The 144,179-nt window shown below is 39.9% G+C and overlaps 3 protein-coding genes across 6 annotated transcripts in view; 1 reads left to right on the top strand and 2 right to left on the bottom strand.

Annotated features, from left to right (window-relative positions):
- Positions 1 to 3,894, top strand: part of pigr (polymeric immunoglobulin receptor) — an 8,310-nt gene extending 4,416 nt beyond the window's left edge. Inside the window, exons 4-8 of one of the 2 annotated variants that reach the window (XM_034138155.1) lie at positions 1 to 32; positions 2,855 to 2,942; positions 3,067 to 3,158; positions 3,305 to 3,354; positions 3,466 to 3,894. The exon at positions 1 to 32 is cut by the window's left edge and continues 195 nt beyond it. In XM_034138155.1, coding sequence (XP_033994046.1) covers positions 1 to 32; positions 2,855 to 2,942; positions 3,067 to 3,158; positions 3,305 to 3,354; positions 3,466 to 3,549 — 346 coding nt within the window. In that variant the 3' untranslated portion in view covers positions 3,550 to 3,894. The remainder of the gene's footprint in view (positions 33 to 2,854; positions 2,943 to 3,066; positions 3,159 to 3,304; positions 3,355 to 3,465) is intronic. The other variant, XM_034138156.1, reaches the window with a different exon arrangement.
- A 21,848-nt stretch (positions 3,895 to 25,742) lies between these two features.
- Positions 25,743 to 42,151, bottom strand: lrrc24 (leucine rich repeat containing 24). The gene is made up of 5 exons (XM_034138035.1): positions 41,984 to 42,151; positions 31,386 to 31,581; positions 30,180 to 30,458; positions 28,646 to 28,814; positions 25,743 to 27,789 (listed from the first exon to the last, which is right to left on the bottom strand). Exons 2-5 carry the CDS (start codon positions 31,545 to 31,547, stop codon positions 26,543 to 26,545), a joined length of 1,857 nt encoding a protein of 618 aa, XP_033993926.1. The 5' UTR covers positions 31,548 to 31,581; positions 41,984 to 42,151; the 3' UTR covers positions 25,743 to 26,542.
- Positions 42,152 to 57,075: 14,924 nt separating this feature from the next.
- slc6a9 (solute carrier family 6 member 9) lies at positions 57,076 to 121,545 on the bottom strand. 3 transcript variants are annotated; one of them, XM_034137238.1, is made up of 14 exons: positions 121,435 to 121,545; positions 115,565 to 115,827; positions 77,263 to 77,419; positions 73,958 to 74,089; positions 72,381 to 72,660; positions 71,241 to 71,373; positions 70,690 to 70,824; positions 70,480 to 70,583; positions 66,173 to 66,410; positions 64,760 to 64,894; positions 64,578 to 64,677; positions 64,079 to 64,179; positions 63,002 to 63,172; positions 57,076 to 61,932 (listed from the first exon to the last, which is right to left on the bottom strand). In XM_034137238.1, the coding sequence occupies exons 2-14, from the start codon at positions 115,592 to 115,594 to the stop codon at positions 61,675 to 61,677; spliced, it is 1,974 nt and encodes a 657-aa protein (XP_033993129.1). In that variant the 5' UTR covers positions 115,595 to 115,827; positions 121,435 to 121,545; the 3' UTR covers positions 57,076 to 61,674. The 3 variants fall into 3 exon arrangements, with proteins under 3 accessions (XP_033993129.1, XP_033993128.1, XP_033993127.1); XM_034137237.1 differs by lacking the exon at positions 121,435 to 121,545 and adding an exon at positions 117,132 to 117,268; XM_034137236.1 differs by lacking the exons at positions 115,565 to 115,827; positions 121,435 to 121,545 and adding an exon at positions 102,582 to 102,807.
- Positions 121,546 to 144,179: the final 22,634 nt, after the last annotated feature.

The following is a 144,179-nucleotide window of genomic DNA, read 5'->3' as shown; positions in this document are numbered from 1 at the left end:
GCATGTGCAGGTCGTACCACGACCCATGACTAGTAGGTTGACAAATACAAATGAATATATCAAGTTAAACTTGATATGAACACAGGATAGAATTTCAAATTCTTCTTCTCTCCTACCTGGGCAGGCTCCATCTTACCTTAAAGAACTCATTATACCCTACTGTCCTACTAGGGCATTGCGTTCCAAGAATGCACGGTTGTTGGTTGTTCCTAGAGTCTCTAAAAGTACAATGGGAGCCAGAGCCTTTTCTTATCAAGCTCCACTTTTGTGGAATCAGCTTCCAGTTTGTGTTCGGGCGGCAGACAGCCTATCCGTTTTTAAGAGTACCCTTAAGACCTTCCTTTTTGATAAACCTTATAGTTGATAAAATAATCTAATAAGAGTGCATTGACGTAGACACGTTGTGCCTCTTCACCTATACATCTTAGTTCTTACTCTTTTCCTTCACTGATGGTATAGATGTAATTTGGTTGTGTGTGTAGACGGTGGAAGCAGGGAGAGGCATGTACGTGCCTTGATCCCTGCCGAGTCGACGCACAACTGTTAGTGTGCGTGCGTGTCAGTGCCAGAAACACTTTTTAGGAGCAATACGCTCATGGTATAGATGTGGCGCATACATCTTAGTTCCTACTCTTTTCCCTCACCCTATCCTAAGGGAGTGCATGTACGTACGCAGACACTTTATGCCTCTCCACCTCTGTTTCTTACTTCTTACTGGCTACCTCTTTCCTTCAACCTATCCTAAGGGAGTCCAAATTTCTTTTTGGTGTCTATCTATGCCGGGATCCTGAGTCGTGGCTGATCCTGTTGCTGCGGTCCTGTGTCCTGGATCCTGAGTCATGTGTCCTGGATCCTGCATCCTGAGTCCTGGATCCGGAGTCCTGGATCCTTAGTCCTGAGTCCTGGATCCTGTGTCCTGGATCCTCTATCCTGAGTCCTGGATCTGAGTCCTGGATTTCGAGTCCTGGCTGAACCTGTCACTGTGGTCCTGCCTGACTCTCATCATATACTTCCCTGATGGCTCCCACAGGATTGTTGACATCCTCGTGGATTCATCTTCTTATTATAGACACATGCATTTCCAAACATTTGGTCTACCTATGCTGTAAAATGTATTATCTCTTCGATTCACACATGGCATCTATTGCACGTCTGTCCGTCCTGGGAGAGGGATCCCTCCTCTGTTGCTCTCCCTGAGGTTTCTCCCATTTTCCCCTTTAAAACTGTGGGGTTTTCTTTGGAAGTTTTTCCTTGTACGATGTGAGGGTCTAAGGACAGAGGGTGTCGTATTGTCATACTGATATTCTGTACAAACTGTGAAGTCCACTGAGACGAATGTAACATTTGTGATATTGGGCTATATAAATAAACATTGATTGATTGATTGATTGATTGATGAAGGAATGTCTGTAATTCATTATACACTTCCAATGTATTATTATCTGCGTAAAGAATGGTGTAATTATAAGTACTTGCTTTATATCAATAATCATTAGATATTTTTTTCAAAAGGACATTAAAGATCAAGTATCATAATGCTTTATAACTGCAGTTGATTCACTGACCCTTATAATTTGCCAGAATCATAGTGTATTCTTTTCTAATATGTGTAATCATTTTATTGATGACATGGTTTGATTTAGTCAGTAGTAGTAGTTACTAAATCAACTTTTTTTGTTGTTGTTCTGGCATAGATTACACTTTACTCATAACACATTATTTCAGGAATTATAATGCATTGCAAAAGAGATGTATGACAAAAATTTGAATTATACACTATAATCCTTGGGGAAAAAGGCAGAGAGAAACCAGCATTAATGTATTCAGTATTTAATATTAAGTGTCAAAATCTTGCAATCAATGGGAATCTGTTGGCGAGTCATTTTGAGAAACCAAAACAATGTGCTGAAAGACACTACATTTATCAAGAGAACCCAAATAGTTGGTTAATAATTCTCTGTGAGTGTTCCACTGTGAGAAACCACGTTCACATGTGTACTTGTACCTCATGTCAAATGTATAATACACTGTTTTGCCCATAAAGTTGGACACATTTTGTTTTCAGGCACATTCCCCTTTTTATTCCTATTTACACACACAATTTATGGGCCACAGTGTATGTAACATTTAAGCTTTAATATGTCTAAAAACATCTCAACCTACAGTATGACATATATATTGTTAGGTTGTGTACTAACAATATCCCCAATGTTTCCAATCGCTTTCAAACTTAGAGAAGTCCGTCATTTTATTCAAGGTTATGGTCCGTCTCATTTTCTCGCCTTTAATATCGACGTATCCCATTGTACATGGTAAGCGTTGTGGTTGTCTGCCAGAAGTGATCATACCTTTCTCTGTGGGTTACTCAGCTGCTAAGCCATGAACCCCGCCAAGCCAACCTAAATCTGACAAGATCAGATTTCAGCCTGCGATTTCATTCTGGGAGACTTCTATTAAATGTTGAGCCTAGTCTGTGGATATCACAGAAATCAGTGTACTGTGGCGAGTTGTTGTTTAGATCTGACTTGCCAATTGAAACACCAAATTGTTATAAAATAGTATTTAAACTAGGCATAATAGGTTTGAAAATAATCACAATAATGTAACTATGCAACCTTTTTCCCCACGTCATATTGCGGCTGCTGATATAAAAAGCAGCCTACAGCAGCTTTGAAGATCAATATGTGTTTGTGACAGATTGCAGGGGCTCATGGGTATCCAGCTGCACAAGGTATCGATTATCACGAGTCACTTATCAAGAATATTGATCTTAAGAACTCTGTGGATGCTGCTACAAACACTCTTTTTCTTATGATAGTACATACTGTTTCAGCTGTACCATCTCTTTCTTTAGCAGCAGTGTCTGTGACATCCCAACCTCAGACTGTTGCAAATCCTCTTCCCCCCAAACCCATCACTAAGGAGTCGTGGAGCGGTCACAAGTAAGAGTGAAGCACTACTGTTAATGAGAAATCTGTCATCATGTTGGACCTCATGTTAATATGTTGCAATTCAGGCCTGGGCTGCTATTGAAGCTGCTCTGATAACTGTGTGTTTGTGTCTTAGTTTTAGTCACATCTTGGGGTCCTTGCTGGTGTGTGGTTCTGTAATCCTTGTGGGTTTGGCCATAGTGGCGAGGAAGTGGTGGAAACGACACAGTAAGGCAACTTCTTATTTATTTGAACATTACTGTACATTTTAGCCGTATCTCCTCTATAGTTCTATGAAACATGTATTAACTATATCAGAGTAAGATATCTGCATTATCATGTGTGGCTTAAAGACCCTGAATATCCATTTCTAGAGCAGGATCCTATGCTGAGACAACTTAATGGGATGAACGCAAGGCGAAATGTAAGCCCCCGTTATAATATCTGTCACTATTTTATTGCACAAAATATAAGCACCATTATCAAGGATATGCTTTAGCGATTATTGTTTAATTTATCTTTCTGTCTCCCACAGGAGTACAGCGATGTGGGTTGTGACCTGCAGAATGCTACTGTCGTTTTCGTTAACAAGGATTCTCAGGATGTACATATGTACTGAGCTTTGTCAGTGCAATGTTTTATTACTGCTCTTTGGGCTGAATGTATTTTCTTGTTACTTCACTGCACACAGCAGATACTTTATTTTTTATGTCTTTTAAACATGCCAGCACATTTAAAGGCGCTTATTAATATTTTTGGTCAGATGTACTGTACCTACAGTACCACTAACAAACCTGGGCTCATGTTATATGTTTTATAATATTTCTTTTATGGAATGTGGGGAACTTTCGCAAATTGGTGGAGTTATATTCTAAAGTTTAACACATTTCAGTTGATTAGGACGTTTTTGTTATTATTTTCATAAATACAATTAAATCAATAAATACATATTTGATTGATTATTTTTCTGGATTGGTGGAATGCATTATTTTACATATAATTTTCTTTTTTTTAAGTTTTGTGGAAAGACATAGAGACAGTGTTAAACCTGCAATAATTGATATTCGGAAACACACATTACTTGTCAGCTAATCACAAATGTAATGTTATGCAATGTAATGTAACTTTTTAGTTTTAGATTGTCTGTGTCCAGGCAAATTAAGGAGCAAGTTCTGGTTCTAAAAAGTAAGCTTTTGTCCAAGTGCCTAAAACCTGCATTCCTTTTAATGGCCAGCAGGGGGGAATCTGTTCCTTGCTTACTAAGCTAGCTAGCTGGTAGCCTGACTGCTTTCTCGCCCCTGCTACAAAAAACAGTTGGCAATGGCCCGTCTTCTTCCTATGTACAGACGAATGGTCGATCGACTGCGTTTCCATAACTCTTTGCTAGTATTATGACCAGTCAAAGTCCTTTTACAACCCAAGTTAGCATGCACCATTTACACCACTTACCTCCGATTGCTGGACGTCAACTCTAACTCCTGAGCCAAAGCTTCTTCTGTCAGATTTGTGTTCTAATAACTTACATTCCAGTAGGCCTAGGGACGTCCACAGCAGGCACGTGCACAGACATTTTGGGGGGCCTCAAGTGAGAAAAAGGGCACTTCCCATAATCATTTATAAAAAAAAATGTAAAACAAAAAGTTAAATATAGTTGCACATCTCTGACTTACTGACTAATTGACCAATTTATTTTAATACCCTCACACTCACGCAATTGTTTAATACTCAACAGAATTCTACAAAATGAACACAGAGACAATGGTCTTCTTTAGTATTCACTACGCACAAGAGCAGACTACAAACTAGTACAATTAATAGTTATTAAATGAGCAGCCAACATCAAAATTATGAAGTTACTGTTTATAAAAACATAGTTTTTTCATGTACTTGTAAATGTTGTTATTTTGGTCTATTTTGCTTCCATGTTTTCTTTCACTCTAATGGAAAGAAAACTTCCAAAAAACACAAATAAATGGAATTCGTTTTACTACCATGTCTGAATTCATCTATAGATTTAAAGCTAATCTGATCATCGACCCGACGCAGTCCCCCGTTGTTGTTGTTGTGAGCGCCGTTGGGGAGCAAATCAGCGATGTAAACGGTGACGTCATGACGCAGCAGCGGCAGCACCATCCCGGCTCTGTGTGGTGTGAACAAAGCGGGAGCAGAAAAGGGAAACCGGAGCTGAACCAGAAAAGCTCTAGCTCGGAGCTTGAAAGGGAAAAGCGCTGGTGTGAAAGCCGCATCTGAGTGTTTAGATAGTTAACTTAAGTCTAAATTATCTCAGTGGGTCTCAAACGGTTTGGTCACTAATTATGTAAAAGATTATTTCTGAGGCACACCTTCATTTGATCATTATAGTTATAAAAAAACAAAAAAAAAACAGGTATGAAATACTATATGACAGTAAAACAAGAATACAGTTTAAAAGGGGAGTGATTTGTAAAATATCCATAAAGAAAAAGTAAATCTGTTTACAGTTCTGTTTCATATGGGTGTTGAGAGATGTATCCATAGGTCTCTTCATTTTGCTCTCAAAGTGCACCAGATTGATGCTTTTAACTTCAACATTTAAAAAAAAATCTTCCCTGGGGAGCATGCCCCCGGGACCCCCCCTAGAGGATATTAGGTCCACCCACTTTACCTCTGCTTACACCTATATGCCGTGAGCTGATTATCGAGCCTTCATTGTAACGCGGGTGTACTGTGTATGTGCGTGGGGAGTGTTGCCGTAGAAAATTCCACTGTAGCGCCCGGTACCTTAATGTGAAACCCTACATGTTTGAGCACCCTCTATGAAACGTCAAGCTACCCCACAGCACCCCCAAAAGAAAATCTCTGGTGCCGCCGCTGTGGGCTAAGCCCCGAATGTTTCCAGGTCCAGGAAACGCCCCTGGTAGAGACTAGAGAGCATCGGAACTTCACAGTCTAATCTCCCAACCTGATCTTTTTATTTTGTATTCAATCAATATATTTTTGGAAAGGGAAACTGTGTGCAAACAGCAGTAGATATATATTCATTTATTTAAAAAAGAAAAAAGGGCACTTTCTCTGGAGGAAGAAAAAGGGCAGGGGCTCAAGCCCACTTTGATGTCTATGTGTGCACGTGCCTGAGGCCTACAGACAACTTAGGCCCATGTTAGTTTTATTATTAATCAAATCAGATTGACCAGAGTTTTCCACATAACTATGTATTGTATTTGAGTCAGGGCACAGTAAAAACAATACTCTTCAGGTCTAATGATTACACTGGTCATGCACACTAACTGCCCCTGGTTTTAAAACAAATTGAGTCCTGCTATGGGAATTGGATTTCAATTCAGGCATTTATACCTTGTTTATACCCGTTCCTTTTGACAGAAAACTTGTGTTAGCAAATTCAAACTAAAAGAAAATGTTTTGAAAGTTGCTTGTTATATACTGAGCAATGAATACAGAAACCATATGAAGTAGTTCACAAATTAACTCTGAAAGAGAACAGCCCTACATTTCATGCTTGAACTGTTTGTTCTCATACTGAACCTCAAACGACGTGTTTGAATTCTAAATTGAACAATTTAATGAGACGACCAAAACTGCTGTGGAACACACCAGAGCTTGGAAGTCTTGGTAATAACTTTGTCTTGCCTTCATTTGACGAAAGGACCATTCTGTTTCTAGTGATATAGCCAAATGAAATTATATTCAGGGTTCCTTTGTGTTGTCATGTTAGGATGTTTGAACCCATGTCCGACCTATTTCTTGCTTTTCAAGACATTTCGTCATTTAGGTCAGCACTGCCGCAAGAAATGTAGAGATAACCAGCTTTTATTTGATGTCGAACATGGATCTACAGGAACTTAATTGTTTGAACCCTTTTCAAAGTCATGTGTACATTTATCAATAAGTACATTCCGCACAAACCTCTATTATCTATTTCAGAGAGCAAAACACAATCTGCTGCATCATGTCAAAGTCATGCTATGTAAATAAGGGTTAGGGTAGTTTTCTTTCAGTTCATCCCATTACAAGGAAACTATTTTGTATGTCATAACATTTAAGGCTGTAATTGCTATTTATATTGTGAACTAAACATGGTGCAGTCTGCAAGCTTTCCCTCCTCTATCTTAATGTAATACTTAATTTAATACTCACTTACTCATTTACCAAGGAGTTTGTCATAGTTTGAAGATTTGCAGTACTACATGTAGTACTTAATAAGAACAGTTAATAAAAGTTACATAAAAAGATACACTTCTTTAGGGAGTCTCCTTAAACTAAAAACTGTTTGTGTTTGGTGCCCCATGATTTGGTGATGCTTTATGAATTACACAACATTCTATTCTATTATGTTCTATATTTATTATTTTCTCCTCCATTTTATTGTGTTAATTTATTTTATTCTACTCTATTGTTCTAAATATTCGTATGTTCTGTTCAATTAGGTTCTAATCTGTAATGTTCCATTATTTTACATGCCATTGTATTCTGCTATAGTACTGTATATGTTCTGTCCTTTTATTTTCACTGTGTTCTATTCTCTATTAAATACTATTCAGCTCCGTTCTATTCCATTCAAACTGTTCTATTGTATCTTCTGTAGTTGAGTTTCACGGCTGTGGCCATGTTACAGGGACTCATTAATCTAAATGCGTTTCAAGTGGAATCAGTTCTGCCACTAGATGGAGGTCAACCCTGTATGAAATATGTTCCTCCTGTTATATATTGCTGTGTGTGTGTGTGTGTTTGTGTGTGTTGTGTGTGTCCATGAAAAAAAAGGTTCCTTTTTCTAAACCAAAGACCCCAGACATTCTGTAAAAAAAGTGATGAAAAGCCAGAGGCCATTTGTTGCCACCACAGAGCACCACAAAAAGAAATACAGGTTTGTAACATCTTGACATTCATGCATTTTCCATTCAAAATGAAAACATTAAAATTCGTGCTCATACATTAGGAATTACATTTCTGTATACGTTCCCTTGAGTCGTGCCATTTCTGGGCATCAACAATCAATACATTTGTTCAATCGTTGTGCATGGCTGCAGCAGATAATAAGGCATCAGTGGGAAACGCAGAGCGCCAGCATAAAGCATAGGCGACTTTTCTACCCATTCTGACAAGCGGTATGAAGGGCAGGCAATTCACAAGCATGCCATGTCCTAATTAAATCCTGCGCTATTCTTGTTCATCCAGACCAAAGGGGACAGAAGGATTAATTAGGATAAAATTAGTTAATTCATATTCATTACTATAAGCTACCTGGAAGCTTGAGATGCTTTGAATAAAGTGCTGTTTTTGGGACAATGGTGGTTGTCCATACGCAAATGTAAAAATCTCATTCACACACATTCATTATAAGCATGTTGTAAAGCATGATTTCATCATATTTTTATTGCATATTGGTTCAGTTACTTGATCAAAGGACCACCATAAACTGCATGAAGAAAGAGGCAACATCCCTCTAGTGTTTCTGTTTTAATGGAAGATTAAAGAAAAATGAAATGAAATGATGGACCCTGTTAAAGAAATGTGATCCATAGTGGCTTACCAGAGTGCCTCTTACCGGCTGAGCGAGCATGACACGTCTTGGAATGAAGTGCGAAGGCTGGCCTCCTGCGTAGTACTAGACCTTATATTACACCTATAGGTAATACTTCCTGCACCCCTGAACACCTATTATTTCATTTTCTCTTTCAACAGGGAAATAGTTGCCACATTATAATTGAAAACAACAGCTTCTGAAATTAATGAATGAATTAGGTTAAGATTAATATTTCCATAGATACATATTTGTTGTTGTTTCAGAGGCAAAGCTATGGGTTAAAGATGTTGCAGTTTAATGTGGGGGTTTGTAAGGAAGACAAATGTTTGTTTTTCCTTTTACTAAGCACACATTGCTGAAACAGTTTAGTCGTTTGGCTTGGCAAACCTAGAGAGATCAGAAATTAAGGAGGACCAATTGATCCCTGAGGAACACCATAATTTGCCTTGCACATGCTGACCGAATACCAATACAGAAGCAACTGCCCGCTCCCTAAGTCTGTGGCCCTAGCCACACGGTGACGAAACGGGTCGTATCCGCTACAGTTCTCTATCTTATAGACGGGAAACGCGGATAACGATAACGATAACGATAACGATAACGATAACGATAACGATAACGATAACGATAACGATAACGGGTCCCAAGGTGGGTAGATCTGCGGACGCAACGCTCTGGGGGGGCAAACGGCTCCGTGATTACGCCCTATACGATCATTTCCTGATAACGAAAATACTGATGGGCTGTCAGGAGAGGGGGAGGAAAATAGAGGCTCCGTGTATTATTATTATATCATTATATAGAGTCGTTATTCTTTTGTTTTAAAGCTCAATAAATAACAAAGAAGACCTTTGACTGGCACTTTTCTAATTTTGTCCGGAAGATTTAAACGGCGAAAAAAAATTCTAACGGAAACTCTGCCGCACGGTTCCCTCGTCCCTTGGAAGAGGCGGAGAGGTGGGTGTTTTTCATCTACTGGTGGATTACCGGGGGGATTTACAGCAGGAGCACACGCTTGCCTCGGGAAGGGAGGAAAAGAGAAACAGCCAGGGCCCTGCCTCTCCCCACCTCTGCTGCTAATAAACAGAAGGGCAACCATGGCAACCATGCTCGGGAAGTCTTCTTCGCTGCTTTTGGTGTATTTTGTGGCGGAAGTACAGCGCCACTTACAAGCCCGGCATATGTACTACAGCGTCTCCAGCGGGTCGAGCGGTCTCGTGTGGAAGGACACGTTTCTAGTGCCTGTTGCGTGTGGATGGAAGACTTTTTTGATATCGAATTCGGTTCGTTTTCGTTTCCGTGTGGCTCCAGCCATGTGTAATGACTGATAAACCGTCAGAATAGAGCCGCTCAATGCCCGGAGCGTTCATGGCAAGCAAGTCAACGAGCCAATGACGTTTTTCTATTGTGTGACTCAGTCGGGAGAAGACGAGGCAACTTCTTACAGGAAGGACCGATTTAGAAATCCTTCCATAATTCTAGAATAAGCAAAATACTTGGTTGTTTATGACCCAATTTTGAACCGGCTACATGATTACATTGTAATCTGCATCATATCGCCTGAACCAAAATGAGTATTTCCAGTGAATGACACAGACAATCTCCTTTTGAGTACCACATGTATGAGTTAATTACAGTCTGTGTTGCAGTCAGTGGTTGAATTGATAAGGAAAGATGAATTGGTCGTAAATGTTTCCAGACAAATTGGATTAGATTTGGTTGAAATCACATTCTGAGTAAAAAACAACACAGTCTTGCATAAATGAAGTCCATTTGTCAAAGATCCAGGGAATTTTCGCAAATGGTACATTTTCATTTACAAAACAGATATCAATATGATAGTTTCAAATATTTGACAAGGTATTGCTGTTGTTAAAATGTCTTCAAAAATATTGACACAACAGCTTATTAGGAAATATAGGCTTTAATACTGTCCAATCTTGACAATTTCTCATGCAGTATGGTCTAATGCTAAAACTGACGAGATATCACAAAAGGGACAAACACAGCACTGTGTAGGCTACAGCGCTCCGTTGTGAATACAGGACAAATGTAGTTGCACAGCATGACTGTCTAGATTGGTTATTTGTTAAAAACTGATTTTTCCAATTTGTACTTGTTTATTCTTGCATAGTCAATGTGTATGAGTCTGTTTACAGACCCGTGGAAGAAAACATGCTGCAATGATGTAACTAATGGGGACCCAAAAAAAACTAAACCTGATTCTGATTTAGTTCATTTGAGGAAACAACTTTATGGTGTGTTACAGTCCAGTTCTGACAGAGGAAGTTTTAACCACACCAGCTTGTGCGACAAGATGCATTTCTTGATGTCTATTAACCTTGAAAGTTATCCAAGAGCATTTATTTTCTGTAAAGCAGCAAACAAATTACAAAGCCAGAAATTAAATTACTTCTATGTTTATTCATATCCATGAGACCACACTTATCTGGACAAAGCAAGAGACCTTAAAGGTTAATGTCTTACATCACTTAGGCAATTTAACCACTGACTTATTGACAGAACAGTTGATCATAAATATTTTTCGAGGACACAAGACAGTGTTTTCCATCACCTTAACATTCCTAAGTGTCAAAGACATCTGATTACTAACAAAGAGTCAAATGGTCTAGCAAAGTATTCACCAAAATAAAAGGGATTGCATTAAAGTGTGTTAAATTAATGCATTTTGTCAGTTTTTCTGACATTTAATTGAGGTGAAGCTGTATTTATTTAATGGTAGCTGAATATAAGCGTTTTATTGAAACAGTCTAGGAACTTGCCAGAGAAAAAGAGACTGTGTTTTGACAATTTGCTGATGGGGCTAAGCCAGGGTTCAGCCTTTCAACAGTGGATTGAAGAGGATTGTGATTTGAAATGTCATTGCCAGGGCGAAGCAGCATTTCTGCAAAGGGGTTCCAAGTGGGTCAAGAAGCATTGTGTTCTCATCATCTGCAGAAATTGCATAGCAATAACAAAGGGCACTGAGCATAAGCAGAAGGCTATCTTGGATTTGACATCCACTATGTATACTAACATCCTTAAGGTAATCAGAAAATAGCTCCTCAAATGTCTGGGCCTATTTCTCATTTTATGCAGACAATTCACAAAATGGAACTCTTCCACTTTTCAAATGAGCTGCCACCACTTGCAATGTTCTCTGATGAACAGTACACAACATTCTCCCATATTCAGAGACAGAATAAAACCACAATTCAGGGATAGTTAACATATATTTGCTTGACTGAGTACTGCCCTTGAATAACATTAATCCATTACCTGTGAAATGTTTATTAAACTTTAAAACATTGCGAGATTACTGTAACTTCCCTTAGCGTTTGACTTTGAAAGGTTTGATGCAAGTCCTTACAGTGCACTCACTGATAGTGTTGGAACGTCAGAATCCTATCAAATATGTATGAATCCCTGATAATGGCTATTTGCATATGAAAAAAACTCTCTGCTCCAGAAAAAAATATGTACTTGCTGAATACTTTGCACTACTGAAGGATGCTGCATCTACAAAGTTCTGTCAAATGTTATGTCATTATATTGTTCATAATTTAACAAGTGAAACTTTAGTTACTTTGACAATAAAGTGGAATTGCTATTCAATAAAAGCAAAATAGGCTTTTAAGGGTTATTACCCCTGGCTTCTGCAAATGCTTAACTTCTACAAGTCTTGCTAAAAAAGATATGCTGAAGAAAATAGAAACGCTATGGGATCAATATCTATTGCCCCCTCAGCACCCCCCCCCCTTCCCGCGTCCATTCGCGATGTCTCGCTGTCTCGCAGACCCCACGCAGCAAGCAGGAAATTAACCCAGCTCACACTGTCCGCTCCTCGCAGCAGCGAGCCGCGCAACGTCCCGCCAACACGGCACCCAGACCCCACACAGCATTCTCATCTGTTTGTCCTTACTGGTGTCATTTTCTGGTTGCTAACGCCATTGTAACAAATAATCACTGATGTTCCGCTGTAACGGTGGTGGACTCATCAGAACAGAGTGGGCGAGCTGACCAATCAGAGCACAGTGGGCTCACAGGGAGTGGGGGGGGGCAGGAGCTCCAACAAGCCGTTTTACACATACTATACAGAGATGCTGTATGAGAAACCAATGTGAGTTTGGAAAATTGCACAATATAAATCTATTCTAGTAGACCTCAACAATGGAATTATGATCAGTAGAAATGGCCATGACATGGGCCCTTTAAGAACAATATTGGCTTAAAAAACAGCTGCCTTCTGCTGAACTAAAACAGTCAAATGAAAGGCCTTAAAACCAAAACAATGAGCTCAAATTCACATCAAAGCTCCGAAGACATGAGGGCATCTCCAGTGTCGGTAGATCATTCTGTGTGGATTTTTCACCATCAGCAACCCCTTTACTATGCATAGTCTTTTCATCCATTGTAAGTATACACCTATTGAAAAAGTGCAGCTTAATTATGGTGCCAACCTTTAAAGCAGTCTGACAGTCCCACAATGTGATAATGCCTTCAAAACTCTGTCCAAAATGGTTGCAAGGGGTCTAACAATAATAAGAAGTCAGTTTTCTTTTATTTAGGTGGACAACTACAGACAAGGGTTAAAAATAAAGGATTAAAATATCAAGGAAATATGACATCCGGCATTTATATTCAAGGGATTTGTTGTTTTTGTTCCATTGAAATCTGTTTTTGGTAAACATGATAATACCTCCATTAAAGGATTACATGATCCTGTGCAGGCCTCATGAAACCTTTTTGAATAATTACAGTAAATAAAACCCACTAATGTGAAAGATATCAAAAAGGTTGTTATTCCACAAATGTAAGATTTGTAATAGAAGAATACTTTGTACCTGACTAAATGTACACACCTTGCAATGACAAAATAATTAATATTCTTGTTAACCTCTCTTTATATTTGGATTATGTACAGGTTTATGGTGAATATGCCAATGGTCAGCTCTAGACTGAGTGGGGCAGAGAAAGGCAGCAGAACTGATCAGTGTTCAATCGCTGGATACTTAGCAGCTAGTGCTTTCAATACCGCACTGCCGTTCACATTTCACTTTGTGACAAGCACTGCTGAGGGATGATGGGAAGGAAGCAGCCACCGTGACGGTGAGGGATGAAGGACACTCCCTGCTGCTAGATCAGTTACAACAGTGTCACAAAGGCAACTACAGGTTTGTCCTACGCTTTATTTATTGAGTTATGACCCCTTTCTAAAAAGACGATAACACAAAACCTTAAGAACTTAAAGGTGGGGTAAGTTTGAGAAACCGGCTCGAGATACACTTTTTGTTATATTCCATGGAATAATGGAATAACATCCCGATAGCAATAAATATCTTAAGTGCTTTGACAAAAAATCCATAAAAAAATGTCATCTGTGGAAGCCGTAATACTGTAAAAAGCACGACCAATCATTTTAGCCGGCCCGGCTAAAATAACTGGATGGCCTACCTGCCTGTCAGCTTTCCATCTGTGCACAAACTTATCTCGTGCCCTCATTGGTCATGTGCGCGTTCGTGTGTGTTGGAGGAGGGGCTCTGTAAGGAAGTGGCAGATTTTTTCCGGCTGTGTATTTTCAAATTCTAGCGATCTCGAGCCGGTTTCTCCAAAATTACCTACCCCACCTTTAAAGGAGTCAAAGTTAAAGTACAAGTAAAAACTAAAGTAATTTTTGCTGCAAAAGTCAAAAAGGTTTTTAAATCGGGGGGAGAATGGGACAAATGTATTGTGCCAAATAAGTATTAATCAATGGGTAACAAAAACTATAAGTTATGCTTGATTTACCTAAAAAAAACCTGTCTTTCTTATGTAAAGAAGTACTGTTCACAGTCGTGCAACCACACAGCTTTTAATATCATTCTTAACACGTTCACAAAACAACACCACCACAGCAGGCAGAGCACAAAAGGGAGTGAACTCTGAAGGCATCTTTCCTTTTAATGATGGGCCGAATGATGATAGGCCAGTTCAAAGTCTGGGAACCAATGAGCAGTGTGACTGGACTGCACAGGTGGAAACAATATAGTAATTTAAGGATTAAAGGTTCTAATACTGTCATTATACAATACAAGATTGCACAATGAAATGTTGTAGCCAATACTGAGCTATAGACAATATATATATATACATATATATATATATATATGTATTATACATGCATATTATATGTTAATATATATATATAGATATATATAAATAAGTATAAGGATGACTGCAATCACTCACTGATTGAGTCCCTGCTTATTCGCTCTCAACTGACTGAGCAACATATCCTTATACATATGTATGATGTCTTATAAGAGGTCATTTCTCATTTTTTGCGGGGGTCTCCAAAAAAAGTCAAGAAACACTTATTTCTTCTTATTCTTGCTCACTACATGTATACAGTAAAATAAACTCTTCCCAGAAAACTTGGTAATGGTTATAAAACAAAACACATAATAATAACCAATAAAAGAAGTGGCTAAATTACGGTCCACATAATTACAAAAGTGGCATTACTTAAAAATCTATTCTATCTATCTATAAGTGTTTCACACGAGATACAACCACGTCTCCTTAGTAAAAATCCGGTTATTTTGACTAACACATCCAGCCTTTGTCTTGTTTTACCTAACATCAAGCGTCAGCTCCTTAGTTTTGCTGTTGGGTTGGTTCTCTGAGAGCCAACCTGCAAGATGTTAATTTCCTGGCAGTATGATTCTCAGTTTCATCGTTATTTGTCCGATTAAAAGTAGTGTCATCTGCAAACTTCACAAAAGAGTTTTCTCCATGTCTGGGATAACAGTCGTGGGTGTACAGCAGGAACAGGAGGAGGCTGAGCGCACAGCCCTTGGTGGCTCCATTGTTCAGCAGTAGGTTGAGGGGGTTTGGTCTCCAATCCGAACGGCCTGGGCTCTTTTTGAGAGTGGCTCCAGTGGAATAGTTTGGTACTAGAGCCTGGAGTGCTGCAAGTGCCAATCAGTTTCATGGGGTGATAAAATTGACTGCCGAGCCAAAATCAACAAACAGCATTTTGATGTAGGTGTTGTTGTTTCCAAGGTGTGTGAAGGTTGAGCGGAGGGCAGCGACGCCTCTTTTGGAATCAACAGCAGAATAAAAAAATCACCAAGGCAACAAAACTGCCAGAGGCACACACAAAAAAGCAAAGAAGAGACTATAGAGTTTTATAAACTGCATGTAGTGCACACTCAACGATGCATTGCAACGCTGTGGTCGTCTGTGTGTAAGGGTTCATTTGAGAGTGTATTTGTTGTATTCTTAACGGCATTTTACGAGTCTTGAGCCACTCAAAGTCCTCAACAATGTGCTCCAGGTTAAACCTTTCAGGTTCTTCAGTTTTGTATTATAACCATTCAAAATGCTCAAAAACTGTAGCACACCCCACTGAACGTAGGATTCACCGCTGGAGGATTCACCATTAGCATTTTAGAAATTAGCATGTAAGCTAAACCCAAAAAATGTATTAAATGCACAGTAATTGTGATAACAAAATTATAAAACAAAAACAAAAAAACAACAACTTTGTCACACTAACAAGAGCAAATATCATTTTGTAATTTCAGCCCTGTATACTAGTCATTTTGTCTTTATGTTGTTTGTGTTGTAGGTTAAATAGACTTAATTGTTGGATACAATTATTAATTTCCATAATTAAGTCTGATCATTGCCATTTTAATCATCAATCTCATCTGGGTAGTTAAAAGTTTACCCACAGTCAAAAGTAATTATTTTTCTGATCTTTTACTCTTGAATTATGCCAAGGTTGTGAAAATCTGATAACTGGGAAATACCGGAGGAAATCAGACTATTAAAGACTCATGATCAGAAAAAAAAGAAAAATATATCATAACAAGGGTAATATACAAGTAACCATGAAACATCTCTGTTGCTGTAACAAACCAAATAGTTTGCTCTATTATAATTGAATGCATAATGCATTGAAATATTTTATATAATATAATTCAGATTTGTTTGCTCCTACTTCCAAACTCTCTTCCACAGGTGACCAATTAATGTGTGTTGGTGGTCTGCAGGACTCGGCCCATTTGAAGGAAGAAAGCACAACTGGAAAAATTGCTTGGCTGATATCAAACAAGACATTCAAGTGCGGCATGATTCATTTATGTTTATGCCTTTCTCTCCACAGGACTCTTCTAGCCCTGTAGACTTTCTGTAAGGAAGAAAGGAGAGATGTTTCTTGGATTTTAATATAGTTAGACAGGCAGAAATTATCATTTTGATCTTGCCTTTTAGCTTTCAATCATAAGAAACCCTTCGATAGAAATCACATGCGGTTTATTCATGCTTGAAATAAAATTACTATTCAAGCAAGCTATAATGTCTATTGGGAATTGTAATCAAACAGTACCTACTATTAACGCAGGACAGGCATCACCAAAAGGGAAAGTTGATTGCTGTTTCTACTCTGGATCCAATTCTGATTCTTTCACTGCACAACTGAATACTTTCAAAGCTTGGTCTGATATATTTATATTAATAAAACTCTTAAATATGAATATATTTGACTGACCTCACAATGCCTAAAACCCTTTACTTTGTATTCATCAAAGCTGCATTAATCGAAAAACAAAAATGCAAGGACAGCATCTTAGTTACATCGAACATTCCACAGATATTTGTGCAAATCCTTCTTCTGGAAAAAGCCATTGTAGAGACTAGGTAGAACTGTATCAATAATTCAGTCCCACACATCTTATATTTGACCTCGTATGAAAATGAATTTCCTTATGTTGAACCAAGTTGGAGAGAGATGATGAGAACAGAGACATGAAAGGAGTTTGTTTGGTAAAAAGGAAAACACAACAGCAGTATTATAACCATGAGTTATCTCTCTTCCTTTCTGCATTCTCATTTTTTATTAGACGTGACGGAATAACAGGCAAGCTTATCTAACAACAGGGGAATCTGATTGGTGCAGAATCTCAGCAATAATGGTTGAAAAAGACTTAACAAAAAACTAGGCTTAAATACAAACAGAACTAATTGCAAAGACACAACACAGCTGGAGAGGGCGGGCAAAAACACAAGGTCAGCAGATAATTAGACACAGGTGGACAGAATCAAGCTGAGGCAAACAATCACAAAAAGGCGGGAAAATGCAACAACAGGAAGAAAGCGAAGACAGACCTGACACAAGGAATGTGTTTTGACAAAATAAAAAAACAGCAAATACCAAAGAACATGTTACATTTAACATGTATGGTAAATGCATATTATAATTGTGTTATTGACATATGTGTTGCTTCTTCTTTTTTTTTATGAAGGAGTATATTGTTAAGGCTGTACAAAGGCGTGGAATTAAATGCACAATGCAGACACGAACAAAGTATCAAAATAAAGTTTTTTTTTTTAATGTAAACCGGTAGCAACACACTGAATACATAAAACAACAAAACAAACACTCAATAAACTGTCTAACCTATACTATCAAAAAACTACAAAAACGAATACAAAAATACTTACTTAATCTAACTATCTATGGACGATAACTCTATGGACAATGACAAATGATTTTAACGCTGGAATGCTTGGAACGCACAAGACAATCTGGCAACGAGACAGGGGAAGACGAGAACTATATATACTAGACAGACATCACCAGAGGCCTGTACTACGAAGCTGGATTTTCGCTTAGCCGGCTAACTTCAGGGCAGTGTTAATTTCGTCAACGAAAACTATGACGAAAAATGTTCGTCAACGACCTTTTTTACATGACTAAGACGAGACGATGACGAGCTAAAAATAGATTCTTGATAACGAAAATTTGACGAAATGTATATTTAGTTTTCGTTGACGAGACGAGACGGGACTAAGGTGTTAATGGTGGACTATCGGACATTCAAAATGCAGGGTATTTCCCCCCAAGTGTCCGTCTTGTCTGTCAAAATGCATCTTTTCTAACTTGCAATATCATTATTTCCGCTCTCTTCACTCCAGAAGAGCGATCTCCCTCTCTCTCTCTGTGTGCGGGGGCGGGGCCTAACAGACACGCTGCAGCGGCACACAGAGATCTGCCGGGGACTGAGCGTTCAGAGAGTATAGAGACACTCTACAAGACTCGATGTGGACAAAGCTCGTTTGCCATGTTTTCGCGTTAGCGCGTTGACACGAGTAGAGTAGTCTGTCCAAACAGCCGGCCAAAAGGCGTCATATTCAGTCGGAGAAATGCACAATTTTCGACTTCCTTAACTCGTAGCTCTGTTGCCCCAATTACGAGTAACGTTATCACATCAGGTGTGCAGAGGTGGGAGAAGTACTCAGATCTTGTAGCTAAGTAAAAAAATACCATAGTGTAGGAAGAGTTCCTCAAGTCAAAGTATGATCATCAAAATATATTTAAAGTAGCAACAGTAAAAGTAGTCATTGTGCAGATTGGTCCATTTCAGAATAATATATATGATATGTTTTATAATGATTGATCATTAAAGTGTTCTCAAAGCTAGTAAAGGTGCAGCTAGTTTGAAGGACTTTGTATACTGCAGGGTAGCTTGTGAATTTACTAAAGTCTGAGTTAACACTTGATTATATTTCACATCATTCATCCACATCTGTAAAGTAACTAAAGGTATTAAATACATATAGTGGAGTAGAAGTACACAGTAGCAAAACATTTAAATACTCCAGTAAAGTACAAGTACCTCAACATTTTACTCAAGTACAGTACAATATTTTAACATAATTATATATATATTTCATTTATTTCACATTTAAATAAAGCAATTAATTCGGTTAACAATTTGTTAGTTTTTTCCTTTAAAAAATAACAAAAAGTAAATACAAGAATACCGTTAAAGTACCGGATCGATAAGCAGTATTGATAAGACTAGTAGTACCGTAGAAAACCTTAACGATACCCATCCCTAGATATTACACAAGTAAAGTGTTAAGAGAGTGAAATGTTGCTTTACGAATTTCAACACTTGATGCTGTCACCTTGATTACAATGTCAGATACCTGTATTTGCCTAACTGAATTGGTTTAAAGAGAAAACATTTTGACTAAAAGTTGACTAAAATGTAATTTTTCATCGACTAAAAGTAGACTAAAACGTTTTGAGTTTTCGTCGACTAAAACTAGACTAAAACGTTTTGAGTTTTCGTCGACTAAAACTAGACTAAAACTATGAAGGATAGAAATGACTAAAATGTGACTAAAACTAATAACCATTTTCGTCTAAAGACTAAGACTAAGACTAAATCAAAAACAGCTGCCAAAATTAACACTGCTTCAGGGAAATCTCGGGCTTTCCGGTCCTACGACGCTGGTTCTCTTTTTAGCAGGCTAGATTTCCATGGTAACTTATGCTGAGCGGCAAACCTGCTCCGGAGCAGGTTAGGTGGCAGGCTAAGAGATCAACTCAGTGAAAGCACTGCCTGCTGACCAATCAGAGCTCCGTGTGCAGAGTTTAAAGCGATCAATTCATATTACAGGATAGAGGAAATACAGAAAAACTGCCGTTGCAGGAAAGACGGCCGGCCAAAATCAACTGACTGTGTGAACGTGAAAATTAATAGAATATCCCCTCCCATCTTCAGAGCAATCTGACTATTATAATATTAGCGTTAAGAAAGCTTACTTAAATATCTGCCACGACATAAGTAACCGGATCAGAGTAACATTAAGTACAGTCCGCGGCACTGTGAGTGCAGACGTCAATGTGTCCCATTATCATTCATATCATATCACATCATAATGTATCATATATTTCCTTATTTGAGTCAGCTTCTTGAGCCGTATCTGGCCGTGCAACACTCACAGTGTCACATACTGTATGCAGAAGTATTATTTTAAGCAACACATTAAGTTGATGAAACACTCGAGTCAAATTCTCCTAATTAAAGTCAGATCCACTCGTGTCTTGGACGGGGCAGTGATTTCATGAACCTGTTAATGTACGCATTCAAACACTTTTTCTTTTACCAGCTGTATTCACCTTGCAGGTGCAGCTATGTGGCTTTTATCCTGGATAAAGTGTTTAAGTCATGGATGTTTAAAGTTTAACTTCTTCATATTTGACTAATATTAAAGTTCACTTTTCATTCAGGAAGTATGACGCTGCGCTGTCAGTACGCTTGTCCGTGTTTGAGATTGGTCGAATGCTCCAAATACCACCCCTTTCATGTGAACGCGCACCTAACTAGATAGGACACGGCTGGCTTGAGCGATCCACTTGATAACCAGCGTCGTAGTACAGTTTAGCCAGAGCGCGTATGTTTTGGATTGGGCCAACCGGCTAACTCAAACATATCCAGGTTAGGTTGAACCAGCTTCGTAGTACAGGCCTCAGGTGAAGACAATTTAGACAATCACAACAGCGGGAAAACAGACAAGCCAGGAAATGTACTTTAGACACATGAGGGTAGACAAGACTATCAAAATAAAACAGGAACCTATCTAAACACATAACATGAAACCTAAACTAGGGAACAATCCTAGCAGAGCCGTCTACGCACAACATGAACTGTTGACAGGTATCATAGACTCTCCTTAAATGGTTGTATGACCCACAATTCAAATCTGTAAGCAACACTCATCACATTTTGAATAAAGCTCGACAACAAGCTTTTCAGAAACATACATTTTAAATCATTGGCCATAGACCCCTTACTGCATCAGAAATGGTTGAATAATCCACCTACATATCCCACATACTATAACTTATGCGGCATTAGAGTGCTACTGCTTTTTGTGAAGTGTAAGGCTTCTTAGTGGGGTGCTTTTAGCAGCAGCATTGCATTACAACCTTGATTTCGACACTACTGCTATCATTAGTATTATTTCTGCATAATTTTCAGGCTATTAAATCAATTATGGAGGGCTCTAATCAACACGCCTGTAGGTACACTGGTGGGGATCTTTGAAAAATAATGTGGAGTGATTAGTGGAGGTGCACGCTGTATAAAAATGACAACCAGCAGTTTAGTACTCTCAGCATGTATGCAGTGGTAGGGGTTGTACAAAATATCATACACACCTCCAAATACCAATCACATTGGACATTTTTAGTTTTCTCCATTGTGCCCATGGCAACCATTGTAAGCAAGGATGTGTTGGGCATGTATTGACAAAACCGGAGAATTGAATCACAGAAGGAAATCAATGTGCCTCATAGCACAACCGCAACAAGCACATTTCTCATTTTATTGCGTACTATAGGCTGAATAATACCGTACATCTGCAGCTGTGTTATTGTGTTGCTAAGATGGGCTTCTGTATACATAAGCTCAGCTGTCTGCTTTTAGGCTACTATTACACTATTGTGTTTTCTGACATTCAATGCGAAGGTTTAATATAAAACGTAGTTGAAAAGCATCTCTTTGTGAAGCTTAAAGGGCCCATGTCATGGCCATTTCCACTGATCATAATTCCATTGTTGAGGTCTACTAGAATAGATTTATATTGTGCAATTTTCCAAACTCACATTGGTTTCTCATACAGCATCTCTGTAAACTACGTGTATTCACTGAATTTCACTCTCTGCCTTTAACGGCTCGTTGGAGCTCCAATAGCTCCAGCCCCCACCCTCCCTGTGAGCACAGTGTGCTCTGATTGGTCGGGACGTTGTGAATCGCGCTGAGCTCCGTGGAGGTGTTGTTTCCTTGTTAGCGATACACAGCCAAACACAGCCAAACTCATCCTGAGCACACACAAACTCACAGCCGAAGTAAAAACAATAAGTGTGGCTTGATATTGAGTAAGAAAAAGGTTGATAAACGCTGTGAGAATGGGTCTGCAGAGAGAATTTCGCCGCGATCCCAACTGTCTGTTATCAGCTGAGCTGCCTGCTCCCTGCACACCGATGTGTGTGTGAGGAAGTCCGTGGATTGGTCAATTTGGACCAATCAGCGGGGGCTTAACGTAACGGCTCCGCGGATGTAACGCAACGGCTCCACGGATTGGTCCATTTCGTTCCGGGTACGGCTTGACATCATGCCGTACCCGGAACGAAATGGAAGAATCAAATGGACAATGACGTATCTCCAACGAGGCGTTTTGGGGAGGTATTTTCTGTGTTAGAGTTTTACTCGCTACAGGGTGTACTTTGAGGGTTTGTGACTCTGCACACCGTTTACATGCATAAAAACCTTCATAACACACAAGGGGACGGGTAATAACCGGAAAAGCATGACATGGGCCCTTTAATTCTGATAGGGTAACCCTAACCCTAACCCTAAGCTCACAATGAGTTGTTTGTACATTACTGTTTGTGAACAAATGAAACAAAGAGATAAGCTAGGCTTAGCAGCTGACTTATCTACCTTTCTAAAATAAAGCGAACAAGCATATTTCTTAAGATACGTTTGCATGACTTTTATGATTCCACATATATAACCAGTCCTCACCAACAAAACATCAGGTGTAGGTAATCTATGCAAGGAGCAGAGATGGGGTCGTTACTAAAAAAAAGTAATATATTACATATTACATATTACTTTAAAAAAAAGTAATATATTACACTACTTCGTTACTCTCTACATAAAGTAACTCGTTACTTTACTCGTTACTTTACTCGTTACTTTACTCGCAGGGCCGGCCCGCCCCTCCCTACAGGCAGATCACGCAGACTGCTAAAGTTTCAAATGTTCTCTTTAGTTCAGTTTCCATTGTCACATAAGACTGATCCAGATAGCTCTGACTATGGCTGTCCTCTGTCTCCTGCTATCTGTATTTTGCACAACCCCTCTTGTCTGTCAGTGTGATTATGACTGATTTTATAAAAGTAACGAAGTAACGCGTGTCTGGGCAATGTTAGTAACTGTAGTGTGATACTTTGTAACGCGTTACACCCAACTCTGGCAAGGAGGTTTTAAAAGCTCACATTTCGGTATATTTTTAGTTTCTAGTGGCTTTAGTATTTTTGACAGTAGCAAAGGAAGTTTGGTGACAGAGTATAAAGAGCAACATTGTAGGAAAAGTCAGAGTTGATAGATTAAAACAAACACCAGGCTCTCACCTGGGATACTGCTGTTCCTGTACTGGGTACAATCAAAAGTCATTGTTGAGTAAAGTATGTAACGTAATGTACTTTACTTTAGTACGTAACCTTAGTTATTTAATAAATGTAGCTATTTAAACCCAAACCATCCATTACAACCAACCCTAACCCTAACCCTAACCCTAACCCTAACCCTAACCTTAACCCATAACCCTAACCCTAAAACCTAACCAAGCACGATAAGTACTTTGTTTGTGCTTTTATTACCATTCAAATCTATAAACACATGTTTGACACTGGGATAATAAAATAAAAAGTTTCATGTTATGCTTCTGTGTATCTTAGAAACAAAGTTTAAGAAAATGTTTAACTATTCATTTAACCTGTTAAGCCCGAGAGACCCCGGTACCGACGCCCTCCCGCAACATCTTGCAGGAAACAGTGTCTGAGGGCATGTTCATTTAATAAACTATGTATGTTTTATATCCATGTAACGGGAAGAAACTCATCTAACTGATCGTTTTAATTTTTCTTTCAAAATAAAACCCACAATGCTAACGCTGAGCCTCTGAATTAGCAACGAGCGAAAAATGCTAACAGATTACTGCACCGAAATTCACTCACAAAACCTTATTATTTATCTTTTCTGCACATCCATGACATCGTTTCACATCGTGAGGTAACACAGAATCGAAGGGTACCCTCATTATCACTCAATTATACGAAATCGCGACGTTATAAACAAAAACAGACATCAAAACATGTGGCGCTAGGTATCTAAAAATGCTAACATGGTTACCTTGTCTCTGTAGTCTGCTCAAAAGTGGTCTTCAATGGCATTAAAACGATAAAAACGCTGCTGAAGTTAATCCAAATAGGTTAATCCAATGTGTCTGTGTCCCTTTGAAATGATTTCTGATAATCCATGAGCAATAAAACTGCTTTTCCGTTTCTAGATGTCAGAGCTAGAGTGTAGGTTGCTCTGATGCAAAACTACATGCGCGAAGCCATATACAGTCTATGGCGAAGCCCCCACCTTTTTGTTGTGCCATGTTAGTGAGAGGGGAGATTCCCCTTCGATTCTATTGGCTCTAACGGTCATAAAGAGAAGTCAATCACCAAAATCGACCAATGGGTTCCAGAGAAACGGTAAAACCCCCATCCCAAATCACCTCAGAGGTGGAGTTGTTTTTGCTAAATCTCTCTAAAAAGGTCAAATGTCACTTGTTTTGCATCAATCTTGATACAGGGTACTTATTATATGTTGTACTTTGGATTCCTAAAGCTTTTAGTCTACCTTACCATCATCCAAGGGTAGTTTTCACTATAAGTAAAAAAGAATTTTTGGACAGACACTATAATTTACAGTTTTTTACTATGTAAAATCTGAATTTTCTTTAAAATAAAAAACATCTATATTGTTCTGACTTTTCTACATCCAACTCACAGGTTTATCATTACTTTGAGAAAAAAGATTATTAATTTAACCCTTTTAGAAGGGAAGATATGGTCCTTTGTTCTGGGAATGTCATTTTCGAGCCTGAGACCTGAAAAACAGGCTCAGGGCTTAACAGGTTAACTTAGATGTCTATTAGCTTATCTGGACTGTACAACCAATTGTTATACCATATCTCTGTGTTGTTGTATGTCAAATAGGTCTGTTAAATTGACAGCAATTGAACATGGAAATGTATCACTATAAAAAAACTGGTTAAAGATAAAGTGTTGCGTTCAATGTTTTTCCCCGCTTAACATACTGGTATTTTGGGGATGCTAGTGAACAGTGCCAATGACAGTTTTATTAGTAACTCAAATGTGTTGAGGTTTAACATGCCCTTCAGTTGTGTTTCTTGTTGAGTTCTCGTGGAACAGTGGTATTAATACAGTTACTAAGAAACCTCCATACAAAGAAATGTTATTCAATTAATTTATTGATTTGTTTTTTTAATTAAAATCAATATGGCTTTAGGACTATAGTAGGTTTGAATAACAGATTTTGTGTTTTTAAACACATTTCCTGTTGCGTTCTACTATTTTTGTCGACAAGTAGCTCTGAAAGCATACCTGAGTTGTGAAACACAGACCTCTCAAAGGCTGACCTACAGTATACACACCGAGTGAGAGCCAGAGTCTCTAGAAAAAAAATCTATCACACTCACCAGCTACATGTCATGGGTTGAGAGGGAGAATAAGAAGGCAGAGAAAAGCAATAAGCTTTACAGCACAGTGTGACGATAGAATTGGCAGAACAGCTGAGTTAGAACTGACCTTGTAAGAAAGGAAGCAGTGAATCTTTCAAAATACATTTTTATTATGTAGAAACCCAAGACATAGTGTACAATATTCTCGTTGGAACGGTTGTTACAGAGCAATGTTAATGGAATTAATTTCACCAAAGATTTCATTTCAGACAATAGAAATGTTAATTCCTTGTTCTAGTACTGAACAAATAAGTAGAGAAAACATGTCAACATGAACAAATACAATGCTATGTTAGAAATGAATGCTGCCTTCAAAATTAACCTCTTGAAACAAATCCACCAACACACGCCCACTCGAACATATGGGTATTGAAAATGTAGTTTCAGTAGGAGTATCAGTTTAGGTCTAATTCTAGTGGGATTTGCAATATGGTCCACAAAACATCGGCACTTCACAGTGAAAATTAGCGTCATTATATTTACACAGAATACTGACAAAACGCACAAAACAGAACCTAAAGAGAAGTACAAAATAAGACTCACTGTTTTAATCCGTATTGTTACATGTAGTTTCCACTTCACAGTCTCAGCCTCTTTTGTGAGGATATAGATGAACCGTTATCCAAACAATTTCTAATAAAGTTAGCCACTTATAATGATCTTTAAAGGGTTGATTTGGACACAGATTGATATGGTTCAGTTGTTAAATTCCCTAATTATCACTGTTCATCCCTCCGACCCATCTTAGTGTAATACAATCAATCAGATGAGATTCTCTGAGACGCTGATTGTGATCCAGGTTCCCCTCAACAACCACTAACTGATACCACATAATAATCCAATGCTTCAAATCATTGCACCAAGGTCCTTTATGTCTTTATTCAAGTCCATCAACATATTGGTTCATATTTGAACATTATTAAACCCTTTAGCAATGGATTTCATAAGCAACCTGTGATCCGAAGAGTAGACTTTGACTGAGGAAGAGCTCCTCAGGGTCTGCTGTAAGGGGTCCCTCATTTCCGTCCGCGGGGTTTTTGCGAAGCCCCATCCCCCCTGATCTGGTCAGTGTCTGCACCATTTCGTGGTCCAGGAGAGCCTCTTTCATACCCTTCTGCTGGACAAACCCGCTCATCATGGGACACCTGGATGAAGTGGAGCCAATGACAGGCTTGGTTCTGTTGAGAACATACATCTCGTGGCCGTGGTCGTCGCGGTACTCTTCGAGCTGCGCAAACGTGGTGGGTCCGTCAGAGTAGTCGTTCACATAGAGGATGCTCTCTTCCTTGCTGGTACAGTAGGACCCTCCTTCTTCTTTGCGGAACTGCTGGTGACGAGTGTAGATCATTATCAACAGGAGAACGGCAGTTAGTGCCAGCAAGGAGATACCAATAGCAATGGCGGTCTGCGTAGCAGGGCCAAGAGCATAGAAGTCCATGCTGTCCTGTTCATAGAGCAGCTCCTGGCTAACGTCCAGAACCTCTGGCTGATAGAAGGAGCTAGATGAAGAGGAAACAACGGATTGCATGTTCAAACGTGGCCAGAACTGGGATGAATATGAAGAAGAAGACATGTTGACAGCCAGATGAAAGGTGACTTTGGCTACACCACCGGGGTTCCAGGCTTCACACTCGTAACGCCCAGCATGTGCTACAGTCACGTTGCTGAGGAACAGCATGCCGCTGCCCATGTCCGGATCAAAGCTGTCCCTCTCGCCGCCCTCCTCGGTCCCACGCACAAGCCCCTGGATTCCTCCAACACCTCCAATCTTGATCCCTCCACTGCTGGGCAGGGCTGTAACCACTCCTCCAGCTCCAGGCCTGAAGACCTCCCCATTGGGTCCCAGCTCCTGAACCAGGCCTCGAGGTGATAACTGGGCCTTGCCATGGGAGGCTTTCTTCCAGGTCACTTGGGGCTGAGGGTATCCTGAGGCCTGGCAGGAGACTCGGAGGCTCTCCCCTAATCGCACAGTCAGGTGGCTTGGCTCCAGCTGCACCACAGGTGGGATGCAGACCAGACTGTTGGGAGCCACCTCCACCAGGCTGAGGTGGGAGAGGCGAGGAGGTTCAGAGCACATCAGCCGCCGCTGTTCGGCAGAGCTCAGCAGACGCTGTCCGTCTTCGCTGATCCAGGTTCTCAGCCAGCCTAGAGCGCAATCACAGCGCCATGGGTTTTCTGGAGATGAGGAATGGAAAAGACAAAGTTAACCAAGTGAATGGTTTTGTCAACTGCTGTTTCCAGTGACATTAATCAACTTTGAATCCCTAGTTTGAACCTGTATGGCAGAGAATCCCTCGGTTATAGAACAAACTCCATGAAAACAGCTGATGAATATCATTCGGTAGGATACAAAGCTCAGAAAAAGATGTTAAATGGACCCAGATGTTGGTGTTCATTTTTTTTCCAATTTCAACTTTTCAAGCAAGGTCACAAATTGGCTCAATTAACATTCGCCTCATGTTAACTTCCATTCTGTGCTAGTTAAGGGGTAACAAAAACATTGCCTTGCTTGTGTGCATGTGTGACAGTGCCCTTACTTGGGTTAAAGTTCCCGTAGTGCACAAGATATAACATTTTGAAGGTCTTAAACAACTGAGCAAACTCATGTGATAAGGTTGAAAGTCCCAGAACAGCTGTTAAATTGACCCTAAGGCGCTTTTGTCTGACACATATTTATTTTTCTCATTAGTATTTAAAATTATTTTGAGCTCTTTTGGCGTCCATTGCAGGACTAATTGCCCTCAACAGGAGGTCCCTTTTGCAGACAGTGTGCCTTTAATTTTTTCTTTAAAAGTATGTCTTTGAGGGATTACTCTTTCATTAAAGGATTATGGCTTGATGAAACCCTTTGATAGATAAAACATTTTTAAAGGCACTTCATTTTCATTGACATGAGCAAGCAGCCAGTTCTTCAAAGTTGTGGTATGGAAGCATTTTTCAAGGCACTTTGAATTCCAATACATCTTGGAGGATTATGCCATATTACAGTCAGACATGATGTGTTTAGGTATTCTGTTCACGCTCTGCCTACCTGTGACACGGAGCACCTGCAGGCTAACAAGCGGTTTGAGTGACGAAGCCCCCAGGGTGCGGAGGTGATTTCTGCTGAGGTCCAACAGAGCCAGAGATGACAAGCCAGACAGAGCCTGCTCAGCCAGCAGCTCTATGCTGTTCTCCTGCAGGTGAAGCTCCTGCAGACGCTGCAGATGGCGAAAAGACATAAAGCAGAGAAAGGCAAACGTTAAAGAGGAAAAGTGATGTAAAAATATAAAGACAGGATGACTCAATTCCACCTGACTCAGTCTGCACTGTATTACAGTATGCTAGGGATTAATCCGACATGTTGTCATGTCATGGATTTACAGTTGCAGACGTCATCCTATTTAAGCCTTTAAAATGTATCCTGTATTGGAATAGCTTGAGCTTTGCTAGCAAAAGTGAAGCTTTTTCCCTTTACCAAAAACAATTGAAGACTGCTAAGAAATCAAAAGGTTTGTTGCTGTATTACTATATATTAACTACGTTTTGATCATTTCTGAATTATTGGCAAGAAGTCAGACACATTTCTGACATTATATAGCATCCAAAAACCTACTGCCACTAGAGCTGCTGTGATTACCCTCTGTATAATGTGAAAGTATGATGGTATTCTTAGTGCCGCCATCACATTGCGACCACCCCTACAGGGGTAATTTTCTCTGCAATGTCTCACTCCTGTGCAATTTCAAACAACTGACGCATGCTTCAGCAAAGTGCATTTCCACATTTTTCCCACACCTGTCATCTTAGTTTTTTTATTTTTAACTGCCTTTTCTCCTTGTGTCTTGTCTTGTTTTACTTCATGTCTTTGTATTTTCCCGCCTGTGTGATTGTCTGATTTTGTTGACCTTCTGCCCTTGTGTTTTCTCTCTGCCTTCTCCAGCTGTGTCTTGTCTTTATGATTAGTTTTGTATGTTCCCTGTCAGTTCGTTGTCATTGTTTCCCTAGTCTGGTTCAGTCTGTCAGAGTTCCTGGTTACCTGTCTGTATCATTCTGGATTTTCCTCGTCTATCCTCTTGTTTTTGTTACTCGTTTTGCTTTGCAACTTTTCCTTTTGTTTTTACCTTGCATGTTCCTTCAGTTTTAGTTAGTGTTTATTTGTACCAGCTTTAATTTAATAAAGCTCACTTTCTGTTTATACTTTTTTACCTGCCTCCCCTCTGTCATTTTGCAATTGGGTCAAGATTTTCCTTTCCCGACAACAGCACCCAAAGAAAACGAGTGCAGAACGTTTTCATGGGTTTGCCGTTACACTGAGGTAGTGATCGTTCTTACAGTGGTCTTCAGGCAGTATAATACTTGTAGCTTGTGCCAATTTCACAGCTTTCTTTGTATTTTCATTGCAATACAATATTCATAGAAAACACCTGTGCTGGAATTAAGGAAGGAAGTTGGTGTCAAAATTAGTAATGTGATTAACGCGTCATGTTTCCAGATTAGTCCACAGCATTAATGACAGCCTTACTTTAAACATTTGTATCCATCCATCCATCCATTAATCCATTCCATTATCTCATCTCATTAACCTGCAGTCCCCTGAAGGTGTAGTCCTGCACTTTACTGATCTGATTCCCGGCGAGGTACAAGATCCGGAGGTGCTCCAGACCCCGAAACATGTCCGGAGTGACCAGGTGGATGAGGTTGCCGTTGAGGGCCAGCTCCAGCAGCTGCCCCTGGCTGAGGAACGCCCCCGGCTCCAGGGCTGAGATGCTATTATTCTGAAGGTAGAGGTAATGAAGGCTGCCAAGGCGAGTCAGGTCCTGAAGACGGATCTGCACTATAGCGTTGTCCTGGAGGAAAATGGTCTGCAGCGGAGACAGGGTAAATCAAATCAGTGGAGTGATCACAAATGAATTACATTAGAGACACAGTGGAGGGGATGTGATGTTTGAATTCCTTTTCTACAAGAGTGTGAGCGTGGCCTGTTGCTGTGCTGTGCTCACCGAGTAGAAAAATGTATTAACCATGAGGAGAGATTGCATTAACAACGGGGCCACTGTAAGAGCTGTCTGCGCTCACTGGGCTGTGCAGAGCTTTGGATATATGTTAATGTAGGCATTACAAACAATGTGGAATGAGCAAGTTCCAGATAGTAATGGCTCTGAAAATGTGGGTTCTGCAGCATGTTCCCTTTCCTTTGTGGCTCACTTATTTTGCCAAATGCTGCAGAAATCACAGACCTTGTCAGCAAACAAAAAATAAATGTTCGAGTGATTGGAACTACACACTTTGTGCTTGACCCACAATGCATGGCTTGTGCAACCACTGGAGATGTTTTTCGAAGGAAGCAAACACGGCCCCTGAGTTGAAGAATGATCGACGAGATAGACCTGCTGATTGAGGTTAATGGGACAATTTATGCGCTATGGTCTTCATTAATATTCATGGGCTGCAGTAATGTTGTGGGGCCTGAACCCCGGGAGGAAAAGACGTGTAATGTTTAACATCTTCTCAACAGATGATCAGAGAGTGTGCAAGAGTCATTTTCTGAGCAAGAATGAATAATTACACAGGCAACAGCGCAGCCCCTCCCTCAGGCTCGCATCAAAGAGGGTCACGGCAAATTGATTAACCACAATCATTTCAGGGTAATAAGAATGGATCAGAGAGGGAGTTAGCAGATACAAAAGCACTGATGCGGAAGGGTGAATGGGGGAGGGGGGGGGGGGGTCAGCTGCCATGCTACAGTATGTGAGCTAGCACCCTCACTTATGGTCGATCGGCCAACTGACCTCGGTTACAGAGGGGACGCCATGTGGGATTTCTTTGATTCCTAGAGATCCGCACTCCACTGTTAGGCTGTAGCAGCGACAGCTGGACGGGCATCCAACGCACGGTCGAGGGACGAGGGTCCCGATGATGAGGGCGAGGCAGGAGAGCCACGAGATGACCATGGCGGTTTTTACGGTAGACCTTCAGAGACAAAACCTTGAGAGGGAAGAGAATAGACACATCAATCACTCAGTTACAACCCTTTTCCTTCAGGGTAATGCATTCCATCCACCATGCAAAGATTGACAGTGGCTGCAGATCTGTTACATATGCAGATTGTTGTGAAATGGCAAGGGAGGCTTGATAAAAAGCACTTTGAGTTTTGTTTACTCGAATGAAAAGTGCACTTATAAATAAAATGGATTATTATTATTATAAAAAAAGCATTGGGAACATATGTCCTTTTCCCCGCCTGGTTTCCATTCAACTGTCTAGTCAGTGGAATTGCAGCAGCTTCTATTATGGGCTTCAATTAATTAAAGATGGGATAAAAAGATGTGCAGGTTGCCTCAAGGACCTCTCTCGCCTTTGTAATGCATGCGCAAACACACTCACACTCCTTCTATTTCTGTCTCTCTCTTTGTCTTACAAAGACACACACACACATACACACTCATGGAAATGTGCAGCAAAGAGATGGAGGCTTCCGTTTTGACCCTGGTAATCTTTGAAACCATGTTTACTTTCTCAAAGCAAACCTTAATCGGCAAGCAGCTCTAATGATCTGATCAAAAAACATCAGTCTCGGCCGCTAGCTTCACCTTACAGCAATATCTTCCTTTGATATAAACCCATTACTGAGCAACTCATCCGTGCCCTTTTTTTTTTTCCCTATACAGCCCAGGAGGGATTTATTGTCTCGCTCTGCTGTTCATGTTGGACATCCAATATCATGCAGCCCGGCGGTGTTCACAATAGTTAATCGGCAACAGATAACCTGAACATACTGCAGCGTTGGAGATAAAATATGTGTTGAAATGTCACACTGAGCCTGTCAATCAGTTGTAGATTTATTAAACCTAGAGAATCTTCATCCAGATGAGAAGCCGCCATGTCATTGATCCAAGCAGAAGTCTGACAATATTATAAAACATTCATGTGCATGTTCCCATTGAGCCTGTCTGACTTGTGAAATCTCTAGTTTGCTTAAGATTGTGGAATCACTCAGACGGATAATTGATGGCATTTGCATCTCGTGCGGAATCATTTGGATATCATCTAGTTTATTAATTATTTGAATGCACACAGATCTCATTACCGATGAGGGATTAGAGGGTCTTGCCGCTGCTAAATATTCAGTTTGCAGGGTGTTTGAACTATTCTGTCAGATTGATATCAAGCGTGTCTCATTTGTCGCGCTATAATCCAGACCAGTAATTTACTGCCTAAATGCAAAGGCAATGGGATCACTATTTCAGCGCCTGAGAAGTCATTTACTTTGCAGCCGCACTGCATTATTAAGGAAATGAGCAATGAACTGGATTTTTTATATTGCATGTTTGAAAGCATTTACGAGGATAGCCGGGTAGATTAATACAATGTGACCTACATAAGCCTTTCAATCGTCTTCTCTCAGCGAAACAGAGAGAGACACTTATTAACAAAAGCATGCCATTTCCTCTCCAGAGCGCTCCCCAAATAAGCGTAGGAGAGAAATTATGTACTTCTATTGTTGGGGAGAGAAAGCGGAAAAATTGAATTTTGAGTAAGGCCTTGGTCTGTCATTGAGCTTTTGTTACATCTCGCTGTGAGATGACTTTTAAATAGCTTTGACTTGCCTGAGAAGTCTCAGTAGGGAACCAGAGAAGAAGACGCCCGCCTGCCCCTCGGCTAAGAATACACACAGAACAGGGTGCACAGTCTGATATTTGTTGTTAGAATATGAGCCAGACATCAATGCAAATGACACGCTGCCAGGTAGAGAAAATAGCTTATGCATTTCTATTGCTTATTTCACTTTTACATTGAGTTGAAATAAAGCCTCAAAGGCAATCAGGCCATGGTTTGAGTGTTCACCTATAGAGTCATCAGTGTCTGCAAACAGAGAAGACACAAATAAAACACTGGCGGGATGTTTTTTCTAAAAATAATGCTGCTGACTGCAACTTGTTTTACGGCTTTTGCTCTTCCATTTCAGATTCAGTTTGCACTCACTCTGCTCATCTTGTGTCATGCTGATGTGGGATTTCAGTGGTAAGAGGTCAATTTGTTCATTTCAGTCGCAGTAATCCTCAGCGGAACATGCGTAATCTGCACAATCAGATGCTCGTTAGCTAAACCGCTCTCGCCGTTTTCATGGATGGGGGGGGAGACTTTGTTTGGCGGGAAATATCCAGGTCAGCAATATATCACTATTGACTGTGTAAATATGTGTAAATAGGATGATGATGTTTGTGTACAAAAACAGGGAAGACCTACCAGGGCATCCAGGCTTAAATGTAATGGGATAACCACGATAAAAAAAAGTTAACAGCATTTCCTTACAGTTACATTTTGAAAAAAACCATAATCAGATGACTGTCTGATTCCCCTTACCCTAGTCTACATTGTGTTGTTGTCTTGCATAACACACAATAATATCCATCTTTTTCTCTTTCAATTATTTTGCATTGCATTTGATGTTGAGGCGATCCGAAAATAACAGAATGTAATCAAGTTACTATAATCACTATAATATTGGGATAGCCTACTTAGATTAGGGTAATCAAGTAAAACATTTTTAACAATTCAGTATCAGTATCAGTATCAGTATGCGGCTCCGCAAACATTATTTCATACTGGCTTCAAGTTGTTTGTTTGGGCCTTTTCTGAAATTACAATTGTCTCTTTCTTCGTGACAAAGCCCTTTGTGTTTTCTCAAGCTACAAACAGATCATCCTCTGCTGAACAATCGCAGCTTTGGTGGCCAAATATTAACAGCACAGAAAATTCTGAAAATGTGTTTTTATTTGCTCTTTTTCTTCAAAGGAGGGTGGGTGTTGATGTGTCGGAGGTGCAGCAGACAGTCGGAGCGCTGGAGGCAGAAGCAAAGTTCACATCCCCGCGCTGTCACCGGTGCAGGTCGGCCTCATCCGTTGTTATGGTAACTCTTGTGATGAGGAAAAGGTTTGCTCTCTGGGCCCGAAGGCCAGGCACCATGCCTTTGAGCTTGTGTTAGGCAAACAGCTCAACAGAAATAGAAGCTGTCATTTCCAGGGGAAAATTGCTCACAGGAAATCAAGCTATGTGATGACCCTGAGCTAAACCTTACATTCTCTTTTAGACAAGTCTTTTTCTCCTGCCTCAACTTTCCCCCCTTTCTTTTGTACTCTCTCCTCCCTTCATGGTTTTTCACCCAAAGCCTCCATCATATTCCCCCCCCCCCCCATCTCTGACCTCTTCCTTTTTTCTCCTCCCTCGTCCTTCTGCGGTGACTGACAGGTGCTAAATCATTTGTCTCAGAGCATCCTTTTGTCCACAAATAGACCGAGGCCGGGGCGCTTTGAGAACACTGTGGCACTAAACCAAGAGCAGCATACTGACTTTGAGCGATAGTCCCGACCACACACACACACACACACACACACACACACACACACACACACACACACACACACACACACACACACACACACACACACACACACACACACACACACACACACACACACACACACACACACACACGCACACACACACACACTCATAAACATGCGGAACACGAACGCAAAGTAGCACTTGTACACTAGCCACCGACAGTCAGGGACACACACTCTGACTGGCGGACACACACATGCTTAACACTCGCACATCCCGCACACAACCAGCCATCATTCAAAGAGTCGGGCCAAGTCGGATACAAACTGGCAGCCATGTCAGCGCTCGCGCACACACACACACACACACACACACACACACACACACACACACACACACACACACACACACACACACACACACACACACACACACACACACACACACACACACATTTAGTGTCAGCGGTAAAGAAAGCTCGGTTAATAAGCCTGCATTGATTTCTTTATATGGCCACTACAACTCTGTCCAGCTTGGCCATTGATTTTCACCATGAAAGCAGATATTTGGGTGTTGGATTCGGGATTGCATTTGTTGATGTCTTAAATGGAAAGAAAAGTAATGAAAGCAGGTTTCGCTTAAATAGCCGTGTGTGTGTGTGGCTCACTGTCAGGCAGAATCCCTCTCTAAGCAAGAGCAACACTCCCGACACTTCTCCCTGTGGAGCATTTGGTCTGAAACGTACTTTTTCAAACTCCATAAATCTTTGCTTTTTAAAAGTTCACATTATAAACTGCTGTGACAGGGCTGTTTAGGATGTAGAGACTGGTGTTGCTAATGTAAGCTGGCCGGCATTAAAGCTCAAAGGTTATTGAAATAGACGGTAAAGCAACCGAGAAACTGATTTCTTTGTCTGGGGCAATCTTATTACTCCATGCCACTGGGACTCCAACCCGATATATATGTTGAATAACAAGTGTCTGCTGTGGCTCAACAGGTTTGTGTTGGAATTCCTGCAGTCCAATTTGATTTGTGACTGATAATTGAGAAGTAAAAGCGCAATGGCGACTTTATGACTGCGCAATCGATATCCGTTTTCCAAGATTTACTCACTCACTGTCCAGGAAGGGGGGATTGTAACTTCCCATCATCCTCGCTCAAAGCTTAAAGAGAGATTGTAAACCTCTTTTATCTTTTGACAATTTCCTTTTTGTTATTTCATGCTTTCTTTCCTCTAAAATCCAGTCGCTTATCTGCAAGGCAGCACACATTGATTGATAAAACCATTAGTTGCACCTTAAAAACCCTAATAAAAGGGCTCTTCATGAGAAAGTGTTATCCAAAATGGCCAGATTGAATCATCTTGAGTGCACTGTTAAAAATCTTTAATAACAAAGCATTATTTTGATGGTATTTTGTCAAGAGTTGGATAAGAAGGTAAAACCACTGTCATGTCTGTCACTTTAGTGCAGATACAAACCGAAGCCGGTTCAGTTAGCTTAGCATTACTCATCATATATTGTTTGTATAATCAGTAAACAATAAAAAACATGTGAAAAAGTCAGAGGGATATTATCCGACGGTGACTTCCTGGAGTCTTGTTGTGTCGTGAGGTGGACGGTTGAACAAAGCATCCTACGTTTTCTTTCTCGGATTTCACCTAGAAGTAACTTGTGTGTTACAAACATCACAAACTGATGCCTTAGGTATTAAAAAAAACAGTTCTGCATAAATACATTTTATATTCCAGCAGGGACACCGACCAGAGATATTTAGTAGTGTTTAATGGACATTTTTGTTAAAAATGTACCCAAAAGCAGGGAAAGCTCAGAATACTAGAAGAAAATGGGAAGAATTTAGAAAAGTATTGATCCAACGTTAGTACAAGGATAAAAAAACAGTGTAATATTTCAAATATCTTAGTAAGTTACCATTACTTAAAGGTGGGGTAGGTAAGTTTGAGAAACCGGCTCGAGATACACTTTTTGTTATATTCCATGGAATGCTCTTAACATCCCGATAGCAATGAATATCTTAAGTGCTTTGACAAAAAATCCATAAAAAAATGTCATCTGTGGAAGCCGTAATACTGTAAAAAGCACGACCAATCATTTTAGCCGGCCCGGCTAAAATAACTGGATGGCCTACCTGCCTGTCAGCCTTCCATCTGTGCACAAACTTATCTCGTGCCCTCATTGGTCATGTGCGCGTTCGTGTGTGTTGGAGGAGGGGCTCTGTCAGGAAGTGGGAGATTCTTTCCGGCTGTGTATTTTCAAATTCTAGCGCACTCGAGCTGGTTTCTCCAAAATTACCTACCCTACCTTTAACTAACTGTTTTTATTTTTGTTTCCGGTCTTTATGCTAAACTAAGATAACCTAAACTAAGCTACTCCTGTACAGTTACGAAAGCTGTATTGCTAGCAGGAAAGCACAAAGAGTGTATTCCCCGAAGTGATGATTGTGACTCTTTTTAGAAAACCAAATAAAGGAAACATGGTCTGTCTGTGTGTATGTGTTTTTTCTGTCAGTCATTGAATGCAGGCATTTTGCAATTGAATGTTTCATAAAGAAGTCTTGCTCTCTCTGTTTCCTGTTCTTCACATTTCTAAAGATTCCCCGAGTCAACATCACCTCTCTGACACTGACTCCTGTGTTTTTCATCCTTTCTTGAGTCGGCTCTTTTTCTAAAGTCGATTTTTCTGTAGTCTCTCTTTGTCTCTCTGGAGCATGCACACCGTCCGTTCTAATTGTCAAGGTTGGTTGATGCAATCGATCAGAGCAATTTCACTCACAGCAGCCTCATCTGACAGGCTGCACAATTTATGAGTCAGTGGATTATACCAGAGCAGAATAAATGGTTTGATTTTTTATATTTATTTCATATGCTCCATTTTCATCAATCTGATTGAACCCCAATTCTGTTCACCTATGTCTCTGACTGGGGGAGTGTGTGAGGGAAGCCAAATAAACACACACACACACACACACACACACACACACACACACACACACACACACACACACACACACACACACACACACACACACACACACACACATTTGACTGTTGCTGAGTAGTTATGTCTCACATTGTAGTGGATGGATGAGATCAGCCAGGATGGATGATGGATGGAGGGGAATCACACCCTCTTTCTATTGAAAAGAAAAACAATGACTTCCATTTGAATACTATCCCCAATTCTAATAAAAGTGTCCACATGAATGCGTTTGATTTGATTTAGTTTACTTTAACGCTGTTGCAGTATTGTGTTTCCCCGATGTTCCAGATGGGTGCATCTGAATTATACATAAAACTCCTTTTATGGCAGCTCTGTTGAAAGTGCAGGTATTACTCAAGCAGCAATGAAATTGTGTTGCGCGCTGTGTTTGTCCAAAAAAACGAAATACATTCTATGCAATGCTACGATAAAGATTGCTTATCACCACGCCATATTGCTTTTCAGGAATATTGGGTGTGCATTGAATCCTTGCAAATGGTGTTTCTTTGTTGCAATGGAAGTGACAGCATCTGCAAGTGATGCATGTCACACGGATGTCAAATAACACTCGCTTGTACTGTGGTTGGCATATAGACAGGAAAATAATGAAATTGTAAAAGTAATCTGTTTTTCTCCCTATATTTCAGCTGATCTTCCCCACCTGCCCATACCGTTCTAAACCAAGTGCAGAATTGCTTGTGCGGTACAATTACAGCTTAAAGAGATTTCAGTCTTCATTGTCTGGCAGACAGTAACCAATGAAAAATTAAAGATCTCTGCAGGCATAAGTAGTCAACTTGTCCGTACGGATCTGTCCACACAAGAAAGATCCCCCACACCCCCGGAGTTAAACAAACGAGGTTTTATGTCGGGGCGTGCTGTTTGGCTCCACACAGCTTCATGTAGAGAATAGCAATTAACCAGAGAAGTGATTTTAAAAGTTGACTTTAAGGAAGATCTGGATCACTCAGAAGTCAGAATTAGGGAACATGACGGTCTTCCTGTGTAGCATGCAACAGTGAGCCACTAGTGTCCTAATCAGACTTCATTTTTCCTGGCATCTCCCATAGTGTCACAGTGATACTTCTGCCAGATTCTTAGCGGGTGTGTGCTGTGCTCAGCACTGATCTTATAATGCTTCATTCTTTCCCTCCATCACAACAGTATCACTTTAATATTCCTGTGTGATTTGAATACGCAATGGCTCTGCAGTGAAATTACTTATAGTTTATCTTCAAATTGTATTCTCAGATTAAGACAGCTGTTTTAGTGCTTTAGTACTGCGGCATGATGGGAAAATCTATAGACAATCTTAAGTAACGGCTCACTGCTGCCTTAATTTGAAATCTCTTTTTCTTCATCTACGTTTATAAAAGGAGCAGCAAGACCAATTAGTTAGTGAGTGTATATCATGGGATAGTGACTCAGTAGCCAGTTTGATTGGGAATGCAAATAACAGTTATTTTCTTTATCAATTAATCTTGTATTTAACTGATTAGTTTAATTTGAAATATGAATACTTTAAGAAGATGATAAAATGTTGATCAGTGTTTCCAAAAGCCTGTCCTCAATTGTGTTTTTTTGTTTTCTGAAAGATATTTAGTTTACTGTTTAAAAGTAGTAAAAAAAAACACAAGATATTCACATTTTAGTAGATGAAATCTGAGAATTTCGCCTCTTTTTTGTAAAGAATGACTTAAACCGTTTAATCGATTAACATACTGCAGATTTATCTAAAAGTTGACATCTAATCAATGAATCTTTGCAGTGCTATATTTGATACATCCTGCCAAAACAAAAGCAGTCCCAAACAACAGCGCTGCTATGAGACCAACATTAAAAATGGGTAAATATTTAGCTTGTGGTCTTTTAAAGAGATTTCGATTCAACTTGATGCTACAGTTTGTGACGTTGTTGAATTGTGTACTATTGCACATCTACAAAAAAACAATCCATTGTATTAGGTACACCTGTACAGTCTAATGAAATCCAACACAACTACTCTGCCCTACAACATACGGCGGTAGGCCTACTTAATTTCTATTATGCTCAGTTTTTCTTGACACTGCCATAAAGATGTTATTACAGTCATATGTTTGAGCATTGAGGTTGGTGTCATTATGGGTTGTGCTGGACTGCGTTCTATATCTTTGAGTTTATCAAGATGTTTTGATATATGATCTCATCACAATATGATTTAAATGAAAGATGCTAATTTTCATATTGAGTCATATATTGGACAGCATGATATTCTACCATTAGCAGAATTGTAACATTAAAGGACACCTATCATGCTATATTTAAATGATATATTGTAGGGCCATACCTATATAAGGTATATTTATACGTTTCTGTTTTCAAAATAACAAACAGATCATGCATTTTAGCCATGCCTCATTTCGCTCCATTTGCTCTTTCCAGCACTGTTTTTGCAGGGGGCTGATTCTGTGAGCTGCAGCTGACCACGCCCCCCTGCAGGAGAGGATTGCGTGCTCTGATCAAGTCAGAAGAGGGGGAGAAAAATAGATCTCCGTCCTCCGTGTTTTATTATATTATTATATATAACCTAACTGAAACTCTGCTGCACGGTCCCCTCGTTCCTTGGAAGAGGCGGAGAGGTGGGTGTTTGTCATCTGCTGGTGGACTAACCGAAGAGAATTACAGTGCGTGCCTCGACGGGGAGGGATTGCATTGAATTAAAGCAGCGGGAGCAAACGCTTGCCTCGGGGAGGGAGAAAAAAAGCCACAGCGGAGAATAAACAGAAGGGTAACCATGGTAACCATGCGCGGGAAGTCTTCTTCGCTGCTTTTGTGGCAGACTACAGCGCCACTTACAGGCCTGGCATATGTACTACAGCGTCTCCAGCGCTTTCGAGGGGCAATGGCCGGCCGTGGCCCAACCCCACATTCCCCTGATAGGTGGAGAGTTGGCCCAATAGCCGTAGCGCCACTGTCCTGACGTCAGGACAGTGTTCAAATCTGGATCAGTTTTTATCAGATCCGTTGCAGCCCCTTTTTTAGAGATTTGGATATGGAGGAAAATAGAGAGGGTTGTGTTTTCTGACACTTGGTGAGTTCCCTGGAACACTGGGGACACATATTCATGTATAAAAGACGTACAAAAGTGCATTTTGCATGATAGGTCCCCTTTACAGTAAGTCTTAATTTGGGTTTTCAGCTGTTGTTGTTGTTGCTTTTGTTATGCATTGAGATGTGTTTCTATTATTGTGTCCACCCCATCAATGACAACAAAGGTAGCCTCATTTTTGTTTAATTAATATTGGCCTATTGGCTTCAACAACACCTGGACTAATCGATTAGTCGATCAACTTTCAAAAAATCACGAACTTAATATTTTGATTAATGGGCATTTTTTCATTCAAAAATAGCAAAAATAGATGCAGAAATAGCAGTTTGCAGCCTCTCAAATATTGAGATTTTCAGCTTTTTTCTGTTTTCATATCATACTAAAGTGAAATCTTTGTGTTTTGGACTAACAGAACCAGACATTTAAAGACGTCACATTGGACTGTGAGAATTGTATGGACAAATCGATTGATCCAGAACATGAATGGCTAGATGTATTAATAATGATAGCAATCTTTATTTACAGGCCGAATTCCAGATATGACTGCAGTCTAAATTCTACTAAAAAGAATATTAAACTATAAAAAACATATTTACCCAAATCAATTGGGATGTTCTCAGGAGCAACGATGACTCAATTTGGGGTTTGGATGCCTAAAGGGTAACCTTAGTGTAAACAATATGTTGTTTAATTTAACTTTAACTTATTTTAACATGATATAATCCTACGCACAAAACACACCAGACCTTTTGTTCCACTCTCACGCGCTAATCTCCCAAAGTACACCGCAGACAGTTCCATACTTCAATACACAGCAACAAAAACAATCTTCCTTCATGTGGATTAAACCGTATTAAATGTGATTCTCTAACAAACAACATTTGAAAACCTCTATCCCAAGCGCGCACTGTCCCCTTCCCCCCCCCCCCCACAAAAACACAAAACTGCGTCCTACCGTTTTCCCTGCGTGCGTGGACTTGATCCCGGCAGCAGTGGTCTTCTCACTTGGAATACCAATTTTAAAAGAAAAAAAGGAAAAGGATAAATCCCAGTTCAAATCAGTGCAGATAGATGGAGCATTGTTTGCCTCCTATCGCTCGCTTTTCTTTCCACTCGTTTCTGACTGAGCAGAGGTTTAGTATCCACACTGGCTGAGCTCGTCCATTCTAATTGGACGCTGGGATCCCGAGGAAGCTGCTCACCAATGTGGACCATGTGGACGACAGCGCTGATGGTGGTCGATATATACTCTTATCCTCCTCCTCTGGTAGTGTTATGTGTCTTGATTAATTTCCCCCTTTCTTCCCTTGTTTTCCCGACAATGATATCCTCCAATAGTGACCCACTCCTCTGATTATCCCTGCTTGACTTCACTCCCTCCCCCTTTTAGAGTGAGAGAGAGAGAGAGAGAGAGAGAGGGGGAGAGAGAGAGAGAGACACAGAGAAAGAGAGAGAGAGAGACAGAGTGAGAGAGAGTATTTTTTATCCTCGTTCACTTTCAAAACAAACATTTGGTGTCGTATGGGTTGTTGCATTTAACCTTAAGACTTATCTCTAGCAACACTTAAATGTGAAACACCACGTTTGCAGAGAGTGATTTCAGCACCATGGACAGTGGCCTTGTATTTTATTGTGAAAGGTTACGGTCGTAAAATGTGATCCTCCTCACTCTGCCACTGACAGAGTGATGGGTTATACTTCCTGCAGTGGCAATGGCAGACAGACGTGTGGAGAAGCGAGGGGATGGAGTGAGTGGAAAAAGTGTCATTTCTGTCTAGCCAAGGGCAAGGGAATTCAAGCTGAACCGTGGCCCCCCTCCATATCCTGCAAAACCTTATTGCAGTCATAGCAAGCGGCTACACTTCATCAGTGGCTGTGAGGGAAAGAGTGAAGATTAGATTACTTTCTATATCCAGCACTTTAAGGGCCCCTGTCTGTGATTGCTCGCCTTTTGTCTCCGAATGCTTTGTTGGAAGGACTTTAATGTTAGGGTTCAATAATAGAACATTGGTTCCCAACACACAGTCCTGACAGATGAACTAAGGATTATTTTCATCAGAGGTCAGACAAGCAAGGGAGACCACACAGATACATTACATGTAATGTAATGTATAATGAGATAATACTGGATTAAATTACAACAAATGTAGTCAACCAATATTACACACAAATATTTTCAAAACACGTAAATCCTGATCGTTATAGTGTAAGGAGTGCATGGGTTTAGGCAAATGTAATGTTGGCAAAAAAAACAAAAACACCACTGAACAGAAGCCAGCTCGCTGGGAGGAGAGAGACATAACTGACATGAGTCTCTTTCACACATAGACTGCAACATTTTCTAAATATAACCCGGAAGTGCTGTATGTGAGAAAGCAAATTTAAATATCATACGGACTGGACGGACTCAATGTCCGTGTAATGTCCGATTGAGCATGGGTGTGAAATTAGGAAGCCTGTACATCATTGCAGTTTAATATACATCAGGCACATGGAGTATTTCCAGTAAGTGGTAAAGCTTGTGACATGGAAAACATCCTGTTGTGTGCTAGGGAAACACTCTCTGAATCTCATTCTCCAGACATTATCCGGGTCAGGAGAAAAAACGTTTATCTGAATGCATCATTTGCAGTAAAGTAAAATGTATTTGACAGAGGCATGGCACAAATAATAATGTATCCATTAGGCCAACTTCTGCCTAGCTGTTTACTTCAGTAACTTAATGACATCACTGTGTAACACTCGCGCTTCTATTGGCTACCGGTCAATACATTGTGATACATCTCTAAGCGGTTGACCAATCACAACAGAGCCAGCCAGCTAACCAATCAGAGCAGACTGGGCTCTGGTTTCAGACAGAGGGTGAAAGAGGCAGCACAGGCAGTCTGAGAAAAATAAAGACCTTTTTGAACATTAAAGCATGTGAACATGTCACAATAGAGGCAAAAAATACAAATATCCACCAAAGATGTTGCATCATAGTCCTCTGTAAATGCTTTTTAGCTATCGACTTATGCAAAACCTTTATCTAACCTCTCTTCTCTATTGCTAACTGATTTAGTTCAGGTGTTAGAAATGATTTCACATGTGGATATCATTTTTTTTTATCAAAAACGAATTTCTTCTCTTTTGGTGAAATAAGTTGAGCAACTCTTCTGCAATCTCCCCACATGGTCCCTGGTGACTGCTGAAGCAAACCCTTGGGTACGAGGAGACAAATCCTGTTTGGATATCAAAGAAGTCTGGGAATCAAAGAAGTCAGTGAATACCCTGTGCACGAGCTGCACCTCTGATGAGGACTCGATCTCACACTAATCACTTCACAGTGGATGAAACTGTGCTGACCCACATTAAGCAGCACTTCATTAACAGTTGCGCTCGCGTGCATGCGCAATGACCCATAGCTGCGTGTGAAAAGGTTCCCATGCCTGAGCAGGTACATTAGTTTGTGTCTAATTGCGTGTCTTTGTAATGCTGAGTACGCCGCAGTGTGTGTGTGTGTGTGTGTGTGTGTGCGTGCGTGCGTGCGTGCGTGCGTGTGTGTGTGTGTGTTTGAGCTAGGATTTTAATGATCTCCTCCTACCCCCGCTGGGCCAGCACAAGCTTATTTCGACCCACATCAGGATAATTAACATCATACTCAAGTGTCTGTAAGAGCACAGGGCTCCTTTTCACCATCTTTCCTCTCTTCCTGCTGTTATTAACTCGCCCTTTTTTTAGCTCACATGAAAAGCAAGCAATATTGAAATTCAACCTACGGGCTATTTGTATGCATGCAAAGTCCCACTCTCAGTTTATTTGCACATAAATTGGTCCATAAACTTTGCTTACAAGTTGTGTTTTGCAGCCATGAAAAATAAAAGCACCCCAGCCTCAAGCTTAACAGTTTTGCTTCATGGTTGCCAGTTTGAATCCCCACATATGCAGTCAGTCCCCTACTCCCTCTTCCCACACTGTTAAACTAAGTGCACTTTGACAAGTCACAGTTCCATTAGCTGCTCTGTGGCCAACATAAGAAGACTGAGGTTCTCTGGGCTGTATGCAGGTGTGTGTGTGTGTGTGTGTGTGTGTGTGTGTGTGTGTGTGTGTGTGTGTGTGTGTGTGTGTGTGTGTGTGTGTGTGTGTGTGTGTGTGTGTGTTGTGGAGTCACAGCAGCACGGTCTAATAACATAAGACTCGCTTAGCCTCCATTCGGCTGTATTTGACAATCCCCTCAGTGATTAGTGGAACAAATGTCTGCTCGTCGCATTACAGCTGTTGTTTTTGCGGCCATTTGTAAAGCTTTCATGTCCTGCTTGCTTTTTTATTAGGAGATCATCACATCACACCGTGTTTGTTTGCCTTAAATCACTGTTATCCCCGAAACATCTGTCTAAAGAAAAATGTAATTTCCTCAACTGTTTTTTTCCTACATTTATATGGAAATTGTGTTCATTTATATCACTCCATTAAGCATGTAAGCGGAAATTATACTGCCCTGTTTTTTTATACTTTGTTTTAGATGAAATCGCTCCGATCCCCATCTGTGAATCAAGTCGTGAAAGTGTATCTCTGCCTGTCATTTTGAAAATAGCTCAAACCAATTTTAGTCACAAAGAGATGGATGATTCAGTCCAAATTATATTTTTCACACTGACAAAGCGCCTGCGTTCCACTGTTACTCATTCACAGTTTGCGCTTCTTAGTTCAAGTTTCTTTCACATGCTGCCATCCACGAAAAATTAATTCTTGGTTTTTCTAATTAAAGCACCAGGACAATAAAGGAACAAAGACACATCCTTTCAATGTAAAAGGTTGAAAAATCCTCCACAGCAGCCAACATCCCTCTTTGATATAGAGGTGTGTGAATTTACAAAGCAAGTGGAGAAAGAGAACATTCCTAATTACAGCCGAACCCTATGGGAGTAGCTGCAAGATCTTTTTTTGCTCAAACGCACACTCACACACACACACAGACACACACACACACACACACACACACACACACACACACACACACACACACACACACACACCACACACACACACACACACACACACACACACACACACACACACACACACACGCACGCACACACACACGCACACACACACGCACACACACACGCACACACACACACACATATGCAGAGGATCGGTCTGTTGTCCATCATGGCCCTCACACCTTGACAGCTTGACAGAGATTTTGACATGTGAGGTTGCAACATAAAGGGATTACACTGATCTGTGATGAAAAGGCATGTTCCGGGCAGAATTCTCCAAGTGTGTATGTAACACTCAATAAACAAGGTGTGTTATACAAGCTCATGGGCAGATCAATTGGTCTCAATAAAACAACATCAAATCTGATTTTGAGACAACATAAGACATACTTGTATATATTACATGTATATTACATGTTTCCCTCTGGTGTTTTTCTGGTATGTTATTATTACATCATACACAAAGGCCTGACATACACAAATGCACCAACAGGAACTCTACACATTAGTGGAGAGGTGTCAGAGTAATGAGGGGCCTTGCTCAAGGACACCTCTGCAGTTTCTGGTTGGCAAACAGGCACCTCTTTATCTACTAGTTCGCACTCTGTTTTTGAGGTCCCACCAGGACTTGAACCGGTGACCCTTCGGTTCTCCAGCCAGGTCCCTACAGACAGAGCTACTGCCGCCGGAAGGTAGTTCTCCGATGGGGAATTGAACCAAGGCCGCAGCAGCAGGAGCGGAAAATCCAACCACTACAACAGAAGATCATTTGAGTTTTGCATACCAGTGTACGTATTTCTGAAGATAAATGGTATTTGATTGCTGGTGCTCACAGTATTGCAAAATTACAGTTTCCGCATGTCCAAGAAACAATGTATTCGCTACTCCGTTAAACAGCATGCAAACTGTCTGTGTTGTTGTGTGAGACCCAGAAAGGCAATAGATGAGTTAGAATGAAAGATTGTTTGTTGGGAGGTAAAAGGTAATGGATATGAGCCAAGAGTTAGCTGAGCAGAGGGGTGGCCTCAGGGTTTGGGGAACTGGGATGATGGCTGGTTGTGAAGCAGAGGGGAAGGAAGAGCAGAGTGTCCAGAGGGAAAGGAGGGTTATTCTGAGTCGAGCCGGTCCAAAAGGGAATCTAAAGTGAAGCTGAGCTAAGTCGGAATCAAGGCCAGGGACACAAGGCCAAAATGATAAGGACTGGAGACCAGAGCAGAGTAAACTGCAGAAACGGGAGAAACAGGATTTGCCTGGGGTAAACAGGAAATAAGCTAAAGGTTCAACATGAAAATGCAGAATTACTGAGCTGCAATCTCGCAAGATGGATGTGTCAGAGCTGTGTCTTTGACGTAGTCTTGATATCTGGATGGAATGCGTCTGTGGCTTCTGATACTGGTTCTTGAAATACAACACAAACAGCTACACAGTTATATTAAAGATCCTTTCAGATAACCTGTGGTACTTTGGGGTGGACAGATGGATTTCAGGTGGTTACATATGAAAGGAATTTGCCACATTACATCAGAAAAGAAGAAGAAGGCAGTACGGAGCATCGAAGGAAGGTTACAGGATGTCTATAAGGTGACTGACAGGGGTAAACGTGCTACAACGGCCCAAAACACTTACATTAGAGTTAAGAGTTGGCCAACAATCACTGTCACTGGAAACTTCAAATGTTAGTTTTATTTGCTTGCTTCAACGTTGTGATCCGGTTTCCTTCGATATTTTTGCAGCTAACCTAGTCATTTCAAATACTGACAAGACACTTGAAGTGCAAGTCAAAACAACATTTCACAAAACATTACAGCATTTCACAAAACATTACAGCTTTTCACAAAACACTACAGCATTTCACTCACAAAACACTACAGCATTTCACTCACAAAACACTACAGCATTTCACTCACAAAACACTACAGCATTTCACTCACAAAATACTACAGCATTTCAAAAAGTATGGAAAGGGTATTCCTTTAGGGAGAACACTTCTTGTTTGTGATTGGACAGAGCCAGCCGGAGAAGCACTGCTGTGCCTTGCTCTACCAGTCTACACTCCATATCTTTTGGTCCGATCGGTATGTGAACCGGCGACCCTTGGGTTCCAAGGCCAAGTCCCTGACTGAGCCGCTGCCGCCTTTGTACGCATTGTGTTGTCAAGTTGGTGAAGATGTTTCTTTGTTTGCATGTGTTTTGGCATATCTGTGTTTTTGTATTTTTACAAAATTTAATTATCAAAAATAACTAACACCTGCACAGGTTAAAACACAACAAAACATCATACATAACATCTGTCTCTGGCACACCTGTCTTCACTCGATAATCACACGCACTAACACAGAGAGAGACAGGAAGCAGAGGGCTTGACAGAGAGCTGTGATCTATGGATTTATCCGCCAGCACTAGGGATGTTGTCTTCTTTAAAGCTGCATTAATCAATATAGCTCACAGAATCAGAATGGGGAAATAGTCAGAGGGGAAATATACTATTACATTCAAATTAGTCTCATTATTTGTTGACTATAAATATATTTTTTCAGGTATTTTATTGTTTTTTGGTTGATTATCCAGTTATTGTTTTTTATCTGGTAATTTATTATTTGGTTGTTGTTGTTTTTTCTCAAATTGTAGCTTACTAACACTTACGTTCAAGGGAGGTTTGTTGTATACCCTGAGTTCTTGTGTCAAATTTCTTATTTCTTTATTATCTGGATTCAATGTGTACAAATAAAGGAAAAAAAAGAAAATGGGTGACTTGACTATCTGTACTGTGAATGGGGTTGCTCTTAGCAACAGTTGCCTATAATATACTGAATTGTATCTGTGTCAATATGATGAGGTGAGGTCAAATAACCTTTTTATTGCTTAAGAAGGTTTCTAACTAAGTGAAATTACCCTGGAGTATTAAATGGCAAACATAATCATAGCGGATATAATTCAATTCAGAATGCTAAAGAAAGGAGTTTTAATACTTATTTCCGTATTTTCATTTGGTATAGAAAAACCAAGGAAAGGAGGCTATGTCGTCCCACAAATCCTTGCAACATTCGGCTGGCTGTATAACATCCACCATCATTGTAACGTGTACACTTTGGACTCACTGAAAACATCCTTCTTATGAGGTGTTACTTTGTTCTGGACAGTAATAATGACCTAAATTGGGCAGCCTTGTGTTAGTTACTGTACTCTTTTACTTGAGTGCTATGAATTTAGGTTGGTAAAAGAAACGAAAAAGGGGCAGATAGATTCTCTCGGCACCATGGTTGCTTTTCTGACTCCTTTGAATTCTCTTCCTCATCTTTCCTTGACCTCATGACGTTTCCCATCAAGGTCAAGGAGAAGTGTAGGAAAGACATAGGACGTTGTTTTTCTTCTTAGTATTCGACTGCAGCCTTAATCCAATATTGACTCTCTGTTAGCTCTGCTCCACCAATTCCTGAGGGAGTGATCCGACTCTTTAGCTGCTAAATGCTCCTCTTAGTTCACCATTTAGTCTCTGATGTGTCTGTCCACTGTTTGGGTTCGAGCAGGTAGTGCACACTTCTGCATTATAATTAGCCTAATCGGTAAGTGTGTTCAGTGTGTGTTCAGTTTGTGTTCTGTTTGCGGAGAAAGTATGTATTTTCGGGAACAATGGGCCTTCAAACAATGTCGATTTTTTTTCCGGGATAACGTGCTTCCAGACAAATATGCTTTTGGTCCAATAATATATCTTCTGATGGGATGGGTTTTCTGAATATTGCATTTTTTGTCCACTCCCTGCATGGTTAAGCTATGGTCACGATTAAGCTGCTACAAGACTTTTCATGGTATAGTGAGGACTAGGCAACTAAAAGCCAGAGAGTATGGATTAAAACACACTTGTTCAGGGTATAGATCATGTTTACAGGCAATTGACAATTGGAGGTCTGTAATGGGACACACACTCCAATTCTGTGAAATGAATGAACGTTGCAGCTACATGATGCTACTAGCACATTCACATCATCTTTCTTCTTACAGGACACACTACTTTCATTTGATGTAAAAGTAGGCATTGGACACAAACCATGTTTAATATGGACATAAATCCAAGGACACCTGGCTATTTTATTATCAGTGATGCTGCCCCCTGTTGGCCGATTGAAAAAATGCAGGCTTAAGGCATTTGGGCATTGGAATGACCTTTTAAGCTCCAGAGGTCGTCCCTTAAATTATAGACAGCTGTAAAGGTCCCTTGTTGTGAAACGTAAAATAAACATGTTTTTTAAATATATTTAAAGCATGTGTGGGTCTCATATAAATAATGTGAAAGTGTGTGTCGCTAAACAATTTACAAATGTCATGGGGACTTTCATAAGGTTGTGATGTTACTATACTTTTTAAAGGTAGAAAGAAATATGCCATGTGATCATAATTATAGCCTAAGCATTTAGCAACTGAACAGTGGGACACTTCCCCATAGTTAGAAACCCAAAGTTAAATGTAGAGTGAATATTGCGTTTAGGTGGTCGGACATCAAACTCCACATTAACTATACCCACTAACGATATACACTTCATAAGTTCATCATATGTCTGGCGTTGCTTATAAACACAGTTCCGATCATTTCAATTGTGTTGCAGAAAAAAATATTTGTTAGTGATTCTGTGTTTGTGCTTTTATTTCTCCACCCGTACACATTGTGCAGTCAAAGGCACGTCCAAACAGAACACAAGGTGCCAAAAAGCAGAGCAGAGGTGTCTTCCTCTTACTGGATATCCCCAGTTGCCTTCTCTTCTGTGATTTCACAGGAACTCCCATTACTATTGCAGACGGGTACCTTGCTTCGGAAACACAATCAATACTCTTCCATTAAGGTGATGAACGGTCCGTTTCCCCAACATTCTGCAGTCAAGACAAATTCTCAGGAACCACTGATCCAAATCAGTCAATGTGGCCATGACAGCACTAAAGCCAGGCGATGTGAAGGGTAAAGAGAGTTGCTGAGTGAGGAAGTGCAGCCAACTCCTCCATCCCTACTGCGGCAGTCATCTCCTGTAAAGCATGCTATCATTCAGAAGTCAATCCATACAGACATTTATTCCTCAAATGTAGAGCGAGGGATACATGTTTTATCCATCAGCTCTCTGAGGGTTGGATCTTGTCTAAGAGGTAATTTCAAACTCAATTTAAATTGAGTCTGGCAGATTATCAACGTAATTTTAAGCTTTAGAAGAGAAATGTAGACGTTGGTTATTTCCACCCTGTTCTGGCCTGTAATGGTAACTGACTTGGCACCTGTGGAAATGAAAAGTAAGTTCCAAGAGAACATATTTCCCTAGAATATTATCAGCCAAAATTCCTATCATCGTTTAACAGCCAACAAAACACACACACTGTGCTTTAATTTATAGAAGAAATGCAAATATATCCTTCAAGAAACAGGAATTTGCTTACTAATATAACAGGTAAATATTTTGCGAAAAGCTTGGCAAAGGCTGTTCATTTAATAAGGTCAGTGTTGTTAGCTTGCTCGGAAAAAGAGTTTGCCTTTAATTTAACAGCTGACATGTTCTACTTGGGTAAACTGGAGAGAAATGCAGAGTGGCAAAGCAATTACTGAGTGACTGACAGGCTTGCAGCTGAACAAGAAGCAAAACCGAGAGGACACATTCTGAATAATGTTCAAAGAAAGTCCACATTTTCCTGTGAAATAAAGAGAATGGTGTAAGTGTAAATGCCAGTGACTGCTAAAAATATCCAATTAGGATCATTGAATGAGAAAAATTGTAACTATTTTAACAATTACAAATACATATTCGACTGCAACATTACAGTTTACCGCTCAAAAGCTTGAACACACATAATAATACCATAGAAGTGTCAAAGTTACAAAGATTTCACATGTAAAAGTCAATAGATACTCATCGTAAAGTTGAAAGAAAAATCTGCTGCACAAACCGCAGATGTGGATTTACAGGTGTTTTCTATGCAGGCAGGGAGAATCTAATTCAAGACATTGTTGAGAATAATTATTTGAAAAGCTTAATCCCATAGAGGGCCTAAAGTGTGGCTAACGATGATTGTTTACAAAAGATTAATCATTTAGCCTTTCATTTTCAAATGATAAAGCCAGACTACGAGTTCCAGTCACAATAGCTGGATTTATGAGGATGCACTTGGTTTGAGCTACATGCTAACATCCCCATGCTATCAGGTGACAATAACAATGAAGTTTAGCAAGTAAGATAAGGACATTTTGGCTCCAGATGCATTTCTTTCTGACCCTTAGACCTTCTTCATGACCAACAAAGTCAAGACAGAAGTACTGCTCCGTTTTAAGCTGCAGCCACACGAGGGCGATAACGGTCGTATCCGCCACAGTTCTCTATCAGATAGACGGTTCGGCCACACGAGGCCGACAGGGAACGCAGATAACGATAACGATAACGGGTCCCAAGGTGGGTAGATCTGCGGACGAAACGCTCTGGGGGGCCAAACGGCTCCGTGTCTATAGGCCAGACCACCGTCACACAGCTGATGGTGATTAGATAATCATGATCAACCCTGGGGGTGAGGAGGATCAATCCAGAGGCCCTCAACCAATCAAAAGAGTCAGGAGCTAGAGCAAATGAAAATGACATCAAACAAAACAAGATCACTATAAACATATTGATGGAAAATAAGAGAAAAAGCTCTACATTTTGTAACTCTAAACCCTTCAGATAAACACTGACTAAAACATTTGTGATGGATCATTCATTATGTTCCATGCCTCACTAATCAAAGACTTAAAACACTTCATTCATTATTTTAAAACGTATACCATGTTTATCATCTGTGTTTAATTAGCTAAGCAAATTACATTTGAAGCTAATAAGAACCTGAGTTGTGTATAGTGTCAACAGTTGTAGCTTCATTTGGATTCATTTTCCCGGGCAACGTAAATGTGTGTACAACATTTCTGTACAAAGAACAAATTGTAAGAAATGTTTCTGAGACATTTCAGAAGAAGCTGCTCCATCAACAAACAGGATGGTTGTCATTGCCATCCCTAAAGACATTTCACAAGCATGGCTCAAATCCCATTACAAGTACCTAGAGTCCAAGGTAACTATAAAGAACTTGTTTTGTCGAAAGGTAAAATAATAAATATAAAATAAATGTGAAAGTCCTAACATTGCATAAGCTGGAACCAAGGAGTGTTTGCTACTTCTGTTTGATAAATGACTCAAAAGTGTTCCAATTAATTATCTGTCTGACAGATAATCGTTTCATCACTATTTTTCTTTGTATCTACGGTAATTGTGACTCTTGCTATTTCTAGACCTCTGTGGTACTTTCTCATAGTAACTCCCCCTGAACTGACAAAACGTCCCTTAAACTCTGCTTTAAAACACTGTCAAAATCACTGCTGGTGCTATTTTGCAAATCCGCATGGAACAAACTGAATGACATCAGGATGAAGGACTGTCCCGTTAATTCATTAATCTCCGGCTAGTGTCAGATGATCTGAATAACAATAACATCCACTCTCACTCTCTCCCCAACCTAATTAATGAAAGTGTAACGTTGTGGTGTCAGGCCGCAGATATGTCGTATATTAAAGCTGACAGGAGCCACAGCCTTCTCGCTGTGACCCTGAGCGGTGGCTGCATTTCAGTTCTGGTAAAGAGAAATGTCGGGAACTGGAGTCACCTTTCAAACAAAATGCACCAATGGTCCCCCAAGCTGGGAAATTGCTTTCCGTCAGAAAAAAACACTCCAGTGCCGGAAATGTCCTTCAGCAACCCCTGATACACAAGCTGAACAACACTCCACTGCAGTGTTGTTCGGAGGGAAACAGGGACTGCATACAATGATTATAATCAACAGTTACAACCTCCACAACTGCCCCCTGTCTGCTACTGTTTGGATCATACGGGCTGATTCTCCTCTTGTTGTTTCCTATCTTCTTCCAACAGCACTGTTCCAGCTGATTGTGTAACTGAACAGACTTATGTAACTGGAAAAACAGCAAGCCAATAACGAGTATAAGAAATGTTGTGTTCGTTGTGCTGACACCTAACAAGCCATTGACATATAGCTGTGTTCAGTCAGTAGCTTAATCCTGTGACCTGGTTGCACCCATGATGGATGCTGTGGCCCTGTGATAAAATGGCTTGGCTTGAGTAGCTGTGCCTGTCAAAGGGTCTCTCCTTATAGCCACTGTCATGCTGCCCTCTTCTGATAGCAGGTGATAGTGCATACTGTAGAGAGCCATCCTGTCAGTGTCCGTAACAATCAACAATTATGTGCACCAAGGAAGTTATGTGTCTGTCTGCAGCGTTACAGAAAAAAAGAATGCCCTGATTTTCATGAACTTTCTCCTGAACTCTCTTTTATCACCAATATACAGTAAGTTTGACGCTCTGAGACCTTCACAAGGTATTTTAAAACTAACTCAAGCTAAATGTCTCCATGAAATCTGCTGTGGAAATTCCTGGTTCCTTGGAGACAAATGATAATGTTTTTCGTGACACCCCGGTCTTTCATTCAACAAAACATGGCCAATTTGCTGGTGTAATAGTAAACTGAGAAATAAAGGCACTGAATAATGCTTTCGCTGCTGCAACACCCTTAGATTCTTATTTCCTTTATTATAAAAGAAATACTTGTAAAGGCCATAACCAGGTCTTTAAACAACATTTCTGGTGTTTTCAAGTCTTACGTTAAAGAGTGTGATACACTTTAATCCAGCTACTGGACATTCTGAAGAATTTGGTTGCTAAGCCATGTTTGAAGAAACACTCTCCTTAAAAGTATGTCCTGCTGCTGCCTGCATGTATACTAGTTTAATTTGATGCCATGCTGCCCTCTTCTGACTCCACGTGGTAAAGTGGTTTTCCATTGGTGCTTAATGATTTCATTCAGAAACCAGGACACTATTGTTATTTAGCTGACAACTTTATCCAAAGCAACTCTCATACACCTCAAAACAGAAAATGGGGAAATATTAGTTAAGTATCTTAAGTCCCAAATGTTGACTGCAGGGTCTGGGAATCAAACCACTGACCCTCTCATTAGTAAATCAGCAGATTATAACCCCTAAGCCACAACCATAATTTTCACATTCATAGTAATTTACCTATTGACGTTTCAGTAATATTCACATTATAAAAACAACCAATTAAATATTTGTGTTTCTGTGGCATGAAAAGCAGGTTGCTTATAGCCACAAATGACTGATTGCCAGTGAAAACAGCTAATTGACGTTGACAGCCTATTGAAGTTTAACCCTAAACATTTTTTTTAATCAAGGTAATGAACTTTCCAACCTAATGTAGTTGGAAAAAAGGGCGTATGGGCTCGACTGTGTCACATTTGAACCCAATAATGTTGGGTTTTTTCACTACAGAAGATATAAGTTACCCCAGTGCAGGAGTTACTCTCTGCCTAAATGGTAGCGTTTCAATCAAAATGGTATTTACTAGTTAAGATATTCAAGAACTGTTTAAATTGTTGGCATGAAGATACGCCAATTTTCTCACTTCCCATTTCAGAACGCCTACAGTACACTGCTCTGCTTCCTTTCAATAAATGGCTAAATTCTATTAAATCTTCTCTCAGTTCAGCCTTGCTTTCTTCTTGGCCTACATTTACACACACCTGTAACTCATTTGTGTCTCTGCCACTTAATAGACGGTGTCTGTATTTCACTCCAACACCCTGATGAAGGCTTTTATCATTTACTGTATCTGAAGTGTGTGGCTGTCAGCCATGTAATAGGCTTTTTATTTTACACAGTCAAGACTTAAAGTGCCTGGGGTTATTTTATTCCTCAGTCACTGCTTCGCTTCAGAGCAAGACCATACATCTGTTGCTGAGTTTTATCTTAAGGGGAATCTTTGGCATTTATCAACCTGGAACCATTTCTCCCTGGATTTTGTGTCTGAGTAACTAATGGGGACAACAGTTTTTGGAACTGTTTAGTAACTTCAAGCTCCATCAATTAACATCGAATAAATTGCTTGTTTTTCACGGGAATTCTCCTTGAGAGGTACTTGATTCGACACAAAAACCTTTCATAATGTTTCCAGACAGTTGTTACAACAATCTGAGACTGTCAGTGGAAAAACAAGTGGCACTTTATTACCGACGAGGTGGAATTGCATTGAAGATTGCAGTCCTGTTTTGTGGCTGCAGTTTATTGCTCAATAATGGACCAATTCCAGAAATGGATGTCCATTTGTTTCTTAGAAGCAAAAATCTTTGGAAAATTAGTCAAAAATACAGTTAATTGCTCTGCGGACATCATCACTATGACCTGACCGGGAATGACCTTTCTACAAGCAGGAAACAACAAATATGTCTCCAGGGGAAATGCGATGTGCTTACTTGCTGTTTAATGTTGTTTTATGTATGTAATAAGACAAAATTATTTGTCTTTCTCTGTTATAGTAAGACTTAATGTAGCTAACATTAGCAGATCATGTACATAGTAAAGTTAGTATAAGTTATAAGTACAGTTTTAGCCATAGGACTAACTAAGTGAGATCTGTGTAAAGCTAGCTAACTTAAGCTAACGTTAGCCACCATTGCAACTAGTTAGGCTATCACTAAAAGTCCTGAGTGTTTGGAATTGAACAACAGTATGTTTATGCCTTCTTAAATCTACTTTTAGTTTGTAGGAAGAACATTGATTCTTCTTTTAAAAAGGTCTATACTTGCACAATCCCAAATAGTCTGTAATCATTAGATAATTATGGGCCATTTTTACAATAGATTCTATACTACAAATGTGCCAACATTGTATGAGATATTTGGTGTATAGTAATTTTCCCTACTATAAAACCTATACAAAAAAACAGATATAGTTCTATAATGTTTGTATGCAGTTTGAATAAATGACACATCTATAGTCCTCACTCTTTAAAAGCGACAACTCCATAACATGGTAACTCATTAGAGGTTCATTTAAAACACCAATTACCTATTAGAGGTTAATTAAAAACACAGACATCCCATTTATCAAATCTGTCCCATAAAACGTTCACAGACTTGCATCTTGAGTGGTATGAACTACTTTAAAAAACACATCATGAAACACGTGAACACTGCAGCGCACTGATCTTTAAAATAGATTTTATTTAGCATTTTGTAATTCAACAGTTTACGATATACAGCTGACAGGACTAAGACATTTCAATGGATTTTGGCCCTAAAGGTTGAAGAACAGACATCGTTAGATTGACAGATATATATGATAGAGGATACCAGAAGGACTGTGTTCTCTATTCTCGCTTTTTCTCTCCACTCCTCCCATGAAACAATGTACATTGGCATAGCGACAACACAGCATTTGTCCACTGACACCAGCACAGTTTATTTCAAACAGACCACTGAAAGTAAGACATTATTTACCCAACTTGGTTTCTTTTTTTCAAATGATTATTCTAATTATGTTTTTTCCTGTTGCTTAGACGAATGACTTCTTTAAAGTGCTGAAACATAATGGTATGTTTATGTGAGCAGTAGTAAGAAATTCAAGAGGTAATGTTCTGTAATTTACATAGAACCACAGAAACAAGGTGAAGTCACAGTTCTTTAGTACAGTAGAACACTTGTGCAGTGAATTTGTGTATAAAAATGGTCAAATGCTTCACGTAGTTCTTCAACATCAGTGACTTTCTTCATGACCACTTCAGTGTAAGATGACAATAGGCAATAGCATATTAGTATCTGAAGACATGGGTCAGTTATGAACTATTTTCAATTGTGTTGATCTTTTTTTTGTAAGTGTCCTGTAGGACGTAGTTGGTCAAAATATAATAGTCACTATACCTTTGTCTGATGGCACACAATTGTCTAAAATGTCCACATAAAACAAAATGATGTCCTGATATTATAATTCAGAGCTGCACAAGAATGAAAATGTGAGTTAATGGGTCCTGATGCTAAATCAATGTTAGAGGCTGAGTAATTTTGGTGTTTTGATTTTGCTAATATTTAAAAATATTGTAACAGCTAGACAAAAAAAAGTTCAGTTAAGGGCCACTGAATATTAAACCGTAATGTACGACTGTTGGCACTGCACTGTGTAAAATGTAGTTCCTGTGATATTGTTCTTTTAAAAAAAGCATCGTCATGTAGCTGCAGCCGCCATCTACACCAGAGCTCACCTTAAAAACGAACCATTCTTTCGTAGTTCAAGTTTCGATCCAAAGATTTTGTTTGGAAATGCTTTTTTAATATTAGCTGGCTTTATCTTAACGTTTCAATGAATACTTCAAAAACAACAAAAAAAGTAGTGACATTTAACATTGGATAAACAATTATTAAAATCTGAAGATAAAATATGTAGTTTTCTTTCTCTTCTTTTAGTACAACAATTTTTTTTCTTAAAAGATAGACTATATTATTAGCAGAATAAGACTTGGCTAGTTCTGATGGGTTAGAGGTACATCGACATCAACACTTACACTACTCCTGCTCTACATGCAGGCTCAGCAGTACGAGCAAATCCACTACACACAGAGTACACAATACACCTGACGTCTTCTACATTACACTACAAGAAAAATGACAAATCATAAAACAAAATGAAACATTACCCGCCCTCCCCGAACCCGCAAAAACAAACTTACCCCCCCTCGAAATAAAAGCAAAGATGAACACACACATACACAGTCCGATTATATATTTTTTACATTACTGTACAAAGGGAGGAAGAGTTGTGGGGGGCAGCGGAGTAATGGTAAGGGGTATGTAGAGCGATAGCATGGAAACATGGTGGCTAAGCCTCACCTACTACAGCATGAACACGAGACAGGCAACCTTAAAAACAGGAAATGGTCTGCAAGCTGTCCCAATATGCACTGAGAATAATAACTTCGTATTGACCTTTTCAGCAAACAAAACCTCATCTAGAAAGTGCAGCACTCCTAAGATTGGAATTTTGACTTGGAGTAAGCAACGCAATATCTTTAAATAAGTAGGTGGTGAATGTATTGTTTGATAGAGCACCAGAATGTAAAAAAAGACAACTAACTACCAACCAAGGATACAATTCTCCATATATGGAAACAGTCATTGCACTGTATGTTTCTCTTAACAAAGCTGTTCAAAACTTGTGTAGAAATGTGTGCTTTTTCAGAAGCTCACTGTGCTTATCATGATTTATTTGAACTACTGTGCTTAGCATTGACCACCCTTCGTCGCTTCCTTAATATGTAATACTTTCTGGTGTTGATTTTTAGTTCACAGTTCCACCTCTGTTGTGCGTACTACCCTGAGTGTCAGCATCACCCCATCTTGTGGATCACAGCAGGGAGTGCACTGTCATGTAAACAAAACTTCTAAGTAAATCATTGTGGGGAATAGTGGTCAAAGAAAACAAAGAATGTGCGGATATAATCTGAAGTGGTGCATCATTATTTCTGAAAATTGTTGAAATGACTAATAAGCATCAACATACAGACATTATTCATGGGAAATATGCTTTTTTTCTTTCCTTCTTAGAATTGGAAAATAAATGAATACCACTCTGAAATATGAAGTTGGAGCTAACATCTGCTCAGCTTGGCATAAATTCTTTAGTCGTTATGCTAAGCTAAGCTAGCCAGGTGCTGTCTGAAGCTTCATCTTTACTATAGACACATGCAAGTAGTATCTCAATCTTCTCAGCTAACTCTCAGCAATACATTTACAAATAGTATTATACTCCTTTAAGTCTCTCTATCCATAAATATGTTGTTTACAACATACAATTTGTGTTTTATGACACACATGCGAATACTGTTATTGTAGCCCCGTAGTTCTCCAGACGTGAAGGAACATTACAGCCAGACCTGATGCAATCCAAAACAATCCTCCCTGCCTGGAAAGCTAAAAGACAAAGGAACGTATGATCTTCACACAGCTGTCGAGATGACAAAAAACACAACTCACGTATTTGTTCTGTATTTAGACTGCCAGAAACCTCTACGACCACACTACTACAAAACCAATCCAATTGAGCATGCTATAGAGACCCCCTCTCTGTCCCTCCACAACAAAACCACAATGAATCAAGTCACAGATGAGGAATGGTAAACACGGTTAATTATGATTCTGTAGTTTTACATGTTTTTTGTACAAAATAAACATATGCTGTCTTTATAATTATTTACTAAGTTACTTTACAATAATGAGAGGTAAAAAGGAGATTTTTACTGAGAGAACGATACTATACAGCTACATTTAAATCTACATCATTCATTTAAGATTTTTTATTCTGTATTCTTCTGGAAAAAAGCTACATCTCTCTCCGTTTTTTGTCTCTCAACCAGTCACAGCTTGATTCAGAGATTGAAAAGAAATACCTGTAAATACATTAAAGGTTCCACTGACTGTAAAAGACTGACACCATACCAGCATTTCTGCGATATACAGTATATAATGTTGCCAAAAACATGTGCAGGTAACTCAGGTAATGTTTTTGGTAACATGCCTTAATGGGGCAGATTGTTATGACCTATGGGAGACACAGACTACGACACACCTAGCTACGTCCTCTAGCCCGGTACCTCCTTCACATCCCAAGATGCATTTCACTCAAAAATAATGCCTGGAAGACTTAAGGAGAGATGGCTCTCCTATGAACAGAGTTGCATCTGTACGTTTCATGTGTATGTATAGGTGATTTTAGACAGCGGGGACAAGTGGTTTCGGTCCACATACATTTAACAGGCCACCTTAGTGGAGACAAGGTTTCCACGGGCAAGGAACAACAAGAAACCACAACGTGTGTGTGTGTGTGTGTGTGTGTGTGTGAATGCAGAGGCAGAGAATACAGCACTGTTAACTGATATTCCTCTGCTGAGTTTACAAAGTTTAAGCAGCTTTAGTGGAAAAAGAAGTTACAAATGGAGGACATTTCCACAGAAAATCAGTGTAAGTCGCCATCTCAGGTGTTAAATATGTGTGCTCTGTAAGAACTTTTTGAAGAAGCAGCAGCATAAAATAACATGTTTAGTCTTAAGCTGAGATCAACTATGGTTGAGGTCACTGTGTGCTGTAAAATGTACAATAGTGTGAATGTACTGGTATGAACGAATGTATGCACGTCTTTTCCTGACCGATGCCCATCTTACCGCATTATCAAACTGCAAATGGCCAGTTCAGGCACGGTTCACCCTGCTTCTCTTTATTACAGCACCACTGTGTATCACATTTCAAGTCTCCAGCTGTCAAAACACTGCTGCTAGAAAGTCACCAGTTCCTAAACAGACAAGGCTAACAGAATAAAGGAGAACAGTGTGTGTCTCTATGTTGCTGCATGCACAAAACCAACAGCGTCATAATTGTACTGTACCTCTAACTGCATATGAAGATGTACACGTTTTACCAAAAAAAGTGAAAGGAAAAACAAACTGCATTATTAAATTATGCGTAACAAATTAACAACCCACACACTCACTAACATACACACTCTTTTGGATGATGACCCCATTTTCTTCCTTTCGTCTTTTTTGTTCTTCTTCGTTTTTTCTAGAGACAACACACAGATGGATAGAAGAGGTTAGGATAGATATAATAAGCCCTTACAATATGTAAAGGTCTCCAGCAAATGGGATCTCCCCCACAGAGGACTGTGGGAAAGTGGGGTGAGGATGGAGGAGAAGGAAGAGATGGTGGAGCACTGGCGGGGCGCTGCCCTGGATAGCGCTGACAGAACGGGGGCCGTCTATGCGCTGGGGTTGGGGCTGTTGTGCGTTGTGTTGGTGGAGCCGTTGCTTCCCTGGATGGTGAGGCTGATATCATCCTTCCTCTCCGTCTCCTCCTCCTTCGCCTCTTCCTTCGGCTCCTCATTCAGCTCCTCCTTATCCTTGAGGGGGCGAGCCTCCACAGTTTCTTCGGAGGCCAGGGGGGCGTAGCGGCCTGTCCGGTGCTCCCTCAGTGCAGGGCCCCACTTTGGATGTGGCCGGCAAGAGAACTTCAACCGCTGAGATAGAAAGAGGAAGGCATTACACATCAACCAGAGCAACTTATAACGAGGGGGAAATGTAAGAGTGAGTCAAAAATATATCAAAAAGCTGTTTGTTGGGCTCTTAATCCAAGATTAATCAATTCAATTAAAGGTGGGGTAGGTAAGTTTGAGAAACCGGCTCGAGATCGCTAGAATTTGAAAATACAGAACCGGAGAAAATCTGCCACTTCCTTACAGAGCCCCTCCTCCAACACACACGAACGCGCACATGACCAATGAGGGCACGAGATAAGTTTGTGCACAGATGGAAGGCTGACAGGCAGGTAGGCCATCCAGTTATTTTAGCCGGGCCGGCTCAAATGATTGGTCGTGCTTTTTACAGTACTACAGCTTCCACAGATGACATTTCTTTATGGATTTTTTGTCAAAGCACTTAAGATATTCATTGCTATCGGGATGTTAAGAGCATTCCATGGAATATAACAAAAAGTGTATCTCGAGCCGGTTTCTCAAACTTACCTACCCCACCTTTAAAGACTGAGCTGGAATTTCAACAACAAATTAATCAGTTTAGGCATTAATTATGAACATATGACTGAAAACTACCATAACTGTTGAGGCACTAATTCAACAGCTTTTAATCTGATATTTCACCTAAATTGGACTTTTCTACAGTGCAAATACGGATAATGCTTAAGCTTTAACCAAGCAGCAATATTCTATTGGAAAAGTAAAGTCATTGCAGAAGTGCCTTAAATCTGCCTTCCCTTTAATAACCTACTCTACTGGTAACAAAATGAGTCTGATTAGCATACTTCTTGATTGATATATTACCTTAGTTAATATTTTCCTGACCAGTTCAGTGTCTCAATCGATACTTACTTAAGTCATTTTCACGAGAACATAAGGTTTATTTTTATAATTAAGGTCCCATTTATAATATGCTTCGGGGGGTTTCTACCATTGTGCTGTCCGGTTTGGTTGTTGTTTCCGTTTTGGTCCTAGAACCATTTCATTGGATAATAATCATCTAAATGTATGTAATGTAAAGGTACAAGCAGGATTATTGGGTAACATCCTGTACCTCTCTGAAGGTGGCTCCTGGGGACCTTGAGATCTTGTAGAGGGCATAAATGGGTATGCAAAGCACCGAGGACATGGCCATGCAGAAGCCGATATACAGAGACCAGGTGGGAAACACGTAATCATTGTAGGTGATGGGCTTGTACTGGATCACTGTGAAGACCATGATGCACTGCAGGGACAGAACAGAGACATGAGACAACATGAGAAACCATTTACAGCAGGTGTCTGTATAACTAATGATCTTCATTTAAAAACACACAGTATGAAACAAAAAATAACAAATGGAAAATATTGGATTATATTATGTTGGATGTTATAGTAAATGTGATACAATTGAATGAACATCCCACTGTTCTGATTCATTAAAAACATTTGTCTTTTTTACAATTTTACACACTTGGTGGTTCGTTCTTAATACCTAGACAGTTTCCCATTGAAACAGAGTGTATGGCTTTGCTAACAGTTTACACATATATTAAACTGTAACCACTGTATCATGTTACGTATTGTATCACCAGATGTTTGCCCCGCTGTAAACAGCAGCAATGTGTCTTTATTCAAAAGTTGCAGATAATTATAGTATAACTCATGACTGTTCCCAACAGCATCGAGTTTATTCTCTGTTCTAGCAGAGGCCCTGCAGAGCGAAGCATTCATCTGTGTAGTGAAATGAAAGAGAGAACTAAAGTGGCTGAAATACGACCAGTAATCCAAAACAATGCATTTCTTGGTTAGCCCAGAAGCTTAGCGCGCTAATACGTCTGCTTGGGAAATACCATTGATAGCAGCTCCATGTGTCCATTTCCCAGTCAGAAAGATTTACTTCTAGAAGTTTTATGTTGGAAACGAAGCCAACAGTAGCCAAACAGATTAGTGTTGACAGCTGCTCTAAATGTAGGTCAGGCCCCTAACAATGTGTCAGAAACTCACGCTGAACGTCCTTCACATCAAAGTCTGGTTTGATTCCTGGTATAATGTTTGCATTTTTACAACAGGTATGTTTGCACGTGTGTGTGTGTGTGTGTGTGTGTGTGTGTGTGTGTGTGTGTGTGTGCGTGCGTGTGTGTCCACTTACAGAGATGATGACAGGGGAGATGAATCTCCAGCAGACTTTAAAGAAGAGAGGAGGAGGGAAGCCCAGCATCATCTCAACGTCTTTGAAGTATTGCTTATGGCCTGCGAATGGAACAAAAGTCATCCAGTAAGGTCAAAGTGTGATTGATCATTTTATTGATTGCGGTTATTAGTTTTTTTTGACAATGTTGCCACGCTATGAAGACAAAATAAATCATTTACTTGGAGCTTAACAGTTTGCACACCTTTGTTTGCACCCGAGTTTTTTTCCCTGGATGTGCGCACACTTGCTCTTCTTCTGACATTGACTCTACTATTGTTCTATTTATGGAATCATTTGGACAGAGATAGGAAAATTCCACCACCAAACCAGAAATAACACCCAAATTGCAAAGCACATAGTCAATATTTGTCTTAAAGAATAGTTTTTGTGTCACAGCAGCATTACAAATCTGAGTTTCTTTGAAGTATATAGTACAAAGAAAAGCATTCCTCCTCACCGTAAACATACATGACGCAGACGCACATGATGCAGGAGATGATGACAAGAGAGAAACTAGCAGCGTAGTTGTCCATCAGTAGCAACCAATAGATTCCTGCCTGTACACAGAAAAAAAAGAGATTGAATGAAGACCCCATGAGAGAAAACATGTTGCGATTAAAGAGCGTGTTTGGGACGTACCCGTGTTGTGAGTGGCACTCCAAGTAAGAATCCAATGACGGCCACCGACAGCGTGACGACGGTCTTGTTCCTGATGATCCAGTCTGTTCCGATCTCATCGACGACGGCCGTCACCAGAGTCTCCAACAGACAGAACTGCAAGACAAAGGGACGAAGGGTACATTTCATTTAAACATTTGAGAAACAAGTAAGTACGTTTTCTAACTTGATTAGGTTACCACAAATCTTTATAGATCATTTGAGACGGTTTTTCCATGTTTAACAGTTACTAAATCATTCAGTGTAAAAAGGTCGGAATGTTATGAGAGAAAAAGCTCATGTTTAGCAATGACATTTCTCCCATATTTAACATTTCTATAAAAATGTTCAATGAAGTGCTTTACTTAAAGGTGGGGTAGGTAATTTTGGAGAAACCAGCTCGAGTGTGCTAGAATTTGAAAATACACAACCGGAAAAAATCTGCCACTTCCTTACAGAGCCCCTCCAACACACACGAACGCGTATTACCTGTGAGCTGTGTCAAAGAGGTTCATCTAAAATATAAGGTTATTTAGGAAAAATATATCATCATTTTTTTTAAATAGGGTTGTATGAGGTACAGGTACCTACAGGAGATTGTGGTTGGAAAAAGATAAATGTTAATGCTTTAGTGGAACATTTGACTAATTCTCCATCAGGGATTGGTTGGTTTTTAAGGCAATTTTCTTGACATCTACTTTAGTTTAATTTACATTGGGCAATTCAAACATTTTTACATATCACCTAACGCTAGTATGCTACCAGTTTCACAAATATGACTAAAACCGAAGCACAGCTGATGGGAGAACAATTCGCTTTTTGGTAATAAACCAAAGCATTGGATCAATTGTACCCGATGATGATGCAAGGTTTAAAGTTGTGATATCAACAATTACTAATGAAGCGGCCCCATTATCAGAACGAGCTGGAGAGATGAATAGGCTGCAACCACTAGGGGGCCCCATGGCAACGCTAGGCTCATTAGCTGCTTAGTATTGTTCGGGATGCCAGTCATCAGAGGTTTGGTTGAAGTCTTTTTTGCTTTGGAAGATTTTTTTGTAAAATGACCCAAAGTACCTAAGTGGCCGCTATGATAAGAGCCGTTCAAAATGTCTAGATGATAGGAAAGGAGCTTTAATGCTTCCCTTTACGAAAGGAGAGGAGATAATGTTGTCCCATTTGACATCTTTTGCCATATCTTGCTAAAGTGCTTATATGTTTAAAACTGTATAACAATATGTTAAACCAAAAGGCAAACTATCAATGGAACACCACTTACTGTTGAAATTGTAAAAAAGTTATCCAATCACGTCAACATTTCAGCATTGTTTGTTGCCTTTTTCTCTTAAAATCCTATGGGAAACACTGATGTACTGAACAGTTCTCGAGCCTCACCTGAGTCCCCAGTCCCAGAAGGATGAGCATGAAAAAGAAGAGCAGTGACCAGAGAGGGGAGATGGGGAGCAGAGTGAGGGCTTCTGGGTAGGCAACAAAGGCCAGGCCCGGGCCGTGGTCTGCCACCTCGGACACAGGGACGTTCAGGTTGTGTGCCATGAAGCCCAGGATGGAGAAAATGACAAAGCCGGCATACACGCTGGTCGCACAGTTAGTAATGCTGATGATGATGCTGTCTCTGTATGGAGAACATAGAAGAAGAAACATGTTTGGGTTTCATTTAACTGCTGGATACCAGAATTGCATAAATTAGCGACTTTGACTGCTGTATATCCAGCATTGTTGAAATGTAAACTATACCTGTTCAGGAAGTGCAAGATGAACGAAAAAAGGGGAACATCGCTAAAAATGCACCAATTAAATATGAATACCAACAATGAACAGAACCCTATTGTCCTGTCATGAAGGTGAATGCATGCAACCTTTCAAATGAATATATGCATTTATTTAAAAAATGTGTTTTCTACAACGACCTACAAATAAGGTACAATCCAAAGAAGAAGAAAAAGCTTTCGAGAATAAGTGCGGTTCTATTTTACACCTGACACAAGTGCAAAAAGCCTTTTTATTCTCAAGGTGAAGGCTGACCCAGCAGCACCTTGTAAATCCATCAAATGTTCTTTCAAATGTGGACAAAACTATTCAAGGTTGGCAAAGTGCACAGGAGTTTCTGCAATGTTTGAATCGGGACAGAGAAAATGGCACATAACCATTGCAAGTAGGGGGAAAAAATTGCTCTCTGAAGTGCACGGGAATATGTAATAAAATAAGAAGAGAACATGCTGTAGGTACGTTGGTCCATGTTTTAATTTGTATTGTGATTAAATTAATAGCAAAGTAGAAAAAAGCCAAGTTTTTATTAAAGATGTCTTAATATCAAGATCATTTTGAATCAAATGAAGACACAATTGTGTCAAAATCAGGGCTGTTGTCATGGTGATTTTGACCCCAACTTCCTCTGTAATTCCAGCGCAGAATTTCCCCATAAATGGAATGGCAGTGAAATTGCATAGAGATCATAGAAATTGCGACAAGCTACATGTATTACACTTATAGAGTGCCACAGTGACGAGTCCTAAAACCCGGAAGTAAGTTAGCATTTTACCACTTCCGGTTCCTTCGCCAAAAAGCAATGCAATTTCTCCATAGGATTTTGGAAAATAGATCGAAATAAGGTCTGTGGTTGAGACACATTGAAGAGACGGATCACCTTTTGTTCTACGACATTAAATACATCAGCAGTGACCCCACTGGTGATTTTTGAAGAGTTTACGTGTCTGAAAAACGATGGTTGTTAACAAGTGGCTGAATAGGACTACAGAAGTTGTCGAGGCCGTTGTACGTCATTACGCCGAACACGTAAACACTCCTCTAAGTTAGTTTTTCCCTGTGTTCTGCTTGAAAGCAAGTACCTGCCTCCTGCAAACTGTTCAAACAAACGCTTCAACTTGTACCATTTAGAATCTGTATTTTTGAATATGGATCTTAAGTTGGCGTGACGTTGAAGCAGCGACCCTGCTGTAGTTCCTTTATAGCATAACGTTAGCATTTTGCTTCTGGCGACTAGATTTATGATTAGAAAATGATAAAAGTAGAGTAGACATGTGGAGATTATCTGGCTGAACAAAGCGTGATCCGTCTCTTAAATGTGTGTCAACCACAGACCTTATTTCCAGCTATTTTCCAAAATCCTATGGAGAAATTGCATTGCGTTTTTGTCGAAGGAACCGGAAGGAGTTTACTTCCGGGTTTTAGGACGCGTCACTGCGGTTCTCTATTGTAGACTACTGTAAATCAGTTGGAACCATCACTATCTCAGTGTAATGGCACATTACACTCAGGAAATATAAAACGGAGGAAAGACATTTTGCTGACGTATGCGCCAGTTATTTCAACTGATACAGATAGTTCTCGCTATATGGAAGGAACACCAAGAATTCTTTCATACGAGCATATGCCCTGTGTAGCGCACATTATACAGAAGGTGATCACAGCGGCTCTGACAGCAGCTTTGTCAATGACTTGTCTAAGTGTTGAAAAATAGTTAGACTTATTTTTCGTACCATTTTGTCATGCAGTTATTTTTAGCAACACCACATGTGTATTTGTTTATCTTCCAAATGTATTTATCGTCTGTTCACTCAGAGTGTGCTCCGGTCCCTTTCTTCCATTGAACGCTACTCACTCTCCCTGACTTGGACTTCAACAAGGTCCTTTTGTGATTGCACAGTGTTTTGTTTCCGCACATCTCCTGTTGGAGTTATCACACAGGATGTCTTAGATGACTTTGATGCGAGTCTCTTTCTCCTCACAGACGCCCTGCACTTCTGCGTGTGCACCAACTTGAGGAGTTACAGGAGGGCGGAGAGCGACTCCACGGGGACGGAGCTGCAGAACACAAGCTGATTAGGAGGCCGTGCAGCTGTGAGCGCAGATAGAGCAACCTCCAGCTCCTGGCAGAGGAACAAATTATATCTTCAGTCTTTCTTTCCTCGCCGCCTCCATCCCCCTGATGCCCTCACTCTGTCAGCACGTGTTCTCAGGACATATTGACATATTTTCCTCTCCTTATCGCCTCCTTTCCTTCGTCTTAACCTTCTCCGTGGCCGCGCTCCCTCAGTGTTCAAGCACAGTGCAACCAGCCTCTTCACACATGTCCAAAATAAAACACTATCTCTGTCCCTCCTGCTGGCCTACCTTATCTAACCTTCTCTCTTTAGACCTGTGGTCTTCAAGTCGGCTCCTGACTATTTAACCCTCGCCGTCCTCTCACTTTGTCCATCCCTCTTCTCTGACGCCACCTCATCTTCTCACTTCCTTTGCTCTGATTTGTGCAAATAATAAGATGCTGGTCTGTGTTGCTAAACAAATTGAGCAGCTCAGCCTTATGCATAATGAGCATGGTCATATTTACACTGAAACTGCTTCTTTAGGCACATGCCGTAGAAGCCTCACATTCTTTAAAGCTTTGGAGATGCATTCATTCAAACATGGGTGGTCATTAGGCTGTCTTTGTGTCTGACAAGGACACATATTTAGAAATTCATAGATAGTTGCTTGGCAACAGCATTGGTTTGTTCACAATTTGAAGCCCTTTTCACCATTAACAGAACTCGAAACATTACTAGGCTTTTTGTATCGGTTTTCCCCTCAATTGCGTGTCAGCTGACCTCTTATGGGGAGACAGAGGTAAATATAGTCAACAAATAATGCATTCAACTAATGGATATCATTATGTTCATTAATTACATTTAAACTATTATTTTTATTTAAATTATTATTTGTATAACCATTTGGTGAAATTGTATGTTGAAATATGCAAATGAGCCTTAGGAAAGGTCTCATTAGCTAATTTACATTTGATGAGACAAAGGTTTCAAATTCTTGTTTCGTTTTGATGACAGTCAAAGGTTTTTACAGAAGGAACTATATTTGAATCACTTCATAAATGAGAAAATACTATGAACAGACACAAAAAACACATTTTAGCTATGTTTTTAGGATTAAATGTGATATAAATCAGACAATTAAAGATATATTAACAATGCACTAACCGTTTGCACAATAAAAAAAACCCTTATAATATAAATAGGAATATAACTGGAATGTGTGATGCATGTAAGTGGAGTATTCTGGCTCAGAGGATGAGAAAAAAAAGCCTTTAAAGATAATTAGTGTACACTTCTACAGTTTTTAGGGCAATAGGCTGAGACAAATGTACTTCTGCATATCACCATGCTAACTTCCCCCCGTTGATTACTTACATTAAGATACATATTTGTTGTTTGACATGAGTTCTAGAAGTAGGCAAATTAGGCATTATCCAGTACTACATTTGGTAAAAATGTTTAGGTTCAAACCAGTGCTCAAAAAATGAAAAATCTTTTTGGTGCAATGTCCTGCCTTAAAGGAAAAGTTCATGTGTTCTGAAAAAGAATGACTTATTCTCAAAAAGAAAGTTAAAGGGTCCCTTTATTTTCAAATGTGTAGTTTGTTCACAGCATGTCCAGCTCCAATCGATACGTTTCAGGAAGGGGGGAGTGTGGGTGAGTGAAACTCCCTCTACAGAGAACTTTGGGATGTTAGCCTTTGCAGACCGTTTACATACACAAAAACAAATGTAACACACTATAGGAAAGGGAGGACCCATAACAGCACAATTGGTTCTTTTTAAAAGTTGTATTTGTACCCCAAATGTGAACAACTCCTTTAACACAGTCAGCTTTAGTTGAGTCTGGAGTACCAACCTGAAGCAGTTGTTGTGGAACTTGTTATAGGAAGCCATGGTAATGAGACCGCCCCATGCACAGCCCAGAGAGTAGAAGATCTGTGACGCCGCATCTCCCCACACCTACACAGCCAAAAACACAGTCAGAAGCAATACAAAAAAGTAACATGAAATCCATTCCTATCTGCAATTTCCTCTTCCCTGTCTGTTGATGTGTTTGAGTCCATACCTTTGCATCAAGGACCTTATGCCACTGTGGAGTCAGGTAGTACTTGATGCCGTTGACGGCTCCCTCCAAGGTGATGCCACGGATGAACAGGATGGTTAAAACAACGTAGGGGAATGTGGCTGTGAAGTACACCACCTTCACAAACACAAAAGTACAATTATTTATTAATAACAAACGAAATATCATAATTTCTTCATCACTTAAATGTTGCAGCTGGTAAAGTTGGAACTCATTGCAATTTCTTTATTTACTGCGAGGTAGTTAAAGCTTTAGTTAGGCATTATCATTTAAATGAATATGTTGTATCAATATTATGAATCTGCAAAGCTGTCAGATAAACATATTTCAGAGAAAAAGCAGATTTCTCGAGTAGAAGCTTATAGGAGCATGAAGGACCTCATATTTGTGCTCAACTTTGGTACTTGAGTAAATACACTTAGTTGCTTTCCACAACCGACTGCCTTAAGCTTTAATGTCAATGAATGAGTGTGTGTGTGTGTGTGTGTGTGTGTGTGTGTGTGTGAGAAAGAGAGAGAGAGAGTGAGGCTGACCTTTCCAGAGGATTTGACGCCCCTGATGAGACAGAGAAAGACGACAAACCAGGACAAAGCCAGACAGCCGAGAATAGGGAGACGAACCTCTCCAAAGTTCCCAATACCATCAGAGATGTTCAACACATAGTGCCTGAGAAAGAGAGAGAGGGAGAGAGGGAAGGAACGTTTCAGTTCATCTGGTGTCAGGTTGACAATATTTAGACCATTTGGGTTGCCCAGTGACGCATGAAGCCACAATGGCCTGACTCGAGAACAATAATGCCAAGATCCCTGGTGTCTTGGGCACACAGAGCATGCACACTTGCAGCCTGTTCCCAATGTTAGTCATTGGAATAAAGTATTTTGGGGCCCAGTGACGTAACTCGACTGACACAGAGGTTGTACGTATTACCATTCGGCAACTACAAACCATTGCTTCAATGCCAGGCTTACTTCATGGGGACTGCTGCAACTACTGTTTATAAACTTAAATAGCAGGTGCACTTTGAAACCCCTTCATTGACTGTATACAAATATCCTATCAATGAGACTGATATTAAAATGGAGTTGTCCAATATACTGAACAAAGGTAAATCTCCTTCATGTCCCACAATGCTCAGAAGCTGCTACATTTCAACTTAAATCTAGTACAAGTATTGAAATGCTTGCCAGTAAAACAAGCCCTATTTTCGGGCAAGCTTATAGGAGCTAAGGATAACTCACTTGATTACCTTGGAAAAATTCAAAAAACTAAAAGGAGAATTGCATTGTTTTAGCAGCCGCTGAACTTACATAAATACGAGCTCCTGTGCTCTTTGCACACATTAAAATGTAGATAATATGCATATATTTGGCGCAAAATAAAAAACCCTGCAAACCTCTCCGATGGGTTAGGGATGTGATAACATTTGCACAATAACTTTTGAGAATCAGCGCCTGAGAAAAGGTCAGATATCAGTTGCAAATGATGTGCAGATCATGGTGCGATTATCAAGCACCCTATCGGTATCGTGCCGATCCTTGCTTGACTATATCTATGATGCGGATACTCCTTTACCATATTCCTGCACCTTGGAGTTTGACGAATATAATCAGAAATGGTAATGCTGAAGGACTTTGGTTTTTACTTGTCGTATCACTGATGTATCAGAGACTTACTTCCAGTATTCCTCACTGGGGCTGGTCCTCTTGGTGCGGTTGACTACCTCGGTCACCCCTTCCACCAGGCTGGTGCTAACGTTAGCCAGCCTGGTGATGTTCCTGGTGATGTTGCTGCTAAACACGCCACTGCAGTCCGGTGTGTTCCAGGGATTGTTACAGTAGGTCCATGGCAACAAGTATGTCATTGACTGGAAAAAGTAGTAGAAGGATATACAAATGACCACGTTGTAATAGATCCCAATGTAGGTGGAAACCACCATCATGCCATAGCCCACACCTGAAGGGTAAAGAAGACACAATGGGAACACGTTAGAATGAAAATGTGAAGCAAATGCAAAGGCTGCATCCTTAGGAAGGAAATAAATAAATATTATTTGTAAAATGAAATCAAACAACTTTAGTGAAACCTTGTACGACTTCATATTGTATTCAAGTGTCTCAAAATGTCTAACTGGTTAATCCTCACTTTCCTGCTATAACACATAATGTGGTTGTAGGGGCATCCACAAACTATGTTTTGTTAAGTTTTTCTTCACTTCAAGCTGATACATTTGTATATAAAAGTGAATTGACCTCACATTACACTCACTGGATCTTTACATAACATCACATTCTTAACCATGGGTGAATGCAAAGACTGCCAACACCATGTGCTGAAAGATATCTATCTTAAGATCAATATCATAAAACCTGTTGACCCACATTACATTGACAAAATACAAGTAAACATGTTTAGATGCTCTCACCACATGCCTATCTTATTACTTGAATGTTTGGCTGCCCTGAATATGACACCTAACATACATATTAATGTTTAAAGCACAGAATGATTACCTCTTACTGTGTATTGCTTAGGGTTAGGATTAAGTTAGGGTTGTATATCAAAACATATGATGTTTCATGTTTTAGATTGAGTCAGACCTTACAAATAGCAGGTTTATGTTATTATTTCTTTACCTCCACAAGTTTGATGGTAAGAATTACTCTTTTTATTATAAGCTTGAGGACAACTTGATGCCCAGGAAGTGACCTGGCCCCTGCCTGTAGCAGTCCAAACGTTTTACTTTTGGTCTGATCAACACTTGAACCGGCGACCCTTCAGTTCACAAGCCCAGTCCCTACAGACTGAGCTACTGCATCCAATGCTGCCCCCTAGTTTCACAACAGAACACTGCAGGATACATTTTAAGGAACCCAGCTATGACACCTTGCAGTCAAGTGCACTTGACTGCAAGGCAATTGTTGGTCATTTCACTGCCGTGCTCACTTGGCTATGAGGTAGGATCAGTAATAACTCTTTGATGAAGTTATTTCGGTTTAGAATAATTAATAGAAACCACACACTTAACGTGCACATAAGCACAGGGGGTTGTGTGTTCATTTACAACAGTCTGATGCTGCAGGGTTAGGGTTAGTTGGTTATGTCACCCAGAGCCTGATAAATATGGATCGACTTCACAGACGTTGAAATAAAGTCACAAAAAACTAAATGAAAAGTTGACAGCGCTGCCAAACCCCACAAAAAACACACAATCCCAAATGTTTAATGGGAGTTCAAACCCGTTGACACTTACCTTTGAACACGGGGCTGATCTTCCATACTCCCAGACACCCCTGGCTGGCAAACTGACCAAAGGACAGCTCCAGGAAGAAGAGAGGGATTCCACAGAACACCAGCATGATGAAGTAGGGCAACATGAAGGCACCTGCAGGAGAGAGGCACTCAATCACTGCCTTTGTCTATGATCTATGGGGACTGGAAGTTGTATATAAAATAGACAGTAAACTGTAAAAAAATGTTATGTTTAATTGTGTACGTTTTAGTGCTTTATTACTGGTGTGTGAGCACCTCAAAATGTATTTTCTGCTGATGGATAGTAATCCAACACAAGTAAACGCTCTTTCAAGCATTTTTGTGTGATTTGTTGGAAAATCATAAAAAACATCAGTCTAGTTACTGTAAAAACGCTTTTTTTTTTAATATTACATTTTCATTCTTAAGCTAATGTATAACTGCATAGTACCCTCAGTACTCAAAATATAAGGTGAAGAAAAATGGCCACCATAATTTCCACCTCGGCAACCAAAAGCTGATGCCTAGTTTCCTGGCAACTTTTAATAGTTAGTGTTGAGCACTTTTGTGTAATGTCATCTAAATACAACAATTGAAGGAAATTACAGAAAGAAAGAATAGAACATAAAAAATCAAACAAAAACCTCATCTGTCATGGCAACCTCCCCTGGGTAAGTGGAGAGGTCACTGCGCGAGTGTGTTCAGTGGTGCAGCAACTCTCTAGTGGTTCAGACTGGACCAGAAACCAGACAATCATCCAAAGGGAACGTCTGTGTGTCAGGAAAGTCATCTGTTTTTTGAGAGTGTGTGTGATTTTGTATATATGCCCTTTTGCGATTTGGGTAGGTGCAACCAGCTGATACCAAAACTTCCTCTGTGTGTGTAAGCTGCAGGTAGAAGCTGATGTGAGACCTACATATTGTCTAGTCCTTGCACATGAATTTAGCTATTTTACAAGCATTAAAATATTTGAAGCACGGAGTCATTGACTTAGAGTACCTCGACTAAATTCACAACTTTTCAGTATAGTTGGGAATTTTTCTAGGAGCCATGGAAAAAAATGTCATGATGATCCAGGCCAAAGTAATTGCGATTCAACATATTATCAGATACCATCAAAAATATGCTTAAAGCTCTTAAAATGGCACCAAAACATACTGGAATAACTTAACCTAGCATATTGCTAAGCTACAAATACTGTTGTGCTGTAAAAAATTGTTTGTAAAAATCAAGAATCAGGTTTATTGCCCTACATACAAGAAATGTGCTTTGGTGTATACCTAATCACAAAAAGAGGAATTACATTTAGAATAAAATAAGAGCAAATAAAGAATTTTGTAAAACAATAAAATGTTCTTGAAGAATATGTACAGTATACCTATAACACATCATAAGACTCCACTGCATTGAAAAGGATAAACTGATTTTCTTAAGGGCAACATTGAATTAGTTTGCTCTTTCTACATTATTATTCCTTTTATTTAATAAAAAAAAAAAAATCAGGCTAAAATGTTCACTTATCTGCCAGGAAAGCGTGCAACACAGCATTTTCAAGTACAAGGGTATTGCCAGCTAATGTCAATTTACAATAATTTCTTCTTTTTTTTTATTACGATCCATGATCCATATCAAGCTTTCCTTATTCTCAAGAAATATTAAGTACACATTTGTATCTATTTAATTTAATAAAGCCTCTTTTAGATGCATTTAACTTGATGGCAGAAAGACTTTAAGGGCTTGAATACAGTTTGTTTTAATCAGGGTCTTGTGCTTTGAATACAATGGCTGCATGGCAGATATAGCACGTCAGCGGAAGCAGCTGGATCCACTCGGTGCACTCAGACACATTTTGACAGCATTCACAGCCCAATTAACAATAATGTAGTGACGCAAATCTAGACCCGATGCTTAAAAAGACACGTTGTATTGAGGTTATGTGCATAAAGTGTGAGAGCAACATGGCTGGTGAAGGCTCAATCAGACAGACGTGATGTAGTTAGCTGTGAAAGTAAAAAAGGTGCACTGATATGGAATACAGTTGATATACAGGTGATCTGTTAAGTGATGTGAAATGGGTTACGTTGTATAATCACATTCACCACACAACTCTATAAATATAGCTAACACTGAACACCCATGGATATATTTCAATGTATAAAAACCAGAATGAATTGTTTCCCCTTTTAATCTGTTTAGTTTGGAGGTTACATTACAGCTGCTTTGACTTCCTGAATCGTTTTTTAAAAGCCCACAGATGTTTATTAGGAACAATTTGAGAAAGTCTTTACTATCAGATACATTCCTTAATGGTTAAAGTAGTAAACTGATTTAATAAATGACTAGTTTGAACACAGTTAGTTGTAAATAATCTAACATATTTCACACTAATTTAGCTGGTGAATTAGCATAGTAGCTATCCACTCTTTCCTTTATGTTCAACATATGCACTTTCTAGGCTTGTTTTGAAAAACTTGGTTTTGTGAGAGCTGTTAAGAGTCAACCATTTGCACCAGTGAACACAAACATGACTTTTGTTTCAGTCATGTTAATAAAGAAAGCTTCAAAAATATAGCTTTACGGAGCTAAACATTCCTTACTTACAGATAGTCTACAGGTTTCAAATGTGTAATTGCTACGGGAGTTAATATTTCGGTAGCTCACGATTCAATATCAATTATTGATTCCATACCCAGGGGTGCTAATTTCAGGACATCCTCAGAGGTAGTGTGGCAAATAACACTATGAGAATATGCGTGTTATAAATATAAGAATGATGAGGTTTTAAAGTGACAAACAAAGTTTTTACATTTGGAAGAAATAACCGCAACTATGTAAAGACACGAAAACAAAAAGGTAACTTTTATTCACGCTAAACTTGCTCAATTGAAAAACATTTTTTGAAAAAACATTTAAGTATTTCTCGTGGACTTTATGGTCAAGCTATACAAACAATAACAAGGATACCTGCATACATTAAACTGAAAGGCTAGCTGCCTTTTTATGCCTCGAAAACTTTCCAATTTTTCAACTGAATTTTCACAAAATAACACTGTAAAACTGTTATTTTATTTATAAGCTAATCAAAACGAATGCTTTGTACATTTGACTTGGCATGTAGTATTATGACTGAGGTTCTTTTGTGGAAAAAAATATGTTTCACCCACTTCGTAACTAAAGTGTGTTTTGTGCAGCTTGTGTACACATAACATTTACAATGGGGAAATGTACTTATTTCATCTGTACACCTCTCCATGTATGTCATAGGTTGGTCAGCATTTTAAAAGTCAACTCAATGTAAAGACATACCTCCTCCATTTCTGTAGCAGAGGTAGGGAAACCTCCAGACGTTGCCCAGGCCCACCGCGTAGCCCACGCTGGTGAGGACAAACTCAATCTGGTTCCCCCAGTTCCCTCTCCGGGAGTTTTCATCCTTCTTCACCGGCTCACCTGGAACTGCTCCATTCTACAACAAACAGAGGGACAACACATGTTAAAAGCACTTTCTTTACAATCAATCCCATGTGTCTGAAATGTCACATTTGTGGAAGCGCATTCATTCATGCGACGATGGAGAATAATCAACTTCTTATGGTTGCATGTGGAGTCGAATTATTCATATTCTACAATATTCCTGTAACATACTATCTGCTCTACCCCAGAGTGCAGCATAAGGTGTGTTAGCTGGAGCAGACGGGATGTAAAGTGAAATCTGCGCCTTAAGAACAGCCGATAAGCATTTGGTCTTGTCGTCCTGATTTCGAGCTTCTCCTCTCCTCCCTCCCTCCCTCCCTCCCTCACTCCATCTGCTGGCATCAGATGGTCCCTCTCCTCTGACCTCCTTCCTAACCTCAGCTGTGTCGGACTGTCTGTGCTTTTGTGGGTGCACATGAACACACTCGTGCTCTTGCAGAAAAATAAATACAGCTAATTTGGATGAGCTCGTTTTTGCATAATGTACTTGTAGTACTCTCGGATCAGTCATCAACGAACTGAAATTGTATAAAATCTTTGGTTATTTTTACACATTTCTTCAATCTTTTGTGATTTAGCTGTGGCTGATGATTCTAAAAACATAAAAGGTATATGGAGTAAACACAGTTCTCTATGGGCAAAAGGACACTTTTTGAGGTGGTGGGTTGTGATGCTTTCCAAAAATAAAAGGTTTAAAGAAGAAGTAAGGACATTTATTCATATCAAAACTAAATTGTGGCCCTGGATTACATGTAACATTGTGTTTATCTAGAAGCCAATAGAATTTAGAATTTGTGTGCCTACTCGAGCTATTTTAAGTTGGCCAATTCTAACATATTCCTAGTTGTACTAATTGGTAAGTGAGTTCAAATTAGTTGTTTTTTTTGGAACAAACTAGGATGATTTAAGTGTTAATCTTTAAATGGAAAGGTTTGACTAAACCATTAAGAAATCTGGAAAGCGAATGATTGTGCCTCAAAGAATTATTAAAGACCGTGGTACCGTTAAGCTCCGACGTTATCGGTCTTTTTATCGGTAGCCTACTGGATATGTAAAAAATATATGTCATGTTTTATTGCTACACAAACATTATATTGCAGTTTTAGTTTCGCCAACTCCGTTTCTAATATGCAAAAAGATTGCAAGATGCGTCTATGATTATTTTTAGTATTTTCGATCTCTCCAATCCAGACGAGAGATCTCTCCCCGTCTGTGTGCGAGGGGGCGGGGCAGTTTACACACACGCAGCTGATACATGCAGCAACACACACACACGGAGGAGATGGCGGAGAGAATGCGCTCCAAGGTGTGGTTAAACTTTACCCGTCTCGATGTGGACAATGCTCGTTACCAAAAGTGCCATAAGAGTTTAGCATGTCAGGGCGGTAACACGAGCAGTTTGTCTAAACATTTAGCAAAAGTGCACCACATCCGGACGGAGACATGCACCGGGTTCGACGGTCTTTCTAGTAGCTCTATAGCCCCATCCACGAGTAACGTTTCCACGTCAGGTGTTATGTATGCTAGCAGCAACACACGGATTAACTCAATTATACAAACATGGGTTAATGATTAGGTAACAGAGTTATTTATTTTGTTAAAGTTTCAGCTATTCTGTTTACAATTCTGTCATCAGTCATTTAATACGATTTGTTCAAACATTGTTGTTTCTTTTGATGTGAAATATTATTTATTTACATTTAAAAGCAATGTTAGTTTTGTTCACAATTTGTTTAGTTAGTTTACCTTATTTTTTTCTTCAAAAGAACCGATAAAAGTACCGTTAAAAGACTGGATCGATAAGCGGTATCGATAAAAGTAGTAGTAGCGTTAAAACCTTAACGATACCCATCCCTATTCATAACATTCCTTGTTGACAATAAAAGGTCTAAAGATTTGATTGTGGGAGTTTGTTTTCTATTTTTGGAGTTTTTATTGTAATTCTTTTAATATGTAGACGCAGCTCTCTGGTTTATATGCATTAACAGTGTCTATGCGAGCTAGGCGCAGTTGTATGCATAGCGCCATAATGAAAACGTATTTCCCTCATTCATGCTGCCTGTGTTATCTGTGTATAGCAGGGCCAGATTTCCAGAGGCTCAGTGAATGAATAGCTCGAGAAAAATGTGAATGTGAAAAAAAACACTTCTTTTATGCAGCATACAGTTCATTTAGCTGCAAAAAAATATTTAAAAAAAATCACATAATCTTTAGCTGTCATTGGATAATACACTACATGCCTGTAGACAAGTAAACTATATACACAAGAATGACAGCTTTTCAGCAAAGTTACTGCTTTGTTAACAGTTTTATTTGTGGAAAAAATTATAATATAAGAGCAATAAAGAGACATTTATGTTTTGTTCCAATTACATGAAACTGCTGCAGGACACCAAGCCCAGGGGAAAGCATGTTGTTACTCACACACAAACACACACACACAAACACCTCTCCCAAGATGCCGTGCTACTTCCGACACAGAGCGAAATCTTGTTCATCAGCAAAAATATCAACAAAACAACCACAATGACACAAAACAACCTCTACACTATGCCCCCATTGGTTTCAAAGTTCAACTCTGAGGCAGCGCCAAGCACAACTAATGAGAGAGAGTCAGTAAAACAGCAAAATAAAACAAACAGCTGCCATGTTTTTCCCAAAGGCTTCGTCTTACTTTGACTCTGGCTGTGCTTGCATGTCAGGAGGGCAAGACAAAAGGCATCCTTGACCTTTTTTTTGTAAAGTAGAGTGGAGGCTGCAGGTGGGACAGACAGGAAGGTCAACAAACACAAGTGGTTGATAGTGAGGAGTGAAGTCACGATCACAGCAGGGTGTAAGGAGCAACCCTTCAGAGGGTCACGCGCTACATGTCCCCGCCTGGAGTTCACTGTGGAAGGAAAAGCAGCAGAGGAGTCGTGTGCAGCTGTGTGTGTGTTATTTTTGCACTCTCTATTCGGCAGTACAGCATGTACATCTGACTTGCCTATCAGCAACCAGGTGTGTGCCTTTATAAGATACACAAGCACATGCACGAGTGCTCAGGTTGACAGCTTGGTTCAGGTCTGCACCCTGACAAACCGAAAGGAGAGAAAACTCTGGGAATAGCAATGACCCATGAGTCTATGGCGTACACTCTTTGAACATCGACCTGACATATTGAAGACAGGCGCACGGTGGGGTTTCAATTCAGTGGTAAAGTGAGTGAGGTGAAAGGAAGTGGAGGGCATGAGTGGAGGATGTTCTTTTACAGTGATAACCAGGCACTGGGCTGTTGCAGTGTAGTTGCTATATTTAGTATTAAGTATGCTGACATTTGCATTAAAGCGAGGATGGGCAATCTGTAGCGTATAGAAAGCTCTAGAGAGCTGGTTTAAACCTTGGATGCTTTGTATTCGTATTTGTTTGAATTTTTTGACATGGTGTCCCATGAATGTTATAAGCATGCATTCAAAGCAGCATTTAAAGCCATTTTTTGCAAAAAAGTACTGAAAGAGCAAAACTCAATCTCAAAACAAAGCTTAAAGCCATGAAAAAATATAAAAAAATTAGGGCTGTCAAGTTAACGCGTTAATGCAATTTTTATTTTTTACGCCACTAATTATTTTAACGTGCGATTAACGCATGTGTATTTGTCCTCGGCCCGCCCCGTAGTTTCAGAGCCCAAAGCTTGACGTTGTTGTTGTTAGTTGGATGGTGGGAGATTCTAGCGAGAGATATGGATACAAAAAAAGGTGTTTTAAACAGCAAGCCAAGCACACAGCTGATGCTGACAGCCCCGCTCCTGCTGCTTGCTTGCGGCAGACCACGCTTGAAGGTTTGCCGGGGAGACGCCTGGACAACAACAGCGATAGCTAAATGGGTGGCTACAGCTTAACATTGTGGAGGACGAGGGGCTGCGTTAGATAATTCGGATCACATCCAACGTGTCGACTGCACATCACAGCGCATTATTTTGACCCACAGTGGGAACTTCAGTCTCATGCTTTGACTGAAGATGAAGACAGAGGAGCGGCATTTCGCCGACAACTGTAAGCAGGCTTGTCTGTTTGAGCAACTGGCTCAGTGCAGAGAAGTACACAGGGTTGGGAGAGAGTGTAAGAGAGAGAGAGAGAGAGAGAGAGGTTCCAGGTTGTTGTGTTGAGAATATTTGTCATTGTTCCAATGATAATAAACAAACATTTGCATAAAGCATATTTGTCCACTCATATGTTGATAAGAGTATTAAAAACTTGAAAAATATTCCTCTAAGGTACATTTAGAACAGATAAAAAATGTGTGATTAATTTGCGATTAACTATGGACATCATGCGATTAATCGCGATTACATATTTTAATCGACTGAAAAAATATATCTGTACTCTGATACCAACCTGGCATCAAGTATGTGACCGGTAAATCTTTTTTTTTTTACTTGAAAATGTGTTTCTATCTTTGTCATGTAGCTTATGTATTAGACTGTTGGTCAAGTGATACAAGCTATTTTAATGACATGCCTTGGGCTGCAGAAGAACACATGTTATCTTTATGTTTTTCTGACATTTCCTAGGCAAACCAATTGATTAATTTATGTATACATAATTGTCTGATTAATTCATATTGGAAGAAAAAATAAACTGCTCTCGAATGTAGCTATAAAATGTATGATGCATTCATTCGGTCCTTGCAGCCAGGTTTATTGAGTCTTATTTAACTCTATATGCTAGGAACAGGGTAACCACTCAATGATAGCAAGCATCAGTGTCTGCATTAGCAGAAAAGAAGTTGGGTTGATACATATACATTTTTCAATAACATATGGCCCAAAAACAGGATACATGTTTACATGTATAGGCCTACATATACTGGAGATCAACACAATCCAGTAGAAATCAGACAGTATCAAACACTAAGTATTGGCTGAACCCTCTGTTCCAAAGTTGAACTGTGTTTATAGTTTCATCCCTCTCCCCCTCGACTGACCCCAGGTCTGCCTCTCTCAGCACAGGTGTTGTAGCCTGTGGTGTTGGCTCCCGGGAGCCCCCTGTCAGTCAGACAGACAGACCCTCCTCTCTCCCTCAATGTCTGTCACATGCTTCTCTGGGACCATCTGGGCTTTACATAAGACCACACATGGCCCCCCATCCGTCTCTCCTTGGATTTAGTTTGCAACTTTTTTTATTTTTCCAGGGTGTCTTTGGAAATTATCCAAAGAATAGCAGCAAATGTTGAACAACACATTTTTTAGCCAGATTTGTGCATTAACAGGACTTTCTTTTACAGAAAATTGGGGCTCAGAATTCACAGAGGGCACTCTTATGTTAATGCCTAGGCTGCGAGTATGCCATTTGTTTTGATTGAGATTAGAATAGGGGCGCCATGCTTGAACCAGAAAATGGTGATCCAAAAAAACATACGACGTAACTGCAAGTCAGTTCAAGTTGTTGTAAGATAATTACTGACCGGAATAGTACGTCTTATATCCACATATATTGTCAAATAAAAAATGTATGTGCTACTTGCAAATGTGGATGTCACGGTTGGCCTGAATACCAACAAAATGTTAGATGCCATACACACAGATAAGGAGCTATTCCCTGCTGTGACGGTATAGTTGGAATGTTCATCATCACAGCTTGGCAAGGCTCAGTTGCGTGAGATTGACCAGAGATTGACGCGGTCACAATGGAAAAAAAGAATACTGATCTGATGCTGTCAATCAAAAAAGAAAGTTTAAGAGAACTCACAATGGGTCATTTGCCTTTACACAATTTGCGTCGCTCAACATTTTGTCACACTGAGATTCACAGATTGACAGGAGCTGTGATTAGCTGGTGGCTCAATCACCAAATAATCAAAAAAAGGACAATAGGCATGCTAATGTTTATTTACGCACACCTTTGCTAAATCGATTGTTGCTATTGTGAATTAAGCACAAACAGTACATTGTTGTTGGCAGCAGAACAGTGGAAAAGTGTTTCCCATTTCGTAATCATAATGTCGCAGGTTTGAGACCAACAGTGTCAGACTGAATACACAATTCCTAACTCCTCTCTCCGCTAAGCTGACCTGGAAAAGACTGCCAGCTCAGTGCCCGAAATGTGAATGAACAGAGAAACGCTGATCTGTGCTGTGCAGGCTCAGACTGGAAGTGACGGGATCAGTGCGATTTACCCCAAAATCCTGTCGCTCCACAAAGGCCTGCAGGTGTGATGGAAGAAATGCTGAAGAAGGTTTAATGCCGAAAACATTCAAAATCTAATCTTGAATTCTCCTGAAACTATTCCCTTAAATTCGAACTACTCTGGTCAAGCACATACTGTAATTCGACCTGTCATCAGTGTTTGTTTTTTATGGTCTACATTTTGGAACTGTTTGGAAAAAAAATGCAGCCAAGTTCAACCAACGAATGTTACATGTCGAAGTTGTACATACACGTTCATCAAGAGCAAACACACTAATGGATAAAGTGTTTTGTAAAAAAACAAACGACACCTAAACCACACGTGGTATCGATCTGTGGATCACAAGGTAGCCACACCCTAAAATATACACAAATTGACTTTATATTTAACTGTTAATGGAACTAGGGATGCTCCGATCGCCAATTTTGGGGCCGATCGCCGGAATCAGTATCGGCCGATACCGATCGCCGATCCGATCGAGTGGGCGGGGCCTATGGGGATCTTCCATTTAAAGTGATGTTTAAAACTCAGTTAATGGGGCTCATTCACTGACGCTTCCACAAACAACAACCAACATAATTATTACATTCAAATGAAGTACATTATTCAAGTTTACATTAACTTTGGATAATAACACGGGAGAAATTAGCGGAAGTGCTCTCTTTTTCTTTTCCTCTCCCCCCTCCCTCTCTCTCCTGACAGGCTGTCAGTATCTCCTGCAGCTCACTGATCCAGTAATGAGTGACCCGACCGTGAAGAATAAATATATGTATAACTCGTTTAGCTTGTTCCAGAGGTAGATAAAATAGCTAAGTGTGTTAGGTCTAACTCTTAGTGTGTGTTTTGCTCCGCTCACCGGTCCGTCACAGCGGGCGGAGCTGCAGGATTTCTGCTTCACACACACGTTGCATACCGCTATTTTACTGTCTTTATCGGACACCTTAAAATACTGCCAGACTGGTGAAGCCATTTTGGCGAGCTTGTTTTGCCGCGCACAGAGAAAAGTATCATGTATTTTACGTCATGTAATCGGCTCTCCCAATTGGCCTTTATAGAGAGCACCGATCGATCGGCAGAGAGTGGATATCGGCCGATATCGATCGGCGGCCGATCGATCGGAGCATCCCTAAATGGAACCATCAATTATTAAATAAACCTCACTTTATTTAAAAAAAAAAGGAATAAGTAACAATTGAGACCATAAGCTCATCAGCAAAATTGTTACAGAGGTAGTAAATTAAGGGAGAATTAGGTTAATTTTCTCATTTTCTCATTCAATCGACATAACTGGAGCTTGGTTGGGATGCATCAAGACCGCCAAAAATACCAACTTCATTGTTTTTGTTTAATCAAATAGAATAAATATTATTACTCTCAAATAGTAAACGTAGATGAGTAAAATATAAGGTTTTCCGTCCTCTCGACGCTGCTGCCTCTCATCCTCCCTCCACTCACACTGCAACGAGAGCACTTCAGCTTCATAGACAAGCTTAGACATGCCCAAGAGTTTACCCATATGCACAGGAACAGTTTGACAGACGCAGCAAGAACCTTCAAACCGAGGTCTCTTGACAGCTGCAGACATGTCTGTGAAAGACACTGACCAGACAAGTGTAGCAAGAACTACAAACGTCTTTCTAGCTCATGGCAACACACACACTTAAGGTTTACTTCCTCGCTTTGAACCTTGATTTGAAATACAAATATGGTTTGCATCTCTCGCACATTTCACTAGGTCAACTTCTAGGCTTAAAAAAGGTGCATGACAGCTCTTCATGCAACAAGAAGGCACACAGTAGAGTGCAGAGCTCTGCAAAGGCCTGATAATCTTGCTTGCAAAATACGATTTGTAAATGTCATTCAGTTGCTGACTGTGCGTGTCATTTCCAGCCTTAAAAAATTCCATTTAGCGACACCTCCTATAGAGCGATGGCATTTTACTGACAGCTCACTGCTCTCACCCAAGCTGTCTCTTATATGCAAATCTTCCTCAATGTAACTTTGAGTTGCTCCTTTAAGCGAAAAACGTATCGTCACATGCTTTCGAGTGTAGATTGAAAAGCGTGATTGATTGGGGGAATATTTCTTTAAAAAGGGTTTATGAAAAAATAAATGTGACTGCTGATGGATTTGTTTCATCAAGATTTATTTTTTTCATAAACGTTGACGTATACTGAGGTGGTAATGTGATATTCTTTACACCCCACACACAGCTGTTTTCAAAATGATCATTAACACGTCTATATTGACTCATAGTTGCTCTCTGTGAATAATACTGAACACGCAGAACCGATTTCTTTCTTTTATTCTGTTTTACGTTATATACAAATCTAGTTTTGGGAGGACAAAACAAGACATTTAAAAGATAGATTGGTATTTTTCTAACATTTTCTAAAAGATAAAAGGAGAACAAAATCTGCACAATATGCAAGAAATACATTACTGTGATGATTAAAATAATATATATCAATGATTAAATTGAAATTAGACATAATGGTAAATAACCTTTGACAAGGAAGACGTCAAACATCTTCTTAACTTAAACTGCCACTCAGTTGTGCAGATCTTCAGATTAAGGTAAATTCTATTTGATGTGCTTGATATAAAACCACAGGACTCTGCCTTTTATCTGCTGGTGGAAGCTGTCAGATTCTTCAGTCTGTTGGTCTTGGAGAACAGCAAAAACATGCAATCCTTTTTAAATAGTGGCATTTATTCCCCTAAAATACCTTTTTTGGAATTTTAGGAATTATTGTCACAGATATGCCAGCTAAGAATATTTAAGGTTTATACAAAAAAACAGAAAAAGCTGAGCTGAAATGGTGGCATGCCACTGCTTTACGTGTCGACAGCATGTTTGAACGTATTTGCAGCAGTAAATGTGGCTGTTTGGCCACTGACGTTGCCATAACAAAACCTGAATTTAAATGTGCAACCTCTTTTTGTGACAGATTTTTGCATGAAATTATAATTCTTCTGAATGATATTCCTATTGACAGCTAGTTTCTATGTGAACATTATGAGATGGACAGCCAGAGAGAATAAATGAAAAACAGTTATGAAATACTATATGACAAAACAAGAATACAGTTTAAAAGGAGAGTGATTTATAAAATATAAGAAAAATAAAATCTGCTTACAGTTCTGTTTCATATGGGTGTTGAGAGATGTATCCATAGATCTCTTAATTTTGCTCTCAAAGTGCACCAGATTGATGCTTTTAACTTCAATATTTAAAAATCAATCTTCCCCCTCCCACCGCACGCCGCACCTCGAACTTTGACTGACTTCCCGCGTCCCTGCTGCAACCTCTAAATTTTTGAAAAGGCTCAGAGATATATTACAAGTGCATCAACCTTGTTGGGAACTTTAGTTGGCCTGGAATATGGGAAGGAAAAACCCAGTCTGTATTTGTAGTCTTCTTTCTGGCAGACTAGGCGATGGAAAAGCACGGCTGCCTCCCACCGGATAAAAACAACCCCACATTTGGTCTATGCAAATGAAAACGATCTTGATGTGTATTTGAATATAGAGCAGAGAAGGGGGATCCGATCACAAGTGGTCACTCGAGATGCATGAGGAGACACATTCTAATGCCATGTGTAAACTGACCTACTTGGAGCTGTCCTCTCCTGATCGGATCACCCAATACAAGTGTGAAAAAGGCCATAACATGGCTTTGTCCCAGATGGTGTCTAGATCGAGTTGAGACCCATTGCAGTTCACAACTGGCACAATTGATCTAATCTTTAAGAACCTTTATATTTTGCTATGACTGCCAGTGACAGCATTAGGTACTTCATTTGAAATAATACAAAATGTGTTTGCTATACTATTTATTTACCCACTGACATGTTTTATTGCCGTCAGGGACTGATTTTCATTCACACAAGCAGCTCCAAATGCAGCTCCAGTAATCTGATCTCAACTCACTCCTATTTTATGTGTTTTGTAGAGCTCAGCCAAAGTTAATAACTACTACAGTTTGAAGAAGTACTTTTCTCTCTTTGATTATGTTCTGATTTATGGTACTCTGAGCTTTCCATGACATTTCTCATATACTATTCAAGATAGATAAAAGTGTACTTTTCTGAGCAAGGACAATAACCCTTGAAATAAATAATAAAACGGCTTTGTAGGCAGATTCTATGTCTTAATACCAGACCCAACAGTGCATCTTGGGAAAACTTTATCAACTCTCCTGCAAAAGAAAACTGCGCATTTAGCACCACGTTAAGGCATAACCACTTCATGATTGGTTGCCATCATTGACATTCATTCAATTTGCTCAATCTTCTCTTATATTCAAATCACAATCATGTGAGTCTATGCTATCAGAAAATAATATAGAATAGATCCGCTCCTGATACTGATTTTCTTTCCCCAGCCAATATTCAGGCCTCGGTTTTTCAAAGTGGCCCACGTAATCTCCACCTATGCAGAGTTTAGTAAACATGTCTGTCTGCAGTGACTGAATCCACTCGGCTATTATAGGACAAAAAGCCCACCGGATCCCCCCAAAAACAGGCCGCTCAAAGCTCTCTTTATGAGTGGGCTGTGAGGTGAGAGTAATAGGCCTAAAGACAGTGTAGACCGTGGCTTCTCAACCTGCTACCATTGGGGCCACATACCAAAGGATCCCATTGGGCAGGGACTGAATAAATTCCCCCTCCACGGCTGATTAATTGCAACCAATGGATGGGTTGTCAGGAGGAAGAGAAGGAGAGAAAGCCGAGCCCTGTCAGATGAAGGGTGGGATAGATGGCCGCCCAGAAGCTAGGGGTCACCTACAGGTTACATCATTCCTTACATTCAGAAAGTCGCTCAGCAAATCAGGCGTCATTTGTCACACCAAAACATGTTTAACTATGCGCTTCTGTGTGTGCACATTGGTCTGCGTTTCCATCCAAGTTTTGGTGGTGAGCATTCTTTGGAATTTACGCAAGGTGCAAATGAGCAAATAAGCAAATAAGAGGGGAGTATTTTCGGTTGCAAATTAGGGTCAGCAGCAGACCTGGGAGAAACAACCGTCTTGTCCATAATACATGTTTTTATATGATGTTTCTATGCATCTTGTCTTGTTTTTCAGAGTATTCCAGATAAAAACAATTATCATGATCTTAATAATTCTTCACAGAACTCCTACAATCATTTTTGGAGTGTGCAATTGAGTACAACACTATGAAATTGAGTAGGGTCTGTGCAGGGTGTGTCGTTACTCAGTGGACATAAAGTGTCAAGAAGACAGTACGTTAAAACTACATCTGAGGCATTCTGACCCAATGATCTTATTTCAAACATCTGGGATACGGTTTGAAGTTTGTACCCAAGGCGAAAAACCAGATCACCACATGTTTTGCATCTGAAGCCCTGTGCATTTACCATTGCATATGTTGTGATGACAAGTGAACAGCTGTACAAACAGACATGCATGCATATTAGTCCCATGACCAATATCGGTTAGAGATTTATTTACCCATGCAACTTTCTGGGGATCCAAACTCATTCCATAGTGCAAGCAACTTGGCATTTACCCCCTTCCCAAGACTCTGTATTATCATTTCTTTACCAACTTTATGTCCAACATTCAGGGGTCATGTTGAATTTGACTTGGTAGTTTTATCCAGTGTACATAAAAACGTTATTTGTTGTGCTACCGTTGTAAAAACAGGATCTGCAAGTCACTTGGTTAGACAGTTTGGGCGCCAGTATGTAATTCAGTGGCGCAAATAAAAACCTGCCTCTTTTAGAAAACATAAATACCATTTAAGAAAATAGAAGGAATAAAGGTCTATCTCCATTCTCTTGTTTGTGCTACATGATTACAATCATTAACTGAAACTGCACACATTAGCAACTACAATCACCACACAACTTATCCTTGTAAACTCAGATGTGTTATCAAGCTCCTTACCTTGACAACATTTTCCATGGTGAGGAACTTGATGCAAGCACAGCATCAGCCCGTCTAATAATCCCAATGATGACTGAGACCAAAATCTCTATGATACTTATAGCACAAACCCTACCAGGCTGTAATCCTCAAATATCTTCTCTTAGGGGGAGGAGGAAGTGGGCTAGTTTGGTTGGTGTCTTTGTAAAAAAAGAAAGGAGGGGGGGGGGGGGCGAGAAGGGCCAAGAAGGCAGGTTGTTTCTAGGGCAAAGGGCAAGGTGTGGGCATCTGCTGTCAGAAATATATCTTGCACTAAAAAAGATCTTGGTGCGACTTACTACATGTGCATTCGCTTGTGGACATGTTTATATGTTCATCATGAGTGATAGATTATCCTACTTAGGTGTGCATGTATATGTGGGGATGTGATTTCAGGAAAGATAATCACAGATTCCCTAATTGTCATTGGATTTTCAGTAATCTCTTTGCATCTCAGCTCCATACATGGGACATGTAAGTAGCATGGATCTATTATAACATGTTTGGTAACCACTCAAATTCTACGCAATCTGTTTTGACAGTCTCTTTTTGCTATTCCTTTTTCTGCGAGCGTAGGATGACAGCACCCTGTCAAAGCATCGTTTAGACAATCTCCCAATCCATTTCAGAAATAGGTTGTTCTCTAATGTGACAATGGGATAACGTGAGAGCAATTGAACAAGAGAGATGCGAAGAGACGTACTGAAATAGATACGGACACTGAGAACTGAGAGAGAGATAAAGTGCAAAAGGAAAGGAGTTGGAGAGCGAGGCACAGGGGGCAATGATGGCAGATGAGTGCAGATGGACATGCAGGTTTTAGCTGGAGCCACTGCAGCCGTGTGCACCGCCCCCGCCCCCCCCCCCACACTCTCTCGCTTGTTCACTCATTTGCTTAACAAGTTCATTTGTGCGTAGGCCTTCATCGGGTATCAAGTGATGCGCGAGACTGGCCTGCGGAACTGTTGGCTCTCGCAAGCTGTTCACCTGCATCCCTCTCACCCCCACCCTCCCACTCACAAACATGTAGAGACACTCACACACAACCAATCGCAACAGCATAGACTATTCACTGGCATACATTAGGGCCAATAGTGTGAGTAAATGGTGCGTGAATACTTGGTTCAAGCTGCAATATTTCCACGACATCAGCTGTGGAGCTTAGATTGAAACGGTTTTGTTTATTGTTCTGTTGGTTGTAGAGCTGAAATGATTTGAAACTACTTTGATAATATGACAGTAACCTTAATATATTTGGGTTTCTGATTTTTTGTCAGAACATTCCGCATTTCTTGTGTCGCTATGGATGATAGCTTGAGTATTTAGACATTGTAAGTTAGTGCATGATGCTTTCTTGTCGTTTTAGTGGCGATTCCTTCTCACCAATTGGTTGTCCGCGATGTTTTAACTCCATCTTCTTGAATTAGCTAAACCTGCTTGGAAACTCAGACCAGGTGGTACAACATTTTCTAACCAAGTACTATCCACAACTTTTGCTTACAGGTTATGTAGAAACATGCTCTACCACGCAGGGAAATGTGCCAATAAATTGCAATACAAAGACTTCAAAACAGACTTCTCTACAGAGTCCAGGAGGTTTGATGGAGAAACAAAAGTCTTTATTTAATGTCTTTCCCCCGTTGCATGGGCAGCATAAGACGTTGGCACAACACATTCAGTCAGTTGTCTGTCAGAAGACATTTATAAATTAAACCAGAAAGGAAGTTTTTATGATCAACTTTTTATTATTAAACAATATCTTATCATATTTAATATGTTGACAGGATCTCCAAGGTAACACAATGTTAACAGCCAAAACCCCAAGTTATCTACATATGTTAAATCCAAGCAACTGCTAGTGAGTGTAAAGGGTACTTGCAAGGCAATGCTAATGAAGGCATATATTAATTCAAGGTAATTAATGAACAAATCCTGTTATTATTTTTTATATCTACTTTATATCGGTTCCCTCTTTTTTCTTCCTCCCAAATACATACATCTTTCTACATGGTCCGTCCTTGTTATTCCTCTTTGTTTTAGACCTCTTCACTTGAGGCTGTATTAACAGGCATCATCTGTGTAGAGTTGCCCTCAATCCTTGCACTGCAAGTGTGCAAGGCAAGCACATATGCAGCCTCAACAATCATTATCCCCCCCCCCCCTCCCAATATCCCCTGCCAACAGTGAGAATGCTGCTTCAACAAGCCTCACCATCAGCTCTTTCTCCCCTGGTTCTTGCCTCCACAGCTGGGGAATAAGCCTCATCAGCCTTTTCTCTTCACCTTCTTTTAGAGTATTGCTCACACTAAAAATAATCTTCCAAAAACCTCACCATTTTACTGCAAATGTGTACAGGTTGGAATAGTAAATCACATTTGAGTACTGAGGTGTGTGCTCTGTTGTGATAACGCGGATCATTCATAAAATGGTCCATGTTAGGCTTTGGACATCCCACATATGTGACCTGCTCTATCGAAATCAGTCGCATTGACCCGAAGACACATTTTGAGTTGTATACACTGTTGGAAAGAGGAGATTCCTAGCTTTCTAGTGATATCAGGATTGTTTCGGTACTCCAAATATTAAGCAAAATATGTCACATTATATAATGACTGTCACCGAGTCATCATTTTGAGAAAAAGGCCTTCAAAGTTTCCTCTTCTCTGGAATCCATCGATCTGATTGATTATTAGCGGAGCAAATGATCAAAATAGTCCGGAGGGAAAATATTTCCGTTTGGATTACTGGTCTGGGGGAAGCTCGCGAGTGTGTGTGTGTATGTGTGTGTGTTTGTGTATTTTTGCGTTTGTGTATATTGTGTTTGTTTCCCGGGGAAAACACTCACGAGAAACACCGGCTGTTGTTAAGTTACTCCGTTCTCCGCTTGTAATTATGCCGTTACAAGCTTCAAAGTTGTATTTATCATCTAAATTTGCCGAAACAAGTTTAATATTCTGAAAGCCAAGACTTTGTTTATTTGAAATCAGATGAAAACAAACTGTAACGGACCCTGCGCCGTGTTATCTATGATTACTATATGCCTTACATTCATAACTTCAGCCGGTGGGAGGGGGGCTGCGCTGCGGAAGAGCAGATTGCGAGTGAGAGGTGCCTGTCATCTTCCCTTTACAAGCTTCAAAAATGTATTTATCGTGTGATTTTGGAAATAAAAGTTTCATATTCTGAAAGCCAAGACTTTGTTTATTTAAAATCAAACAAAACACCCGAACCCCGAAAAAATAGTTTTTTACGCAAATCCACGTTTATTTTGAAATAAGCCGTTGCGACTTCCGACTGATTTCGATAGAGCGGGTCACATATAGTATGGGGTATGGTTTTTAATGTACCCAAGGTCTACATTAAACCTTAATAATACAATCCAGTTACATATCTTTAATGTTAAAATGTGAAAGTTTGAAGTAGACTAGTAACTAGATGTTAAAATCAGTGAGGTAACAAGATTTCAAACATGTTTTTCCAACTGATCAATGTGTCCTAATATCTGAGCAAAAAGTCCCTCAATTCTTCACTGACAAAAGACTTCCAGGAGAAATTATAAGAGCTAATCAGTAACAACAATTATTGTGAATGTCCTTTTTTCATATCCAGTAAACCTGTATGCTTTTCTCTTTTTTTCCCGGTGTTATTTTCGACTTTACAGTAACATGGCACCGGAAGCAGGTTAAGTAAACAGTCAAAATGTTTTGCTGGTGACACATATTTTTTATATCTTCATTTCATTTCATTTCAAACCTTTATTTAACCAGATGGTCCCATTGAGATCATAGATCTCTTTTTCAAGGGAGACCTGCAGCATATAGGTTCCACATGAAACATAAAACAATAAAGGACATCATACATTATATATCTGTTACTTATTGAGCTAGTTTTCAAACTCTTAAACCATGTTTTAGACAGCAGAAAGACTGAATGAAACACTCACACTTAAGCAGACAATCTGATATGGATAACAATGTTCCAATGCTTCATGATCACATCCTAAATATCATCATAAAAAAAAAGAAATCACCTATAAAACTCTTTTTGGAAAAGAAAAGGAACAAGAATATTTTAGCATTCAATGTATCCGGACAAACTGACTATATTTCGATGACTTTGCTTACTTGTGTTTATTTCGGCTGTCAGCAACTTTGCTTACATGAAGGGTTACTACTTCCTACGTTTACTTAAAGCAAATGGTTTAGATCAGTGGTTCTCAACTAGTCAGACCTCGGGACCCACTTTTTCCTTTGTCAATAAATCACGACCCGAAATTTTTAACCACTCAAATCTATTCAACAAAAATTCGTGCTGTAATATATACGCTTTTCAGCATACAGTATTAATTGAAGTGAAGTACAGTGCATATATCCCTTATATCCCTTCACAGAACTAAAGAATGCTTTTAAAAAAGGTTTAATGAGATGATGGAATCAAAGCTGAACTGTATAACATAAAGAGGCACACATGCTGAAAACCCAACCCCAGAAGGGGGTCTGGGGGGATTCTCCCTCAGGAGATTTTTAGAAATACTAACATATAAACAACGCATTCTGGTACACTCTGAGAAGAAAATAAATAAATCTATTACTACCCGACATATTAATAATATTTTATGCCATTGTTTGTTTTTCACTTTGTTCTGAAGCTGAACTTGCTGCTCCACACAGAGAGAAGAGTAAAGAGGAGATAGTTTGTTTGACTTAGTTTAAATTGTGGGTAAGGGTAGATAGCCCCCATTGTTCTGTGACCGGTCAGTCATCAAACCGGGGGTCATATTTCATTATGTGTTCATTTGTATCTGAAGTTGTATCCATGGATGTATAAAGAATAGTTCTACCGCAAAGTTATTCTCCGTGGGGACTTCCGGCAACAATCTTGATTCTGATTGGCCGGAAGACTCAAAAAAACATCAGCAAAGATGTTTTATTGAGAAGATGATCACTACGTGACAGAAGTTTTCAAAACCGTTTATGGTCTCCGGTACTTCCAGTCCAACGCCTACTGCATGCACAGCGTTAGGAAGTCGGGCCTTCAAAATTAAAGCTTGACTTTTTTCCCAAAAACAAAAAAATAATTTTTTTTTTTTTCAATTTATTTTCTTCACTCACACATCGAAACTGGTCCGCGACCCACTTTTGGGTCGCGACCCACCAGTTGAGAACCACTGGTTTAGATGATTTGGCAGAGAAGGACATTTGTTTTAATTGTTTTAAAATGGTTTGCATCACTCACAGGAAGCCAAATTTGAGACCAAAATAGTAAATGAGACTGGGGTTGCGGTCGAATAGTCCAAAAATCAGCTCCTAACGTCTATCTCTATCGTCTATCCCTTGACCTCTGTGTGAAACGTCACAGGGTTAAGGGATAGTGGATAGGAGATTTCAAAAGGACTTTTAGAAGAGACTGCGGTACTTTAGAGAATCCGACTGCACTTTCACTATCCGACGTGTTTATGATGCGCCAGCGGAGGTCATAAATGTGCGCCTGCTGCTGTGGGGAAACTATGGAAACTACAGTTTTCTATACAGCGGACTACAACATGGATGTTTAATAAGAACGAGGGACTACTGTAAACTCATCTAGAGACTCTGCACCGTGCTCTGATGCTGTTGTTTTATGCTTTATGAACCGGGACAACAGAGAAACATATTCTTCATGACCAAAGTTGGAATTGAAATAAAAAAGGAAAGTGAAACTTATGCTCGTCACCCTCTCCCTCCGGTCCACATTAATACAAATGATCCCAATACGTATGATTGTATGAAAAGATCTTAAAATCAATACAAATTTATTATAAACGTTAGTCCTTAACATCTATCACTGTGTATATCACCATTCAAACATCTTTTAAAAGTTGAACAAACCCCACACAGCTCAGTAAAGACTGTGAAATGTTGACTTTATTTGATCATTTCAGTAAAAAATAACGTTCATATTTCTCTTTTTGATTATAATACTGATGAACGTTCAAAACAAAGCACTTTGGCAACTTACCACATACGTTTTAAAAAGCTTAATAAGCACCGTAACTTTCATGATATCATTTCTCGGTCATAATCGGTTGTTTCCGTGAACGGCCGAATGTTGTGTGACGGCAAATGCTGCGGCCGCAAGGCATTGTGGGGCAGCATTTTCTCCTCTCCTTTCGTAAAGGGAGGTCCAGTGGTTCCTAAGCTAAAGGAGGTTATAAAGGAAGTTTGAAACCTCCTTTCCTATCATCTAGATAATTCGAACGGCACTTATCATGGCTGCCACTGAGGGACTTCCGGGTCATTTCACTCCGTTAGGAAGGTTCCTAAGCTAAATGGACTATTCAACTGCAACCTGGATCTAGAACAAGCCTGTTATATCACGGATGCAGGGGCAAAGATATATCCCATCAATAAGGACGCACGCCTGTATACTGGAACGCACATTCATTTCCTTACTACAAAATAATAAAAGGAATACCTGGAATGCAGGATTTACTCAGTAACTATAATCAGCTGCAGGTTAATGGCAAAGTCAACACAAAAATGTAACAACTATGCATCAGTTAATCCCTGGAAAGTGTACAGGGTTGGTGAATATGCTGGAAAGGAAGCAGACTCATGCACAGTTTTAAAACCCGGCCTACGAAACTGGGAATATTTAAAATCAAACAAACAAACAGAGAAGAGCCATTTAGTGTAGACCATTCACGGTTGCTTTTGGCCAATTATTTTAAGTACCTTTAAACAATTAAGCTGTTGAGTGCAGAAAATGCATCATTAATAATTATACATATTTATAATGAAATATAAACAATATATATCATGCAGTATGTTGTATGTTTTTTTTAAATTACATTTAAGAAAGGATATTTTGGACTTTACAGATTTAAAACCTAGCTCATATTTCAGATTCTGACCAGTGCAATTTAGACTAAAAATGTACATTTGAATAAAAGTCTGAGCCATTCTTGTTATGAAAACACAGTAGCTGTGCAGTTATTTCACAATAACTGATGTCATAACAAGAATAACCTGCACAATAAATTCATTCCAGTTAAAAGTTTTGTTTGATATCAATGACCTTCCATACAAACACATCGCACAGCCATTTCAGAGGGGAAAGCAAATCTGAACTCCCCACAATGGTCCAGTTAGGTCCGGCTTGATATAAAGAGTTCCGGGAACTTGAATAAATGGGTAACCAATACCAGTTTGGTACAGTCAAAGTTCAGGGTCTTCCAAGGTAACATAGCACTAGGATGTTCCTCGTAAAGGCTTTGCTTGGAAGCAACCATCACCTGGAGTTCTTGGGAACTTTGGTTGGTTGTTTTAGAAGAAAAATCTACCATAGCTATTTTATTATTTTATGTCTTATTTATTGGTGTGTTTTCTTTTTTTTGCCTAAAGTCGGGGCTAAACAGGCCTTCTTATAGACCGCTGAAAATAACCCATATACCCGTCAACCCCTATCCCAGTGGTCAAAGGCTTCAAGTTGAAAAAATGTTGCCCTGTGCCACTGAAGGTTCATGGCAGTTAACCCTTACCATGACCCCTGTGGGGGAAACTTCTGAAGCAATTGGAGACAGGACTCAGAGAGACACAAGGAGAGCTGGAGCTTTGATTGCAAACAGACGGTTTATTTGGAGCTCGGCCGGAGAATTCACAAGACATGTCATGGGCCACGATCTGACCACACGGTTGAGATGCCAAAATCAATTCTGAAGAACTCTTCTGTAGTTCGACCTTTTAACTAATTCAGAGTGTAATAATCAACATTCTTCAATAGATAGACTAAACAGCTGAGGGACACTGAATCACATTTGATGTCGCTTATGGCTCTGGGTCATCTACACCCCGAGAAGGATGTGTTCCAGGTGTTCCATAACAATAACTATCTCTAACCGAGAGTTGCCCTGCCATAAACTGGTAACAACAACAAAATGCTAGGGCAGCCCCTCCTTAAGGTAGATAGCATGCTGCCCAAGGCTGGGCATCTGTGTCAGAGGGCGAAAGAGGACATGCAGGGCAAATTATTCCCTGACAACCCCAACCTTCTTCAAGTTGTTGCATGAGTAGGGTAACTCTAGTACGGCTACAAACTACTTTCACCTTTCCATATATGTATACGTTACTTAAAACCCTTTATTACATGTTTACATTTACACAGATTGTATGCAAAATTAAGAGACATAACAGTACCTTGATTGACAGCTTATGTGTTGCTCAATATTGAACCATCTAAAGTTCTGACCCCCTTTAAACCCAGTCAGGATAGCGACTCACTTCCTTCACTTGTCTTAAGCAGTTATCCAAAAATGCTGTCATTTTTATTGCCCCCATGGTGAGAAGCACACCCTGAGACTCCTGCGTGTCTTATTTCACTTGACTAATTTAGCAACTTTCTTATTTTTTGGGATATTGACATCAAAATACATTCCAGTTTTCAAAAATTGTACATTTTCAGACAATATAAGTACAATTTGTTTTTTTTATATCTGAAAATTGAACTGAATTGAAAGAACCCAATGAATATAAGTCAAAAGGGTGTCACCCCAAATTTCTCATCAAAAAACTAAGTAACTTATATTGGTTCACTTTCAAATGTTGGAAAAAATTAGGGGTGTATTTGACTGTGAATTGCAGGGTTCTGAATATACTACAGTTTAGATTTGCATTTCTGGCAAGCTTCCTCTCCAAATCAACTGTGGTGGAGGCTCACATTTATTGTAGTATTTGGAGCCTTTAGCCGTCAAACACGCAATTTAGTATGTTTAGACTATGGTTATAAAATAAACATAGGCTTTTAATTATATCTCCTGCAACTCCACAACCCTAAATCCCAGCATCATTAATGTATAGCAGATACATTATACAAATAGAATCCTTAATTTCAAGCCTGTCAAACAATTGACTAACCCTAGTGATTAGGGTTAGGGCTAACCCTAAATCACGTCCAAATAAGCACAGAGGGGGGACAATAATGTTTCCCTCCTGTTAGGGTATTTATTCACCTTCCAGCCAGGCATTATCCACTTTAATTCCTCTAACTTATCAGTCAAGCTTGCAATTATTCGTCCACCCAACCATGCATGTATTTATTGTATGACTGTGCTTCTGCAAGGCAGCTGTGAGCCTGCAAGCTTAACTTAGTGAAGTCAGAGGGAGACTGAAGGTTAGGGCCACCACAGGGGGATGGACAAGGGGCACACACAAACACGAATGCGGAAACCCACACAACCATATTTATTCCTGTCTCTCTTTTCCACATGTGTCTGTTCCCTTGCTTGCTAAGCCTCAGTGCAGTGAGTAAACATAGATGCTTTGCACTTCCGCTCCATAAACTGCAACACCTGCCCCCAGATGAGCAGAGTTTGTGTGTGTGTATGTGTTTATGTGTGTGTGGGCCCCTGCTGGCTTCCACCGCTAAATGTAATGTACTGAACGACATAGCAGCTACCATATTATATTGGATTTCCGTGGATGTTTCAAATCCAATTCCATTTCAAAAGTTTTGGGATAATGTGTTTTTGCAATATTCCTGCTAAAACAAACACCAAGGGTTTTTAATATCACTCTTTGACAGCCTGCAGGGCAATACGGTAAATATGTCTACGTATTTTCCAATAGGAGACATAAACAGAAAAGGTAGGTGTTGGAGTGCAACAGTGATCTGGATAAATGCCACTACAGCGAATAATTTCTGCTTTTCTACACAACAGGCCTCATTAGCTTCTTGGCAAGGCCCTCTATGATCCAGAAAATCTACTTATATACAATGCAATAATTTGGGTCAGTCTATTAAAGCAATTCTTTGATTTATGACTATTTCAGGCCTGTGGTATCGACTAAGGATTCAAGGATTATTTATCGTTATTTTTCAAACGAAGATTGTACAACAAACAGAAGTTTCAGTCCATTTTTTTTCACACAAGAAAAACATGACAACAACCAAAACAGTATTTCATCCCTGTAAAGCGTCTTTTACATTTGTGTCAGTAGTTACCATAAACGGCAGTTACAAAAACAGCGGGTTCTCTCTGCAGATTATATGGCAGGCATCTTAACGTCTAAGAAAATTCGACATCAGAACAATTTGAAACATTGTCCATCAACTTTGACAATTTAATTTATTAATTTTTGATTTAGAAATAACAAAAATAGTTTATAATCCATCCTAATCGTCTCAAAGTGTGCAATTACAACAAATACAACGTGCGTTACTTGAATATAAGGGTAATAAAAAAAAAATGAAATAGTGTATAATATCCTGAAACTACATGAAGTCAAAGCAATGCGTGCTGTTGTCGGGATATGGAAATGGTTCCCGATCTGATCTGATCTTTTCTTTCAGTAAAAAGGATGTCAAAGGCAATCACCAGCACTCACTTAGCAATTAGCTAATTCGTCTGAGCTCCTTATTACTCCAATTATTAGTCGAGCATGCCCTAAACGCACACATGAACTCGGATTATTGTCCAAACACCGCGAGGTCAGTCTCCCGCTGAGAGGACGGATGCGACCCATGTAATGACCGAGGAAATTAAGAAGCGGGGCTTTGATCGGAGATGGGCAATTCTTAATTTAATTGTTTTTGCAGTCAGAAAAAAACTGCTTTTGATCGGGATTTTGGATGGTTTCAGAGATCATGGACTTTTTTGGGTGGGGTGGGAAAGGGGCGCTTACGGCATCAGGTTCCTACATCTAAACACAATTGTATAAATGTATTCCAAAAAGTGCTATAGGTTTGTTAATTAATAGGGGGTGTTCAATGAATGCTTAAAAATGTATGCAACCCAATCTTGTTTCTGTAAAAATAACTACGATTGCAAAAATAAATAAAAACAGGCGATGAAAAGTGGCACAATTGCAATTTTAAAAAAGGGTGTTTTTTGCATTTTCGCTAATTAAAGCACAGCGCAGCAGCAATTAAAAAACAATATGTTAATAAAATTGTTCATTTCCTTTTATAGGTGTTTAACTTTCGGAAGTGCTCCAGCTATGGTATATATTTTCAGCATTATTATACGTTTGTGTTGTTTTACACTGAGTGAGATAATCTAAAACATTTTTTAGAAACCCAACTTTTAATGATTCAAATTCAACCTTCCGACAAATGTAGCCAAACAAAAAAGTACCTTGCCCACACAAGACCAAGTGGTTAATTCACAGAAGACTTGAGTCATAGACTTTAAACTTAAACCACAAATAATCTTTGGGTGGTTTAGAGTTTAACATAAAGCTGTGTTCTTATTTTAATAAAATACTCTTAAATGCCCCGTTTTGAAATAATTAGCAAGTTCTAAAATAATATAGTTGAATAAGGAGGAACAAGATATAAATATTCATACAATTTGGGACCTGTATCAACTAATTACCGGATGTCCAATGTGACCCGTGTTGAATGTATAACACTGGTTCAAAAAGGTAAGCATTTTTAACAAAAGAAAGCTTACTGTTTTAATGAACAAAGGCATTCATTTTTGCCCTCTATAAGAATAGTGACGTGACTGATGAAAGCTGTATACGTACATTAACATTCTCACTGGCCTGCATAGATAACCTTTTCCCCTCTACCCTCTATCTCAATATCAGTGGCAGAGCCATATCAGGTGTACCTGCATCAATGTGTCTGGTTTATGACATTTAACATAAAAGAGTTGCTGTGGAGCAAGACAACTGTGTGAAGTTCACCGGAAAACCTTCAGTGGGTTTCTGATGATAACACTCATGTATTCATATTTATAATTATGAACCACACAGTCCTGTCAGTCAAAGCTTTGGGAGAAATACAAAAAACGTGTGTTAACAAATAAAAAAAGATCCAGAATCAGTGGAGATGTGTCCTTATTTAGCTTAAATAAAAAAAGCACTTGGACTAGAGTCAGCGGAATAGCATGGGGACTGCTGAGTTTTTAGTTTTGAATGCATACACACAAACCCACACACACCTGCATACACACTATGAATAGAATAGATATACCTTTAACCTCCCACCTAAAATACATTCTTGAATTTTCTGTGTGAGCTAATGCGTTGGTGTTGTACATGTGTGTGCACAAAAACTTGTTTGCCTATCTTTTTATGTGAATGTTTATGTGTGAGTGTGAGTGTGAGTGTGAGTGTGTGTGTGTGTGTGTGTGTGTGTCTCCAGAACTGTAGCAAGCTGACTCAGCCTTGACAGTAGCAATCGGAAACAGGAGACAAGGACTTGGCTAACAGCATCAACCGGCAGCAAGGTCGGATGCACACACACACAGAACAACAAAGAAACTCACACACACTTTTTGTTTCTACCTGCCATACTGGAATCAACTGTATATCTTATCTTAAACAGATTAGAGGAGTTAATTGTTTCAACGTTTTTCAAAGTTAGGAGAAAAAAAAGAAAGCCAAGCAAAGGATGGATGTGCCAAAGTGTGCGATTAAAGCAGCTTGTGGGTGGGGGGGCTGGAGGGGGGTATAAATATCGCCCTTTTCTGGACACTTCGGCTTTTCTACTCTGTCACTCTCTTTCACACACACGGCGGACCAGCCCACTTCCTTACCAACCCCATCCCTCACAGCGCTGCCCAGACTTCCCACTGCAATTACTTATAAAAACTTTTCAGGGCCGCCACACGTGGTCAGGTTTTTAAAGAGCTGCGTCCCCCTCCTCACGTGGTGCGGGGGGTATTGAGTCGTCACAGACCCCCTGAATGATCACCGAAAAATAAGGCAGCGTAGACAATAGCTCGTCTTGATGAATTCAATTCTTTCAGGACCCTGTACCGTTGTCCAGGCAGCTCCGGGCAAAACAATCGTTGCTTTGATAGTCCAAGAAAGACACACTCGCTCGGTTGCTCTTAGAAACTTCCTCTAACTACTTCCGAATTGGGATCTAAAGATAATATACATCTGACCGGAACTTGTTAGGTTCTCTCAGTCCAAGAAGTCTCAGTTCGAACTCTTCTAACAAGATGTTTCCTGCTGCTTAAGCTGGTTTGAGGCGCAACTAATAAGAGAAGAAAGATCAACACGCTCGCTGGTGATGCCAGTAAAAAAAATGTAAAAAGTTAAAAAGCAAACAAAATGACAGCTTGAACTGACCTGGTCTGCGGTGGTAGCGGCAGTGGTGTTCGAGTCGGACATGATTTGACGCTGTGACCCAGTGGTGCTTCTCTGCTGGCCACTGTAGGCTCCTTCATTCACACCTTGTCTTTCAGTTCCGCAGCGAAAGAGGGGGGAGAACACACAGTATACCCTCCCTTTTGCCCTGGCTTGATTAATGCCTGAATTACTTTCACCTCATTTCATCTGATGGAGCTCTGCTTCCTCTCCGCCTCTCTTGCTCATTCGGCATGGTAGCCCACTCTCTCTCTCCCCTCTCTCTCTCTCTCCCCCCCCTCCCTTCCTTCTGCCATCCCGGCTGTGCCATCCCTCCCTCCTTTGCACTCTTACTTTTTTTACTCACCCCTCCCTCTTTCCCCTCTCACTCTTTTACTTTCTCTTTCTGCCACCTTTTTTTTTCTGTCTTATTTCACCATTTCAGGAATATGTGCCCTCCCCTCCTTCCCCCTCCGCCGGTCCCCCCTTTTTCCCCAACTCCCACCCGTCAAAAAAAGAAACACAGGAGAGATCCACAGTCTTTTCCCTCTACCTCCACAATGAATGGCTCGTTGTCACTCCAGCACCTAGGCTGAATACAGAGCAAGTAAGCGGGAGAGAGGATAGGGGCGATGGTGGTGGGGGGTGTTAAACTTCTAGTCAAGCTGACCGGAGTAAAGTGGGGGGAGGTCTCGAGCACTCATGGGCTACGGCCAAGCTTTCTCTCTCCCTCACTCTTTCTCCCAACAGATTAAAGCGGGGGGACCCAAAAAAAAGTGAGGAGCCCACAAGTGAGGAGCCCGCACGCCTTCCATCAGACTCCCCTGCCTCCCCCCCTCCACTCTTTCTCCCTGTCTCTCTTATTTCTTCCGTTTGTTTTCAGAGGCAGCTGCTGCAACTCTGCAGACCACCAACAACTTCCCTTTCAGCGGCACTTGACTCTTCCAAATCCTTGTCCGTCTCTACACCCTGACATTGCCAATGCTCCCCCCCCACCACCACCACCACCACCACCACCACCCTCCTCCTCTGCCGTGTCACACCGAGAGGCCGGCGGAGCCAAAGCCCTCCTCCTCCGCCTCGTACGCGACATGTTCACAGAGTTACACCCTTTCAAATTCAAGCGCTTCCCTCCTGAGCCTCTGTTTTGTCGCACACACATTGTTATGCCTGTTAGCCACCATATGGCTAATGGCGTGAGAGAAAAAGGTAAAAGTGCATCCGCTATAGAGCCGCGAACAAAAACATCACTCGTGCAGCAGAACGAGACTCGTCGTCAATTCTCTGACAGGATGTGGTGCTGGTAATGTCAAAAGTTGACAAGCAACTGGCGCCTGGCCTAATGGGTGTTTGATAGCCGGGGACAATGGCCGCTGCCGCTTGAGTGGAGGCCCTCCAGTTATGTTTAACACAAGACGAGCAACGCAGACAGGATGCTATTCATTTGTCTATCAATTCAGAGGATTAGAATCTCACAGGGGATCTAATGAAGGAATCATTACCATATACCCGCCCTATTCAGTGTGCTCAGAGGAAGTACTGAGGGCAATGAAAACAAGTGCCCGCACCAAACAGTCAAACATCTTGACATGTGAAATGTACAGCCCAGTATATAGATATTTTACAGGGATAAAAGGCTTTTAAAATGACTTCTGTCTGACAAAATAGTAGATTAACCATCGTCTGGCAAATAGCAGTTTTCAACATGATCTTTTCTTGGGCTATGGGTCCAAACCAGTTCTGACCACATTTCATCGGTCAAACAAACAAGTAGCTTATGCAACTTACATTCCACACCACACGAACGCACACAAGCACCAAGGTACACAAGAAAAAGTCAGGCAACCCCTTAATCACTCATATATATAGATCCTTAAGAGGATGCTCCTTCTGGCTTTCGTTTTTGGTGCAAAACCTTGGTTCTGAAAGTTACAGCATTGGATACCCAATGGTACAAAGGTATCGCACATATTGATCTTCAGGACAAAGTAGTCTTTGAACTGGCCTCTATAAACAAACAAACTTAAGTTTAAGCCAAGTGGCCTTAATCAGAGCTTGTAAAAAACCAAACTTAGTTTTCCTTGCGACATGAATGCGTGTTGAGGCTGCAGCTGGCTGTTTGTGGAGGGGGAAGGATTTGTTTCATTACTTAATTACCCTATTATTTGAGGTCATTTAACTCTAATTAGAGAAGCACAGATGCTGCTGCTGATAACAACACCAACTTGTTTAAATTCTCACTTGTTTCTTGATGCTATCTACGATACAGAACGGCCAGTGTGAGAGAAAAACAATGTGGACAATGTGTATGTTCGCTACATGTTGGAAACCACTGAGGCCTTTTGATGTTAAAGACACCAAGAGCCTGAACTGTTCTTATTTGGACTCTTTCATTTACCTTCACGTCCACTGACTGCGTACAAGCATGGATTTACTACCCGTTTCAAATATGGGGCAAATATTTCCAGAAAGACTCTACTGACAATGATATTTTGTCATTCAGTTGTACATTCAAAAGAATGACAGATTGTCAGTTTCCGAGGGTTGCATAAACTGTTGGACGCAGGGAGGGCTACAGCTAACAATTATTAACCCTACAACTGTTTTCTCAGTTAAGAAGTTAATCGGCAGGTTCAAAGTTGAATTTTCAGGTTTTCACAGCGGTACGTTTGGATATCGCTTTTATCTCTCCATAAATTGCCTGTGGTATTGGCCTTGAAGAACTCATTAAAGGATTAATTGAATATTACAAATAGTTGATTAATCTTTTGAGCTGTAGATCCTGTAGAGTTTCAGTGGCTTTCCCGTGTAAACCACGAAAAGCCAACATTAAAAAGGAAAAGAGCAGAAAGACTAACAACATAAAAAGATCACTGATAAGGTCGGGAAGAATTTCCTCAAGGCTTTCATGTCAACCACCGAGCACATGCCAACATCAATTACAGGTTAACCTGGGGCAAAACACACTCATCGATCAAACAAGCCATCACTAAACATAGGGAGATTGAGTAATAAAATAAAACGTTTAAAGCTAAGAAGGCTTCCCTTACTTGATCCTTTTTAAGCTCCAGCTCTGACAAAGCAATATACAGCCTGATGACCGTAACAAATACGCAGTCATTTTAAGATGAATGGAGCCCAGGTCTCTCAATTAGGCTTTTGTACTAGACTTTAAATCAAGAAGGTAATGCAGCATGATTGCAAGCAAGGTGAACTGAAATCAGGATGCAGTTTGGAATTTAAGCGGACAGCAAACGTAGCTACTGCTCTTAGTTTAATAAGGTAAGTAGCTTAATTTGACACTTTGGGTTCAAACTGCTTTTGAGGACACTGAAATAATTTATTTTACACTCTTTTTGTATGTAACAGGTCAGCAGAAGTCATTCATTTGGCTTCAACAGGGTATTAGTGTGTAACTGTATCATAAAGCAGCAACTGTTTTACAATTAGATAAAAATACAATTAGTTTACAACTAGAGCAAACCATGCTTAGACTGGACGTCTGTTGAAATGGTCAGCAACACTTTTTATGATTTTATGTCTTGATGCATTGTCTTTAGCACTGTATAATCAAAGTAATAAGTCCTCAAAAATATGATGCTTTATTACAGTAATTTTAACACAGTATAAAGCATTGTATAATGACTGATATGTATCATAAGACTTCATCAATTCTGTAGCTGCTTCAAAAATAAAAGCATCCCGTTGTTCAGCTTGCAGTAAATAAACGCAGCTCTATTATAGCTGTTCAAAAGCAATTAGTAAACACTTATTGTTCAGATATCTCAATTGGAATAGGAAGAAATAATTATTTCATTATAATCAAGTCTGTAAAATGGTAGGTCTCCTGTTGACAGCCGGTCTCAGATGCCCTGTACTTTATTTGCTTAGGGAACATTTAAAAGCGTTCTCTGAAAAGTCCACACTTCACAGTCCAGGCTTTAACATTTTGCAATGTGTATATTGCAGTGAAGTTATGGGCGTCTGAAGAGAGAAATATTGAAGTGTCTTTCAGACCGTGAAGGACAAACTTGTTTTGGGAGCCAATGACTCCATAAGCAAAGTGGAAAAAAACAGCAGGCTGGGGTAGAGGATGAGTGACAGATGAAATCAAGACAAAGGTGAACCAGCAAACATACAGACAGGATTCCGGGAACAGAAAATTATCTCTTTTCGTTTGAATTTTTTCCACTTCATCTCCTCTCTCATGTTTTTCTCTTCTTTTTTTCAAAGCACTCTTATCTGTGTTGACTAAGAAATTCAAATATCACCAAAATGCTCATGCAAGATATATCTCCCGCATGCCTTTCTTTTATGAAAGTTTGGTGACCCAAAAGGCCAATGAAACACAATTAAATATTCACTAGGGATTTACAAAACTGTGCAATTGTAAATAGTGTTATCACAGTTGGAACACTGTGGGCTTTCTGTTTCGCTGTGTTTATTTTGTGTGTGTTTCCTCCCCCAGTCCGAAGGCGATGACCTGAAGTAGGGGACTGGGTCCATCTGTGATAAGTACTGTTTATTGTTTGTATAACCTGGAAAGTTATCATCTGATACAAATTAAATGTTTGCTGTTGGAATGGATCAGACAAAAGCAAGTCAAATCATTTTGTGTCTAAAAGATAGTAGATTGAGTTTAAGTGCTGTTAAATAATGCAAGTCAGCATTCACACAATTATGCCCATTCATACAGAGGTGCCACCTGCTCAAGGACACTCAAATTCACACACCATTGGCCATGCTATCGAGAGGAACTTGGGGTTAAGTATCTTGCCCAAGGATTCATCGACATGTTGACTGCAGGGGCTAGGAATCAAACCACAATTGGTAGAAGACCACACTATCCGACCACCTTTCAATACTATAGCAACAAAAACCAGGAGCTTATGCAACTTATGGCACATTTCCACTACAGGGCCTCGCTCGGCCTCGCTCGGTATGGCTAGGCCTCGTTAGGACTGGCTCACTTTATGCTGCGTTTCCATTACAGTTTAGTAGCTGGGGCAGTAACTATAGTAACGCAGTGTAGGCGGAGCCGTGACGTCATCTTCAATGAGAACCACAAAAAAACAACATCAGCCGTTAGCTGTTAGCCCTCAAGCTCACAGCTCCTCATATCTGTTCAGAAACTAGACAAAAGTTAAACAAGTACAAACCACAGACTGTCTGTGTCATGGCGAGTACAGTCAATGGTTTATTTATGTCTGTATAGGCCGTTGTTGCGAGTGTGGACGGTCGGAGCATATACTGCGTTAGCTTAGCCGATCTCCATTTAGAAAACACGCATTTTAAAAGGTTTTTCGCCTGCCGTCTGTCTGCAGACTTGACAAAGCATTAATTCATGGCTTTTACTAACCAGTATCAGTATGTTGTTACTTCGGCATCATTTTGAAACGTGTATTACAATTAAATCACGGTCAAATATGTTCATCTTGTTGTAGTTGTAGCCCCCTTGCCAGCGATTCTCTCTCTAGTTTAGCATACTCAGCCCGACTCAGCCCTGTTTGTTGGCCCGGAAAGAACCTCGATTTTATCGGGCCAGAAAAACTGTGAAATAGTACCCGCTAGCCGGAACTACGCCAAGTGGAAACGCAACCAAAAACGAGCCGGGCACGGCACGACACGCTTAAAGCGAGCTCCGCGCTGTAGTGGAAATGCGCCATAGATTCCACTTTGAAGTTGGCACACAAACACACACAACCACCAAAATACACAAGGCAACGAGAGCAAACTCCAATGCTGACAAAGCAAACTAAATGTCACCCTTTAACATGGTTGGTAGTCGGCATAGTGATGGCATTACGGGTACTGTTGAGCTTAACCACTTCCCTATGTATTCTACTTTTCCCAAAATGTATAGACAAATTTATGAACATTTATAAAATGTCATCCATATGACTTAAAAACACATTAAGGAGGGGAGCTTGATGAAATTGTGTGCTGTTGGTGAGATGGGCTTTGACTATGTAAATCAAACTGTACAAATTAAAAGAGATACATATAGCTTCTTGCCTTACATCCTTATTTATTGTCCTTTAATATCGATGGATCAGCATGCTTTTACCCTGAAAGGCTATTCCTTGAGGGAACCAACCGCCAAGTCTGGACTTATTACATCATCCTCGATCTATATATCTGTCCCTTACAGCAATCTGGTTAATATCTCTTCACCTCATGTTAGCTCAACATGCCTGTGATGGGACGTCTGACTGTGAAGGGGGCCTTGAACTGGAGGCGTCGATAGGCCGGACATTCTCCCCTGTCCTGAGCACTACACATGAGGAAACGCTAAGAGAGTATGGCAGAACAGTCCAGAGGAAGATATGATAAGAGAAGTAACGACAGGATGAAATAAGTGAAGGGACGGGCCGTTTCTCAATGTCGAGTATACCTGCTGCAGAGCCACTATTTCAAGTATACTACGTCATCGAGTGGCGCCGAATGCTGGGCATTTAACATGCATTTAAACAGTCCTTCGGCGCCACTCGATGACGTAGTATACTTGAAATAGTGGCTCTGCAGCAGGTTTACTTGACATTGAGAAGCGGCCAGAGAGAAAGAACTTCACAGGGTTGAGGTTCACAATAGGACAAGCAACGCAGAATAAAAAAGGGTAGAAACACAAAAAAGCTCAGTTTTGCAACAGCAGGTCGGCTTTGTCCAGCGCAACAAAAGGACAAAATGTATTGAGGCTGTGTTAGAGGGAAAAATCAACCTTTCTTGTTCAGTCCAAAACAACCCAGCTCTTAAATTGGAAGCGAGGAAAGCAAGTGTGTGAGGAAAAACAGGCATAAAAAACATCAGTTGCAGAGCAGATAAAAAGAGAAAAGATCATAGAGATGTTTTTGTTTGGCAGTTGAGCTGACCTGAGCCCAACACGACCCGACCTGGCCACTCTGGACACCCGGGGGAGAAAGACAAATGACGGAGAGGAAGACGAAAGAGCAAAGAAGAGGGAACAGAGAGACATTTCCAACGCTTGGTTTAACTTGAAGTTTCCATGATAATTTCTCTACCCATCCCTCACCGCTTTGGCTGGGAGGGCCCCAGCTGTTCGGTCTTGTATAAATAGCGTGAGGCTTCAGCTAGGACCCCCGGGGAGAGCGGGGCTCATTGGAGAGAAGGCATGGGAACAAATCGGGCCGGAAAAAGCACACAACATACACATTTTGACAAACATATGGGACATTGCTGGGGATGAAAGTGAGGAACATGTGACTGAAGTAGGCCTCACGTGGCAGAAGTCAGTGTCGCGCTCGGAATGTGACGAGAGGTAGAAAAGCGGAAGGCAGAAAGAGACGTGTCATTTTCCATTCATCGAAGCAATTATAAATCGTTGCAAAGATGCTTGAACATCAGCAACTCCTCTACAAGGCGTTTGCAAAGACCGCAAAATCCCAAAACTAGATTTTCTTTTTACCTTATGACATCTATTCGTAAATATATTGGTGATAAAGATAAGGGTTTAGTTACCTAATGCCTGGTTTAGACTTCGGATTACAGCCCGACCGAATCAAGTTTTGTTCAGTGTCGTTTGTCATAATAGACGACAACCATTGCCACATCAATAACAACTAGTGACAGAAAGACTAACATGTTTGATTATTTTGGATACAACAAAATGTTCTATCAGAAACTGACCAAATCTTATCCAGTGATGATTAATAATTGGTTAAATGATTGCACAATACTGAGCAATTTAGTGTCTTTCAGCTTATTGTTTTGATAGTCAGAGCAGGCCCACAAGTTTCATGTGTTCCTCTTCACAACTAGATGGTTAACAATACATAGCATTTGGAAGCTAATGAACAAGATCAGTGTGAATTTAGGACGTCAATTCAGAAATATGACTCCAAATTAATGCTAATGTTGCCGTGCGACTATATACATAGCAAACTACTTGAAAACACGCTCACGAAAACTATGTCAATGCTGTGTTTTCTGCTGCTCCCATGTGTCGAAAACTATTATTACAGTTGATAACCGGACACTTTTATTTTCAGTAGTACACATAAGTGACAACTACTGGAAATGCCAGTAAGGAAATTGGCTTGCTTTGAAAATCGAAAATCAAACTCCAATGGCTTGGGCACTTTAGGCTTGTATAAAAGTATATAGGAAAAATGATAAAAACAACAAAAGAATACTATTATGGTTACTCTCTCCCTCTAGAGTGTGACTCTAGAGGGAGAGAGCCACCCCCCAGCACTGTAGATAGTCAACATTCAAGCTGTGAGGATAAGCAGTCAACATCAAAAGTGGAATATTTCATAACAGCCTGTTTGATTGCCCTTTTTCCTTGATGACTTTATTTTCCAAATAACAGATGTTGTCTGCTGCACCTGGATCACGTTTGACCACAGTCAACTGGGACATTTTCCATAAAGCCAAATAGCATTCCTTGATTCCAGATCAACCCACCAATGTTACAGTTTCCTGAATGGAGCTAAAGAGGGGAAGGAACAGAGAGGACGAAAAGTGATAAATAACACTAAGGAGTTTTGTCCGCCCCTGAGAAAAGCACCCCCCCCCCATACCTAAATATGGTTCTGAAAGGGCCTTTGAAAATAATTCAATTGGAAACCGTTGAAAATGATAATAATACCAAAGGAAACTGAGGGAGATTTAAGGGTGCCGTTGTGTGGACACAATGTCAGAGCCCTGTCCTTAATTTCACTGACTTCAAGTGACAGAGAGGGAGAGTCCCCCTTTTTTCTGAACTTGCTTGTATTTTTTTGTGAAGTCGTAGGGAGGGGGACCCATTAAACCAGAAACAGAAAAGGAGAGGAAGAGAATCAGAAAAACGAAATTTTCTGCCCGAGTCGTTTTTTCCCCCCTCTCTGTGTGTGCGTACACGGGGGGTTGGATGGTGGTGGGTTACCTTTTAAACAGTGCCCAGCAGTGGACGTGTTTGGCATTTGTGGCCCTTGTCCCTCAATTGTACGTTCGCCACAGTGGCTGCTGTTAAACTGACGTTGGGCGCTGCCTGTTCCACCATACGGCTGCTTGTAGAAAAAGGTTATTTCCTCATTAAGCTGGCAAGTCAGAAGGCGGGGGGAAATCAGAAACAGAAATCACGTCTGACTCTTCTTCCCCAACCTGCCCTTGCGGCTCTTTCTCTATATCTCTCTCTCTCTCTTTTGGTTCACATCTGTTTGTTGGCTCCTCACCCCAGAGGCAGTCAACACGGTTGCTGAGCACTCATGTTAACTAAACTGGCTCACTGGCAACTCAATATGTTTCTTACATAAGGACCGAAAGAGGGAGAGCGGGACATAATCCGTCTAGTTTCACCTGTAATAAGTGCACTCCTGTTATGTGGAGCACTTTCGGTAAAAACATAGCTCCAAAGGTCATAAGCAAATACATATATTTGGCGACTTTAGCACACACATTACTACAAACAAACCAAGAGGGGGGAGATCAAATATTGTGAGTTTAAAATTGGCCCCTGGGTCACAGTTTGGACTTCACAGTTTTGTCGAAGCTTTGAGGAAAAACAAGTTACTAAGGTACTAAACATATTGTGCATGTATTATTTTATAGTGTGACATATTGTAATGGTATTTGAGGTTTTGTTCATATATTGTTTGGTAAATGAGCATAAATGAGTAGTGTACAAGACTTTGCTCATGTATGTTTTATAGTGTGAGTGTGTGTGTGTGTGAGTGTGTGTGTGTGTGTGTGTGCCCAGGTTGTGGGTTCCAATATTTCTTTCCATTTAGTTTCCACTTCACAGCTTACAGCACACATTAGCCACACAACCTCTGGGAATTATGGCCACACAAACACTCAGTGACAAATTCATTCTCTCTCACATCCACGCACACACACACAGATATACATATAAAAGAACACACAAAAGGCCCCTCACTAAGGAAGTAGAAAGAACTAGTGGGTAATGACAACCGGTGTCTGCATTGTTGCACCTTTCATAAGATAACTACCACATGCAAAATGTACAGTATAATTCATGAGAAGTGATGAGATGTTGGAAAGGAATGATCTAATGTCTCACACAGAAGCACTTGGGTTTTTAATGTGAAACAATGTACTAGGAACAAATAGTGTTACGTTGTTGTAGTTTTGAACCAGGGCCGAGTTTCGTATTAAAAAGCTTGTGAGGCGAAGTTGTGTGAAAATGTAGACATTTTTTGTTGCAAATGTGGAAAGTATTAAGGATTTATTGGGGGTTTATTGTTGATAAAACAGACAGGAATCAGAACCAAGTTGGTATCACCTGTCACTCTAAACCAAGGGTGTATGTAGATCATTTGGGCTTGGTCATTTTAAAAGTAGCTCCCAAGCTGAAAAAGTGTGGGCACCCCTGCTCTAAACCATTTAATAATTGAGGATTAAGAAGTCTAACTTTAAAAAGGTTTGCTAATGATATCTTTGATCAAAGGTCAGTTTAAGGGGACCTCTTCCTCCATTTGGCCTTCATGGTGATTGAGGTGCAGTGGTGGTGTGCACGGCCAGACAAATAAACATGTGCTCAGTAGACAAATACGCAAAACCTACGTCCAACTCCTCCTACTCTCACATTCTCTTTACATGTACTTAAAAAGGTAGGCTTCCAAAAAGGAGTAACTAAGGAATAACCACAAAAGAGACAGCTACCCACACAGTAAAAGCTAGTGCCAGGGCACCATCTGCTCATCCGTTGGGTGGAAGTGGTGGCTTCCAGAGCAGTCAAAGACATCGCAAGAAGATTGAGGAGAAGGGGGCTCCCTTTGAACGAGTAGGGGAATTAAGTTTGGACAGAAAGAGTCCCGGCAGAAGGCTACCAGCCGAGCCAAGCGGTAGCAGGAAGCGAGCGCCTTGTGTGTCGCAAGATTTACGGTGACGGGTACATCCACCGACCATCTGGACCCGCCATAAACACATTTAAGCAGACTGCAAAGAAAGGGCAGCGACTTCCATAAATAAAGGTGTTTAGAAAACACAACAGGAAGGGTCATTTTCACTCTCCGAAAGTTGAGTGGATTTAGCATGTGATGACAAAACATCAAGAAGAGAGGGCGGAATGGAGGAAAAGTTGAAGTAACAGTTGGCGATGGGAGGACAAGGTCTAAGATTCAGTCAGTAATTCTCTCTCGAACAAACACACTTTCTTTCATTCTTTGTTGTCGTCTCTGAGACACTGACATCACCGTCTATGTCTAACAGGCGAGTAAACCAGTCCCAGCCCCGAGAAGTGACCAATCAGGAGAGGCGGTTTGTGAGCATGAGCCGTTATCATCATGCATGTTTACCGAGACAGATAAGGTTGGTGGGTCCGTTACACTCTAACCTCTTCAGTTTTTTTTGAGGAAAATAAGTGACTGATCAATGTTACGAAATAATTCTAAATTCTTGGCTGGTAGCTTCTCCTAGGTAATCTAATTATTACATTTTAAGAGCAAACAAAGACTACCTTGAGTCAAAAACATTTATATGAGTGATAAGAGGAGGTTATGGCCAAGAAGGGGGACTGACAGTCACATTTCAATGATGAAACGAACAATTTGTTAGGAAGTGTAACAAGGACTGCATTCTCAAATTGACCGATGGCACATTTTTTATTTTCATATCAAAGTTTTAACTTTACTAAGCTTTTATTTTGGCAGTACCGAATGATTAACTGCTCCTTTTTTCGACAAAAACATCTATTGTGTGTTTCAAATGATGCTGTTAGATGTGATACACCTCATGAAATTAAACAGCAACCATTTAAATATGAATGTCTTCTGTTGAAGCACTCCATCTCTGTTTGCCTCAATCCCCCTAGTGGATATAGGGTGAAATGGCATTCTCTACTGTGTGAATAATCTATGATAGGTCATTGTGTCATCTTTGTGTTTGCTTTCCTGTGTGTGTCTGAGGAGAGTTAATAAAAAGGTACACAACTTCATAGTGACCAAAGAGTACAACGACAGGCACAACAAAATCTCTTCCATTGGGAAACAATTCAAATTTTCTGTGTGATATTAAATTACACTCCCATAGGTATCCATATCTACCCTGACAGAACTTGTCCAGCAACCTCTCAAAGGTCGATTGGCACACTGTCACTGAGCTGAAATCTCAGACAAACTTATGCAAATAAAAGACAAGAATAAAATCTCCAGCCACCTTCAAATACTGTGAGAGAGCGAGAGGAGGGAGCAGACTGATACGCTGTGTATGCATTTCAACACGGATATGCATCTCAAAAGGACCACGCAGAAAAAAAGAACCATCGGGGAGGAACGCAAGGCTTCAAATGTGCCAGAATGTCAGAAAGTGGTTGGGGCTCAGAGTTTGTGTTTATCGCCGTCTCAAGACGGACTGAGGAACTTGGACCACACTGAGAGAAGGAGAGAGAAGTGACCTGACTGCTAACAATGACAAACCTCTATTTAAAGCTTCCCACTTGCAGAGCATATCCCCAGTCACTGACACATTTACCTCTTGGCCTTAGTCTCTTATCAGCAGCCAGAGCACACAGAAAACATGTTTATTGTCTGATAAATGAGAAGTACTGTCAAAGCACGGTTGAGAGTTGTTAGCTGCAGGTGAAATTGTTGGGACTTTTCGAGACAGTGTTAACGTTGACGAGTGCTTGAGCTCTGTGGGGAACAGCAGGTGATGACAGCTCAGCTAGGACTGAACACAACGATCACTCGGAGGTCAAATGCAGGATTTTCATTGAGTGCAGACGCGTGTATCTTTGTTGGAGGTGCACATTAGACAAAAAGTATTACCAGAGTTAAAGTGGTTGTAAAACCTGGAGTAAACTAGAGAAACATTGTGAACGTTTAATAAAGAGCAACGTGTTAAATAAGCAAAATAAAAGCCTGCTTGAGACCAAACGTGACCACCTTGACTTTTTGATTAAATTGGGGAAAAGGGGAGTGAGACTCAACTGGTGGTCCAGCAGCTGCATCCCACCAGAGATGAGGCTGCATCCATGTATAACATCTGCACCTGTGTGTGTGTCACTGAACAAAAGTTCAACTCACCACGATCCCGGCAAACTGCTTTGCTTCCATCCTTCAGGACCTTGTCGGCAAAGATCCCCTGCCTCTCTGCTGCCGTCTCTCTCTCTCTCACTCTCACTCTCTGGGATGGACTCGTTCTGCCTTTCCTCGCGATCGGTGTGTTTCGAAGTTTTTGAAGAGTGTCTTGGTCCCCCTCGTGCCTCTTCTGCGTTGTTTTGCGAGTGTAGCTGGAGTGGCGTCGCCGCTTTGTGTTAATTCTGCCCTAATCCAGAAACTTTTCTATGCTGTGAAAAGAACATGTGACAGGCAGAGAGAGGGGGGGGGGGGAGGGGGGGAGTGGGTAAGGGGGTGGGGGGGGGGGAAAGGCAACACTTTTTTTAGTTTCTTGTCCCCTTGGTCACATTCAACACAATGCTTCAGTCTTTGTACATGACCTGCTTCGAGGTAAAAAAAAAAAATGGTTTGCACTCAGAGTTGAATAAACTAAGAAGGTAACTAAGAAATTAAAACTCTAGGGAATCTGTTGAAAAGTTGCCGAGAGAAAATTTGGAAAACATGTAGTAACAGATTTGCATTTTGTAGCAAAGCAGCTGCCATAACAAAGTGCCCTTTTGTGTAGAGAGATTAACTGTTAGGGTAACGTTTAGACTGCTCACTGACTACCGCTGTAGGACAGCCAAACTGGAAAAGAACACTCAAAAACAGCCCGGATTTAGAAGAAAGTGGGAGGAAAATATGTGAATTAATCTGAAAAGTTCAAGTTAGTGAGTCACCTCAAAGTTTGACCTTTGATTTGTATTTTTCATTTAAAGCCAATAAATATTTTTCTTTTGATTACTTTATTGGTTTAAAATAATTGTATACAGTAGAAATGCGTGGATTTCTTTTGTTTAAATATAACATTTCTGTAATGATATTTTAATCCGAAACAATAATTTGTGACTGGATTAGAGAATTTAGCCAGGATGAAGTGTAAAACAACATCTTTCTCTAAAATGTATTATTTGCAACTGTTGTTCTGTAGATTATTCTCTTGTTTTATCAATATCTGTCACAATTTCCCAGAGCCCAGTGTGACACTTTGCGTTGCTTGTTTTGTTCAACCAACAATCCAAATCCCAAACATATCAAATTTACAAAGGTATACAACAGAAAGGACAGAAATACTTAAAGTATGTCAAGTAATTTTTTTTTGTAGACGAAAGAACTTTAATGCTTTATCATTCCCGAATTTTAAATAATCTGCTTACATCAATTATTTGCCGCTGATATACTGCAGTTCTTAGTCATCTTGAGCTGTCATGTGGACACTGGAGAGTGTGTCAAATACTGAAACTATGCAGCATGTCTCCCTTCAACTGACTGTCACCGACTTAAAGAATAAAAAGCCTAGACAGTGTACTAAAAGCATCCCAGCAAAAGGAGAGACAAAAGTAGTCAAATATAGCTACCATTGTGTTACAATCATACAAACACACATTTATGTGCGTGAGCGTACAGGGACCCAAAATGCCCCATCATACACAGCACGCTGCACATTGATGAAAAGATAACAAGAAACAAAACTAGGTTAAAAAGTTAATCTTACCGTCCGCCCTACGATGTTTGAAGACGAAACATATAAAGGGAAACCCCAACTTCTACATCAAGTAAAGAAGCAAGCTGAGCGGTGAGAAACTAACAGGTGTGAAGATAGAAGTCTGTGATCAAGTCACAGCACTCTGAGTCAATCCCACGGGTTGACTCTACTAATGTATGTACACAAGGCAAGAGTCGACTCAAGCCTATTGGGCCATCCCAGGAGGAGTGGCAGTAAGAGGTTGACCTGACATGTCTGTCAGCTCTAATAAGGGATGTTGCAGCGAAATAAAACTTCCAGGAGCAGATTTTAAATCGACACCGACATAAAAGCCAGAACAAACATTATATATTTTATTCAAAGTTATTTGGCTTTTGGTTTCTCTGGTATGCTTTGTTCTATTTGATAATACTATTGCTATGTTAGGCCACATGCAATAGACAACCTTTTCAACTTTTTCCCAGACGGCAACTGAGGAAAGTCTTACAAGGGAAGTCAATCAGAAAGTACCTTTAACTTAAACTCTCTCTAATACTCAATATCCAACATTGGGACACTTCACTGAACAACAAGTCTGGTTGTATAAAAGTCTAAGAGAAAAAGTACCCATATTTCTCAGTTTCCTGTAAGGTTAATGGTTCTTTAACTAGTTTCAAGTCTTCTTCAGTACAGCACAATGTTTATTTTTATAAATGATTGTCCTTTTTAGAATAGAGTGAATGGAGCGCATTGTTTGCTTTAAGATAGGACTACCTTCTGATTGAAAAGTAGTTACAATGGTGTTTTCTGGTCATGGTGCATTTCAGTTTCAAAGTTCTTTGTGTTTTTGTCAATGTCTAACCCATTCACAGTGTTTCCAATCCCTAACACTATTTCTAACATTTTATCATCATAAAATGTATTTTTCTGCATTCCGTTGTACCAAAAAACCAAGGTGGTGACGACCAAAGACCAAGATGGCCAACTCAAGGCATTATGAGTGTAGTCCACAAACAACTTGATTGCGTCACAGTGACTGCAAACTTAAAGAGTTTTAGCACCTTTTTGCATGTTGGGAAGATATGTTGCGAGAACAACAAGTGTTTGTTTAAAATACATACTAAAAAGTTTCCAATTTCTGATTGGCTGGGCGAATTGCAAACCACGACCCGTAAAACTCTGAAAAGTTTTTGTGAAGCCGCCATTTTCTTTGCTCGCATCAGCATTATTAGCATTAGCATTAGCCCAGCGCACCAACGGAGAGACTAACTTATGGCAACACAAAATAATACATGGGAGCGGTGGAGTGATGAGGTGTCGGCGCTTCTGGCGATTTACTCGGAAGGCTTCAGTAGAAGCCAGTCCCCAACTCCGGGGACTTCCGGCCGGGGACTTCGGGTGGCAGTATACGCCGTGAAGTTGTTTGCAGCCTGCCAGTAAACCCAAAGCAGAAGAAGAAGAAGTGACGTCAGCGGCTCGGCTCCATCAGGGACTTATTCCGGTGTGAACGCGATTTACTAGATAGTTCCAGGAAATAAAAGTTCCGGGGAACTAAGTTCCGGGAACTATTCCAGGGGAAAGTACTTGGTGTGAAAGCGCCTAATGGTCCTTTCACAAAGTCTTGCATATTGAGTTTTTACCCCATCACAAATCTTTAATTTAGGCAGCTTAATGTCAGCCCAACTTATATCAATTATGCATTAGAATTGTGGAATTATTCTCCTGTTGTTGGTCAAAAGAAATGGGAGAATGCCACATGGTTACACATTAACCATCACGCAGCGTCCACACGGCAGCGTGCGTTGAAGCTTGCCGGTGGGCGTGTCTGAAACTCGACCAACAACCAATCACATGAATCTCCCGCCCCGGACACACAAACACGCGGTTTGATTGGCTAGAGCTTGTACTGGCATATGATTTGATTGGCTGACGCTTCCGTCGAAGCTTCAAAAGTTGAACTTTTCTCAACTTTTGAAGGGAGCAACACGAGCAAAACGAAGCGACGGAACCACAATGCAGTTCGGCAAAGCATGACGTCACCCCATTCAAAGTGAATGGGAAGAAGCGCTGAAGCTTCAACGCACGCCGCCGTGTGGACGGGCCGTCATGAGTATTTCTTTGTTAGGGCTCCATTTTCTGGGGACAGGGTGACCTTTTGAGGCACAGAACTGCAACTCACGAGGCACACAGCTCAAAGATAATTAGTTTGGTTATTTTCTTAATTTTGTTAAGCCATCATCAAAGAAAAAAAAGAAACTGAGGTTAAGACACATAAGAGGGACACACTTATATTAGTTTCCTTCATCTGAAATACAGATGAAACACAAGTCTTCTGTGCTCCAACAATAATACAAGCTTTTTCTAGATTTGGACTCTGCATCTACACTGCAGCAGTGTGGGGTCCCTTGGTTCACCGTCTAACATGGTGTATGACACAGTGGGTTCAAGAAAAAAATAGCATCCGTTTTTGCCATTTCCAATAAATCGTGTTTTTAGGCTTGCACAGCTGTGTCTATTATCCATAATGTCAATATGCAGCAGTATGATTGGGACTACACAAGCTCTGTTTTGTCGTGATAGGCAGCGTCTTTCTTACACTGTGCACAGAAAGGTTAATATGACTTGGGAATTGGGAAAGCACTCAAAGCAGCACCAACTCTAGACTTTTGTTAAGCATCCAGTAAATAGCAAGCTGTTAGACAGCTGAACGAATAAGGAATTCTTACAATAAGGAAATGGCATTGGGAATGAGAAGATAGGGGATTTAAAAATGCACATATCAGGATTTTCAATCGTGACAATCTAATGATGTTTACAGCTGATACAGATAAGTGATGATGGAATGATGGCACTAAATAAATCAGTAAAAAAACTCTAGCAACGTGGATTTTTGGGGGGAATTATAATCAATGAAAATATGATTTAAAAAAAACTCTGACCATTCAGTGCACATACTCAAGAAGTGGTCAGCATGGCCACTTTGAACGCATGCCATTTCAGAGATTGCCTTGCCCCCATTGGTGCTGCTTCAGTGTTGTCAAGAATCACTTATCCGATCAACTTTATACAGAATTCTCTAATCACTTGGTTCCTCCCCATGAAGTGGCATGAATGGGTGTACTTTATCTTTAGGTTACACTCTTGTTTTTGGTACACCATGTGTCCTCATTTTGCTGTTTTAAAATAATCAGCCATGGACTACTTGCACATAATTAAAACTGGCCATCCGTGGTGACTTGATTAAACTTTCATTTCTAATTGTAAGAGTGTATGTCTGTTGAAAGACAAGAATATGATGGTCTGGCAACAAATGCTGATACTTAACTCCACAACCTTTAGACTGAAGCAAAATGGTGTGCTACCTACAGATACCGCACAAGGAAAGCAAACAGTGAACTCTAAAGCGGGATGAAAGAAGGCCCCTCTGTGTGTGCATATGGATAGTGCGATGGGGGTGGTCGCGTGTGTTGGGGGCTTGGGAAGCTGCCATTCATGCATGCAAAAGTACAGCCGACCCTACTTTTACCAATCATTGGAGCTGCCAATTTGCTGGACCAGTAATACAACTGAAACATGTATTTTGTTTATGTCATGCATTTCATTATCAATTATTCAGTATTTATTTTTGTGATCAGTTATATTTGAGATATATTCAAGTCTGATGATTTAATAGAAGTGTTGGTGTTGATATCAAATCGATACAAATGCAAATTTGAAGAAAAAACAGATTTTAGATACTGAGAAGTGACTAATATTCTGAGTTGAGGTATTAGCAATAGTGTTGAGAGCGAAAATAGTGCGATCTGCTTTGTTGTTATTGTTTAAATTATGTTGGCTGGTGTGTCTTCATTAGAGTTCTGTAGTTTTTCTTTTCATTTCAATATCATAACAAATGTTGTAGTTGATCCTTGAATATAAAGAATGTAATATATAGCATTTTAGGGAATACTACAAAGTAGATCTCCCGTTATGAAAGTAATCTACTCTCCTTCTTACGTAGCGTCACAACAAGGGGAGGGGGCCACGGCTAGTGCCACGTGGTTCGCCGCGCTGAGATAAAATAACGTATTTCAAAAGTCAGCATCACAATATGGATCACTTGGCATGGGTTCAACTGAGTGTCCCCTTCACTGACACGTGTTTAAATGCTACCAATACATCGATTGTCATTGTAGAACAGACTCAACATCAAACACTAGGTTGCTCCTTAAAGAGGGAATTATCACATCATAGCAGATGGTCTGTTGACCCCCCCGAAGCCGCATACTACTTAGTTAAACCACAACTAAACTGAAACACAACAAACTCTCTTGTTTATGAGAAAGCTTCTTACCGCGGCATGGAGGAGATCCCTCTGCTGTTGCTCTCAGTTTGCCGTTTTTTTTGTCCGCCACTATTAGCTTCTTTTTTTTAAAGTTGCATCACCTTTAATCTTCCGTCTCCCTTCTTGCCAGCCTTGCCAAAAACTTCTTCTTAAGCCCCTCCTTCTTCTTAACCAATATAGGCGGTGGTCGGAAACATGTGTGTAGGGGCTCCTGTGTTGTGACACCAAACCTGGCAGACATAATGGGTGCTGTCTCTACCTGCCTGACTGTCACCCATCATGTTAGATGCATGGATGTTAGATGCTTGCCATTAAGACCAATAATTATAGGCGTATATCAAAACAATTGTAAAAGAGGATTTCTACATATTAAATACAACGTGCCATAAACAGTCTCATTATAGGAGTAAAGCTATAATTTATATATTCTTTTGACAAAAGGCAGTTGTTTCCCCTGTAAGCACGTGTTCAGTGAAGGAATGAATGCAAGTGTTGATCATTCTTTTGTTAAAAGAGCATGCATGCAGCAACGATTCCTCACAGAAACCCGTGGGATTTTCTTGTGTACGAAATCAGATGTGATCGCATCTGTTCTGTAGAGTGAGCTTTCACAAATAATGCGAATTGCTTAAAGCCCTCCCTCAGCCAAGCCAGAGGTACAATGAGTCAATGCGATGCCCCAGATAGGTGTGGTAGCCTCGGCTACTGATGATAGAAGCAAGCCTTCACATGAAAGAAAACAGAGAAAGTGAAACGGATGACAGATGCAGCCGAGGGATGGATGATGGCAATCCGGAGGTTTTGGCATGCAGATTCGGGCTTTACCTTGTGTGTTTTTTTGGGGGGGGACCGATCAGGTTGCAGGGCTGTTGGGAAGGCAGAGTAGGAGGAGGAGACACGCAGGCAGGCGGAGGGGGTCGGAGGAGGGAGTGAGGGGCTAAACATTTTGGGTGACGGTCAAAAATGTTTTGCACAGCCTTAAATGCTTTAGGTGCACTAATGATCTACTGGTGCCTTAAAGGCAGTGTTGGGGAGTAAGTAGTGACATGTAACGTCATTGAATTACAAAAATGACATTGTCCTCAGTTAGTTACTGAGAAAAAAGTAAGTAAATACAAGTTACTAATCAACATTTCAGAATGTTGATTACGAATACGAATATGTTTTTTTTTGTAAAGAGAATATGACGAAAATATTGTTGTTCTGTGCTAGTCTTAATTCAAGTTGGATCAAATCACTTTTAAGAAAAGTTTAAGACTAATTAGAGTAGGCTATTGTTTTTAGTTACCCATGAAGGTATTATAAAAGTAAACAAAACAACAATAGGTGATGTTAATTATTCCATTACATTAACAGGGAACTAGTAAATGGGATGATCATATGATAATCACATTTAAAACAGATTTAGGGATTTTGGAACGCTTCCAAATGAAAGGTTTTTATAAGGTTATATATTATATAATAAGGTTAAAGGGGAACTAGTATTCAAATTTGTTTAGTGAGGTACAGGAAGGTGAGGAACAAAATGCATGAATCAACAGGTCAACTATCAGGAACAAAAGTTAAATAATTATGTATTTAACAGACTCAGATTAGGGCAAAACAAATACCAAGATCTTGGTTTCATCAAGTATAGATCATGGAATGGCTCCATAGACCAGTGTTTCCCAAACGGTGTGCCGCGGCACACTGGTGTGCCGTGAGGCAAGTCCGGGTGTGCCGTGGGATTTTGTGACAACCATACATTATTATTGCAATATACAACTACACAAAAATAATTATTTTTTTATTTACTATATCAGTACTTTGTATGCACTCATTTCATAATACAGAGGCAAACTCTATACCTAAAAACAATTATTTAAAAAAAAATCCTCACAGAACCCCATATTTTGCTGTTAACGCAGTTGCACAGGTGGGAATTATAAGACCGTGACACATCGAAGGCTGAAGGACAACATTAAAACAGAGAAACACGCAAGAGGGAAAATGGAGCGCTTTCTTGTGCGGAGCAAACCACCAACCACCAGTGCAGAGACTGCCGACAACCCACCACCGAAAGAAAAGAGGAAAAAAACTGTCAGCAGACAGTATCATGAAAGTTACCTGTCTTATGGCACTGCAGGCGAGCGGCAGATTTTCCCTACAAATAGACGAATCGACTGACATAAGTGGGGCTGCCCAACTTCTGGCAAACGTCAGATATGTTGATGCTGACTCTATCAAAGAGACGTTTTTCTTCTGCAAAGAAATGGAAAGCCATACTACGGGAGAAGATGGTGAATTACATCAAATCAAGGCCCCTGAAATCTCGCCTCTTCTCCCAGCTGTGCGCCGAGATGGGAGCCGACCACCAAAGCCTGATCATCCACAGAGGTACGTTGGCTGTCACGGGGAAAAGTCCTATCCCGTCTTTATTACCCCTTTCACACCAACGGTGTTTCAGGGCCGGTTCGGTGCTGGTGCTTGAAAAGCACCGGGTTTTCCTGTTCACACCGCAGCGGAGCAGCGTCATAGCTCCGGAATCCGGTTCGTTTCGAGCACCAAAAAGTTGTCCGTCTAGAAGCAAGAACCGCATACGTCACGCTTACGTCGGAGGGGGGCGAGATTAACCTGAGCTAACAGTTAAGGCGAGTACGGCAAATAAAAGTTGTAACAAGCAGTAGTGCTGAGCAAAGTGACTAGAACGCAACCACACACTTGTTAAAAAAAAACACACTTTATAAAGTCAGGCAACACTAACCAGGCTTCGTGTGATTCTGTTTATTTGTACCTTACTTTGACCATCCGTTCGCTGTTATTGATCATTGTGGAGAGCAGGCAGACGTTTTGTTTGTTATTATAGCAGCTATCAGATGGAATCAATACATGGGCTGCACAGGTTGTCATGTCCGACTATCACAAGTAGAATCATAATGAAAAATACGTCGGTAAAAAGTGCCTGTAGAAAACTGCTTAGCAAGTAGTCAGTTTAGCTTCGGTTGCTATGCTAACATCACCCATGTTATACCAGAGAAACTTTCATAACAGCGTTGTGATGCCAAACAGCGTCAATTCAGACTGACACCAAACAGCGTCAATTCAGACTGACACACATTCACTTAAGGGGAACTGGGGATATGTATCAGCTGCTTGTGTGACAGTCAGACAGTGAATACTTTAGAGCCGTGTGAGCTAACCCGGAGCTAACGGGAGAATACACTCGTGGAAGAGCAGCCGGCCAGCACTGCAGCGGTCGGTAAATGCCGCTGAAACACATTAATAAACAATGAACCACGGCACTCTGGAGAAAAGTATAAGGTTGGAGAAGTCGTTATTTAATTTAATCTGGCTTCGTATGATTAAAAGCAACGCAGTCCCCGGCCGTTGTTATTGTGAGGTGAGCTCCGGCGTTGGGGAGAAACTCAGCGACGTAAACTGTGACGTCATGACGCAGCAGCGGCAGCACCAGTCGGGCTCTGAGCGGTGTGAAAAGAGCCGGCGCTAAACCGAAGAACCGGTTCTGAACCAGAAAAGCTCTAGCACGGAGCTTGAACCGGAGTTGCGTTGGTGTGAAAGGGGCCTATGAGCTTCGGGAAGAGCTTTTGGAGTTTTCACGTGAACACGCTGTCCCACATAAAGACAAGCTCGCGGATGAGAGGTGGTGCGCCAGGCTGGCTTACCTTGCTGACATATTTGGGCATCTCAACGAGTTAAACGCCAAGCTTCAGGGCAGGAATGAAAACATTTTATCATCCACAGACAAGATTCGGGGTTTATGGGCAAACTTATCCTGTGGCGCGAGGCTTTGGAACAGGGCTCCATGGACATGTTCCCGCTGGCATCAGCTGCGCCGCAAGCAGCTAGGGAGCGCGCTGTATATGCCAAACACCTTCAGACCTTAAAAGAGAGGTTTGACCGCTATTTTCCACGTGTGGCTGACATCGAGGACTATGACTGGATCCGAGACCCATTCCACCAGGAATTCCCAACAGAAAAGCTCACTATGAAAGAGAGAGAGGAGTGCGCAGAGCTCCGTGTGGACCGCACACTGAAACTCAAATTTAGTGAGCTCCCACGGATCAGTTTTGGTTGGCTTCTGCATCGGAGTACCCAAGCATCTCCCACCACGCGATTGAGCAACTTCTTCTTTTTTCCCACTACCTACCTGTGTGAGTTGGCATTCTCTACTCTGGTTTACATGAAGAACAACAGGAGGGTCACGGCTCTCTGTTGAACAGGACTTGCGAGTGGCCCTCTCCTCAGTGCCACCAAGGATTACAAAAATCTGCGCGCCCCGACAGGCACATGTATCTCACTAATTTGTAAGTCGGCAAAATATTTACAATAGCACATGTTTCAATGCTGATTGCTGAAATGTTACATTTATAATTTGTAGTTCAGGCCCATGGACAGTGCAGCTTCCTTGCATTGACAGTTCTCTGTGCTGAATTTCTGCTGAGTCTTTGCCTCATTTTTAATTTTGTGACCTGTCTGGTTTAAATGAGTGTGTTGCTGCTTTGATGAAGCCTAATTTGATAAAGTTTCAAATTAATTTCTGAAATATTTCGTTAATAAATATTTCATGAGTAATATAGTTGTCTTTGTCACATTTTATTTGGCATTAGTAAATAATTATGCACATTTACAGATATTTTACATGATATGAGTGATAACACGTGTTATAAGGGCTATTTTGCACAATAGGTGTGCCTTGAGATTTTTACTTGTCCTTTGGTGTGCCTTGGGCACAAAAAGTTTGGGAACCACTGCCATAGACAATGAATATGAAATATGTTAAAATTGATACTGAGAGGGCAACGTTCCTCTGAGTGTTTTTGGAACATCTTCTATGACATGGGTCCACAAAACTAGGATCTAATTCATTGTGTATGCAGCAGCTCTGATGAAGTCACATGTTTAAGACTCTTCAGACTGGTTTCTGGTTTTAAGAGAGAAGCTCATGTCCAACTGCAGGACATGGAAGAACATATTTCAATTCTGAAATTAGGTTGTCTTCCCTTGAGGTGTTAAAGACAAGCCGCTTTGCACGTTGTTTTTGTTACATTATCAGCCATAACAAAAACAGGCCAAGCTTCCAACACCTCTGTGGGTGTAACTAACTTGACACCTGAGGTTTCAGAAGCTGGGGGTTTTCCTTTTCACTTGTCCTGTTTCCTCAGCCCTACATGGCTTTTACTGTCATTTCATTTATCTCATGTTTCGTCATCAGTGTCCAGCCACACTTAGGTGTGTATATATCCCTATAACCAATACCAGGAGTAATAGTTGCATATCCGAATTTCAGAAAACAGAGCAGATGGCACTTTCCCAGATAAGAAAGATAAATGTTGCTAGAGCACACCATCAAACGTTATGTAAATGATCAAACACGGCCTTAAATGACTGATGCTTTCGATGGAAGGAACCATAAAATTACCTGAAAGATGCTAAAACGCTCTAGGCTAAGAAGAGATGGAGGGTAAGTAGCTGTGTGATCATTACTATAGTAACTGAATCCATTTATTAATATAACAATGTTGTAACTGCATTTTTAAGATGCAGCTATAGGCCCTACAAACCACCAGATAGAGCTTTATGTTTCAGAGTAAGGGTTAGTCATCAGTCTGAGTCATTCTGAGATCATTTAAATGTAATGTTTCTCATATGAAGTTACATTTTAAATGTCATTGTTTTTATTAGTGGACTTGTGTTGTGCATTTGATGTATATTTAAGCACCCAAGATATACTATTATATTATCTATCCAAATAGAAGTACAGTTATATGGGTTGTCATGTATATGTACATTTAGTTTTTGCGTGTTCGGTTGTTTAATTGCAATTCAATCTGTCATGTGATTTTGTGCATGTGCTTTTTGTGTGCTGTAAATATAAAAATAATATATATGAAGTTAGTTTTTTGGACTAACATACCAGTGACATACTGTTACCTGTTCTTTAAGAAATTCAGTTTCATTTGGTTTTTGTGGATGGCCTGAGGACCATGGCATGCCATGACTGTATTGAAAACACATGATGCACACAATGTCTTCTACCTACGCTATTACTGGATCTGAAGCTTTACAGAAGCCGCGAATAAATCAGAATCTGTTTTTTTTGCCAGGTAGGTTTTCATGTATGGGAAATGTATGTATGGTGGCCAACAGGTGCAAATGACAATAGACAAAAACGTTTAAATTAGGAAAAATGCACTGCAGTTTCAAAGACGATGGAATTATAAAAACACAGATGTGCCAGAACTCGTGCAAATTAAGAACTTCTTCACCAACTTGACAACACATGCGCAGAATTTAGAAAACATTCACCAACCTGACAAATGCTAGTATTAGAGTACAATATACACATGGGTTGCGGTCGAATAGTCCATTTAGCTTAGGAACCTTCCTAACGGAGTCAAATGACCCGGAAGTACCTCAGTGGCAGCCATGATAAGTGCCGTTCGAATTCTCTAGAGCAGTGGTTCCCAAACGGTGTGCCGCGGCACACTGGTGTGCCGTGAGGCAAGTCCGGGTGTGCCGTGGGATTTTGTGACAACCATACATTATTATTGCAATATACAACTACACAAAAATAATTATTTTTTTATTTACTATATCAATACTTTGTATGCACTCATTTCATAATACAGAGGCAAACTCTATACCTAAAAACAATTATTTAAAAAAAAATCCTCACAGAACCCCATATTTCGCTGTTAACGCAGTTGCAGGTGGGAATTATAAGACCGTGACACATCGAAGGCTGAAGGACAACATTAAAACAGAGAAACACGCAAGAGGGAAAATGGAGCGCTTTCTTGTGCGGAGCAAACCACCAACCACCAGTGCAGAGACTGCCGACAACCCACCACCGAAAGAAAAGAGGAAAAAAACTGTCAGCAGACAGTATCATGAAAGTTACCTGTCTTATGGCACTGCAGGCGAGTGGCAGACTTTCCCTACAAATAGACGAATCTACTGACATAAGTGGGGCTGCCCAACTTCTGGCAAACGTCAGATATGTTGATGCTGACTCTATCAAAGAGACGTTTTTCTTCTTCAAAGAAATGGAAAGCCATACTATGGGAGAAGAAATATTCAGGGTAACTAATAACTATTTAAAAGAGAACAGTCTGACCTGGAATATGTGCGTCAGTCTTTGCACAGATGGTGCGGCAAGCATGACGGGGAGAGTGAAAGGATTTATTGCTAAGGTGAGAGCACAGAACCCACATATCGTGACAAACCACTGCATTTTGCATAGAGAGGCATTAGTTGCCAAAACCATGCCCCCGGAGTTGACTGAGGTGCTGAATCAGGCTGTGCAGATGGTGAATTACATCAAATCAAGGCCCCTGAAATCTCGCCTCTTCTCCCAGCTGTGCGCCGATATGGGAGCCGAGTGCCGACCACCAAAGCCTGATCCTCCACAATTTTTAATTGTGTGACCTGTCTGGTTTAAATGAGTGTGTTGCTGTTTTGATGAAGCCTAATTTGATAAAGTTTCAAATTAATTTCTGAAATATTTCGTTAATAAATATTTCATGAGTAATATAGTTGTCTTTGTCACATTTGATTTGGCATTAGTAAATAATTATGCACATTTACAGATATTTTACATGATACGAGTGATAACACGTGTTATAAGGGCTATTTTGCACAATAGGTGTGCCTTGAGATTTTTACTTGTCCTTTGGTGTGCCTTGGGCACAAAAACTTTGGGAACCACTGCTCTAAAGTACCGCAGTCTCTTCTCCTAAGTCCTTTTGAATTCTCCTATCCACTATCCCTTAACCCTGTGACGTTTCACACAGAGGTCAAGGGATAGACGATAGGGATAGACGTTAGGAGCTGATTTTGGACTATTCGACCGCAACCATGGTTAGAGAGAATGAAACTAAAAGTCAAAGAAAGTTCCAAAATCAAGAAAGTTTAATATGGAAGACAAAAAATTGCAATAAAGTATAACATTTATAACAATGAACATACTTTTCATAGACTATTATACCCGATCACATTTGAACCAATTTTGGCTTGTTTTCATTAGGCGCGTTCACACCGGAGTACTTTTCCCCGTACTTTTCCCGTTTAGTTCCGTTAGTACCCCTTATGTTGCGTTCACACCAAAAAGAGTACTTAGTGCCGGGAACTTTTACCCCCATTTTTAGTGCCTGCTGAGAGGTGGTACCAAAAAAGTACCAAAAAAGTACCAATTTCTATTGGCTGGGCGAATTGCCAACCACGGCCCGTAAAACTCTGAAAAGTTTTGTGAAGCCGCCATTGTATTTGTGGCATTAGCATTATTAGCATTAGCATTAGCCCCGCACACCAACGGAGAGAGAATAACATATGGCAACACAAAAGAAAACATGGGAGCGGTGGAGATGAGGAGGTGTCGGCGTTCTGGCGATTTACTCGGAAGGCTTCAGTAGAAGCTGCTGGGAGTCCCAGCAGCTTCTACTGAAGCCAGTCCCCAACTCCGGGGACTTCCGGCCAGGGACTTCGGGCGGCAGTATACGCCGTGAAGTTGTTTGCGGCCTGCCAGTAAACCCAAAGCAGAAGAAGACGAAGTGACGTCAGTGGCTCATTTGCGTAATCTTCCCTCAGGGAACTTATTCCGGTGTGAACGCGATTGGTACTAATGGCACATATCCACTACAGCGCGGAGCTCGCTTTAAGCGTGCCGAGCCGTGCGGGGCCCATTTTTGGTTGCGTTTTTCACTTAGCGTAGTACCGGCTAGCGGGTACTAGCGGGCCTAGCCATACCGAACGAGGCCGAGCGAGGCCGTGTAGTGGAAATGCGCCATTAGTGCCCTAATGCCCGTACTTAGTGCCGGCACTTAGTGCCCCGGCACTTAGTACCCCAGGGCACTTAGTACCCCAAAGTATTTGGTGTGAAAGCGGCTATTTATTCCCAACAAAATAAAATAATCATGCCCCTATTTAACTAACCTGCCTAGTTTATTTTTATGCTACTTTTAGATGTTCTTCCTGAACACATAGGATCTGCGTAGGACATAGATGACAAAAAATATATTCAAGCAATGTTTGATCATCACAAACTGCCACTGTGGTTACATTTCCAAGTAGAGAAAAAAAAACGGAATTATGCAAGATGCCAGACACTTTGCCAAAGAGCATGTTGCCACAATATACATTTGGATGGGATTCATTTTTTGGATTACTTCTCTTTTTTTTAAGAGCCGTGATGAAAAGAGACTGACTGAGGGGCCTACATGTAAAAGTCATCTTCAGTATCTGCTATAGTTACAAAAGTTTTGCAGGGTCCCTTTTTTGACCTATGGGGAGAAGAAGAAGAAAGGCCCGTTTAACATGTATGTTTCCTACTTCTGCCTTTGGTTTTCTTATTTGCACTGTTTGTTTTATTTGTAGGCATTATGCCACTTTAGGTTAAACTATTCTATTAAGGCTATTTGGTTGTTCCCCTGGTTTTGACCTAAACATACTGATTGTGCAGTTTGACTTCTGACCTAGTGACAGTTTACAAAACCCAGAATCCCTCGGGTTAGGTAAACAAGGCTACAGGGGCACACATAGCTTTGCCTCCTAGACAACACACACATGGACTCACACAGAATACTAATCTAGCATGGACGCTAAAGTGAACTAGTAACAGGGTAATGTTACAAAGTGGGTCGATGCACAATATTGATTTACCATTAAATAGATAATCTGAATCGGTGAATACAATTCTAATTGGACATGCATTTATTTCATCAACAGGGCAAGCAACTCATTTATATGTCCTGTTCTTTTTAATTGTCCAATTTCATGAAACAAAATCCCACAATACAAGAAGAACATTTGAACGGTATGTTCCTTTTTACGATGAGATTCTTAATCCTCCAAGTCATGTATTATCAAGAAGTAATTGAGAACAACTTGCTTTGCTGGTTGTTTTAAACTTTCAAATCTGGGCTTTACCTATCCCAGCATGCATTTTGAAAGGGGAAAGGCAAGTAACATGTAAGCTATTTTAAGCCTTTTTCCAAATTAAGAACATTTCCAGAAGATTTCTAGGAATTTAGGACCATTATCGTCCAGATTTTGCTCACTGGTCATACACAAACCTTGCCCAAATATTCCGGGGTTCAACTCTCACCTTTTTTCACAGTATTTTATATATCTCCATAAAAGAAGATAGTATAGTGGGTTGAAAACATAGACAAGATAATTCACAAGAGAGAGTATATCATAATGCTTAAGCATGTTTTGTGATCTGATCTGGAAGCTGAATGAAGAGGATTAAGCCAGGTACATTTTTGTTGAAATCTGACCATTTATTTTAGTTTTGAGAAAAAAAAATCTGAATTCTGAGAAAAAAAGTCCAAGGTCTGAGACAAAAAGATTTGATTAGGTCTAAAAAAAAACGTTCACAAGTGGTCCTAAACCGCTTCCATATACAGTCCCCTCCAAAACTATTGGAACAGCGAGGCCAATTCCTTATTTTTGCTGTACACTGAAAACAATTAGGTTTGACATCAAAGATGAATATGAGACAAAAGTTCAGTATTTCAGGGTTTTTTCAGGTTTTGCCTGTGCAGACTGCATTTAAGTTAAAAGGTGTAACCAACATGAAGACTAGAGAGCTGCCTATGGAGAAAAGCAAGCCATTTTGAAACTGAGAGAAGATGAAAAATCCATCAGAGGCATTGCATAAACATTGAGCCTAGCCAGTACAACCATTTAGAATGTCCTTAAGAAGAAAGAAAGCACTCGTGTACTGAGCATCAGACTTCAAACTGGTCGACCAAGGAAAACATCAGCAGTTGATGGCAGAAACATTGTGAGAACTATAAAGAAACATCACCAACAACCTCCAGAGTGCAGGAGTGAAGGTATCACAATCCACCGTTTAGCAGAAGACTTTGGGAACAAAAGTGCAGAGGCTACACCAGAAGATGCAAACCACTCATTAGCAATAGGAATAGGAGGGCCAGGATTTGAATTTGCCAAAAAGTACGGAAGTAGTTATATTCATCCCGCTTTCGTCTCATTAGTATGCATACAAAAGTGACAGGTCACACCTACTACTACTTATGCTAATGACCTCCTTTGTTCGAGGTGTTATGACATGCCGGTGTGATATCACACCTGCGTGTTATATCCTTATCACGTACAGGTGTGACATCCTCCCTGTCTCCCCCCTGTCTCGAGCTGTCGCGCCCACCCCCCTCCACCCACCCCTCCCTCTCCCAGTCAGTTATTAGATATGATTTGTGTTAACTAAGGATGTTCGCTTAAGTTGCAAGGTTTGTGACGTAATGTTTAATTACTTTATTAACTACAAGGGGCTCTCTTTTTGAAAGAGGGTAATAATAATTAAAAAAGAGGTTAATCTTCCCCTGATATTGTATTTGTAATGTTTAGTTACTTCACACAACTTTAAAACCCCCTATGAAGTTGAACTAAGGATGTTCTTTTGAAATTGTAGGGCTTGTGAACTGGATGTGCTCTTAAGCTGTATGGCTAGTGAATTAATGTTTAATTACTTTATTAACTACAATGAAGTCTCTCTGAAGAGGGTAATAATAATTTAAAGATCTTAATGACCTCCTGGTATTGTCTTTTTTATTGTTTAATTACTTCACACAACTATTAAAGAATCCCTATATGAAGTTATATGAGGTTGTGTAGGGGTAATATTAGAATTAGCTGTAGGTAGGAAAAAAGAGAAGAACAATTATATTATATTGCTATTCATTCTGGGGGTGGCTGCAGGGGGGTTGATCAGGGCAGACAGGGTGTAAAAACACTTAGCAATGCACAGACTTAAGAGTGTGAGTGAACTGTCTTGCGCTGTCTAATTTAAAGATCTTAATGACCCCTGATCTTGTCCTTTTTATTGTTTAATTACTTTATTAACTATAAGGAAGATTTACTGGTGTGCTTCCCTAGAATCTAGGGCCTAGATGATGTAAATAGTCTAAGTGTCATGTTAGGGGGACATTACGGAACTCAGGAGTCCGCCCTTGGAGGCTTGGAGAGCGGATAAAGAGTGGTGTATTTATCGGTGTTGAGCCCTGGATGATGTAAATAGTCCAAGTGCCATGTTAGGGGGGACATTACGGAACTCAGGAGTCCGCCCTTTGAGGCGTTGTTAACATTAATGTTTTTTGCTTTTGTTTTTGTTACTAAGATACTTTTTAGATGCACTTTTGAAGTGAGCAACACTTTACAACTGGTACTTTGTAAGGAATATGGTTTCTTGGTAGAATATAAAGTACTTTGTAGGGAATTGGGTTTTCTTTAGAGCTGTTTTCAGTGAGACAATGCAGTTTTTGATACTTTTAAGTTTCAAATTTCAAGGCTTTATGGCATATGCCCATTAGCTACAGTGTAGATATGTCAATGAAAAACATAGGTCACAGGCTCCTCCAACAGTGCAACAAATATATATATATATATATATATATATATATATATATATATATATATAGAGCACATAAAACAGATAAAATACTGCAATAGAATGTTTTGATATGACAGATTTGTGCGTAATTCTCTCACAAAGGAACTGTAGATACACGTTTATGTATGCAAAACTTTATAACTTGGTAAAATATTCATTAATTTGTAATGAATTGAGTTACTAAGAATCAAACTCTAAATGGAGAGTTTGTGATTTTAACACTGTTTCGATGAAACAATGCAGTTTTGATAACTTGACTTGACTAACATTACTTTTTTAAATATATGTTTTTAGATGCTTTACTTTGATTTCTTTCATGTTATTTTAACACAACATTACTTTTTTCATATTTTTCAACATACTGTGATATTTTGTTTTTCTCTCCTTTTTCCATTATATTTTTGAAAAACTACACAGTGATTTTGATCAAAATACAACATGCAACTAATACATTATACAATATTACGACTTTTTGCGATATTTTCAACACAATATACTTGTACCTTTTTTTTTTTTGTAGGGCTTCAGGATATTTGGCATGTCATGCATAAAACCGGTGTCATCTTCCTGAAACTGACGTGCTGTCCGTTTTACAAACAAGTTATTTTTCTGCTTCTTCACCCTCTGAATTTTCCTCCCCGTCCCTCTTCCTTCAGCCATCACAACAACAATCAAGTCAGATCTGTCAAATTAAACACCTCTTCCCAAAGCGTGACTTCCCTATTGAGGGAGTGGGGCAGTAGGGCCTAACCCGATTGGCCAAATATACTAACATGCAGAACGTATGGTATGTTTGAAAAAGACTAACCATCTATCCAGTTCAAGCTGTCTTTAAGATGTGACATGCGCTCTGACTTTTTCCCGTAAAATCGTGACAAACTATTACTTATTCTTAAATTTGACCTCTTGCTGCTTGGTTGAAAATGATAGATGAAAAATAACTTTTTAAAAAGAGTGAAACAGCGAGGGACATTATACGGGTGAAAGAAACTCTCATTTCTACAGATGACTCCCCCCACTCAACGCAATAAGTCCCACCCCACTCAGCAAATCATCCAAAACTAAGGACGCCACTAAGACGAACAGATTTTCTTTAAGACTGTGACTCTTAAAGGCACTCTGGGATTTTAGTAAGACACATGCAACATCTGAAACATCTGCAACACATGCAACATCTGAAACACATGCAACATCTGAAACACAGGCAACACAGGCAATACATGCAACATCTGAAACACATGCAACATCTGAAACACATGCAACATCTGAAACACATGTAACATCTGAAACAGTTTTTCAAGCCTTATTGAAGAAACGAGGTATTGCACATTATGCAACAGCCAGTGACATGAAGGTAGGGTGACCAGATGTCCCGCTTTGCGCGGGACTGCACAGCATTTTCACGACTTTTGGTGCGTCCCGCAAATTGAGACGATGTCCCGCATATTTCATTTTGATTGGCTAAAACGCTTTTCTAAAATCAGATGTATCCAATGGCTGTTGAGAAAGCAGGGAAGGCTATCATCACGGAGCTGTGTTTGCTGTCAATCAAACTGTAAGACACGGCGGGTGCTGGTCAAGTGTTAACCAATGAGAGTAACTCACTCACACACACACCGCCGCGGCCCCGCCAAACAACAACAATAAAAGTCAATAACGCAGGCGACGCAGCAGGTTATGGAAAATGGAGGAAACTGAAACTACAGCTAAGAAAAGAAGAAGATGCACATACAACAAAGACTGGGAAGACATTTACCCGTGGGCAGCGGCGGACTGGGACTACAAATCAGCCCGGGACTCTCGACCGGCCCACCTCGGTACCCGCAAATAATCACCGCTAGTACATTTTCAACGGGGGGGGGGGGGGGTGTTGAGAGGGTGTCCCACATTGTCCCACATTGTCCCACACAAACATACTCCTTGTCCCACATTTGGTTTGTTGGGACCTGGTCACCCTACATGAAGGCGTGTGTGGTAGAGAGATTTAGCCGTACGCTGAAAACTAAAATGAGGAGGTATTTTACAGCTAAAAAACACTCATAGATACATAGACGTCTTGCCTGAACTAATTGAAAGTTACAATAATAGTTATCACCGAAGTATTAAAATGACACCACTGCAGGTGACAAAGGAAAATGCGGCTCAAGTGTTTCGTAACCTGTATACCCCATCTAGCCATTGTAAAAAAGCTGCTACAAAAATGAACTGCAACATATGAAACACATGCAACATCTGCAACACATGCAACATCTGCAACACATGCAACATCTGAAACATCTGCAACATCTGAAACATCTGCAACACATGCAACATCTGAAACACATGCAACACACACACACACAACACACGCAACATCTGAAACACATGCAACATCTGAAACAACTGAAACACATGCACTGACACAGTACTTTTTCTGAACAGATTTTCTTTAAGACTGTGACTCTTAAGGGCATTTTAGTAAGACAATCCAGTTTTCTGGAAATAACTTAAATAATTTTTGTTTTTTCTCCTACAAAGATACTTTTAGTTACACTTTAATGGATGCAAAACTTTATAATTTGGTAAAATATTCATTAATTTGTAATGAATTGAGTTTTCTTAAAGAATCAAACTCGAAATGGAAAGTTTGTGATTTTAACACTGTTTCGATGAAACAATGCAGTTTTGATAACTTGACTTGACTAGCATTACTTTTTTTAAATATGTGACCTGCTCTATCGAATCAGTCGCATTGACCCGAAGACACATTTTGAGTTGTATACACTGTTGGAAAGAGGAGATTCCTAGCTTTCTAATGATATCAAGATTGTTTTGTACTCCAAATATTAAGCAAAATATGTCACATTATATAATGACTGTCACCGAGTCATCATTTTGAGAAAAAGGCCTTCAAAGTTTCATCTTCTCTGGAATCCATCGATCTGATTGATTATTAGCGGAGCAAATTATCAAATAGTCCGGAGGGAAAATATTTCCGTTTGGATTACTGGTCTGGGGGAAGCTCGCGAGTGTGTGTGTGTATGTGTGTGTGTGTGTTTGTGTATTTTTGCGTTTGTGTATATTGTGTTTGTTTCCCGGGGAAAACATTCACGAGAAACACCGGCTGTTGTTATGCTTGCTGTGACGTTAAATTACTCCGTTCTCCGCTTGTAAATATGCCGTTACAAGCTTCATAGTTGTATTTATCATCTAAATTGCCGAAACAAGTTTAATATTCTGAAAGCCAAGACTTTGTTTAATTGAAATTCAGATGAAAACAAACTGTAACGGACCTTGTTATCTATGATTACTATATGCCTTACATTCATAATTTCAGCCGGAGGGAGGGGGAGCTGCCCTACGGAACAGCAGATTGCGAGTGAGAGGTGCCTGTCATCTTCCCTTCACAAGCTTCACACAATGTATTTATCGTGTGATTTTGGAAATAAAAGTTTCATATTCTGAAAGCCAAGACTTTGTTTATTTTAAAATCAAACAAACCACCCGAACCCCGAAAAAATTGTTTTTTACGCAAATCACGTTTATTTTTAAATGAGCCGTTGCCGACTTCGACTGATTTCGATAGAGCGGGTCACATATATGTTTTTTTTAGATGCTTTACTTTGATTTCTTTCATGTTATTTTAACACAACATTACTTTTTTCATATTTTTTCAACATACTGTGATATTTATTTTTGTTTTTTTCTCCTTTTTCCATTATATTTTTGAAAAACTACACAGTGATTTTTTTATTTTCAACACAATATACTTGTACCTTTTTTTTTTTTTTTTGTAGGGCTTCAAGATATTTTTGCATGTCATGCATAAAAAACTGTGTCATCTTTCTTGAAACTGACGTGCTGTCCGTTTTTTTACAAACAAGTTTTTTTTTTTGTTTTTTCATCCTCTGAATTTTTTTCTCGCCCGTCCCTCTTCCTTCAGCCATCACAACAAAAATCAAGTCAGATCTGTCAAATTAAACACCTCTTCCCAAAGTGTGACTTCCCTATTGAGGGCGTGCGTCTAAGGCAGTAGGGTCTAAACCGATTGGCCAAATATACTAACATTGCAGAACGTATGGTATGTTTGAATAAAGACTAACCATTTATCCAGTTCAAGCTGTCTTTAAGATGTGACATTGCAATAACAATAGGTTTTAAATATATTATGTAGCCCTACTTTTTGACCTAACTAACTAAAATTGCTTTTTTAAAATTTATTTTTTCAGATCTTCAACGTACACAATGACTTTTCATATATTTTTTTCTGACAAACTATACTTTGACTTTTCCGTAAAATCGTGACAAACTATTACTTCTTCTTACATTTGACCTCTTGCTGCTTGGTTGGAAATGATAGATGAAAAAGCTACAAAGCTTAAAGAACTTTTTAAAACTCTCAATTCTACAGATGACTCCCCCCACTCAACGCAATAAGTCCACCCCCACTCAGCAAATCATCTAAAACGAAGGACCCCACTAAGACGGACCGTTGAAAACTAGCCATGGATCTGAGCAAAAACCAAGTCTCCCCCCCCGCGAGTTGCAGCCAGGAACAAAACTCCTGGACTACCATCATCACCACCATTGTGGACACCCAAATATTGCAGTACTACTGCTGCTGATATTACTCCTTGGGCCAAGACGTCTCTGTTTTTGAACATAGTGAAATCGGAGTTGGTTGATATTCTGGAGAGGGTGCTGCATCGGTACAGAGAAGAAATCTGCAATGGATGCCGAGTCAGTCACCCCGGCCAGACGGCAACACGATTGTCTGAATGACATTCCAGAATATTTCTTCAGAAACAATTACAACGCGTTAATGAAAAGACTTTGGCTCGCCGACTTCATTACTGGTGATTGACCAGAGTCTTAATGATAAAAACATTTACACGGCTGAATGGAGGATCCAAGGCGCTTCGGAGGCTTTTCTGCACAATCTCAAAAACTGCAGACGCCTCAAGGAGAGACTTGAAAAGATCCATGCCGAGCTGGATGGAGAAGAAGAAGACTAATAACCAGCGGTTGATTGAAGCCAGGGATTTTTTTTTTCGATACTTTGACTTTTCTTTAAAGTAAAATAAAAATGGGTAACTACTATGGAAAACAATCTGTATATATCTATCAGAATGCCGTCAATACCTGTTTAATAAGTGTGTTGTTGATGACGATTGAAAACAGAATGAGTAGTGATCCCCGTGTAAACAGAATGGCTGAAGTTTGTAAACTAGAAGACATTTTGGATATCGTTCATTCTGGCAGTACTATTCCGGGTCATTGGGAAACGATTGTAAACGAAACATTTAAAGTGGTCCTAGAATCTTCATTTTCCGAAACATTCTGTAACATTACCGAAGAAATGAAACAAACACCAAAAGTGTATCATGTGCTTGCATTGTATGCTCTGTTTGTAGATGTAATGCATCTTTGTGTCAAAAACAGCATACACATGAATACTTTGGCCGAAGTGCAAAAACTCCATTATAATATTTCCCTTCATCTGGGGAATTCTGTGCTGGAGAAGATCCTGGGGATGTTGCAATCAGTATAAATGTATTATTGATTCCTATGGGGTGAATACAATAAATTGTAAATATGAAATTCTGCAAATAAAAAAAGTGGTTTTTACATTTTAAAAAACTGTTGTCTTCAAATCATAGTATAGTATTTCCTATATATCATTTAAAAAAAAGAGTCACAGTGTAGAATGTCCGAACATTTATTTTAAAAGTACTAGTATAGTATGTTAAAAGTATCTTGAAAAAAGTCCAAGTATAATATGTAGTTAAGAATTATATTATATAGTTTGTCTGCAATGTCAGTATAGGATCTCTAAAAAAAATGAGAGAAAGTCATAGTATAGTTTGACAAAAAGATCTTGAAAAAGTCATGACATGTTGTGTGTTGAAATGGTTTTGAATAAACACATCAGTATTTTAAAAAGTAAAATTGTATCAAGTGCATCAGACAACTCAAATTACTCCATTTGAACCATATTATAAATAAGTAAAGAATGGTCATAGTATATAGCAGGGCTGTTTAATAGTTTTCGGTGTTTCTGTGTGTCAGTGTTTCAGTGTTTTGTGTTTCAGTGTTTCAGTGTTTTCAGACTGTAATTGGGCCTAAAGGTCAGCATATCCTTCAAAGGAAATCTATTGGGTGAAAAAAACAGGGCTCATTCACCAAAATAGTTCAAACAGATTAACGGGAACTGCTCGAGGCGATGAGTCAAAGCAATTTTTGTTTTCTTTGTTACTAGTGGAACATGTGTCTGTGTGTGTGTTTGTGTAAAAGAGATAAGGAAGTGTGCGGCCTTGTTGCAGTGTAATGCTTTCACTCAAGAAGTCAAGCCTATTTCCATGTCTAAGTCATAACAAGCAATGCCACTTTTTATTGAGAAAGTATAAGTAAGTAATCTCATTCCCACCAACCCACATTTTCAGGCAAAACCTAAAGAGATATTCATATCTAATATGTCGAATTCCTATTGTTATCTAAATGTCATGGGAATTTATAATAATTCAATATATATAGTTTCCTAACTAAAAAATGTTCTCAGACAGAAGGGTTTCACATTGACCATTGTCAGGCAATTATCATATGGATGTTAGGGTTGTAATTACCATGCTGTACTTCCCCTTCTTTCCCCCCACTTTTCTTAAGACTGTAATGTAAATGACCTAGCTGAATTAATCCTCTTCCCTGTATAAAGTCATTGCTTTCTGTGTAACTTGGTCAGATCTTTGTCGGGGACGGGTGGCGCAGTGGTCTGTGCGCGTCTGATCATCAGATCAAGGGGGCGTTGGGGAACTCCAGTTTGAAACCCGCTCCCGCCGCCACTGCGTCAGGCCGTTGTGTCCTTGGGCAAGACACTTCACCCGAATTTGCTCCTGTGGGTATTGTCCACAGTACATGTATGATATTAATGTGTACTTGTAAAAGTGCCTCGATGACTTCGAGGTGTGAAGATGGCCGGTGTGGCACAGTGCGCTGTGCAATGATTATCAGATCAAGGGGGTCAAACCCGCCGCCGTTGTGTCCTTGGGCAAGACACTTCACCTGAACTTGCTCCTGTGGGTATTGTCCACAGTAGACCATTACATGTATGTATGATCTGTATGTGTAATGTGTATCTGTAAAGCGCTTTGAGTCATTGATAAAGTGCCTATAATAAATATAAGGATTATTATTATTATCACATCAGAGATGCAGGTTATCTGTCCTTTTTTTTATGTCAATTTATTGAACATGTCAGAAACAAAACATACATCAATACTAATAATAATATATATTGCTTCTTCCTTTTCTTCCTTCTCACTCATAATAATAATAATTATACCAAAGTACAATAAAATAAATAATAATGATAATGCAAAAAAAAAAAGAAATAAAAAGAAACAACAACAATAAATCTTAAATTAGTCTCTGTCATGTTCAACAGGGGCAAGAAGAAGCTTAAAAAACTTTTCTGGTCCTACCCCTTCTAGCGTACATTTTCCTTGCAGTATAAATGAAGTAATTAGGTCATCGTCATCAGCGACATGTTTGTCTTGATACTTTTTTACAAAAACAATCAGGAAGTAATTACTTTTACAATTACAGGAAATAACAAAAAAATTTTTACAGGTACTGTTCATAACCACTAATGGTTTGGCTCTTGAATAATACTTTCATTTTATATAAAGTTGTACAATTTTTCAGTGCATCACTACATTTATTCCACAGACTAACACCTTTTGATGAGATGCAATGAAGTTTGGCATTTGTACGTACGGGTGGTTTTTTGAAAATGCAGTTTCCTCTCAACATGTGCATGCCTTCTCTCCGTGTAAAAAGTCCCTGGACACCATGAGGCAAATGATGATTTGCGGCCTTGTACATAATTTGAATGGTTTTATAGTCAACCAGGTCTTGTAGTTTTAGTGTTTTTAGTTTGAAAAATTTATTTGTTGGTTCTCTGTACGAAGTTTTGTGTATAACTCGTATTGCTCTTTTTTGCAGGATGAAGATAGGATGTGTATTTGTTTTGTATGTGTTCCCCCAAACCTCCACACAATACATCATGTATGGAAGTATGAAGGAGCAGTACAGCATAAACAAGGAAGCTTGATTAACTAGGTATTTGGCTTTATTTAGAATTGCTATTGATTTGGATATTTTGGCTTTGATATAGCTTATATGTGGTTTCCAACTTAATTTATTGTCTATGATTATTCCAAGGAATTTTATTTCCGTTACTCTTTCTAGTTGGACGCCATTTATAGTGAGTTTCTTCTCTGTATTGGTCGACCGATTCCCAAATATTATGAGTTTGGTTTTGCTTGCGTTCAATGTTAATTTATTTTGGTCAAACCAGATCTTCATCCTGCTCAGTTCCTTTTCCATTGTGACCAATAGCTGTTCTAGATTGTCCCCACAGCAGAGTAGACTTGTGTCATCTGCAAAAAGAATGGTTTTAACAGTTTTTGATACTTCACATATGTTGTTAATATACAGAATAAATAATAATGGCCCCAAGACAGAGCCTTGAGGCACCCCGCATGTAACCTGTAGTAGTTGTGATGTATGACTTTGTATTTCAACGTACTGATTCCTGTTATGTAGGTAGCTGGATAGCCATGATAGTGCAACACCTCTAATTCCATATCTCTGTAGTTTTTTTAATAATAGTTCATGGTCAACCGTGTCAAATGCTTTTTTAAGGTCCAGAAATATCCCTATTGCATATTCTTTCTTTTCTATTGCCTTAGTAATGTGTTCCATAAATTCTATAACTGCAAATGATGTGGTTCTGTTTGCTCTGAAACCATATTGTTGTTCATAGAGTATGTTATGTTTGGTGAAGAAGTCATTTAGTCTTACATAGTAGATTTTTTCCAGTATTTTAGAAAACTGTGGGAGCAATGAAATTGGTCTATAGTTTGACAGTACATGTTTATCTCCAGATTTATGTATCGGTATGACTTTAGCAGTTTTCATTTATTTTATTGGAAATACACCGGTTTGTATTGACTGATTACAGATGTGAGTTAGTGGTTTGGCTATACATTCAATAATGTTTTTAACTGTATACATGTCAATATCATGACAGTCTGTAGACCTTTTACTCTTTAGTTTTTTAACTGTGTCAATAATTTCATTTTCATCAGTCCCTCTTAAGAATATAGTTTCCTTCACATTTATATCTTTACTTTCTACACCTTCACTACTACCAGTATTTGGAATTTCCCCAGCTAGACAAGGACCAACATTAACAAAATACTCATTAAACTGTTCAGCAACTAAGGTCATGTCATAAATGACTGTATTGTCTTTTGACAGAAAACTGTTTGGGTGCTGTGCTTTTCCATTTCCTTTTTTAATAATGGTATTTAATACATTCCATGTGTTTTTAATATTATTTTTGTTATCTTCCAATAATTTGTTGTAATGATCCATTTTGCTACATCGTATTATCTTTGTTAATTTGTTTTTGTATGTCTTGTATTTTTGTTCAGCCTCTACTGTTCTATTCTTTAACAAGTCTTTATATAATTCATTTTTCTTTTTACAAGCATTTTCTATTCCCTTAGTGATCCATGGTTTTTCAGCATATTTTTGTTTCACAATTTTCTTTACACGAGGACAATGTTTTTCATACAGCCCTGATAGAATATCTAGAAATGATTCATAAGCTTCATTTACATCTGGTACATACACTTTGTTCCAGTCTTGTTTACGTAATTCTTCTTTAAAAGAATTGACAGACTCTGGTGTTTTGTGTCTTGTAATTACGACTGTTCTGGTGTCTTTTTTGATCCTAGTACAGTTCTGTATTGTTGCAAAGACTGGCAAGTGATCACTTGTGTCATTTATTAATATTCCACTTATTACTTTCCTATCCATAACATTTGTGAATATGTTGTCAATGAGTGTAGCACTGTGTGATGTTATTCTGGTCGGTCGTGTGATTGTAGGATATAAACTGTTGCTATACATAGAATTAATAAATTCTGTAGTTGCATTGTGTTCTTGTGGGTTCAGCAAATCAATATTAAAATCTCCACATACAAAAAGCATTTTCTTGCTGCTGTGTGTGTAGTTATAAAGTTCAGCTAGCTTTTTCTCAAATGTGTCAACACATGATCCTGGTTTTCTATACACGCAGCAGCTTATCAGAAGGTTTTTAGATTTTTTGATTTCAATTTCTACTGTTATGCATTCCATGATGTTGTCTAAAGCAAAAGACATATTACTGACAGATCTACTTTTGTTTATGTGCAGTCCCCCCAGCTTTAGAATGAGTCCTATTAGTAAAAAACATGTTGTATCCCTCGATTTCAACCATGTCAGCTTGCTCTTCACTAAGCCAGGTCTCTGATAT

Source organism: Trematomus bernacchii, unplaced genomic scaffold, assembly GCF_902827165.1.
Source record: "Trematomus bernacchii unplaced genomic scaffold, fTreBer1.1, whole genome shotgun sequence".
NCBI classification, from domain to species: Eukaryota; Metazoa; Chordata; class Actinopteri; order Perciformes; family Nototheniidae; genus Trematomus; species Trematomus bernacchii.
Note: the sequence above shows the minus strand (reverse complement) of the source record. Positions and strands in the feature narration are given on the sequence as shown.

Excerpts from the sequence above, each read along its gene's own strand:
- lrrc24 (XM_034138035.1), bottom strand. The coding sequence starts at position 31,547 with ATGGTCATCTCGTGGCTCTCCTGCCTCGCCCTCATCATCGGGACCCTC. Across the intron at positions 30,459-31,385 it reads GCGTCCCCTCTGTAACCGAG|ACCATTTTCCTCCAGGACAA; the intron begins GTCAGTTGGCCG and ends TCTCCGCTGCAG. Across the intron at positions 27,790-28,645 it reads GCAGGTGCTCCGTGTCACAG|AAAACCCATGGCGCTGTGAT; the intron begins GTAGGCAGAGCG and ends CCTCATCTCCAG.
- slc6a9 (XM_034137236.1), bottom strand. The coding sequence starts at position 102,623 with ATGTCCGACTCGAACACCACTGCCGCTACCACCGCAGACCAG. Across the intron at positions 72,661-73,957 it reads GATCAGCCCCGTGTTCAAAG|GTGTGGGCTATGGCATGATG; the intron begins GTAAGTGTCAAC and ends TTTACCCTTCAG. Across the intron at positions 63,173-64,078 it reads TCTCCCCTGTCATCATCTCT|TGCATCATGGTCTTCACAGT; the intron begins GTAAGTGGACAC and ends CTGTCCCTGCAG.